At 32.8% G+C, this 122,376-nt stretch overlaps 50 protein-coding genes across 50 annotated transcripts in view; 21 read left to right on the top strand and 29 right to left on the bottom strand.

Moving 5' to 3' along the window:
- Window positions 1-8,584: 8,584 nt before the first annotated feature.
- Window positions 8,585-9,160, top strand: EIN_275290 (hypothetical protein; the record flags this gene model as incomplete). Its single annotated transcript, XM_004254665.1, has 1 exon — window positions 8,585-9,160. One exon carries the CDS (start codon window positions 8,585-8,587, stop codon window positions 9,158-9,160), a length of 576 nt encoding a protein of 191 aa, XP_004254713.1.
- A 991-nt stretch (window positions 9,161-10,151) lies between these two features.
- Window positions 10,152-12,722, bottom strand: EIN_275280 (oxysterol binding protein 5, putative; the record flags this gene model as incomplete). Its single annotated transcript, XM_004254664.1, has 2 exons — window positions 10,152-12,532; window positions 12,575-12,722. 2 exons carry the CDS (start codon window positions 12,720-12,722, stop codon window positions 10,152-10,154), a joined length of 2,529 nt encoding a protein of 842 aa, XP_004254712.1.
- Window positions 12,723-13,253: 531 nt separating this feature from the next.
- On the bottom strand, window positions 13,254-13,956 carry EIN_275270 (hypothetical protein; the record flags this gene model as incomplete). The annotated part of the gene is made up of 2 exons (XM_004254663.1): window positions 13,254-13,876; window positions 13,944-13,956. The coding sequence occupies 2 exons, from the start codon at window positions 13,954-13,956 to the stop codon at window positions 13,254-13,256; spliced, it is 636 nt and encodes a 211-aa protein (XP_004254711.1).
- Window positions 13,957-14,587: 631 nt separating this feature from the next.
- EIN_275260 (hypothetical protein) lies at window positions 14,588-15,043 on the top strand (the record flags this gene model as incomplete). The annotated part of the gene is made up of 1 exon (XM_004254662.1): window positions 14,588-15,043. One exon carries the CDS (start codon window positions 14,588-14,590, stop codon window positions 15,041-15,043), a length of 456 nt encoding a protein of 151 aa, XP_004254710.1.
- A 257-nt stretch (window positions 15,044-15,300) lies between these two features.
- Window positions 15,301-16,483, bottom strand: EIN_275250 (bromodomain containing protein, putative; the record flags this gene model as incomplete). The annotated part of the gene is made up of 2 exons (XM_004254661.1): window positions 15,301-16,255; window positions 16,344-16,483. The coding sequence occupies 2 exons, from the start codon at window positions 16,481-16,483 to the stop codon at window positions 15,301-15,303; spliced, it is 1,095 nt and encodes a 364-aa protein (XP_004254709.1).
- A 630-nt stretch (window positions 16,484-17,113) lies between these two features.
- On the bottom strand, window positions 17,114-18,256 carry EIN_275240 (hypothetical protein; the record flags this gene model as incomplete). Its single annotated transcript, XM_004254660.1, has 1 exon — window positions 17,114-18,256. The coding sequence occupies one exon, from the start codon at window positions 18,254-18,256 to the stop codon at window positions 17,114-17,116; it is 1,143 nt and encodes a 380-aa protein (XP_004254708.1).
- Window positions 18,257-18,542: 286 nt separating this feature from the next.
- EIN_275230 (tRNA-specific adenosine deaminase, putative) lies at window positions 18,543-19,783 on the bottom strand (the record flags this gene model as incomplete). The annotated part of the gene is made up of 2 exons (XM_004254659.1): window positions 18,543-18,932; window positions 19,088-19,783. 2 exons carry the CDS (start codon window positions 19,781-19,783, stop codon window positions 18,543-18,545), a joined length of 1,086 nt encoding a protein of 361 aa, XP_004254707.1.
- Window positions 19,784-19,953: 170 nt separating this feature from the next.
- On the bottom strand, window positions 19,954-21,047 carry EIN_275220 (hypothetical protein; the record flags this gene model as incomplete). Its single annotated transcript, XM_004254658.1, has 2 exons — window positions 19,954-21,011; window positions 21,038-21,047. 2 exons carry the CDS (start codon window positions 21,045-21,047, stop codon window positions 19,954-19,956), a joined length of 1,068 nt encoding a protein of 355 aa, XP_004254706.1.
- Window positions 21,048-22,064: 1,017 nt separating this feature from the next.
- EIN_275210 (proline synthetase associated protein, putative) lies at window positions 22,065-22,772 on the bottom strand (the record flags this gene model as incomplete). The annotated part of the gene is made up of 1 exon (XM_004254657.1): window positions 22,065-22,772. One exon carries the CDS (start codon window positions 22,770-22,772, stop codon window positions 22,065-22,067), a length of 708 nt encoding a protein of 235 aa, XP_004254705.1.
- Window positions 22,773-23,325: 553 nt separating this feature from the next.
- On the top strand, window positions 23,326-24,573 carry EIN_275200 (hypothetical protein; the record flags this gene model as incomplete). Its single annotated transcript, XM_004254656.1, has 1 exon — window positions 23,326-24,573. The coding sequence occupies one exon, from the start codon at window positions 23,326-23,328 to the stop codon at window positions 24,571-24,573; it is 1,248 nt and encodes a 415-aa protein (XP_004254704.1).
- Window positions 24,574-24,702: 129 nt separating this feature from the next.
- EIN_275190 (hypothetical protein) lies at window positions 24,703-26,614 on the bottom strand (the record flags this gene model as incomplete). The annotated part of the gene is made up of 3 exons (XM_004254655.1): window positions 24,703-24,849; window positions 24,926-26,250; window positions 26,377-26,614. 3 exons carry the CDS (start codon window positions 26,612-26,614, stop codon window positions 24,703-24,705), a joined length of 1,710 nt encoding a protein of 569 aa, XP_004254703.1.
- A 1,799-nt stretch (window positions 26,615-28,413) lies between these two features.
- EIN_275180 (hypothetical protein) lies at window positions 28,414-28,811 on the top strand (the record flags this gene model as incomplete). Its single annotated transcript, XM_004254654.1, has 2 exons — window positions 28,414-28,687; window positions 28,735-28,811. The coding sequence occupies 2 exons, from the start codon at window positions 28,414-28,416 to the stop codon at window positions 28,809-28,811; spliced, it is 351 nt and encodes a 116-aa protein (XP_004254702.1).
- A 1,742-nt stretch (window positions 28,812-30,553) lies between these two features.
- EIN_275170 (hypothetical protein) lies at window positions 30,554-31,162 on the top strand (the record flags this gene model as incomplete). The annotated part of the gene is made up of 1 exon (XM_004254653.1): window positions 30,554-31,162. The coding sequence occupies one exon, from the start codon at window positions 30,554-30,556 to the stop codon at window positions 31,160-31,162; it is 609 nt and encodes a 202-aa protein (XP_004254701.1).
- Window positions 31,163-32,402: 1,240 nt separating this feature from the next.
- Window positions 32,403-33,260, bottom strand: EIN_275160 (hypothetical protein; the record flags this gene model as incomplete). The annotated part of the gene is made up of 1 exon (XM_004254652.1): window positions 32,403-33,260. One exon carries the CDS (start codon window positions 33,258-33,260, stop codon window positions 32,403-32,405), a length of 858 nt encoding a protein of 285 aa, XP_004254700.1.
- Window positions 33,261-33,540: 280 nt separating this feature from the next.
- EIN_275150 (hypothetical protein) lies at window positions 33,541-34,221 on the bottom strand (the record flags this gene model as incomplete). Its single annotated transcript, XM_004254651.1, has 1 exon — window positions 33,541-34,221. One exon carries the CDS (start codon window positions 34,219-34,221, stop codon window positions 33,541-33,543), a length of 681 nt encoding a protein of 226 aa, XP_004254699.1.
- A 296-nt stretch (window positions 34,222-34,517) lies between these two features.
- Window positions 34,518-36,314, top strand: EIN_275140 (heat shock 70 kDa protein, putative; the record flags this gene model as incomplete). Its single annotated transcript, XM_004254650.1, has 1 exon — window positions 34,518-36,314. The coding sequence occupies one exon, from the start codon at window positions 34,518-34,520 to the stop codon at window positions 36,312-36,314; it is 1,797 nt and encodes a 598-aa protein (XP_004254698.1).
- Window positions 36,315-36,559: 245 nt separating this feature from the next.
- On the bottom strand, window positions 36,560-37,846 carry EIN_275130 (hypothetical protein; the record flags this gene model as incomplete). The annotated part of the gene is made up of 1 exon (XM_004254649.1): window positions 36,560-37,846. The coding sequence occupies one exon, from the start codon at window positions 37,844-37,846 to the stop codon at window positions 36,560-36,562; it is 1,287 nt and encodes a 428-aa protein (XP_004254697.1).
- Window positions 37,847-38,873: 1,027 nt separating this feature from the next.
- EIN_275120 (copine-2, putative) lies at window positions 38,874-39,764 on the top strand (the record flags this gene model as incomplete). Its single annotated transcript, XM_004254648.1, has 2 exons — window positions 38,874-39,554; window positions 39,609-39,764. 2 exons carry the CDS (start codon window positions 38,874-38,876, stop codon window positions 39,762-39,764), a joined length of 837 nt encoding a protein of 278 aa, XP_004254696.1.
- A 381-nt stretch (window positions 39,765-40,145) lies between these two features.
- Window positions 40,146-41,816, top strand: EIN_275110 (hypothetical protein; the record flags this gene model as incomplete). The annotated part of the gene is made up of 2 exons (XM_004254647.1): window positions 40,146-40,375; window positions 40,487-41,816. The coding sequence occupies 2 exons, from the start codon at window positions 40,146-40,148 to the stop codon at window positions 41,814-41,816; spliced, it is 1,560 nt and encodes a 519-aa protein (XP_004254695.1).
- An 825-nt stretch (window positions 41,817-42,641) lies between these two features.
- Window positions 42,642-43,007, top strand: EIN_275100 (60S ribosomal protein L23A, putative; the record flags this gene model as incomplete). The annotated part of the gene is made up of 1 exon (XM_004254646.1): window positions 42,642-43,007. The coding sequence occupies one exon, from the start codon at window positions 42,642-42,644 to the stop codon at window positions 43,005-43,007; it is 366 nt and encodes a 121-aa protein (XP_004254694.1).
- A 487-nt stretch (window positions 43,008-43,494) lies between these two features.
- On the bottom strand, window positions 43,495-45,173 carry EIN_275090 (hypothetical protein; the record flags this gene model as incomplete). The annotated part of the gene is made up of 3 exons (XM_004254645.1): window positions 43,495-44,033; window positions 44,152-44,952; window positions 45,008-45,173. The coding sequence occupies 3 exons, from the start codon at window positions 45,171-45,173 to the stop codon at window positions 43,495-43,497; spliced, it is 1,506 nt and encodes a 501-aa protein (XP_004254693.1).
- Window positions 45,174-45,604: 431 nt separating this feature from the next.
- EIN_275080 (phospholipid-transporting ATPase, putative) lies at window positions 45,605-50,198 on the bottom strand (the record flags this gene model as incomplete). The annotated part of the gene is made up of 7 exons (XM_004254644.1): window positions 45,605-46,921; window positions 46,989-47,036; window positions 47,112-47,744; window positions 48,525-48,642; window positions 48,812-49,716; window positions 49,857-50,128; window positions 50,168-50,198. The coding sequence occupies 7 exons, from the start codon at window positions 50,196-50,198 to the stop codon at window positions 45,605-45,607; spliced, it is 3,324 nt and encodes a 1,107-aa protein (XP_004254692.1).
- A 1,188-nt stretch (window positions 50,199-51,386) lies between these two features.
- EIN_275070 (hypothetical protein) lies at window positions 51,387-51,940 on the top strand (the record flags this gene model as incomplete). Its single annotated transcript, XM_004254643.1, has 2 exons — window positions 51,387-51,461; window positions 51,626-51,940. 2 exons carry the CDS (start codon window positions 51,387-51,389, stop codon window positions 51,938-51,940), a joined length of 390 nt encoding a protein of 129 aa, XP_004254691.1.
- Window positions 51,941-52,416: 476 nt separating this feature from the next.
- Window positions 52,417-53,046, bottom strand: EIN_275060 (hypothetical protein; the record flags this gene model as incomplete). The annotated part of the gene is made up of 1 exon (XM_004254642.1): window positions 52,417-53,046. The coding sequence occupies one exon, from the start codon at window positions 53,044-53,046 to the stop codon at window positions 52,417-52,419; it is 630 nt and encodes a 209-aa protein (XP_004254690.1).
- A 316-nt stretch (window positions 53,047-53,362) lies between these two features.
- EIN_275050 (hypothetical protein) lies at window positions 53,363-54,778 on the top strand (the record flags this gene model as incomplete). The annotated part of the gene is made up of 1 exon (XM_004254641.1): window positions 53,363-54,778. The coding sequence occupies one exon, from the start codon at window positions 53,363-53,365 to the stop codon at window positions 54,776-54,778; it is 1,416 nt and encodes a 471-aa protein (XP_004254689.1).
- Window positions 54,779-55,097: 319 nt separating this feature from the next.
- EIN_275040 (hypothetical protein) lies at window positions 55,098-57,268 on the bottom strand (the record flags this gene model as incomplete). The annotated part of the gene is made up of 2 exons (XM_004254640.1): window positions 55,098-55,361; window positions 55,529-57,268. The coding sequence occupies 2 exons, from the start codon at window positions 57,266-57,268 to the stop codon at window positions 55,098-55,100; spliced, it is 2,004 nt and encodes a 667-aa protein (XP_004254688.1).
- Window positions 57,269-59,567: 2,299 nt separating this feature from the next.
- Window positions 59,568-61,515, bottom strand: EIN_275030 (hypothetical protein; the record flags this gene model as incomplete). Its single annotated transcript, XM_004254639.1, has 4 exons — window positions 59,568-59,787; window positions 59,834-60,242; window positions 60,396-60,598; window positions 60,680-61,515. 4 exons carry the CDS (start codon window positions 61,513-61,515, stop codon window positions 59,568-59,570), a joined length of 1,668 nt encoding a protein of 555 aa, XP_004254687.1.
- Window positions 61,516-62,149: 634 nt separating this feature from the next.
- On the bottom strand, window positions 62,150-62,648 carry EIN_275020 (hypothetical protein; the record flags this gene model as incomplete). Its single annotated transcript, XM_004254638.1, has 2 exons — window positions 62,150-62,350; window positions 62,469-62,648. 2 exons carry the CDS (start codon window positions 62,646-62,648, stop codon window positions 62,150-62,152), a joined length of 381 nt encoding a protein of 126 aa, XP_004254686.1.
- A 1,506-nt stretch (window positions 62,649-64,154) lies between these two features.
- On the top strand, window positions 64,155-64,616 carry EIN_275010 (hypothetical protein; the record flags this gene model as incomplete). Its single annotated transcript, XM_004254637.1, has 1 exon — window positions 64,155-64,616. One exon carries the CDS (start codon window positions 64,155-64,157, stop codon window positions 64,614-64,616), a length of 462 nt encoding a protein of 153 aa, XP_004254685.1.
- Window positions 64,617-64,746: 130 nt separating this feature from the next.
- Window positions 64,747-65,908, bottom strand: EIN_275000 (ethanolamine kinase, putative; the record flags this gene model as incomplete). Its single annotated transcript, XM_004254636.1, has 2 exons — window positions 64,747-64,947; window positions 64,991-65,908. The coding sequence occupies 2 exons, from the start codon at window positions 65,906-65,908 to the stop codon at window positions 64,747-64,749; spliced, it is 1,119 nt and encodes a 372-aa protein (XP_004254684.1).
- A 1,663-nt stretch (window positions 65,909-67,571) lies between these two features.
- On the top strand, window positions 67,572-68,333 carry EIN_274990 (hypothetical protein; the record flags this gene model as incomplete). The annotated part of the gene is made up of 1 exon (XM_004254635.1): window positions 67,572-68,333. The coding sequence occupies one exon, from the start codon at window positions 67,572-67,574 to the stop codon at window positions 68,331-68,333; it is 762 nt and encodes a 253-aa protein (XP_004254683.1).
- Window positions 68,334-68,488: 155 nt separating this feature from the next.
- Window positions 68,489-69,337, top strand: EIN_274980 (calcium-dependent protein kinase, putative; the record flags this gene model as incomplete). The annotated part of the gene is made up of 1 exon (XM_004254634.1): window positions 68,489-69,337. The coding sequence occupies one exon, from the start codon at window positions 68,489-68,491 to the stop codon at window positions 69,335-69,337; it is 849 nt and encodes a 282-aa protein (XP_004254682.1).
- A 120-nt stretch (window positions 69,338-69,457) lies between these two features.
- EIN_274970 (hypothetical protein) lies at window positions 69,458-70,216 on the bottom strand (the record flags this gene model as incomplete). The annotated part of the gene is made up of 2 exons (XM_004254633.1): window positions 69,458-69,817; window positions 69,965-70,216. 2 exons carry the CDS (start codon window positions 70,214-70,216, stop codon window positions 69,458-69,460), a joined length of 612 nt encoding a protein of 203 aa, XP_004254681.1.
- Window positions 70,217-70,860: 644 nt separating this feature from the next.
- On the top strand, window positions 70,861-72,375 carry EIN_274960 (thioredoxin domain containing protein, putative; the record flags this gene model as incomplete). The annotated part of the gene is made up of 1 exon (XM_004254632.1): window positions 70,861-72,375. One exon carries the CDS (start codon window positions 70,861-70,863, stop codon window positions 72,373-72,375), a length of 1,515 nt encoding a protein of 504 aa, XP_004254680.1.
- A 104-nt stretch (window positions 72,376-72,479) lies between these two features.
- EIN_274950 (hypothetical protein) lies at window positions 72,480-73,097 on the bottom strand (the record flags this gene model as incomplete). Its single annotated transcript, XM_004254631.1, has 1 exon — window positions 72,480-73,097. The coding sequence occupies one exon, from the start codon at window positions 73,095-73,097 to the stop codon at window positions 72,480-72,482; it is 618 nt and encodes a 205-aa protein (XP_004254679.1).
- Window positions 73,098-77,943: 4,846 nt separating this feature from the next.
- EIN_274940 (sodium/hydrogen exchanger, putative) lies at window positions 77,944-79,697 on the top strand (the record flags this gene model as incomplete). The annotated part of the gene is made up of 2 exons (XM_004254630.1): window positions 77,944-79,410; window positions 79,530-79,697. 2 exons carry the CDS (start codon window positions 77,944-77,946, stop codon window positions 79,695-79,697), a joined length of 1,635 nt encoding a protein of 544 aa, XP_004254678.1.
- A 272-nt stretch (window positions 79,698-79,969) lies between these two features.
- On the top strand, window positions 79,970-81,514 carry EIN_274930 (hypothetical protein; the record flags this gene model as incomplete). The annotated part of the gene is made up of 1 exon (XM_004254629.1): window positions 79,970-81,514. One exon carries the CDS (start codon window positions 79,970-79,972, stop codon window positions 81,512-81,514), a length of 1,545 nt encoding a protein of 514 aa, XP_004254677.1.
- Window positions 81,515-81,562: 48 nt separating this feature from the next.
- Window positions 81,563-83,950, bottom strand: EIN_274920 (hypothetical protein; the record flags this gene model as incomplete). The annotated part of the gene is made up of 1 exon (XM_004254628.1): window positions 81,563-83,950. The coding sequence occupies one exon, from the start codon at window positions 83,948-83,950 to the stop codon at window positions 81,563-81,565; it is 2,388 nt and encodes a 795-aa protein (XP_004254676.1).
- Window positions 83,951-84,104: 154 nt separating this feature from the next.
- EIN_274910 (hypothetical protein) lies at window positions 84,105-84,872 on the bottom strand (the record flags this gene model as incomplete). Its single annotated transcript, XM_004254627.1, has 2 exons — window positions 84,105-84,733; window positions 84,779-84,872. 2 exons carry the CDS (start codon window positions 84,870-84,872, stop codon window positions 84,105-84,107), a joined length of 723 nt encoding a protein of 240 aa, XP_004254675.1.
- A 522-nt stretch (window positions 84,873-85,394) lies between these two features.
- EIN_274900 (coiled-coil domain containing protein, putative) lies at window positions 85,395-86,099 on the bottom strand (the record flags this gene model as incomplete). The annotated part of the gene is made up of 2 exons (XM_004254626.1): window positions 85,395-85,520; window positions 85,614-86,099. The coding sequence occupies 2 exons, from the start codon at window positions 86,097-86,099 to the stop codon at window positions 85,395-85,397; spliced, it is 612 nt and encodes a 203-aa protein (XP_004254674.1).
- A 1,817-nt stretch (window positions 86,100-87,916) lies between these two features.
- EIN_274890 (hypothetical protein) lies at window positions 87,917-88,537 on the top strand (the record flags this gene model as incomplete). The annotated part of the gene is made up of 1 exon (XM_004254625.1): window positions 87,917-88,537. The coding sequence occupies one exon, from the start codon at window positions 87,917-87,919 to the stop codon at window positions 88,535-88,537; it is 621 nt and encodes a 206-aa protein (XP_004254673.1).
- A 128-nt stretch (window positions 88,538-88,665) lies between these two features.
- Window positions 88,666-89,661, bottom strand: EIN_274880 (Floral homeotic protein APETALA, putative; the record flags this gene model as incomplete). The annotated part of the gene is made up of 2 exons (XM_004254624.1): window positions 88,666-89,223; window positions 89,410-89,661. 2 exons carry the CDS (start codon window positions 89,659-89,661, stop codon window positions 88,666-88,668), a joined length of 810 nt encoding a protein of 269 aa, XP_004254672.1.
- A 983-nt stretch (window positions 89,662-90,644) lies between these two features.
- Window positions 90,645-92,930, top strand: EIN_274870 (hypothetical protein; the record flags this gene model as incomplete). Its single annotated transcript, XM_004254623.1, has 1 exon — window positions 90,645-92,930. The coding sequence occupies one exon, from the start codon at window positions 90,645-90,647 to the stop codon at window positions 92,928-92,930; it is 2,286 nt and encodes a 761-aa protein (XP_004254671.1).
- Window positions 92,931-93,632: 702 nt separating this feature from the next.
- EIN_274860 (hypothetical protein) lies at window positions 93,633-100,426 on the top strand (the record flags this gene model as incomplete). The annotated part of the gene is made up of 3 exons (XM_004254622.1): window positions 93,633-93,800; window positions 93,838-94,059; window positions 94,139-100,426. The coding sequence occupies 3 exons, from the start codon at window positions 93,633-93,635 to the stop codon at window positions 100,424-100,426; spliced, it is 6,678 nt and encodes a 2,225-aa protein (XP_004254670.1).
- Window positions 100,427-102,186: 1,760 nt separating this feature from the next.
- EIN_274850 (protein serine/threonine kinase, putative) lies at window positions 102,187-105,951 on the bottom strand (the record flags this gene model as incomplete). Its single annotated transcript, XM_004254621.1, has 1 exon — window positions 102,187-105,951. One exon carries the CDS (start codon window positions 105,949-105,951, stop codon window positions 102,187-102,189), a length of 3,765 nt encoding a protein of 1,254 aa, XP_004254669.1.
- Window positions 105,952-111,464: 5,513 nt separating this feature from the next.
- EIN_274840 (hypothetical protein) lies at window positions 111,465-112,502 on the bottom strand (the record flags this gene model as incomplete). Its single annotated transcript, XM_004254620.1, has 1 exon — window positions 111,465-112,502. The coding sequence occupies one exon, from the start codon at window positions 112,500-112,502 to the stop codon at window positions 111,465-111,467; it is 1,038 nt and encodes a 345-aa protein (XP_004254668.1).
- A 422-nt stretch (window positions 112,503-112,924) lies between these two features.
- On the top strand, window positions 112,925-114,445 carry EIN_274830 (ATP-dependent RNA helicase dbp2, putative; the record flags this gene model as incomplete). The annotated part of the gene is made up of 1 exon (XM_004254619.1): window positions 112,925-114,445. One exon carries the CDS (start codon window positions 112,925-112,927, stop codon window positions 114,443-114,445), a length of 1,521 nt encoding a protein of 506 aa, XP_004254667.1.
- Window positions 114,446-114,550: 105 nt separating this feature from the next.
- EIN_274820 (hypothetical protein) lies at window positions 114,551-115,939 on the bottom strand (the record flags this gene model as incomplete). Its single annotated transcript, XM_004254618.1, has 1 exon — window positions 114,551-115,939. One exon carries the CDS (start codon window positions 115,937-115,939, stop codon window positions 114,551-114,553), a length of 1,389 nt encoding a protein of 462 aa, XP_004254666.1.
- A 364-nt stretch (window positions 115,940-116,303) lies between these two features.
- Window positions 116,304-119,129, bottom strand: EIN_274810 (hypothetical protein; the record flags this gene model as incomplete). Its single annotated transcript, XM_004254617.1, has 1 exon — window positions 116,304-119,129. One exon carries the CDS (start codon window positions 119,127-119,129, stop codon window positions 116,304-116,306), a length of 2,826 nt encoding a protein of 941 aa, XP_004254665.1.
- Window positions 119,130-119,591: 462 nt separating this feature from the next.
- Window positions 119,592-122,376, bottom strand: part of EIN_274800 (hypothetical protein) — a gene marked incomplete at both ends in the record, with an annotated part of 2,838 nt that continues 53 nt past the window's right edge. Inside the window, 2 exons of the mRNA XM_004254616.1 lie at window positions 119,592-119,915; window positions 120,012-122,376. The exon at window positions 120,012-122,376 is cut by the window's right edge and continues 53 nt beyond it. Of these exons, the coding sequence (XP_004254664.1) occupies window positions 119,592-119,915; window positions 120,012-122,376 (2,689 nt within the window). The remainder of the gene's footprint in view (window positions 119,916-120,011) is intronic.

Raw genomic sequence — 122,376 nt, 5'->3', positions numbered from 1 at the left:
ATTTTGTAGAACAAAATTGTCGTTTTTCATTTTAACAGCCTCGAATAACAAAAAAAATTAACCCAAAATGTTTTAAAACCCTTAATAACATTATTTTTTGACCAATAACAATTCGCAGTAATATTTCACGCCGCAGTGATTTTTCACTGTACTCTATGTGTAATTTTATTACTAAATGGTAGTAAAGCGGGTTTTCCCGCTGTGCAGAAAAACGATAAAAAAGACTGGGAGGATACTGTGGACGATTTGAAAGTGTGGCAATCAATTTTGGATGGTGAATAAATTCAAGTTTATTGTGTTTTTGTATGTTATTCAGTACATTTGGTTAAAAAATATTTGTATGCCGAGAAAAAACACACTATTTTTTCACAATTTAAAAAGGCAATATTTGGTTATTGGATAAGTTTGCATCATAAAACAATAAGAATTTGGTTACGAAAAAGACAAAAAAAGATCTAAAGCGGTTTTTCGCCACCGTATTATTTTATATTTTAAAAATCGGCAAAATGCCAAAAAACGTTATTTTTCTATACAATAAAACAAGTTAATGGTAGTGAAGCGGGTTTTCCCGCCAGCCAAAATGCTTGCCCAAAAGTGCATTTCAATAAAAAAAATGTTGAAAACATCATGGAGACAATGACTGTTATCAGCCCAATACGTTATTAAGAAGACATGGTGCCAAAGTGAAAGTTGATGTGTTGTTTATCTTAAAGGGGTTCTAATACCTTTATCTAGTAATTATAAAAAATGATTAACTACAACTTTCTTACTATTCGATGGACTATATTGTTCATTTTATTACAGTAAATATATGTAATATTTTGGGATTTAAGCACATACTTTTATAAAGATAAACAAAATAACTATAAACATTAATATTTTTATTATTTTATACTATAATTTGTTTTGAAGAATTGATTCGAATGGTGGGTCTGAAAAGTAATGAAACCCATTTAACACTTGTATAGTTCAAAAGAGACACACAACAACAACCACGGCTTCGATACTTCGTGTCAAATGAATCAATTCATGATCATTCTATGGGTGTTGTGCAATTTAAGTTGACAATAAGAAAAATATAAGTCATCGTTTTTAACTATTTTATAATAGTAAATAAACTATTTTTAACCAGTTTTTCAAAAATACGATTTTAGTTACATAAATGGTTAAATTATAATTAATTAATAGTTTTTAAATATAATAATTTATAAATCTAAATTTATTTATCGCAACATCAATTATTTAAATTGATTAAAAATAATATTAACAAACAACAAATTTATTAATTAATAACAAAGTTATTTTTCATTTGATAATATACAAGTAAATTATAAAAACAATTCTTTAACTTTACTAACAATAAAAATTAAAAAAGTCTTTTATCGCAACAAAACAAAGTAACTATAAAATTTTTAGATTAAAAAAACACTTGTTAAATTTCGAAATAAAAATAATAATTAATCTATAAAATTTAACAATAATATAAAAAACAATATCAATAGCCTATTTAATAAACTCTTTTATAAACCTTTTTAAACAATGTCCCAACCTTCTTCCAAGCCCCCTCAATTAAAAGAATATAAAAAAGGTTCCAAAAAACACGAAAGTTTGAAAATGATTGGTCAGAAAATTCCTGTTAGTCAAAGGGCTGAACAATACCCAATTAATTGCCCTATTATTTTCAAAGCTTTCCAAGACCTTGAGATAAAAATAAAAAAGAATCTTTTCCCACTTTTAGAGAGCAAGTGCGGTTTTCATTAAACGATCTTTCTAATGTGCCAATTAATGAGTTTAAAGGAACTAAAAAAATCAATTAAAGTAGCATCTGAGTATTTTTTCGGGACTTTTAAGGAATCGGGTGTAAATTCACAAATTCAAAAAATACGAAAAGAAGACAAAAATGGAAAAAATTCGGAAAAGGGAAGAAAACGACTTCTTTCAGACGAAGAAGTTCTAAAAATAGCAGAAGAAATGAAGGAAACCAAAAAGCAAAACCAGAAGAAATTGGACTTTTCATGTTTGAAAATTTCGGCAAAACAATGGGAACAATGCAATTAAATAAAGTCCTTAAATTAATCCCAGGAATTGAAACAAAAAAGCCCAAGTTATGGAAACAAAACGAGCAGAGGTATCACAAACTGCCATCCTGCAGTATTACTCAGAATTAAAAAGAAAATTGGATGGATGCAGATTTGAGCTTGTTTTTAACTTAGATGAAGTTGGATTCGATGAATAAGTTGATTCAAGAACCCGAGTTGTCTACGTGTCAGTCGAATCAGGAGAACAAGTTTTTAACGAAGTCGACAGAGATGGTTCTAAAACGAGTCTTTTGTGTTGTGGTTGTCTAAATGGGACAAAAATGACACCCCTTGTTGTTACCAAAAGACTCACCATCGAAGACAAGCTAATTGTGGAACTCAAGACTTGTGCTATTATTAGATACCAAAAATCAGGTGTTCTAAATACACAATTATACACAATGTGGCTCAAACAAGTATTTTTCCCGAATATTAAGGAAAAAAGAAACCGAATGGGTGTGAGAGTTGATACGAAGGCGTATCTAATTATTGACGGCTTTTCGGGCCATTTCAGTGATGAAATTGAAGCATTATTTCGGGAAAAATGTGTTGAAATTATAAAGGAAGTCCCCCACAGTTCCCATTTATGTCAGCCTATGGATCTGGGAATTTTCGGGAAACAAAAAACTTTCCTTGCGGACCAAAACAATTTGATGTTACACAAAATTTCATTAAGTGAAAAAGAAAATGAAAGTGTGACGAAACGGTCCAAAGAAACGGGAAAATTCTCAAAATGAACTCACTCGATTCAAAAATGCGTTAAAAATTTGCAAAGCTCTCAGAGGAAGACAAAATTAGGCAGCTTGTTTACTCATGGGAAGTAGTGTCTGATGGCGACACGATGACCAGCGCCTTCAAACAGGCTGGTATAATTTACGTGGTTCAACACCCATCAAAAGAAGAGTTGGAAAACATGAGATGTGTCAACCCCAACTTCAACACTGTAGACCTTCTTAAAGGTGTTGCAAAAGTTGACATGTCTTATGCCAGAGAGGGTTGCTCTTTTCTTGGTAAGGATCAAAAAAGAAAAGAACCCCAGACTGTTAGAGTCTCCATTGAGAATTTTACTGATAGAGAGCACATGCTCGGTGTTGAAAAACTTATGAAAATCAAAAAGGATGAAAAGAACAAAATTTCAAATGAAAAGAAACCTCGAAAAGAAAAATAATAACTTGGTTTTATTTTTTTTTAATTAAATTTTCTATTTTTTATTAACTCGTTTTATCGCAATAAAAATCTGTAAAATATAAATTTTTAAAGTTCTAATAATCAAAAAATGGAGAATGGTATAAAAGAGAACTTTTAAAGTGTAAATAACAAATTATAACGTTTACTGCGAAGTTAAACAGTTTTTGTTTGTTTATTAGACAGCAACACAATGAAAAAAAAATAAAAAAGTGAATAATACTAAAGTGACGACAAGGAAAAAGCAGACATTCACCCTTGTTTTATTTATTGATTAAAATTATCATACTTAATGTTTATTTCTTTGTTTGAAAACAAATGTATATTTGGTTAAATGTCTTTATTATGTTTGTAGTATTCCGTTTAATTACAAATAAATTCTGTAATAACTCAACTATTAACCGTAATATAAATAGACTTTAACTGCCTTCTTCTAAACAATTCGAAAAAATGCTCAGGCAAAATGAAAATGATGTTTTTTTTCTTTTTGTTTAAATAAAAAAATAAAATAAAATAACATTTAGAAAACATTTTACCATTATTCACCAAAAAATATCAAAAGCAGTTTTTTTCCACCCCTTTATTTCCCATAGTTTTAAAATATTTAAAACTTTTTTGCATTATTTCTCTATAATATACACTCAAAATGAATAAGATATAAATAAGTTTACATTTTTGGAAATTTTTTGTACTTGAAGGGTTGGTGGGGAATTTGAACGATAATTTGATTTTTATGTTTTTCTTTTTGGTGTTTTTTGTTTTATTTTTGTTATTTGAACAAATATACATTTTTTAAGAATAAAGCCTGACACTTTATCCTATTAATAAAAAAGTGAGCAAATTACATTTATTTTTTTATATCAGTAATTAATTAGGAGATATATGAGCCAAAAGTGTTGATCTTTGGGTTTGTTTGTAGACATACTTAAAATAACTTGACCAAAAATTAAAATAGAACGAATCTAGGCAAAGGAAAAACCCATTTTTTTGTTGGGCTTCAATAGAATATCGTTTGACAAAAAGTGTTTTTTGAAGTTGAATTAAATTGAAATCAATGGAAGTTCAACTAAATGGAATAAACAATCTTTGTTTTATTTATTTTTTTATTTGTTGTTATCATTTTTACTATTATTATTTTACATCTCCGAGATTAGTGCTTCGCAGTTATTTAACTGATTTTTAACTGATTTATTTTCCTGAAAAAAGACGTAATTATTATTGAAAATAAAATGAAAAGGGTTTTATCAAATTACTTTTTTCTTTTTATATAAGACAACAATCAAAAAATAAATGGGAACGGTATAAGATAGATTTACCAAAATCGCACCTTTGAAACTAATTACATCAACATTGTCTATTATATGATAAACTGAAAACGTGTATACAACAATATTAAAAATGAAAGAACTAAAAATTTTGAACCAATAAGTGGTTAAGCAAAAAATAATAAATTAAAAAACAAAAATGTATAAATTAAAAAAATGGAATATATTTTTTTTGTATAAAGCACATCTTTAAATTGTTCAGATCAACAATTTAAAACATGATACTATAATATCTCATTATCATCTTTACATGTTTTAATATATTACATTAACAATTCTAAAATAAAAGTTAAGCATAGCATGATACAAAAACAAATAAATCGAATACAAATGATTCTTTGAGCAACTTAACTATTTAATGTGTTGACACATAATTAAAATTATTTTTAACATTTTAATATTAAATAATTATTATTTAATCATTTAAAAAGTTGCATCATGGTGTTGAGTTGTATATGAGTTAGTGTAACTTGTAACACATACAAAAACAAAAAAAACACAAAATATAAACACAATGTCAAAACACTTACAATTATCTTTTCCTCTGAGTTTTACTACAATTCCTAAACTTTGTTCAAACAAAGGAAAGCCTCCTGATATTAATACAATTGTTTACAATGACGAGACAGAAATAACAACAACTAGTAATTCATTTGTCAATCATTCACCAAAAAATACTATAAACACTTTTCCGATACATTGTGTTAAACAAAAACAACCAAATACAATAGCAACAAAAAATTCACATAAAAACAAACAATCACATCGTTAATAACTCATGAAAATTTAATACAAAAAGATGTGTTATGGCCAACGAGTCCAGAACCCAAAAAGAAATTAACAAAAAAATATTCAAAAAAGTTGAAGATCATTTAAATGTGGATGATAAAAAGAACTTATAATAGTAAAACCCCCAAAACGTAAAAATCCTTATACAAGTGTTGATGACTCAATGAAACTGAAACTTCCACCAACAAGAGAACATTTTGTTATTGCTGAAGATGTCTGGAAAAGATGTTCGATCTGGGTGGTTGACAAAAATACAAACTCTCTTTGTGGTGTTTTACCAAAAGGAAAGGACGGGAAAAACCCAAGTTCGTTGTGTTATCTGACAAATATTATCTTTTGGTGTGTGATTAACGTGGCCAATATTATTCATTTGACATGACAAGTGAAAGTGTCAGAGATATGAAAAAACATATAACTATACACGATGATCAATTGAAAATGAAAAATCCAACAAATGAATCGACAAAAAAGTAAGTGATCTTAATATAAAAATTGGATGTTATATAGTGTCATCTGAACTTAGTTTTGAACACGTTGAAAGTCGGGACTTTGTCGACTTCGTTCACAGTATAGGTCCCGATTTAAACATCACTCATTCGGATGTTATTTTAAAGATTGTTGTACCAAAAATGTTTAGAGCGGCCAAAACATAATTACACCAACTTGTATCACCTTTGGTTTATTTTTGTTGCACAGCTGATGGTCATTGGTATTATTTGTTATTTATTGTTTTTGCATTTATATTTTTTTTCTTCCAAAATATGCATTTTTGGTCAAACTTTGTTTTTAACAAAATAAAAAAATTCAAAGTTTTTGGGTTTTTTCTTTATTTTTCAAACTTGATTTTGTTTTTCAATTTATTATTTTGTTTTTTAATAATTTTGTTTGAATAATTAAATCCCAAAAGTGGAGATTAAACTATTAATAAATACTATATTCTTAAATGTAATTTTTTCAGTTTGAAAAATAATAGAAAAAACTTCAGTTCACGAACTGCGAAGCACTATCCGAGATAACTTAAGATATTTATATTTATACTGTTTTTTGTATTATAAATAATTTTAAAATGTAATTTTAATTTTTATTATCATTTGTTCATTTAATGTTTCAACTCATTACTTTGTACAATTTACAAAGGCACAATTTTTGATTTAATTAATGAATGTGAAAATAACAATGAAATAAAGTTAATCAAAGATAAAAAAAATTGCAATATTTTAGAGAAATCGTTAATGCAATTAGTAATAGAATTTATCCAAAAGCAAAAACAATCAAACAATTTTTGAAAAGATTAAACAGTGAAAGCTTATTTCATTTAAATAAAAATACCAAAGAAAACTAAACTTCTTCTGTGTTTGAATCTACTCAACATATTATTGAAACACTACAGATAGAAAACCAAAGTAAAATGTTTTAAAAACGAAGTATTTCAAATTTGCTTCTTATGATGTTGTTCCAATTGTTCATTTTTTTGTGGTGCACTTCATTACAAAGATGGACAGTGTAAAAATGGAACGTTTCTTTGTTGTTGTGATTATGGAAAAATAAGACTTCCACAATAAGAAGAACCTCTAATATAAATAAAAGAATTGATGGATATTGATAATACTTATAATAAATGTTTCAAAACAAATATTAGATGTTTAATAGTAGAATATCTTTTGGTTCATTTGGAGAAAATGTTCAAAATATGTGTGGACTTTCTGGTTTTATAATTCAATGTCATACTTATGATGCAATCTCAGTCGTTGAACCAGAAAAAGGCAAAAACCCAAGTTTTGCACAATTATATTTTATTGATTCAGATTGGCTAATAAAGAACGAATTAAACGATGTTATAACGGAAAAGATTGTTTGAAAATATTGGAAAAACTTGATTTGATGATTTGAGATGTTAATTCTCATGCTAAGTCATTTTAATGATGAAAGAAGTTATTAATTTAAATAAAGATGTCGAACACATTTCACTGCAATTTTATAGAAATACCGAAAGAGATAATAAGCGTTTTAATTTACCAACATCAAACAAAATTGCTGCAGTTTTTGTAAATCCCGAACACACTGGAGAAGTTCCATACGAACGTGATATAATAGTTGGAAGAAAAATAACAAAAACACAAAAGAATCCTCTTCAAAATATACCAATTCGCAGTCATACCCTGGATCCTTTGTGTTATACTTTGTTGTTTCCATATGGAACTCGAGGGTGGAATATTGATATACAAATATGTCTACAAGGGAAACGATTGTGCTTCATTAAAAGTCTCAAAAAATGGTGCAATTGAATTCTTATGACGAAATTGAAAATTATATAGACATGAGATATGTTGGTTCCTCTGAGGCTGCCTGGAAATTTTGACATTATGCACAAAAATTCTCATGTTGTTTATAAACTACCTGTCCATTGCAAAGATGAAGAAAGTATTATCTTTCAAGAAGACGAAATTATCGATTTGACAAAGAAAATTATTACTAATTTGGAAGCATGGTTTATATTGAACCTTTCAGACATATTTGCTCAAACTCTTTTGTATACCGAAATACCATTTTTTATACATGGAAATTATGTAAATGGATTAAAAAACGAAAAATAACGAAAAATTAATAATTCGTATGTACACAGTTTGTCATAAAAACTTGGAAACATTTTATGTTCTTCGTTTTTTTGCAACACATCAGATGAGTGAAAATTTTTGAAGAATTAAGATCAGTTTATGTAGTATATACAATTCGTGTTTGCAAAACAAACTTTAACGCCTGTAAGATTCTTGGATTGATTGATAGTGATGATGAATGGGGAAAGTGTATTGAAGAGGCAATTAGTGTAACAATGCCACAACAACTTCGTGAATTCCTTGCTTTTTATAACCACAAAGAATTTAACTATCTATTTAAAAACATCATGAAAATCCTACAAACAGGAATTTGTTTTCGATTTCACTAATATTGGTAAAAGTCTTGAATAAGCAGAATATCTTGGTCTCTGTCATTTAAAACGTTTGTTAAAAGAGCAGTCCTATGATATCAAAAATACTGTTTCGATATACAAGAAGATGTGTTGATTGAGCCAGAAAGTGAAATGAATTATTTACCGTTTTTGCAAATTGAAAGTAACCTTCAAAAAGGGATTAATGAACTCAATTTAGAACAACGGATTGTTTTTGACTCAATAATAACATCCACTAAGAAATATCAATCAACACAAAAATGTTTTTTATTGATGGACCTGGTGGTTCTGGTAAAACACATCTCTACAACGTACTGATAGATACTCTCGAATCCGAAGGTTATGTTGTCTTGTCATTTGCTCCAACAGGAATTGCTGCTGCATATCTGAAGAAAGGAAAAACATTTCACTCGGGTTTTAAACTACCTTTTCATATTTATGAAGACTCAGAAAATCTTATTGCGCCAGCTTCTGATGAAGCTTTATTTCTAAAAGTGACAGATGTTATTTTAATTGAAGAAATATCAATGGTACACAAAGAAATATTGAGATGTATTGATACATTGATGAGACAAATTCCCTTTGTTGCATACCCAGATCGAAACTTTTCGCGATTTCTATTTGGTGGAAGAATTGTGGTTGTGGGTGGGGATTTCAGACAAATACTTCCTGTTATTCCAAATGGTACTAAAACTGAAGTTATCCACAATTATGTGAAAAATATTTTTCTTTGGAAATTGTTCGAAGTGCATCACCTTTCAACAAACATGAGAAGTAGAGGATATAATACTTTTAATAAATGGCTTCTTGATAATGGAAATAAAACAACAGGATAAAAAATTATAGGAACTTTAAGTTCGAAAATTGTTGATATTCCAGACAATTTAATATGTTATGATGTTGTAGAGTCGTTTTTTAAATTTGGATAATAATGAAATGTGTTCTCGAGCGATTTTGGTTGGAAAAAAATGAAGATCCAGTTGTACTAAATGAACGTATTATAACCAAAATACAAGGTGAGCCCAAAATATTTGGAAGTATTGATTAAGTTGACCAAGAAGAATTGGATGAAATACAAAATACTCCTACAGAATTTTTAAACGGTTTTAATTTTCCTGGGATGCCTCCTCATATTTTAAAATAAAAAAAGGAGTTCTTGTAATGTTGTTAAGAAACTTAAATTTAAGTTGTAGTCTTTGTAATGGAACCCGTTTAAGAATTGTCAATTTTGGGAATAACTTTATTCAGGTCAATTTACTAAAAGAATCTAAACGTATTTATACCATCCCCAAATGGATACAAGCGTTAATGATGTGAAACATTGTTATATAAAATTTCATCGAAAACAATTTCCTGTCATACTGGCTTTTGCAATAACTATTAACAAATCACAAGGCCAAAGTTCGACGGTGTTTGTATTGATCTTAGTTACCATGTGTTTTCTCATAGACAACTTTACGTTGCTTTATCACGTTGTAAAAATCCAGAAAATTTGAAAGTGGTGTTACATAAAATGAATTTTTTAAAATCGAAAATTGATACTAATGAAACCTTAAATATTGTTTATGAACGAATATTAAATTAAATGTTTTAATATTAGATTATGTTAATATATTTTAATATTTTAATTATATATATTAAATACTACTCTTAAATATAAATAATATATAATAATTTATAATATCAAGTATCCCGTCACACTGTGACGAGTATATTCTAGTTTAATAATAATAATTATTTGGGGTTATTAAACTTTAATAACCCCAAAATTTATGTTATTTTATGTGTTAAAAAATTGTGTGTAAATTCAAAAGTAAATAAAACTCATTATCTAATGAATAGAATGACCAAGAGGACAAGGATAATAACGTTCAAAATGATAACTGTAGACTCTCTTTTAGAGATTTTATCAATCCCTTGTTTGTTTTTGTCTCCCTGTGTATTAATAATGTTCTGAAGATGTTTTTCTGCTTGTTTGACGTTTATTTCCACAATTTTCTCAACATCCTCAACACTCACATTTCGGACAATCACTGAAGTTTTCTCTTCTTTTTCCTTTGTCAACAACTGTTCTCCTAAAACAAGAGTAGAACATTCTGTTTTTTCCTCATTTGTTATTTGTGAAACGCATTGGGAAGTTGTATTCTCACTGGTGATTACTTCATTTGGTTTCTCTGTTTCTACTTTAAGTACATTCTGTTGCATCAGATCCTCTTTAGTAAGCGTTTTGATGTGGTAGTCCTTCTCGTAGTCGCAGACCTCCAGTTCGCTGTTGAACTGCTTGTTGTTGAAGTCGACGTACTTCCACCCGAGTGTGTCATCTGCCACAAAGTACTTAGTCTCATAAGGAGTCCCATTAGTCTCATTGACGCGGACACGTTCTCGTTGTTCCTCTTCAAGAATGCATTTCTCGTCAGTCGCGACTTTTTGGTCGCCTTTGTAAATTGCTTCTGTCACTTTCTCCCACAACTTGTCACTTTCGAACGCGCCTTGAGTCTTCTTATCTACAGTAAACCGCTCAGCACCCTTCTCCATCTTCAACTTGTTGATGTCGAGAAGACTCTTCTTGACTTTGTCACTTCCAGTGTAAAACAGCTCTTTGTAATAATTTCCTGACACAGTGTACACCTCTTTCCCTTCATGTGTAATCTTCCCCGTCACGGTCTGATACTTGTCCCACGAAAATGTTCCCCTCGTGTTGAATGTAATTTCAGCGGAGTACCCACTTTCCTTACAATTGAAAGTGCTCTTTCCAGCTATTTCCATCAACATTGGACCAACAAAGAATCCTGAGGCAAGTGCTTCTGGGAATGTCATAGTGTAATGTTCATTCCACTTCAACAAGTAAATGTCGATACCCCCACCAAGTATAATCCCAGCTGAGAGTCCACGAAAGACAGTTGAGAATTTGATGTAACCATTTCCCATCCACCCCTGTGCTCTATTTGAAGCGTAGAAAGCGGATATTGGTGGGTGGTGGGAGACTTGTTCACCAATAAGATATGAATGTGTCCCATCAGGATGTTTCCACATAGTTCTAAAAGTCTCGCCAAGAACGGGATTGTATGGCTTCTTGATTCCCGTCGGCATCAAATAAAATCCACTCAACAACCAACTCACTAGAAGAAGCATTCGCCTTGACGCATCGGGTTCTGAGGAGATCTTTTCAAACATCTGAATGTGTGAGAAGTAATCCGTGGTCTTCACAAGAAACGACCGTGGCTCCAGAATGTGCGACGGGAAGGAGATTCGACTGAGATCCATCCCTGGACGGACTTGTTTAAGTAAATCCCAAATGATCGATTTGCCTTCTTCTGTCGCATCAAAGAACGCTTTTAAGTCGTTTTCTGCATGAACGTAATGAGACGAACTTTCTAATTTTTCAATAACATTTTCTGTAGATTCTTTGGAATTAGAAATTGTTTCAGTAGTAATTTTCTCATTTTGTTCCTTTTCTTCTTTTTCAACTTCTTGAGGTGTTTGAGGAAGTACTTCTTCTTTGTTTTCTGGACTTTTTAATTCGCTTTTTGGTGGCGTGTTGACTTCGACTTTTTCTTCAGGCTTTTTAGTGATTGGAGTTTTTTGTAAAGGCAAGAGGTCCAACACATTTGGTACTTCACTGTTTCGGCTGTTTTGTAATTTCACGTCGAATGATTCCGATCTTGTTATTTGTTCCAATCCTCCAAATTGTGAAGGCAAGACACTTTCACTTTGATCAACTGAAGTTGAGTTTCTTGATTGTCTTGACTTCACTTGAATATCATCTTGTGACTTACTAAACAAATTACTTTGATCAGATAAAGTGTTGTTAACTATGTTCTTTGGAGGGAGCGTGGGTGGCACTTTTGGGGTTGGATTACCATCTTCTCCATTTCCAAATTTGGTAGTTGACAACGAGAAAGCTGACTGGACCTGGTCAAACCAATCTTTACCTTTATTCATGTTTTCGATTCTGAATAGGATTTCCCTCTCACTGTGCCTTGACAGTGCTTCTCCAAAAAATCCATACTTAAGGCACATCACCTTTTTAACTGCTTCAATTTTAAAACACACTCCCGGCATTTTTGATTGTCGGGGTGACATCACTGCATTGCAGATGTTAATAATAGCATAGTACTCTTTATGTCTGAATTTTTCTTCATTTTCAAAAATCAGAATATAAGGCGCACATAAAACTACATAGTACTCATACCACTGTTTAATAATTTCTATATGTTATACTTATGTTGATTTGTTATAATAAAACAAACCAGTTCGAATTAATACCAATCCAGACATCGAAGACCTATTCACCAGATCATCATGAACAGTATTAAGCTGCGTTGCTGGGAGTTTTCTCCGGACAGTATAATCCAAGTCTAAAAACGTAAAATATGGGTATTGGAACTGAATACTCATTCAAATTAAAAAGTTCTTTTCATAATTTTTGTACATATTGAGTGATTCCAAAAAACCCCGAAATTGCCCAGAAATCACTATACTGTTTGAAAAAAAACAAATAAAACATCGAATTGTTGGATGATTTGATCAAAATTGTTTAGTGTTGTTCATAACTATATTTTATAGTTGATTTTACTATATTGGTATAAATTATAATTAATGGAATTTAATTTTTATGTTCCATCTTTGTAAAATTCTTTTTATAATTGTCATTCTTTCGAATTAAATTATATATTATATTTATCTAGTTTGTTTTAACTTATTTTATAATACACAGATTAAAATTTGAAATCAATCAAAATAGATTGTAGTCAATACAAAAAATTCGAAAGTTATTTTATAGTATATAAAACTATTAATTATTAATAAAATAACCATTTTTTAAAAACTACAAATTATAATATATTGAATTATAAAATATAGTTAAAGTATTGAAGTCCTATCAAAGAATCACCCAACACACCAACTTAACTGTTAATTCAAAAACAATTACGAACGAAGCGATGAGTCATTTGTATCTCCCATTTCTTCAGGACTCTCTAGAGAACTTTCACTATCGAACTTTTCTAATTTGACATGTGAAGACTTTGGAGCGACTTGACTTTGTGGCACGTCGAGTAATGGACTTTTTGTGAGAACTCCCAAGTCGCGTGGATTTCTAGGTGACGGGGTCTCAATTGCTTGTCCGAGTATTCTTGGGGATGTTGGTCCACCGAACGACGATAATGAGAGTGTTGGTGTTGCGTTAATAACACTGAGTTGTTTTTTAATGATTTCGTCGACTTGATTTCCTTCTCCTTTTTTTGTGCTTTCATTTTTAAATTCGGGTAACACCATTTTACTCACAGAAAGTGGTTGTGCTTTAACGTGACAAACTTTAATAGGTGGACGTGCCAATTTTTCCAAATCTGGGGTTGTGATTTTGGGAGGTTCTTCTTTTCGTTCCGGCAAAATTTCGACTTTTTCTGGTTGTGGCGTTGGTTTTGGTAAGATCGTTTCGATTTTTAAATCAGAAGCAGTTCTCTCACATTCTTTATTCTTTTTTTCAAAAGTGAAAAGTGGAGGCGTTGGAGGTCTTGTTAAGTGTTTCGTTTTTGTTTTGTACAAATATGCTGGACATCAACGGATGTTTATTTAAATGTGACAGTATGATTAGTTATATCTTTATTAATAACAAACGATTCCATACCATTTTAGTTTGTGCGGTTTTTCGGTGCGGAACGTGAAGACATTTTGCCATTATAATCACAGCAATAATTGGAAATATTATCACAAAAAAAAAGGAGACAACTATATCTGAAATGTACTCAGACTTCATAAAACACTTTTGGTTTTTTAAATTAATAAATTTTGTTTTTACTTTTTTTTATTCAAAAAAAAATATTTATATAATAAAACTATAATATAATTATAATAATTAATAATTCGTAATAAATTATTAAATAATTAAGTATTAACAATAAAACTATTGATAATAATTAAATTGAAGTTTAAAAACAATTCTCAGTAATAAATGTATTTTTATATTTTAAATAATTATAGTAAAATAAACAATAATTATAGTATTTCAATCTTGTGTATTTTTAGTTCTAATTTTGTAAACAATAACAAAAAACAATCATAGCAAAAAAACGGCTAATAAACCATCAATTTAATATAACTAAATTATTGTTATAAGTTATTATTATAAAAAGCCATATCATAATCCACGTTTTAACAATTAATGGATTGAACGATATAAATAACAGAAAAACCAAAATAAATTTTTTATTTTGAACCCATAAATTCAAACATCCAAAAAATGGAAAAAATAATAAAGGCCAATGTTATCCTCTCAACTCCTCATTTTACTCATTATTTCTCAAATCGCCCTTTGTGACTCCGTTCCATTTATTTCATGTTGTAATGACTCTAAAGTCAAAGTTTTGAAAATCGAAGGTACTCCATGGCCACCAGTGAGTGGCGTTGACCTAACTCTCAGCATCGAGGCGGAAGTTCTTGAAGATTTGAAATCCCTATATTTGAACGCAACAGCTTCGCAACGGTTGTCGAGGAAATTTTGGATACCAATCAATTCGGTTGTAAGAGACATATGCCGATCATCGCCAATCCTTTGCCCCATCAAACAGAAGAAAACAATCAAAATCAAAGAAACTTATGAAATCCCTCCTTCCACTCCAATTAACTCGGAGTGGAAATTAAAAATGTCATTCACAGCTGTGGACGGTGGAGATGAAATTGGGTGTATTCTACTGGATTCTACTGTTATCAGGATGTAATTCTTGAGACTTACAAACACCTCCTTGATTTGTTTCTTGTTTTCAAAAGATTTTTTAACGTGTCGTTGATTTTAAACCTAAAAATAACAAACATTGTTTAATAATTTATATTATTATTATATTAGACATTATTAACTAAAATGGTTCTTTGCTTTTCTATTTAATAAAAACTTATTTTAAAATTAAAATTAATTAAATATCAATAACAAAAACTCAGAAATAAAAGTTTAATTAATAAGTTCGTTTAGAAAAATACATCATTTGGTCTTTGACATTCGTATCAAGTTTGCCTCTTCAGAATCAATCGAATCAGAAGACGATAACTCGTTTTCGCTTTCAGAGTCCGAGTCATGTTTCTTGCCTGCTTTGGGTTGCACCTTTTTCTGTTCGGTCTGGGGTTGGAGTTTTTCTAGCCTCTCAGAGGCTTGCTGCTTTCTCTCCTCCATTGTCATCTTTGTGTTCTGTTCTTTTCTACCCTTACCCTTCATAATTCTCTGTAATTCTCTTTGTTGTGTGGTGGAGAGGTTGTTCAACTTTATTGAGACTTTGCTCTTTCCTGTTTTCGCCAAGTCAAGAACCGCTAATACTTCGTCCAACTTTTCTTTATCTTTGCTGATGTGTTGAAGGTCTTCGGCCAACTTTTTCTTTTCCTCGAACGTAAGTGGTTTATCGGGGTTTATCTTCTTACTTCTTGATTTATTCCTTGATGTTCCTGTGCTCTCCTTGGCAATGCTTCTGGCTTGTTCGTGTGGGGTTTCAACCATTTTCTTCTCAACCACCACTTTTTTGTCATCGAAAGCCAGTTTCCAGAAACCATCAAACATTTTGTCCAACTTAACAGCCCACTTATAGACGTCGCTATCCGGGTGGTTGAATACCTTTGCGTTGTTGAAAGTCAGTTTGACATCTTTGTAAAATTCCTCTTTGGTCAGGTACTTCTTATCGCTCAAATTCTTTTTGATCGTCCCAAGATCCATTGGTGATTTAATGACACTGAAATATGTGGGTATTTGAAGAGCGTCTGGATCAACTGGGACATTGAAAGCGATTCCCTCTGGCTGAGTCATCAACTTTCTGTTGATCTCTCGAAGTTTTCTTACTTCGGGGAGGCTCATCTCGGCGACACTCTCTGTGTCGGAAGATTGCATGTTTGCCGCCTTTTCGATCAAACTTTCTCCCTTTTTTTCACTCTCTTCTTTGGTATCTTTCCGCCTAAGTTGTTAGTTTCTCATTTTGAGATCATGAGGACGGAACGAGATAACGTTTGAGACAACAAAATCATAAAAATCAAATAACAAACTCAACGCGCTTTTTCTTCAACTTCTCGTCGTCCGCTTTGATACGTTTCAAACAAACAACGTCATCATCCTCCCATTCTATAGAATTATCCTCGCGGAGGATGACGTTTTCTTTATCAATATTTACATAATTATCGCTCATGTGGTGCTCTGGTGCTGTTTTTCATGAATGATAATGTAGTATTTATATAGCCCTTGTCCAACCCTCTCTTTTTGCCTTTTATTTTATTTATCTCTTTTAATTCCCAAACTTTCAGGAAATTATGGTGTTTGACTTATTTCAAAACTATTTTATTTAGTTTATTTTTGGTGGTGTTTTTTTGTTTGATACAAAATCTCATTTTCGAGTTCACTTTATTATAAGATCATTTTATTAGTTAACACTAACTTCTTTGCTATTAAAATAATTTATTCCGTTTTTCTCATTTTGAATAACATTTTCAAATATTATTATTTTTTTAATAATTATTTCGGTTATTTGATTATAGTATAGTTAATCTTATTATTTATTAATTTTTTTTTGTTTTGAATAACTTAGAAATATATACTTTATTTTAATATATTATTAATTTAAAAATAATCGTTTTATTTATAAATTAAATTAATTATAAATTTATTGTTTTTATTTGGTCTTTTAATTATATAAATAGTATTTGTTTATATTAGTATAATAAAAAGAGTATAACAAAGGAATAGAATGTAAAGTAAATTGATACAAAATGTTGCAATGATAAAAACTATTAATATTCCATTTTTGATAGTTAAACTTCCCTTATTTTTTGATTGATTTTTGTTTTTCTTTTTTTTTGCTTTTAGTCTTTTCTTCCTTTTGTTTGATTGGTCCGATTTGTGATACAAATTCGAAGTTATTAGAGTGGTGTAACCAGTCATTTGATTCTTTCATTAACCAAACTCTTGATTTAATCACAGAGTTAATTGTGAGAACCCATTTTGCTATAGTTTTTTTAGAATTAATCATCACTTGAATTGGCATCAAACCAGGATATCCGAAAATCAACACGTGTTTTGATCCATGACAACTTAATTTATCATTAAAAACTATTTCCCCTTCTAATTGATATCTTACTTGTTTCCCGAGTTTATTGGACTTTTGGATGGAATACCAAATTATTCGATCATTAAATAAATGCCCTTCACATTTCTTTTTATTATACGTCATAATCTCCCCTCCAATATAAAATCTCCGTGGGACCAACAAAGTGAAATAGTCCAGTCGATCCGCCACTGTCATCAGTTCTGCTCTCATTTCTGAGATTTTATTGACGTGAGTGATATATCTTGCGAATTCGTGATTAGTCTTGACGAGAATTTCCTTCTCAAGTTTCTCACTTTCAATCTTCTCGTCAAAAGTTTTGAGTAATGATTGGATGAACATGGGATATCTAAAAAGTCTTTGCATTGGTTCTATAATTAAATCATCAAAAGTAGTTCCATTTTGATTCGCGTCCAAAACGGAAAGCATTCGTTTATAAATCAAATTCTTTTTCAATTCGTTTAACACATTTTTAGTAACTTTATAGTTAATCGCGTATTCTCCAAAAGAAAAGATGAGAGTTGTGATGGTGTCAAATAACTTTGAAGCTTTTGAATCTATTTTAAAACTATCCACAAATTTCTCTCCAATCTCGACAATAGCTCGACTCGATTTAATACACCCGTCAAGTGGTAAAAACAATAAGAAGATTTTAAATACAAAATCTACTATTTTGATTTGTGTGATAGGGGTCTGGTACTTATTTTTCATTATTTCCATTTTCATGAGTAACGACTTTTCAGTGCTCACCAATTCTTCTATTATTTTGTATTGCTCATGGACCGAACTGTATAAACTCCTCACCAAGAACCTCCGTACGTTCGCTTGAAGTACAACCACTCGCCGCTCTTCCATTGACATTTCCTGTTCATTCCATTCTACAAACCTCCTTGAAATAACTCCATTTGTCGGTATTGATTTACTATATCATTTAACTATTATACTATTCATTTTAATTTGATATTCTATTTTTATTATTATAAAACGAAAAACAAGATACTATTCATAAGTTATGATTCATAAGACGTTCGTTAATATTTTTATTATTTGCCATACTAATGCTTATACAACATATATAAATACCTGGCTTAAAATAATTTCGATGGAACTATATTTATAGAATTTGTTTTACGAATAAAATCAGACATTACACCTTCACTGTCCACCCCCCATCAACACTCTCTTTGAACAATTTCTTCTCCAACTCATACTGTTCATCTTTACTAGTTTCATTACAGCCAAATGTCTCGTCGAATTTCTCCTTCATTAGTAAAGGACTTAGACGACTCATCTGTTTTTTGTTCACATTTTTGCCGGCTCCAAATTTGACTCCACGCGCAGAAACTGTAACTTCCTCCCCAAGGCTTTGAAGATAACAATAATTAATCGACGTCCCGGCTGGAGAGAGGCTTTTTTTCTCCTTTTTGACAATGTTGGACCTCATCACCTCAAACACAAAACTTGGGGGAAGAACACTCATATTTTTTTCTAAAAAAATTGCGTTCATTTTTATCGACCGTTCATTGATTCCTCTTGCCTTTTTATTAATTTTGCATTTAAACCATTAAACTTTTAAAGTATCAAAAACAACTATTTTAAAACTATAATAGGATCTACCAAATTATAGTTAATTTATAATTTGAAAAATATATAATATAGTTAATTAAATGTATGATTAGTTAAGAAACAAACGAGTGACTCAATGTTAAGAGGTCCTTCGACCAGGATTATGTCTGGTCGTATCTTGGTGTAATATTTGGAAAGTATAGACCCTTGGAGACCTATCAAATTCCATTTTAGTATCTTGTCACTGCACGACATGCTGAGTGACTTCTCTCCTCGGCCAGGTTTGATTCTTGTTTTACCAAGAGAAGAATTGATGTCGTCCTCTTCCCACAATGAGACCGTCCTTTTTATATCGCCATCCACAAGACGTTTCGCTCCCGTCTCAATCTCGGACTTGTCATTTATTTCAAGATCTTTTGAGATGCAACAATCGCCACAAGGAACTTCTGTTATGTACATGATTATTTTGTACGTCGATTTAATCCGAAATTTACCAGTTTTTTGGTCTTTTTCGAAGTACTTTGAATTTTTGTTTTTGTAATCTTCGGATAAAAAAAGTTGAAAGATTCGTTTTGTAATGATTTCGGCGTGGCTGTCGTTGACGGCAGTTTGGCTGTGATGCGAAAAAGAAAGGCATTTATTGCCTGTCCCAAGGCATATAAAATCTACTTCTTGTAATTTTGGATTTACTATAAAAAAACTAGACAAGATACTCCACTCATTTTCTTGTTCTTTTCCTTTTGCTGGGAGTTTCTTATATTCCTCTCTGAGTTTTTCGACCAGTTTTAATATCGTTCCATCAAGCCAATCTGGTCTCTCCATCGATAGTTTTCATTTTGAGTTTTAAATTTCGTTGATTCATTAAAAAATATTAAAAAAACCATAATTTAAATTATTATTAAAGTATATAATTAAATTAATCAAAAACAAACGATTCCAATGAGAAACAAGACAAATAGTAAAATGAACTACAAATTATAATTAGACAAGAATCACATCATATCATTCAGAACGTCGTCCCATATAGAGAGTGATGTGAAAAGAATAAACAGAACGGTAGTGACCAACGATAGAAAGTTACATGTCTTTGAGAGGACCAAACACTTTCCTTGATTTTTCTCGTCGGAACCGAGTTTTTGCGACTTTAAATTGTCTTTGAGTAGTAAGTTTTCTTCGCCGACTCGCCGTTTTGGGACTTTTTTCAAGAGATTGAGTTTTTTGTTTTTTTTTGGATCCTTTAAAGGTTTTTGCGAAAGTTGTGGAGGGCTCACATTTGAATTTTTTTGGATTTCGACTTTTTCGGGTTGCAGCAGTTGTGGGGACGTCGAATTGATTTCTTCGTCTTTTTTCTGATTTTCGAAAATCACGAAATCTGTTGACGTTTCGATGTGATGAGTTTTGATATCGTCGTTTTCGTCTGGAAAATTTGAGACGCAAAATGTTTCGTCACTTTTTTTCATGTCTTTTGTCGTTGCATTTGTTTCTCCAATTATATCAAGTGATTTCATTTCGTTTTGGAAAGATGAAGTGAGACCTTCAAACGTTTCAGATTTTTCATTTTTGTTATTCGATTTGTTATTGACTTCTTCCAATTTTTCAATTTTTTCGTTTTTTTGTGATTTTTTTGCTTCGAGCTTGATAGTCGAACATTTCTCGTCTTCTTTTTTTTTCTTTTCATTTTTTTGCGTTTCCCGTTTTGAGCGCTTTCGTTGTGTATCTTTCTTTTTGATGCGTTTTTTAATTTTCTCTATTTTGTCAATTTCATCAGGAGTTTCACATTTTTTAAGTTCTTTAATTTCTTCGTTAGAATTTGACGAGTCGTCATCTTCTAAACTTCTATTAGTTTTATTATACAAATTTTGAACGTCTTGTTTGGGAGATGAAATAAAGTTGATTTGATCGTCACATTTATCATCTGATGGTAATGAAAACGTGGTGATGTGATTTTGGGTGGACTTAATTTTCAATTCTGGGAGACGCACAGGTTTGACAAACTCCTTATCGGCACGGTGTTGCAAACTAAACATACGTCGTGCTCCAAACTTGAGTTCTTTTTCGTAGTCTTTTGTACCAAACTATTAAACATTAGTTTTTTATTAATCACTTAACCCTCTTCTTTGTTTTGCCTTTTTCGTCTTTTTTATTTCTTTCCCAAAAGTGTTTTTTTCATTATTTAGTTTAATTATTATAATAAAATATAGTAAATGTTATTCTGTATTGTTAAAACAAATACAATATAATTAATTAAAATTATTATTAAATATTGTTAATTGTAATTAGAATAAATTATTAACTTTAAATATAGTTATTTCCAAAAAATTGAAATTAACATAATTATTTTTTAATTGGAATAATTTTAAAAATGTTTTTCCTTCATTTGAACTTGTATTATAGGTATAGTATATATTATTAAACAAAATAATACATATTCTTATTAACTCAAAAAGATTAAAAAACTAATAAAATTAGCAATGTCAATCGATACGAAACCAAGTGAAGGTGTTAATAACCCAACTATGATATTAGAGGACAACAGTCCTGAAAACAAAGAAGAAAAAACAAAAGAAGTGTTTGTCGATGATGGGACTGATTTGCGGACTACAGGCCAACACAGACTTTCTGGAACGAACCTTGTTCTTTCCAACCTTGAGCGAAAAGCAAAGTGTATAAAAATCGTAGTTTTTTCAATCGGCGTTGCAATAACTCTTGCGATTATTATTGCTATTGTTGTTATTGTCTCTGTTTTTGCACGCGACGACAATTAATTCTTCTGTAAGCAACTCTACTTCTGTGTTGTCATTCCATCCTTCTTTTCATTTTCTCAATCTATGATTATTATCTCTAATTTATTTTACTATTATTTTAAATTGTTTAAAACGATTACCTTGTATTCTTATTTTAATACAAGACATTATATTTTAATTCAATAAGTTAAAACCAATAAAGACATTTTCTACATTTATAATAATTTTAAATATACTAAATAACTTCAAAAATTATAGAAAAAAATTATAGTTAGATATTACTATTATAAAACAATGATTATATAATAATTAATTTATATTAAATTAACTATAAATATTATTTCTCCAAGAAACTAGAATTAAACCACGTTTTTATTATAATTTCTAGGACCGAAGAGAGCTGAACCGACTCTGACATATGTTGCGCCCAGTTGAGCCGCGAGCATATAGTCTGCGGACATTCCCATACTGACCTCGACCTTTTCGAGTTTCAATTTTTCCTTGATTTGAGCGGCCAAGTTCTTCATAGTGTTAAAATTTGTTTTAGCCTCTCCGACCATTCCTATAGTCATAATTCCTTTCACGCGAAGGTTTGTGAGTTTCGTAGCTTCTTCATAGACCGTCAAAGCGTCTTTCACGTCGACGCCACCCTTCTGTTCTTCCCCGGAGCTGTTCACTTGAATGAAGACGTCGATGGTCTTCTCTGCCTTTTTAAGTTCTTTGTCGAGCTTCTGAGCGATTTCTAATGAGTGTACTGTTTCGATGCAGACTAAGTTTGGCGTTGAGACCAACAGATGAACTTTATTTGACTGAAGACGACCAATGAAGTGCCAGTGAATGTCCGGATATTCATGTTGAAGGGATGTTGCCTTCTCGTGAAGCTCTTGAATGTAATTCTCACCAAACAAGAGGTGGTGATGTGTTTTGAATAACTCAATGACATCTTCTTTTGGTTTGGTTTTACTCACAGCTATAAGAGTTGCTGGAGAAGAATGAATATCGGCAGCTACACTGTCTAATGTTTTTAATATTTCGTCATACTTGTCGGTGATTGGGGTCGATGTCATCAAATTGTGATTTTGTGGATCAAAACATTTTGAGTTGAAAAAAAATGTTAAAAAATGTTTTGTTTCCATCAAATAACAAAAAAATCACAAAATGAAAAGTATAGGATGTATAATAATTTAATTATAGTAATAGTTTAAGATTATTTTCATTTCTCATATTTCGAGATTTTATTGGTGTGATTGGAAAAATTTTTTACTATAATTTAATAGATTTATTAATAATAGATATATCAATAATATTAGATTGTTTATTGAAATTATTTATTTAACTTTTAATAACTAATTATAAACCAATAGAATTATAAAAATAGGACATAAGGGATTTTTTTTACCAATTCGACATTCCCAAAATTTTAGCATATAAAAGTTTATTATACAATAATAGTTATTATTAGAATAATAAAATACAAAAATAGAACCCCAAATGTCTAGATCGTAAATCTATTCTTAATTATTAACTAATAATAATAAAACTATAATTTAAATTATCAACACTTGGAAGGACTTTTTGGAACTTATTAGATTTCAAACTTAAAAGAGCAGTAATTGCAAGATGAAAGAGTATTATGAGACATTTGGTGTGATGCTTCTCACTCTTACGCTTTCTTTTATATTTAAGTTATGGTTTTTCCGTGATAACGTCCGTATTCATAGTGGCTTAATCATGAAAGTGTTATTTAATTTGTCATTGCCTTGTATCATATTTAGAAATTTATATAACATGAATGGCTTAGATTTAGAAAGTCTCTATTTAGTAGTTGGCGGTTTTATATATCAATTTAGTATTGGTGGACTTGCTTGTCTAGTTTTTTTATTTATAAAGAACCCCGACCATCGCAAATTAGCTATTTTTAATTCATTAGCACTCAACACCGCGCTTTTCATATTTCCAGTGTTAAAGTCCGTAGCTCCCACAGATGGGATATCCAAATGTATTTTATTTTGTTTTTCAAATGATTTGTGTTGTTATTTAGTAATACGCCCTTTATATGCTTGGCTTGGTTTAACACAGTCCACGCGAGAAAAAGGTGAAATATCAATAGAAATGGAAACAATCAGTACTTCCCACTCCCAGACGATACCACACGACTCCCATCCAAGTAAAGAATCTCCTCAAAAAGAAAACAAAGACAAAGACACAACTAAATTACTTAACACATCAAAAGACGAAGAAGAAGAAGATCACAAAACAATTCATATCAATGAACCAGGAAATGTTATTAATGATGATTCAACTCAAATTGATTTAGGAAATGCCACTTTGGTTCAACAAAAGAAGACAAGTTTGAAGGATATTATAATTAAGAAGTTAACTAATAAAAATACTATTCAAATAGCAAAAGGAACTTTAATGGCCGTAATCACTTCTATACCAATTTACGCAACATTCTCCGGCTATTTCTTCGCTCTCACTCAATTCCGTTTACCTCACGTGTTACTCACGTTCATCGACACTTGCGCCAATGCAAACTCTTTGCTCGCCTATGCAATTTTAGGCAGTTTCTTCGAGTGGAAGATTCCCAAGAAGTATCTCTTAACATGTTTCTCTGTTGTGCTCTATCGGATGCTCTTTGGTCTTGCCTTCGGCTTGATCGTCTACTTCGGCTTTCAAAAATGGATCGGTCCTGTCGCTCGTTTTGTGATGTTAATATCTCCGTTGACTCCAGCTCCTTTGATTGACTCAATTTATACTATTGAGTACAAAGTAACACCCCAAGAGATACCAATTATGATTAATAACTTAACTATAGTATGTAGTTACATTGGTATACTTATACTAATCCCAATAATTAATCCATGATGTTATTTATTTACTAGTCATTTATTATTAAATATCTATATTCGTTAGTACCGGGTATATAACTATATAAAGTAATTAATTAATTAATTGGCGCTATTGTATAGTAAAAGTGGGATCTTCTAGGGTGACTTAATTTGCTCTCCCACCAAACGGACCGTCAAACTGTGGCGTGACAAACTTCTTTGTTGATTCTCTGATCCCTTTGAATTTGCTTTTGTGCTTTGAAACTTTGTAATATGACTCCGGTTCCCATTTAAGACAGTAATAAGAGAATCCCTATTTGTTATATATTATTATATATTATTATATATTATTATATTATAAATGGAACTATATTAATAGTAAAACAAACATAAGACTCGAAAGTGTCATGACCAAACTCTGAAGCAAGATATTCAATAGTGTCATATGGCTGGAAATAATATCCACAGTGCTCTGAATTGGTTACATTGGTATCCATCTCAAACAATTGAGTCACAAAGTCCCACGACGTTAATAGTGTTCGAGTTTCTTGTATTGTTGTATTAATCTTCCCGTTCTCCCATTTCGCTAAATATAATAAAAACCCGTCACCCATTGCCAAGGTTTTGGGTATAGCTCTTTTAAAGGTCACATTATACCATTGTGCCGAAAGTGCATATCGCGTTTTGGGATCGTTCGTTCCACACTCCTCAAATCCCAAATTTTTGGCTTCATCACGGCTAATTCCTTCTTTACATTTCAATATAGTTGCTCCATAGAAAATTTTACTATTCCCGATTTTTCGTAATTTCCCGTTCGAACAATTCATAAAACTACGCCCTTCTTTGATACAATTAACATCTAAAGGATACCATCGACTTGGATGAATGCTCAATGGACAGATTGTATCTTCGTTAAGAAGAGAATGGTTTTGAAGGTAAAACCCGAGAGTATGGCCCTTTGTGCCGTAACTATTCTTCAGAATCAAACCTCCCTTTGTCCACCGTTTCACTCGCTTCTCAATCACATTTTTAATAGTTGCAGTATTGTTATTTTTACTATTATTTTGTGGAGGATGAGATGAGTTGTGATTGACATCAATCTTGGCCCAATCACATTGGAATATCGGGTCATTTAAGTGCAGATTTCGTTCAACTGGAAATTCATCGTTCCAGCCCACAACAAGCATGGAGTGTCCGCCACGTCGTACACTTCCCTCGGAAATGTCGATAAGGCCGTCGTTGTGATACATTGATGATGATACCTTTGTGCAACACCCACCGGCACATGGCGTTAAACATTTTTGACATTCCGTTGTGTTGATTTGAGGATTGAAAGAATTACACGGGAGAAGAATTGTGTTGAAAAGTGTGTTGAGGCCATACGTCATCGGAGACAATGTTTTTAACATTATGTTCTTAACATCATTGACAGAATATACTGTTACTATGTCCTTGATAGAAAATGATAATGGATTCCGCTTGACGTGTTCTTCAAGTGTTTGTTTGTCGGACGGAGTACAAAGGCTCTCGTTTACGCCGGAAAAGTGTTCGTATGGACAGATTGTTTCGGGGAGAATAAACCCATTCGTTACGTTGCGCAAATAAAAGAACGAGTCCGGAGTAAAATTGTTCGTCGAGTTTTCAAGCATCCCGCCATATCGACAAAGTGGAATATCTCGATGTTTTGAACAGTAAGTGACAAGTAATGACATATCTGAATTGTTATTACTACTAATATCATTTTAATATTAAAACATTACTTTATTAATTACTGATAACACTATTCCTAATAATTGTTAGGATAGTCTTATTACTCTACATTTAATGTACTAAAACAAACAAGCTTGTTCGGAAAACTGAACAACTTCATCGGGATCTAGAAGACCGTTTCGAATCCCATTTGCACGATAGTCACTTTCAACAAAACCAATTACAGCATGCGCCCAACAAGTTCCACGTGCAAATTGATTTTTGACAGGTGTGAGTGACTCGATTGGAACACTCCATTGTTTGGGGAGTGGAGAGGGACGAACGCTCACAACCTTCACGCTCAGGATGTTTGTCCGAAATCCTAACATACACAACGAGCAAACAACAACCGAAAAAATCAAAAATTGAAATGCCCACAAAATTATCCAAAGTGTCCATGTGTTTTCTGTTGTTTCTTCCTTGGGCATTTGTGATAGTATGTTTTGGAGTTTTTCAAGTTCACAAATTCTTTACATAAATTTGGTGATTTTTTGGAATTGTTCTGTCAACTTTTTCATTTTTTTGCAGTCAAAATGATGAACTGTTAATTTGAATATTGATTCAAACGTAATATTGAATATTCACAAATTGTCCCAAACAAATAGAAAGTTTAATACTATTATTACATTAAATTGCTCTATGGGTGTTTTTTCTATTTTTATAGATATTAAACTTCTTTTAGTATTACTATACAACTATTAAGAATAATTGTTTAATTATTAAAAAACCATTTCATTTTTTGTGAAGAAAAATGATTGTTTAAATATACCGTCGTATGGTGACGGGTGGTTTGGGTAATGTTGTGGAAATTAGAACTCGATAAAATCTCAAAATTTGGGTTTTAAGTGCATTCGATAGTGACCCCTTTTAAGCAGACAAATTTTTCCGCTTGTTTGCTGTTACTGTGTTTGCATTTCCACGACGTCTTGTGAATTGTGTTCAATTTATACTGTGACATTTTTGTTCATTCAAACATGAATAGTAAAATTAATAATTTCAATTTATTATATTTTTTTCTTTTTAAATAACACGAAATACAACAACAAAATGTTTTTGAAACAAGATGAACCCTAAAAAAACGTAATGACTCAAAATTGAAGAATGGTTTAATACTCCAGTACTTTTTTTGTGAACTTCGGGCGGATTGCACAACTCAAAAATACACGAAGAAAAAGACAAGCCTCAAGTATTTTCAGAATGAACTGCTTTGAATTGAGTGCAAAAAACGGGGAAATTTGTCGCACACTAAGAAAAAGATTCCTGACGTCAAAAGATGACAAATAAAAAGAACTGAGGAACTCAAAAAAAGTAGAAGAAGGACACTATGGAAGGTTTCATTTTGTCCGAGCGCCCGAAGTGTCAAGCGACACTATCAGCTGATCATTTTTTATCCGAAAGCTCCACGATCGATGAGCGGAGGCTAAGTGACAGTTCCGAGTCGGAGTCGGTTGTGGAGTCTGAAAACATGAGTGAACACAAATACAGTGCTCTCACACCACAAAATCTGAGCTTTTACAAAAATTATTATTGGTTCGAGAAAGTGATGCGTATCGACGAGTGGATCAATTCAAAGCCAAACGCCGTTTACCCACACCCATCTACCTATTTCTAACTTTTGCGCGGCTAGAGAAAGATGAAGAAAAATAACACCCCCCTCTATTGACTTGTTCTCGTTCCTTTTTATTATTCGACTCTTCTGTTTTTCTTGGGTTTCTTTTGTATTTTTAGTTATAATTTTTTTACTAGAAAATTTATTATTTATGATATTATCATTGTGCGACAGGTTCACTTTTTTTTGTACTATTTAAATATAGTAATTATATAATAAAAAACTGGTATATTGTTAATGTTACATAATAAAAATTAAAGAAATAATACTGTTTTTAAAAAGAACAGAACTAAATGTCATAATTAGTAATACCAAAAATAATTATAAATAAATTATTAAGGAAACTACTTTTATTATTCTAATTAATCAATCACAAGAAGTAATGATAGTGAACCTTCTGATAGTATTTTTAACTATAAAAAACTACTTAATAAAATACAAAGTATAGTAAAAGTATTATTAAAATTAGTACAAAAAAACAGACGAGGACGATGAAATGGTAAAAACTAATAAATAAAAATGGTAGATTTCTTAGAGGGGGAACACTGTTGGTGTCTTTTCAAAACCCCTGCAGGTGAACTTCCGTGGCCGTCTATAGTGAAACGGATTGTCGACCAACGCACAGTGATTCTTGAAATACTCGGAACAAACAAACATCTCAAAGTCAAGACGGATTGGGTTCAACACGGGTATAAAATGTCGACCCGGTCCGTCATGTCGATTGGCTCGAAATACACATTGGACAGCGAAAAGTTTGGTGCGTTGTATGATGGTGTTCAACAGTTTTTAAAAGGTTTGTGTCTTGCGTTGTGTTTGAAGAATGAAATGAATAACATATAGAAGAGAAATTCACGGACACACCACTGACGCCCGAGTTAGAAGATTTTTGGATCCAACAAACTCTTTCTATGATTTGATTATTGCAGTGTTTTTTGATTTATGGGTGTGTTCTGTTTTTTGTTTATAAGAAAATAAAAGTGTTTATTGAGTTGGTGTTATTAAGAACTTCATTGAATTGTTTTCTTTGATAAAACAATAATTAAATATTAATAATAATAACTTCCGTGGTATTATTTATTTAATAATATTCAAATGGTTTAAATACTGGTATGAATTATTTGAAAATATTATAATTAAAATTATATAGTTTTTAAAAATAAAAAAAGTGATTAGGTCGAAAAGCCATTAATTAAATTAAAAAAAAAATAAATTCTCTTTTGAAGTTATTTATAGTTTACACAATGGTTTGTGTTATATTTTAAACAAACATATTAGAATGTTATGATACAAAATTAATAATTTCATTTTTTTAATAAGAGAATTATTATTTATAGAATTCCAAATTATTATTTTTAATAGGTGTAAAATATCAATGTTTCAATATTTATATAATTATAATAAATAACACAAAAACAAATTAAATCTATTTTTAATAAAATAACACCTTTACTTTTAGTTATTGAAATAACAATATTATAAAAATTTAAATAGATATAAAGTGCTATTTTTATAATAATTTTATTCCATTCAACATTTACAAAACATTCAAAAAACATTCTTGTTTGTATTTTTATTAATAACAATAAATCATTGACAATAGAATTGATTAACAAATTTACTATAATTTTGTATTATTAAGGTTAAAAAGAAAAGTTTATTATTATTCCAAATAATAAAAACTATAATATTTATATAATATTTTTATTTTAGTAATGTTATAATAGAACAAATAAATATATAAATAGATAACAAGAAACAATACTATTATTATATCAAATAATAATTAAAATAATCAATTGTATAATGGTGTAAAAATTCAATTAATTAAACAGTTTTATCAAGAAACCATTTTCTTTGTGTTTGGATACTTTAATATTACACAATCTATATTTTAATAATGTTATATTCCAACCCTTTCAAGCAAGCATTTTGACAGGTTAGTGTTTACTTATTTACAATCTGCGTTGTCATTTCGTTTTTTTGAACTGAAAACAAAGACACTAATAAATTAACTAGTAATAAAACCATCATTATAATATAAACAATGTTGTTGGCAAAAAGAAGGGACTATGACCACTTGTCATTTTTGGGAGACCAATTTCCCGAATAACAGCCATTTTTTTCTGCATTATAACCCAAAACAACGGTACAACAGAAAGTCTACAATTTGCGTTATACAAAACAAGGAGACAAATATAACAATTACCAATTTCCCTATAACATTCTCTGGTTTGTTTTTGTATTACATTTTACCCGAAAAAAAGGAGCCATTTCTTGGAATACGAGCGATTCAATGAAAACCCGATTTAGTGTGATGTTATAACCCAAGATACAACTAACCCAAACGCGTAAAACTACCAAAAACCTATGTCTAATTCCAATAATAAAAAAAACACGCACCAAAAAACCAATTGTGAATTTTTGGTCTTGTACTATATTTTATAGTTTTAATAGTATAATATACTAATACAATAAAATGCGAGCCAATATTTTCTTACAAGAAAGAAGCTGAGTTTGCCGCCACGTGGGCCAAATGACACAAGTTGAATGTTTTTAAAAAGTTTTGTCGCCGAAATAGGAAAGGTTGTGAATCACAAGGAGAAAAAGAAGAAAGTCGAATCTCTCGAAATCAAGTCAAAAATGTTGAACAAATGTACACATGAGGAGATTAAAAGGGAGGAGTTTAACTGAAAAACAAAGAGAAATGTGGGTGAAGCAAAAGGATGTCAACGCGTTCAAAGAGTTACGAGACAGTCAAGCGATCCAGCAAGGCGTCTTAATAGGCGTTTTGAATCAATTTTATGACGTTGTTATCAAAGTGCCGAAAAAGAAGTCGAAAGTGTCTTTGACGTTCTTAACGGTCTCGTCCGTCAAAGATGACCTTCGGGAGATTTCTATTGAAGAGAAAGTCGAGCGGTCGGTCGAGGAAATGAAACAAACAGATATTAATAGTGGAGTGAGCACTAAAACGGCTTTAAGACGACAAGAGGTGAATCGAATCTCTGAACAACTCGACTCGTTAATCCAATTGTGCGAGGAGAACGGAATTAAAATCTCTAAAGCAAATATTCAAACCAAAAATTCTAAGGACAAAATTGTGTCCGTGACCGTCGACGATATTGTGTTGGACGCAAATTATATCAAGAACTGCGGAAGAGTCATTAACGAATTAATCACTCGAGAAAGGCTCGACGAGAAAAAGGGGAAGTTCATAGTGATCAAAAAACACGACTTGGAAATCATGGCAAAACTGCTTGTTGTTGACTGACTTGTGTTTTGGCATCAAATGCGTTGTTGTTCACTTTTGGTCATTTTTAAATAGTTGATACATTAAGTCCAATTTAAGTTCACTTTTTCCATCATTTCATATGAAAATAGTCAATTTGGTCATTTTGTATTAAAAATGCGGATTGTTTGGATGTTATAACAATAATACCCTTTTTCTTCTTTATTTACAAAAGTGTGGCTTTCTATTTAATCCTTTTTTATTTGATTTGTTCCTTTTTTAGCTATTTCAGCAAAAACTTCAACTTATCTTCAATATTATTTCAGTCTTTCGTTTTTGTTTATTTGTTTATTTGTTATATTATTATTTTATTATTATTTTATACTTTGTTTTGTCTTTTTGAAAAAAACACTCAAATTCTTATTTGTTCTAAAATTATAGTTGTTCTCTACAAAATTAATATTTAATTTCTATTTTTAGTTTATAAAAGTAGTTAGATTTACTGGATAATTTATTAATTATGTTATAATAATGTTATTCAATTAGTTCGTTTACTTGTCATAACATAAACAAAAGTTGAAACTTATGTTTCAAAACAAGTCAAATACAAAACCACAAATAACAAGTTGTGGTAAAAAATGTGAATTTTTTTTGAAATATAAATAACTTTTTAATTGTTTTATAAATCTATAATTATTTTCATTGTTTTATTATAAAATGATAATTATTGTTGTTTGTACTTCTCAATAAATTTTAACAAAATCATTATTATATAACAACAAATAGAATTTATTATTTATTTTTTAGTTAAACTATTGAATAAAAACTTAAGTTTTATAAAAAAATTCCATTTTAAAAAAAATGCAGTTGTTTTTTTCTATAAAAAATAATCCCGTTTTTTTATATTTTTGAAAACAAGAACAAATAGTAATGTAGAGTGTTTTTAAAAACATTTTAATTTTTTTTTCAACTTGTGTAACTATAAAAAAATAACAATAATTCAATCCTTTTTTTATATTTATTTAAAACATTTCATATAAAGTGTTGTTTTTAAAAATAACTAAAAAATTTTATTTCTTTAAAAGATATATAACATTGTATTGTTAAAATATAATAAACTATTGTTATTCTAAAATATATTAATCTAATAATTAACTAAATATTTTATAAGATTTTTATAATACTTTGATAGCTATTAATTATTAATTTATTTAATATCAATTATATGATATATTCAAAATTAGTTAATTAATAATCAAATACTCAAATGAAAAAATAACAATTACTTACAATATCCACATAAGAAACTAAGGACCCACTGAATTTCGTTTTGTGATAAAGGACACTCTTTATCATAAACAGCGCTTGTTTTTGCGAAAAGTGATATGGCGCTGAGTAGTTGTGTTGACATGACAAAGCCATCTTTACCCTCGAACATGTCCTCGTATTTCCGTATCATTTCCCAGACAAACTGCAATGCGACAAATTGCTTCTGTTTGTCGTTTGATTCCGTCAATATGTGTATAATGCAACCAACCATCTTTCTCACGTTATCCTCTGTTATTCCATCAAAGTCGCTTTCTCTTTCAATTCCCATCATCACTTCCTCCAACCTCTTTACGTCACCGTTAGCTCTTTCGATCATAAGATTAATTCGGGATCGATTTCTATTAGCTTTGATTTGAGTCTCGTCTTCTCCCCTTTGAGTTCCGATGTTTTTAAAAATCGTTTGTTTGAGTGTAGCAAGTGTCTTAGACGGAGTGCTCGGCTCAATTGGAGTTTTGACTTTTTGCACAAAACTTGTGCTTTTGAAATCAAACACATTTTTTGGTGTGTTAGAAAGAGTATTGTTTGTATTTGTCTTGAGTGTTAAACTGTGTTTGAAGAGGTTTGTTGGCTTGTCTTGTGGCTGAGACATATTTTTCTGTGATTTCTCTTTTAGTTCTTTGATTGTCTTATACATCTCATCGAGTCTTTCGATGAGACACTTCAAGTTTACTGCATGTTGTTGGTTCCACCTCACGGACTCCTCTTGCATCTCATAAATTTTAGAATTCTGCATTTTGACAACCTCCAAAAGTTCGACCAACTCTCGTGGTACGTCATTTAAGTATTGATTTTGCCTTTCCTCCCTCTCCATGTTTTTTTGACAACTTCAGTTCTCTCTTTCCAACAATCAGAATCTCTCATTTTCGTGATTCTTTTTTATCACTTTGCTTGTGTTTATTGTGTTTTTGTTTTTAAAAATATCTTATTCAAATAGAATTAAAGTATTATAACAGAATAATAAATATATTATTATTAAAAAATAATAATTAAAACCTAAATATTAATAAGAATTTATTTTTTATTCAAATATGAAATATTGTTATGTTCAGCATATAGTACATTTAACTAAAATATATATAAAATATAGTAAATCAAATCATTATATCTTCATCACACTGTCGGTAACAATCGACAATAGTTGAAATAATGAGATTGTATTTTTCAAGCCTCTTGTCATCTTTGTCGAAGATTGCCTGCTTAGCCCTGCAAAAGTATTTCAAGATTGAGTTGAGAGAAGATGAGATTGTGGAATCGAGAGGTTCTTGAGCAATGAGCAAAAAGCGGTAAATCCATTCACAGTAGTTGTCAGAGTACATCACCAGTGCCCGACACTTCTCGACGCAAAACTTGATTAACTCAATGATTTGAATATGTTGGAACCCCAACAAAAAATTGACATCAACGGGCTCTTCTGTGAGGTTTTTGAATTTGTTGTACGACGGAAACTCGGACTTCTGCACCACCTCTGATTTCTTTTTGAATAGTTCATCCTTTTCAACTCTAAACTGCTCGACGTGGTGGAGTCGGAACTCCGGAGATATTTTGAACTCATCCCCGCAGTATGGGATTCTCATTTTAAAGTCGGTTTCCATGAAGTCAAAAGTATTTCCATGGGGTTGCAACAAAGTGTTGTTTTTATCACTCTCTGATCGATACTTTTCATTTTGTTTGAAGTACAAATAGATGTCATGGTACTCACTATTTGGGTCCTCGCTGTTTGGAGGAAGGGGAAGGGCGGGTTTACACTCAATTTCGTCGTCTTCAACTTCCATCAATTTTTTTCTTTTTCAGTTTATTATAAAAACCAATGATATAGTATTATATTATAAAAATATAGTTTATCTTCATTTTAAAAAAAAAAGATGAACAATAATTAAATTATAATATTATTTAATTAATAATTCAATTGTATTATTAATAGTAAAATAATTATAATTATAAAATGACATATACAAAAAATGCACCAATTTGTAATGCAACATTTCCACAAATTTGATCTTTTTTCAAAAAGAAAAATATTGTTCAATTTAATAGTTAAAAGCTAACTATAAAAACCATACTTTAGAGAATGTTATCACATCACCCCGAATTCCACACCACCATCGGAATCGACTTGGGGACGACGAACAGTTGTATGTCATATCCAACATCCACTACTCCACAAATCATCGAGAATTCAGAAGGCAGTCGAACGACCCCATCGATCGTCTCGTACACTCCAAAAGGGATTTTAGTTGGGGAAGCTGCGCGTCGCCGTCAGTCGTTTTATCCCAAAGAGACGATAACGCATGCGAAGCGATTGATAGGCATTAAATATGACCAAGTGACTCCTTTTATGCGGCAAGGGTATACAATAATTAAAGGGCCCAATAACGATGCATGGGTTGAGGTGAATGGGGTGAAGTATTCTCCATCCCAAATCTCAGCGGAGGTCCTGAAAAAGATGAAGAAAGACGCTGAGAAGAAATTGTGTCAACCGGTCGACTCCGCTGTTATCACATGTCCCGCATACTTCAACGACGCCCAACGACAAGCGACAAAAGACGCTGGCCGGATAGCTGGGTTAAATGTCAAGAGAATTATTAACGAGCCCACAGCGGCAGCTTTAGCGTATGGGATCGATGCTACCAAAGCGAATGAAGGTAGAACGGTAGCTGTTTTTGACTTAGGCGGAGGGACTTTTGACGTTTCGATCTTAGAAATCCGGAAAGGAGTGTTTCAAGTGAAAAGTACAAATGGGGACACAGCACTTGGAGGCGCTGATTTTGATGGAGTTATTGCATCTTTGATATCAAACGAGTTTTATAAAGTTAATAAAGAGAAGATCTTAACTCAACGAGGGAGAGTCAGAGTGCGAGAAGAGGCTGAACGAGTGAAGTGTGAGTTGTCGAGTAGTTTAGAGAGTAGTATAGTCCTTCCTTATTTAGAGAAAGGGAAGAGTCTTGAAATGACTTTAACACGAAAGAGTGTTGAAGAGAAGTGTCACGACCTAACGCGACGCCTGAAACGGCCGTGTGAACAAGCTATTAAAGATAGTCGGCTGACGAAACAGCAAATCAATGATATAGTCTTAGTAGGTGGGATGACACGTATGCCATTGATACAACAAACCGTCTTTGAGATCTTTGGGAAATATGGGAATGGCAAAGTCAATGCCGATGAGGCTGTTGCGATAGGAGCTGGAATGCAAGCGGGAGTACTTGAAGGGAAGAAGAGAGATATAGTCTTAGTAGACGTCACTCCTTTGACGTTGGGGATTGAAACGATGGGGGGAGTAATGACGCCATTGATAGAGAGAAACACGACTATCCCAACTAGGGTTTCAAGAGAGTTCACCACTACTAACGATTTCCAAAGAGAAGTCGACGTCAAAATTTATCAAGGAGAAAGAAAACTAGCGAAGAATAATAAGAAACTGGGCGAAATGAAATTGGTTGGAATACCCCCGGCTAAACGAGGAGTTGCGAAGATAGAAGTGACCTTTGATATTAACGCGGATGGCATTGTGAAAGTCTCGGCAAAGGATCTTGGGACCGGGAAAGAGTCCGGCATTCAAATCAAAAGTGACGGGGGACTGAGTGAAGAGGAAATCGCCAAAATTATTAAAGAAGGAAATCTCCATAAAGAAGAGGACGAGAAAGTCGAACAACTCTTAACTCTTAAAAATAAAGTGAAAGGTGAAGTGGAGGCAGCTCAAGAAATCATCTCAAATTTGAGAAAGAAGAATATCCCTTTTATCACATTAAGTAAGGCTATCACTAAAATCAATGGGGAAGTGACTGGAAACAACATCGAGAGTATCAAAAAGGCGGAAGACCAGTTGATTGAAGAAATGTCGAAAAGTAGTGAAAAACTATATAAATGAATTTATCATTGCTAAACTATTTGAGTGCGTCTGTCTTAGGTTTTGATTTATATAATATATTAATCATATTATATTATTTTCAATTAATATAATATATAATATAATATATTAATATTATAATATTAATATATATTGATATTGATATTATATTAATACTATACTATACTATTTTATTAATATAATATAGTATAATATTAATATATTAAAAAATATAGTATTTTAAACTAAATACAAACATATAATATTTAACATCTATCGAATCCACAATTGTAATGTAAGTAGACTTGAACGCCTGAAGGATACACACCAAAACAATATTCAGGCAACACTTCCGAAAATTCTAAAGCTTCGATTTTAGTAGAGTTTGATTGGAAAGGTTGGTGAAGAATGAGTTCTTCTTTTGTCATGGACTTATTAATCAAAGAAGTGTCTGGTTGATTGATGAGTATTTTCATTCCAGTGAGTTCTTCTCTGAGGATTATAAAAGTGAAGTACACTTTTGTGAGTAAATTGAGGTTCTTAATGCATCCGATTTTACTTGATAAATCATTAAATTCGAAATGCATTAAAACGTCTTCGATCTTCTTTTGTTTGACAGCGGGGTGTCCGGTGACTTCGAAAAGTAATTCTTCTGAATGGACGGGATCACTGCTGACCTCCTTTTTATAAGTCAGTAGTTCGCCGATATAATACAACGAGAGTTTTTCATATAAAGAAGGGAATGAAGATGGTTGAAAATCGACAACATAACCGAAGTCACACCCTCCGACTTGAGAGAACTTTGCCCAGGCGCCCACCTTTCCTGTTGAACTTAATTTATCGAAGATGGATAAGTCATTACTAGTCCCTCCTAACGTGTCGAAATAATAAAGTAAAGGGGAATGCATCACTTCGGAAGGTCCAGAACACAAGAACTCCACAACTTGAGCGGAGCTATTCACTCGTAAATAGTAATTAACTAAACTCCCTGGTTGTAAGGCATTAAGTGTTGGTATCGCTTTCATAAAAGAGTGAAATTGGGGAGTCTCTGTCCACGATAAAGTCCTTGAAATCTCCGTCGTGTTGATTCTCCCATTGAAAGACTGTTGAGCCATTCGCTCGGCGTTAACATTATTTAAAGTATCGTTGGAAGTGTTGAGTTGAATGTTATATGTTGAAACTAATTGATTCTTCGGCGAATTTGGTATGTCTTCAGATGCATCAAATTCGGGGACTTTCGATGTGAAGTGATAGAAAAGCGTTTTTAAGTCGTCGAGAGTTTCAACTTCAAAGAAGATCAATTTGCCATTGGATAAGGTGACTTTGATTACTAAAGATCGTCCATTAGTGTGTTCTATCGAGAATGAACCTTTCTGAATGTTGTAACTTTGTGAGGATGGCGATGTCGGAGTGTCAAAAAAGTATAAAGTCGTGTCTTTGTATACCATATACAATTTCTTCCAATAGAAAAAGGAACTTTTCTTTTTAACATAACATTCGTAGGTCGTTGGATGTAACTCGTCTAATGTTACATTCGTTTTGCTTGAAATCATTACAGAGTTTCAATCGTTATTTTTTTTATTAATAACGAGAAACTATATTTATGGTTTTTTGATATTTTATTAAAATTGAAACCTATAATAAACTATTTATTAAAATTTTTTGGTTATTGGTATTATAATAGAACAATAGTTTATTATAATATTTTTCTTGTAATCATATATTATGGTTTATTCTTATTCATTTATTAAAATAAAAGTTAGAAATGAAGATTTTTTTAATGAAAAGCAGAATTATTTTTTATTTAATTAATGGTTTCATTTTACTAGTTATTAATCAGTTATTGATAATACTTATTTAATAATAATTGAATTATAATACATATTCATATAATTATATATTACTTTATTAATATAATTTATAATAAATTTATAATTCTTTCAAAAAATAAATTAAAACAATTTAAAAGAGAAAATGTTTTATATAACATAAACGAATGAGGTACTTTTGACATGTAAAGAAGATATTGATTTGTCATTTTTTTTCATAAATTTTCCTGGTTTGTTAATTAATAAAGACATATCATAAGTTATAAAACAATTTCAAAGAATGACCAAAAGATAATCAACAATCAAATAATACAAAAAATGGCATTTACTACTTTTCTATACCCACTCCATTGTATCTTATATCTATCCTTTTGATTTATTAATTATATAATAACATTATTAATAAAAATGCTGAGATAAATTCTAATAAAGGCAAAAGAGCCCACTGTTTTGTCTCTCTTTCAATCAAAAAAATAAATAAAGACAAAAATGCCGACTTATTCAATTTTTACTAAACAAATACTTCTAATAAATTTATACAATTAATACAATACTAATATTTAAATAGAACAATATGTATTGGTGTTAAAATAGTCATTTTTTCATTATCAGACAACACGTCATCATACAATCTCAATTCCTCTCAACAAACATCAATCTCTCAAATCCCGATATCTCTCATTTAAAGCGACTCAGATTGAATCCAAAATTCGAATTTAAGAGAGCAACTGATCTGGTAATAACAAAAGACATGGGGAGCTCATCAAGTGCACCACCAAAGAAAACACAAGCACAAGCGCAAGCAAACACGTCCGTCAAAACTGCAAACACTAAAAAGATGATTCCGGATAATTACCAAACAATGGAAGAGCTTCAACAAGGCCTGCGTGACGCCGGCCTTGAATCTTCGAATTTAGTCTTGGGAATTGATTACACTAAAAGCAACACATGGACTGGTACACATTCTTTTGGTGGTCAATGTCTTCACGCGATCAATCCAGCAGTGAACAATTATAATCCATACCAAAAGGTTATCAGCATTATTGGGAGAACACTCGAACCATTTGATGACGACCATTTAATACCAGTGTATGGCTTCGGTGACATTTCCACAACAAACAAATCGGTTTTTTCGTTCATGGCAAACGACGCACCGTGTAATGGGTTTGGCCATGTCTTGCAGAGATACAACGAAATAACACCGGCAGTACAGATGAGTGGTCCGACGAACTTTGCACCACTGATATACAAAACGATTGATATTGTAAAGAGAACACAAGCGTATCACATCCTTGTTATTATCGCAGATGGACAAGTCGATAACGAAAAGGCGACAAAAACGGCAATTGAGGAAGCTTCGAAGTATCCCATTTCAATCATCTGTGTTGGTGTTGGAGATGGTCCGTTTGACAAAATGGAGACGTTTGATGATGTTTGTTCTTATTAATATTATATTTACAAATTGTGTTCGAAAGATGACTGATAGGACATCGGAAACAGCAAATTTGACAATTTCAACTTTGTCAATTTCAACACGGTAATTGGGCCGCGTGTCGAGAACCCCGAGATCACATTCTCTGTTGCCGCGTTACAGGAAGTCCCCATTCAATACATGTGTTGCAAGAATTTGGGGTATTTCTAATTTGATTTTCTTTGTTTGTTATCGTTCAAGGTTATATCAAAATCTGGTTAGCATTTTCACGAGTAATTGTCAAGTATCTTTTTAAGAAGTTCATTTGTATGAAAAAGGTATTATTAGAGTTTCTTGCATCTCATCCATTAAATTATACACTAAATGAGTAAGATGTGCGACATCATATTTACCATCAAAAAAGTGACCAATTACATTTGAAAATTAATAACAAAACAATTCCCACTCGAAGATGAAAAGTGAAGGTATAAAGACCCGAAAAAGGGAATGAATAGACACTAAAAACAACACCAGATGAAGTCGAAGAGTCACAAGAACTTTTCATTGGAATTTTTCTTGACTCAAATGGAACTTTTTGAATTGAAAAATCATATGACACAACCAATCGAGATATTCCAAAAAAGTGTTTTTCACTTTGATGAGATAGTTAAGAAGATAGAAAGTGTAGTAGACACAACTAAACTGTATGGCGACTATTTCTCTCAACGGGGTAATTTGGAAATGGACTACTGTAGAAAAATGATAGGACTAACTGACGCGCTTAATGCACGTTCGACATTAGGTTTGCTTAAACAAACACATCCAAAGGACAATGTTTTACAGTTTGTTTAATATTATATTATAATTAATAATATAATATATATTATATTATTAGTATTAAATTATATTTATAATTATTAATAGTATTTAAATTATTAAAAAATAACTATTAGAACATTCAAAACCTTTTGGGAGGACTTTGATGGGAAGACGATAGAATTATATAATGCGCGAGGGAAGACGGGACGACAGTTTTGCGAGAGTGTATCTGTAGCGTTGTTACAACTGAGTAAAGAAGTAGATGCGCAGAAGAAACAGATATATACGGAGACGATGCGAAAGGTGAAAATATATGAAGACCTCACGACGTTTGCGACGCGGAGTGAGGCGTATTACTTGACACAACTTCGTGATACGAAAGCGATGTGTATACAAATTAACACGAATAAAGACACGAAAATGGTATCGAGATATCAGAAGGTCTTAACTTCATACAATCAGAGTGAAAAGGAGTACCAAAATGCGTTAACGAAAGTGAACACGTGTTATGACATGTTGTATGAGAAAGAGATGGTCACCTCCATTAAACAGTGTTATGAACTGCTGCAATATCACTTCTTAAATTTCAATAAAATCATCGAAAGTGTTACAAAGCAATTTGCAGAGACGAAGAACTCGGAGAATTTGTTTTTCACGCAGTTCTGCGAGAGTTTGAAGAACACGTCGGACGAGAAGGAAAACGCCGAAATTAACGAGTTCTTTCAATCACTGGAAACCGGCGAAAAGAGCGGCAATGGAAGTAATAAACTCCCAACGAAAATGATATCAAAGGTTGAGGAATTGCCGGTACTGAATGTTGAAGTATCGACACAAAAGGAAAAGAACAGTTGGGGGTTCTCGACAATAGCGTCGGGGTTTGCGTCGATCACATCTTCATTGAATTCAGTGGTGGAAAATAATTTGACAACTACGACATCGGCGTGGACAAACCCGACGGCTTCTGCGTCTTTCTTTTCATTTGGAAATAAGAAGAAAGGAGGTGTGTCAAATAACGAAGAGAAGAAAAGCACTGAAAAGAGCGAAGAAGTGATTGGCGAGTGTCATACGGATACTCATGAGGATAAAGAAATTGATGAGAAAGTCATCGAACAAGTCGTCGTGCCGGAAAAAATCGAAGTCATCAAGGAACACCCAATCGAAGAGAAAAAGCTGAAAGTAGAAAAAGAAGTCGTTGCGACAATGGAAAATACAAAGATGCCAAGTCAAGTCGAACAAACAGATACAAATGTCGAGGTACAACAACAACAATGTGTCACATCAGAACAACTCGTATCAGGTGATACTGAAGTGAATGCCAATGTAACTCTGGAAAATAACACTCAATCGAAAAAAGAAGAAAAAGAAGAGGAAAATTTGGTTGTGATACCAGCTAAAGATATAGATATAGATGAAGAGGAGGAGGACGACGATGATATAGATGGGTTGACAGATACTTTTATTTGAAGTTTACTATTTGGTTGTATTTATATTAAAAATTAACTAATAGATAAAACTATATTAATTATAGTATTAACTTATTATTAATTTGTTTTTTTTAGTACTTAACAATAAGAATAAATATTTTGAAAAAAAAATTATATAAATATAAATAAAATACTAACAATTTTACTAGTTGCTAATAACATTTTATATACAAAAATTTAATTTAAGTTATAATAAATGGTGTAGAGTCATTTGCTAAACGTTGTCTGGTCTGAAACGTTGTCTGCCGATTTTTAGACCATTATAAATGGAATATTTCGGGAATTTTTTGGAAAACCCCCAAAATCATTGTTTCAATATTTTTCCCAGTTTTTTTTCATTTTTACCTAATTCCCGTTTTTTTAAAACAAAAATCAATTATTTTTTGTCAAAAAGACAACGTTTGGGGAACAGACAACGTTTATCGACTGACTCTATAGTAAATTTATTTAATAATAAAAAATTTAAATAATAATTGGAAGATTGAAACAAATATAATTTGTATAATTATAAAACTATTATATTATTAATAATTTAATACTAATTAAATATTAATAAAATAGTTATAAATCTATTAATAAGCATATTTAACAAAAAAGTACACTTATTTCTAAGTAGTTATACACAATAGATAAACAAATAATAACAAATAGTTTAATAAAAATAGGTTACCACTTAGTTAATAAAAAACAAAAAAAAAATTCACAGAACAAGACAAATTCTAAAGAATAATAAAAAACGAACTAGAGTGTATTAAATAAGAAAACCCTGGTTATGAAAAAGAACTTGAAAGGTTACTGGTGAGTGATGGCAGGGAAGAAGGTGACAACTACACATTTCAGATGCGCTCCAACCAAGAAGCAACCAAAGAGCCCAAAGTATGCTCGCTGCATTAAGTCCAACAGAATCAAATTGGACGAGTTTGCCGTCATTAAATTCCCATTGAGCACCGAAACTGCTCTTAAAATGATCGAGGACCACAACACCATTGTCTTCTTGTGTGACCAAAGAGCAAACAAGGCAACCATTAAGAGAGCTGTCGAGAAGAGATATCAAACTAAAGTCGTTAAGATCAACACTCTCGTTAGACTCGATGGTCTTAAAAAGGCGTTCGTGAGATTGGCACCAAATGTTGAGGCTATGGAGGTTGCTACTAAAATCGGACTCTTCTAAAACAAGTCTTTTTTATTTCTCTTCAACTCGACTTAATTGGGTTGAGTTTTTTTTGTATTATTTTTTTTGGTTTTTAACTAGTGTGAAATGGTTTGGCTGTATTATTAATGTACATTATTTTTACTAATAATTTTAAGATTTGTTGTGTCACAAATGTATTAGTTTTTTTATTATATTGTTTTTTATTATATTTGTAATAATTTTTTTGTCTCCTTCAAATTAAAGTTCAAATGTCAATTGTAATTCTTTTAATTTAATTTTTATTAAATAACTATAAATACTAATTTGAAGTATAAATTAAAATATATAAGAAGGAATAATAATTTTAATAAAAAACTTTTTTATTACAATTATAAAAAATAAAAAAACTCAAATATTCAAATCAATACTATAGTTTACCATTAAAACAATTAATAAGATTACATACCTTAAACTATACATAAATAGTAAAAAAACTAAACAAATAGTAAATTAACACTAATACAGTTCACTTCATCGAAAGTCGAGCGTCAATTCTTGCCGATCTTCTATACCCCGAATTCTGTAATCTTCCCGGATTCTTTTCCATCAAAGAGGAGAGAGTTGGGGAATTCATTGACGAGAAGCTGAGCGATAAACTTGCTTCTTCCAGTTTTTCGGACAACTCGATCTGTTCTGGGTTTTGTAAGAAAACGCTCTTCTTTCTCTCGGTGAAGCACTTTTTTGCTGAAGGGAATATCGCGAAGTTGTTTTTAATAATGAAGGCCAACATGCGATTTGACATCAAGTTGAAATCTAAAACGTTGCGAACATCACTTGTTTCTTCGTTGAAAAAGAGGGCGGGCGCAACACACGTTGCGACGTTGTCGGCAGTCATTTTGGATTTTTCGGTTCGACTCAGTTTTTCAAGGAAGGTCGTCACGTACTTCAGACACGTATAATTCTCTTCAGAAAGTGCACCTTTCAAATCTTTGTGCATCGCCTCAATTATCTCCTTCGTTTTGCTCTTCTCATCTGTTTCTGAACTTTGAGAAGAAACAATTTTCGCTCATTGTTAATTACTATTAAATATAAGTTGTTTTACTATTGGATGATGGTAATTCATATGAGTGATGCGAGAAGATTGAAAAAATGGAAAGAAACAACAGAAGAGGAGAAAACAAACCATCCCATTTCTTAAAGAGAGGAAGAGCTGACTTGGGAACAAGCCCGCCGGGAATCTCTTTTAAAAACGACTTCACAACATTGGCAACAAGGTGCGGGTCTTCGTTGGAGTAACTTGTTGCTAAAAATTTGAGCTTCAAGAAGTTGATTTGGTCGGGTGTTGAACTCACCCTGAAAAGTCCTTCCTTTTCAAGGCCATTTGCATACAAGTACTTCAACGCCTTTTCAAGGCCTATGGGGATTTGGCCCGGAAGTCGCCTTTCGTCGTCCAACAGTTTTTTCAAAGGAATCCCAAAACAATTTCGGTACGAGGAAGAATCATTCTTCACATTCTCCTCAAACGCCTTCTGAAAGGCGATTTGTTGCGACTTTGCGAAGTTCACTTTCTCTGTCATTTTGTCAAGATCAGACAACCCTGTACGGAACGATTGAAAACACGTGTACATTGAAAAAAATTGGGAAAGTCCATCAATCTCAAATTTGTCAATCGCTATTTGCGTGTTGGCAACACTCTGAGACAACTTTGGGTTGATAGACGACGAAACTACCTTGATCGAGTCGAGTTTGTTTCCTGTTGTCGCAACAGCGAGCTCCTCGTCAAGGAAACTGCGCAACGGCTCGACTATACAATTGTCCAAATCAATTTGGAGTTGGTCCATCAAATGAAGAAAAGTTAATACAACTTCACCAACTTCTGATAGCGCAACACACACCCTTTGGATATTGCCCACATCGCTTTTACTGAATTTGTCAGTAAAGGCTTTATAAGACTCAGCAACACTAATTCCGGTGTGTGCAGAAACTGGTTGTTATTGTCTTATCTTACCAACAATCATTTTAAGATTGGAGAAACAAACCTGCAATGGACTGAACCCACTTTTTTGTTTTCTTCAGCAAATCTTTCTCTGCCGACTTTATATCCTCGACAATTTGCTGGTTCTTTTTAGCGTTGTTCAGGAAGGTCTCCTGAGCGAGCTTTGACTGTGGTGAATGGCGCATCTGTGAGATTTCTGATCCATCCATAAAACAAATTTCATTTTTATCTTCTTTACCATTTCGGGCGGTTTGGGAAATTGAATCGAAAACAAAAAAGCTTGTTTTTTGTTGTCTTCATTCTACTTAATTTTTAATAAAATTTACCATAATTTATACATTTCTGTTTTAATACTTTTGTAACTAAGCTTACTATTCAAACCAACTCTTCTAGTTTATTTAATTATAATAGTACTAGTTGGGTTTAGTTATTGGCAATAGCATTGGTGTGTAATTATGAATGAAAAATCAATAGTTTAGTAATTTATAATAAATAAAACATCTTCCCCAACCAAACAAACGGCTTTAACTTCAAATGGATAAAAAATTGAACTGGGTTTGATTTTTGTTATTTTATTGCATTTAACTTTCATCGAAGAAAAGCTTTGAATTGACCAAACCAAAACAATTTATACATTCGATCAGTTTGTGTGTTCTTCGCCGTCTGTTTTCAATTCCGCCTTCATTTCGATTTCATGAGTTTCGTGAAGATCCTTTGCTTTACAGAACTGCGAGAAATACTTTTTAGCTTCGATACTCCCTTCTTGATACACTGGTCTTACCACGCCATACTCGGGAAGCCCTTCTTTGTTGATGACTTCTTGAACTATTTGATACGCTTTCGGTGCCATCAGTCTATTACACGTATTTCGAATCAACAGCGGCGCTATAGCAACCAACACAAACACTACAACGAACAAATATGTGTTTGGTTGTTCGAGTAATAGAGCCAACGAGTGTGATGACAGTCCAGCCTTCGACATTTTCTTCACAAAAGATACCATCACTATCGACACAATACTTAACACAAAACTGAGAACAAATCCAACGGCTAAATAGAAACTCCATCTCTTCACACTCAATCCCATCGTTACTAATATACACAGAACACCACTCAACGTGACTAATGTCGACAAGCACCCCATCCCATTCACTCTCCCACTCCATTCAAACACATCGGAGTTGATAATCACATATCCCATCACAAAGAGAACAACTGACTGATAAAGCCCATAGACTAACCAAAAGACATACGCAGATATCCCTTTGAAGGTATTCGACTCCTCAATGATCTCTTTGTGCGTCTCTGGGTAATCCCGCGCGCCAAAAAACGGGATGTCGACTTCAAACGCACCAATGAAAACAGGAGGCATCGATGTCATCACCATGTTGAACAGCGTGATGATCATATCTTCATACAAACTGGTACATGAGAACTTCGACATGATCCCAAACCAAAATTGGATCATTATAAACGTCACATTCTTGTAAAACGACAACTTCACTATTAACGAATTCCGTCGTAACGCTTGTCGGCCATGGTAATAAATTAACTTCTCTAAATGGCGGAACTTACGAACAGCATAATCAGAACTTTGCGCAGCTTGCGTCCCTTCTTTACCAAATATCCCAATCCCAACATTACTCTCTTTGATCAATGATATGTCATTACCTCCATCCCCTATCCCTAAACATACTTTATCCGTCTTCTTTTTAACAGTCTTCATTATCTCCCCTTTCACTTGCGGCGTCACTCGACAACATACTACACTCACACTGTTGATCAACTTCAACCAAAACTTCTCATTCTCTTTCAACTTGTTGTACACCCCAAAGTCAAACACTACGGAATATCTCTTCACCCATTCATCCTCTACCATCTTCTCACAATTATCACTATCAAAGCGATACACCTCTTCATCTAAAAACAGTCCACATGTCTTTGCTATGTTCATCGCCTTTCTGTCAATATTATTAATTCTATTCTATTTAATAATAGTATATTTAATAGTATGAATAATTAACTATTATTGTATACATAACGTTTACTAAAAAGTAACAAACAGTTTCCACCTTGCAGTCAGTACCATTCATATTTACTATATTATATAATATTAATATTAATATATCTAATATTCAACAACAAACCTTATCCCCAGTAATCATCCATATTTTTATTCCACCTCTTCTTAACGACTGAATAGTCTCAGGCACACCATCTTGAAGTCGATCTTCAATTCCACAGACCCCAAGGAACCTCAAACTTTTTTCAATTTCAGAGACAACGGCGTCGACCTTTGTTTCTCTGTTTTCTATTAAACTACTCGCATTGTTGTACTTCTCCATGAACGTCTTATATTCTTCCTCTCCAATGATTCGACAAGCCAACACCAAAGTTCTCAACCCTTCACATGCGAACAGATTAACAGTTTCTTGAATCCTTTGAGGCTCTTCTGTGTCACACATTAAAGGAATCATCGTTAAATCGGCTCCTTTACTATATAAAGCTATTCTCCCATCCCACAGTCGAACCAAAACACTCATTCGTTTCCTTTCACTCGTGAATGGCATTATAACTTGAATGTCGACCTCCCGTTCTTCTCCTCCAACCATCAAAGTGATTCTCTTCTGCGTTCTTTTCGTGAAGATGTACCCATTTTGCGACGCTTCTTCGCATAGCGCGACTTCATCCGGAGACCCCGATTGAAAGCTCAGTTTGACTCCTTGGAAGTTAGGGACAGCTTCATGGCAGATCGCCATGCACTTCAGAAATTCGTCCATCTTTTCACGGGTCGTCATCATCCCTTTTCGTCGCATGCCGTCGGTGTCCGGAAGGCCTGGCGTGACATTTATGGAGTGTGGCCGTAACACCTTTTTATTTAAAACAGTCGATTCGTCCGTATTCTTTAAGTCGTCGTTCGCGTGATGTGGAAGTTCGGGGGACTTCGTTGTCAGACCAATATCAAAGTCATCGAAACTTTCACTCGGCGATTTCATGGAGGTGTCCGTATACCCTTCGACACTTTGCGGGTCCTTCGAAAGTTGCGATTTGATGGTAATCACTATTTTCTTCGAACGCGTCGCGGAGTCAACGAGGTTTGTTCGTGATTTCGAAAATGTCGTGTCGACTTTTTGATCGACAATCTCAATTTCTGAGTCCTTCAATTTCGATCGCGCATTCGACGTCATTTTTATCGGAATCGAAAACGTTCGGGTTCGGTCATTCGTTTTGTTCGCGACAATCTCGTCCACATGAATCTCTTTTTCACAATCTTCGACTTTTTCAATTTTCTCACTATTTTTCGAGATTGTCGTCTTTTCGTTTTTCTCAACTTTTGTAAAATAGGTCGATGACGGGTGGTGAGGCGTCTCGTCTTTCGCGCTTTCCGCCATTCTCTTCAATTTCGATTGTCTGTCTTTCTCGTCTTTTTTCGAACAGTTCACAAAGTTCAAAGACTGCGACAGACTCGCAACAGACTTTTTAATATTCGACAAAGCCTTCGATTCGGGGATTGAAAGCCCTAAAAATTTACTTCCGGTGAGTGAACTGAATATTCCAACATTCGTTTTGTTTTTAGTTAATGACGGATCGTTCATATATTGTACAATACACCCATCTCCTTCTTCTTGTAAACAAAATCCATCAATCGAGCATTTTCGAAACTTCATCTCATTTTCTCTAAAAAGTCAATCACAATATTCAAAATCTTACAGAAAACACCTTTCACATTATAAACACTTTATCTAAGATATATTTCTCTTGATCCAATAAGAAAAAAAGTACTATTAGAATAGTATATGATATTATATTATTATAATAAGAAGTAGAATTTAATGTACCAACAAACGTAAGTGTTCCCGTCTTATCAGAAAGAATATACTCGACCAATCCTAACTCATCATTAAGTGTCCCAGTCCATGGCATACATCCCCGTGTCTCATTTTTACCGACGGGGTTGAGGACATTAATTTGTAAGTCGGCATCAAACACCATAAAGAGCATTTGGAAGGTCTTTGAGAATTCAAGAGAGACTAAACAAGACACAGGAACTAAGAAGGAGAACATATTAAGAAACCCAAAAGCCCTTAAAAAGGCGGAGAGATAAATGTTATTGATCTTTGGAATATACCACATCTTCCCCTCCGTCTGTGAATAGTGTTGTGCAAAGTAACACAACGTCGACGCGATAATCACGACAAAATCAAACACTAGAGCGACCGCTACAAACCTGTTGAAGGCCTCGTTAGTCCGCGCAAACTTGATTCGTGGCTGGAGGGAATTGCGGGAAAGTTTAGTGTCAGTCCCACAGTATACAACAAGCATCAGCATCTCTTCCGTGTTTCGTAAGACACATCCGCTTGGGATAAAATTCTTCTCTGAAGTGCTATACTTTGACTCTCCAATATTAAAAGTGCCAATAAAATGATCGAAGAGGGGATCTGGGGGTATTGTGTCAAATGAATCGCCGACAAAGGTACAGATCTCCTCCTCCGTCTTCTCCATACAAAACGACGGGACAAGGCGTTGCTTTAAATTGCTCTCCCCGTCTAATTCTGCTGTTTCGATATAGACGACTCCGTCGTCGTTTGTAGTAGCTAAAGGCACTCCATCTGTTGGTACTCGAGCGTTAGATCTGAGTATTAAAATATCACCGGCGTAGATGTCTTTAGATTTGACCATAGCATGTTCGTTAGGACCAACTAATTTAGTGTACAAACATGAATTTAATTTGGAGTCTGCATGGTACTTTCTCTTTATTGTTAATTGTTGTTAATAATAATAATAATAATAATACAGAAATGACCAATTATTGTATTAAATAGAAGAAATAGAGAAAAGGTAGTCCACTCAAACACTTTAAAAAAGACTGCAATTGAATTGTGAAAACAAACGATTTCGTCGAAGAGTTCTCTGATGCAAGAAAAGGTCAACATAATACAAATGGGAACTATCGAAGCTACAGGACTCCCAGCATTCAATTGTGGAATACACGCTAAAATCGCTACGATGAGGAAAAACATGTTTATGAAGTATTTGAATTGATTGAAGAGAAATACAAAAACAAAACTCCACCACTTATACTTTGTCGTCTTAATAACGTTAGACGGAAAGTGCTGTGTTTTGTTCCGTTGTTTGTCAAAGAAATATATAGTGGGATACCCTTCTTGTGAGTAAAACACTGCAATAAAGAGAAATAACTAACTTTCTTCTTTGGCTTGTTTACGAAAGAACATCCACCTTTGATAATTAAGTTACACTCTTTGTTCCTTTATTACTTCTATCTTCAACTGTTTTTATATAAAATAACCTAAAGAATGGTTTTTATTGTTTCACCACTTTCGTATTCTTGCCGACTACTTATATCGTGTTTGATAGTAGGGAAAATGACATTTCGAAAAAGATTTTTTATTATTAATAATAGTTTGGAATGTTAGATATATGGTACATGAAGAGGAATACACATAAAAAGAAATTGTCAAATGGCATAATAAATACAAAGACGGCAAAGGAAAATAAAAGACGGTGAATTTCTCATCCTCAAAATTTTGATTTCATTTCGAATTATTTTTCATTCAAAACAAATTGGCTCATAATTTTTGATTTGCTTTAGAAAGACTTTTATAATAATGAATGGTTTCAATTATTATTAAGTTAACTAGAATTGTAAGTCATATTCAAACTATTGTTGCTATTAAAAAATAGTCTTAACTTTTCTTGAATGGACGATGTGTAAAAAAATATTATTTTTTTTGTTTCGATAATTTATTAAAAAAACAGATGTTAAAATAGCTACCAATCGGGTTAAATAACAAAATATTGAAATAATGGTTAAAACAAATTATTTTTTTATAACTATGGTTAAATTTTTTATAAAATTTTAATTTCTGTCACACAAACAAAAAACAGCCTTATTATTTTTTTTTTAATAAAAAGTACAATATAATAACATTGTATTTATTTAAAATTAATTCTTATCATATTATTATAATTATATTAGTCTTATTATAGTTGTTTAAATAACACTAAAATTAATTAAAATAAGCCATTTAAAAATACTATTTTAAATAATTATATTATAATAAAAATAACAATATTTTATTGTTACTACAATTATTTGAATTACAATAACATAAAAAATAAAACAATAATTACAATGAATGGAAAAAATGTGTACAAAAATTTTTGGAAAGATAAATCTTAAAAATACTTTGATGTTTTTGATTTTTTATTTTTTTGTTTTTTTAAAAAAAGTAAAAAAAAAATAGTACAAAACATACTATCAATAATCTATTGTTGTTAATACTTCCAATCCCGAAAATTAGTACAAATAGAATGTTAAATTTATACAAACCAACCACATACAGAAAATTCAGTTCGAGAAGAAAAAGGAGGAAATCTTATAATTTCCAATTGCCTGAATTATGGACGGAAGCGCTGAAACCCCAACAACAACATCATCAAAGACCACTTCAATTGGTCTTCCCGTCATCGTTGAGGTTTGTTTTTTAGTCCTGCCGTCGAGTAACATGACAAGACACATATTTTTCTTTCGAGTAGTGTTATTAGTTAATAGAATTAACTTTTAACCAAATAGTTAATTCAATAATTATAGTTAATTTAACTATAAATTATAGTAAGAGATGAGCAATCTGACGTCTAGTCTTTATTGTCGTCCCTTTGTTTAGTGAGTTCCCTTTACATCTACTTCTTCGAACAAGCTAATGTGTACTGCCGTGCCGTTGCCCTTCAAAACATTATGCTTTTCTACCTATTCTTTGCGCTTTTTGTCTTCATATTGACATCCATTCTAGCGTTTGGGATGGTATGGGAGTATATCATGTTTGTCTACGTTGGTATTGCTTTGATCGCGAAAGTCGTTCAGATGGTCATAGCCGCCTTATTTTCGAAATCCGAGCGATTCATAGGTATCCCTCCAATTTCGACTTTCATCTTGAACAAGGCATCTGCTTTATAATTTACTTACGATGTTCTTCTTTCTTATATTTCTTTCATCTGAATTAAACATTGAACTAGACTTAACTTGATTATTATAATATATTATTATATAATAGTAAATATGTAACTATAATATTAATAATTAATATATTAATATATTATACTATTTAGTATTAAAACGTCACTTGTCCATTTCTCGTTTGACTGCGTTCCTTATAAAAGGAATACCCTAAATAAGACATGTATATCACTATTAATATTACTACCCAACACCCAAGAACACTTTGCGCAATTACTTCTTTATCACTAGAACTCACCATCTAAGTTCTGAGTTGTCTTAACTACAATAAATAGTATTATTTACTATAATATCAATAGTAGTTATACTATTGATATTATTACAAATATATATACTATTAGTAACCTATAAATTTGTTATATGTACGATGTAAGCTATTAGTATTAATAGATTATAGTAAACACCACTCAATTCATTTATCGTCTACTTCGATCACGATTGCTTCTTGAAGACCGCCCTGGTGGAGATCTCGAACGTCGTCTTCTGTCTCGTGAATGATCGCGATCTCTGTCGCGACGAGATCGGTCGCGGTCTCGTTCCCTTGAACGCGACCGTCTTGAACTTCTATCTCTGTCTCTGTCGCGATCTCTTTCTCTTGAACGGGAATGTCTTGTAGTTCTTTCTCTGTTTCTTGAGTCTTTACGATCGTCTCGACGATCCTTTTCTTTCTCTATTTTAGTGTAGTCCCTCTCTGCCCTTTCAGGTTCAATTTCTTTGAACTCGACTTGTGCCTTTGCGAGGGGTTGTTGTTTCGAAATGTCCAACACAGAGATTTCCTTTTCTGTTGTTTTGTTCGTGTGAAGTTCGTTGAGTCTTTTGGCATAAGCGGTCCACGTTTGTTCATCAAAGCCGTAATTGAAGTAATCCGCCATGTTTGCTCCTTTCTTGTTCCACGGACACATCTCCGATGGAAGCGAACTAAATGGTTTCTTTCCGGTAAACACGTCCCAATACTCGTCAAAGTTCTTCTCTCCAAAGTATTGCGAGAAGTTGAACATCATAATTTGGTAGAAATTGTTTTCATTTTGTTCGGGTGATAAAGCCATCTAATATATGGTTTTAAAGTTATCTTTTTTACTAAAATAATCTTTTGTTTTTATATGGTATTTTTTATTATATCTTATTAACATTTGTCTCAACTATTTATTTATAGTTCTTTGCTATATGTATTCTAATACAACAATAACTCAAAAATGCATATGGAGAAGACCGGCTTGGGTGGGAACTGTTCAAGACAAATGTTATAGTTAATAGTAAAAATGCTATAACAATAGAACATTGATTTTTTCCGTGTTTTATTTCCTTACCGATTTCTTTTCCTTCCTTTTGAGCAAGACACTCTGCAACTTAAAATGTCACAAAATGAACACTGTGAATACACTGAAACTAGCGGAACTTGAGAAAACTGTTGATGCTCACAGTCATAGTATTGCGATTCTTCATGAGATGCTCTCTGTTATGACGAGTAAACTTGATGAGATCAACGAAGACACCGCATCTTACTATGAAATATCTCGTGGAAACAAATTACTGTTATTTGACCTTAAAGAAGTGTACGATTGCGCACATGGGATCAAAGGGATTACTACATCTTTGGAAGAGGTCAAGACTCGTGTCGACGACTACAGTTGGTATCTTAAAAACAAAATTAAAGAACACACCCAAAGTCCTCTAGTTGTCCAAAAGACTCAACAAATCTTAAAAGATGAAGTCCATGTGATGGGAACGGAAGTCTCTACTCTGAAAGACGACTTGAAAGCGTTGAATGACGTGGTACGTGGGAAGTCCCTTGAAGATATCAAACCGTCGAATCCAAGCCCAAGAGTGGCGGAAACTCTTCATCACCTTTCACTGGAAACGAAAGAGAAAAACAGCAAATCTGGTTCTCCCCCACCAAAAGACACGACAGGAGGTAAAAGTCCACGAAATTTCTTTGGAAAATTAAAGAAACAAATTGGCGGCACATCGAAGGAAGAACCGCCACCAAGTACCGACACAAACAAAACGCCACGAGAACTTGCTAAAGAGAAGAAGGAAAAGTTGAAGAAGGAGAAAGAAGAGAAGGCCAACCAGAAGAAGGAGGAGAAGGCGAAGAAGATAAGCGACGCGAAGGAAAAGCGCCAAAATAAAGAGAAGAAGGACCGACCGAAGAGTGACGTCCTTCAACAAGCGGAAATCCAAAAGGAATTAACTGTGAAGGAAAAGAGCTCTCCAAAAGAACCAGCAAAAACCGCTCCAGGGAGTAAGAGAGAGTCACTCAATAAAGAAGAACAACATGTGGAAGACTCAAACACTACACAAAGTGTGAAAGAAAGTAAAAATGTGACTCGACCGCAAAGTGTCACTATAGACGTGTCGCTGGTGAAAGTTAAAGTCGAACCTTTTGAGAAAACAAATGCAGAAAAGTTCTTTGAAATGGGAGAAGACCACCGAGTCGCTGTGTATATGCCCAACTTTGAAAGCAAGGAACAACAAAAATTTTTCGAATGGATGAAATACGCTTTTCATGCCACAAACTTTTTTGAATTGTATCTTGAATGTCGACCACAAAACGTCTTTATTGTCTGCAAAACTATTGAAGAAGGAATTGATGTAGAAGAACAAGTCTACAAGATGTTCCCAGATACAACGTGTTACATTGCACAATATGGCAAGCCTTGTGATCCAGAAGCAGATATTATATACACTGTCGACAACGATGGTAAATTTGTGAATGAAATTGATAACTACCAACTCGTTAACAGTTTTTTGAACCATCAGCGTCAATATTGTCAATAAGTGTGTTGGTTAATTTGTTGTTGTGAAACACGACATCGAGTAAATATAAAGAACTTGAATTAAATAAATTTTATAATGGTAACTACATTACAAAATATCTCTATTGTAAGAAGCATTTGTGGTCTAAGGGCAGAATTCCACCCTTCCAAGGTGGAGATCCGGGTTCGAGTCCCGGCAAATGCACTTTTTATTTTTTAATTTTTTTTATTTCTATTTATAACAATTAATAACATTTATATTAATATAATATAGAAAAAGTCTAAGAGTAGTTATTTTTATAGCACTTATATTGGAGAGGAACGAAATATTGGAGAAACAATTACCAATTATTGTAGGAGAAGAGTGGGATCAACTTTTGGTATTGAAGAACACTTAATATGTATACACCACCATGTTCATATACATCAGGCATTGAACTTAACACGGGTTCACCAGAAACACCATCAATTGCTTCTCCAGCTGGAATGAAGTCTGGTCCCGAGTGGTCAATCATCCACTGAATTCTATATGGAGCCAAATATGCATGTTTGTCCTTTTCATCGTAGATCATTTCAGCCCAGGTCATGAACATTGTTGTGACTCCCTATTTGTGAATGAAATGAGAAACAATTGACTTATGTTTCAAATAAAGTCTATTTTTATATCAAATAGATTTTTTTAATAAATGAACTATATTATTTGTATGTTCTATTTTTAGTGTAGAATCTTTTTGAAAGATTATTTACTCATTATAAGATAAGATATACAAACCCATGGTGGACAAGCTTCTCCAACCTCTTTGCTACTCCATCTACTCCTATAAAAGAAGGTATCATAACTGTACCTGGCCATGCCATATGTCAGTTTAGTCAATTGTTTTCTTATTTGTTCAAAATGTTTCAATACTTTCTCATCGTCTTTTACAATGCCAGAAAAGACCATAGTTGCTGTTGAAGAATCTAATATAACTTTCTGCTTTTTGGAGTCTTGCCATATGGCTTCAACGAAGTATCCTTTTTCTTCATTCCAAAATAGTTTTTCAAAAGAAGTTGCAAGCTTCTCTGCTCTTTGAATGAGTTCATTCTCCTTCTTTATATTATTATACACGACCTTCTCTAATTTACTTAATGCTAATAACCCGTGATGCGCCTGGATTTGTGTGAAGGCCCAGAAACATTTTGGTGTGTCGAGTCCCGTCCAGGAGTCACTGCTTTCTTCCCAGTTTGAGTAGTCAGCTTTGACCAAATTCTTCCATTCGGAGTATAACAAGAATTTCTCTATTTTTTGAATTCGACGTTTAGTCTCAGTTTTCATAAAAAAGTCGACATCTTTTGTTATGGTGTAATAATAATACAATGCATAGGCCACTACACCCATCCCATCATTTTGTGGTTCTGGCATCGAAGCACGGCCGCCAGTAAACCAATCATAACATGAATGGAAATATTCATCGTCGTTGAGTGTTGCTGTCATCATGAATTCTAAGTACTTTTTGGCGCCTTCTGTTTCACCCAAAGCCATTAAGATCATTGCTTCAAATGTGCCGTCTCTCGTCCACATCTTCCATCCATATCCCGGGTGGAAACTTGCAAGTAAAGTCCCCAAAGTTGGGTTCTGTGAATATAAAGAAGTGAAGACACTGGAATACCACATCTTTTCTTCTTTCAGAGTGTTGAATGCTGGAAGTTTGTATTTTCTAAACTTCTCATCAATGTATTTTGTGAATGTGCTTTCGCAGTCTTCAATTGTTGTATTGTAAAACGATTGGAGGTCTTTTGCGGCGTTGATGTTTAATGTCACCGATCGGAAAATTGTGAAAGATGCATTTGTACCTTTTTCTATGAGCATCTTTTTATTTAACCCAATCTGTGCATTATTGCCAAGATAAGACGTTTCTTTAAGATCCTCCGAATTGATGAATCTTGAAAGAGGGGTGTTGCTTTCACTGGAGCCAATATCAGCATAATCAGCCTTTTCCAGCATACCTGTTATAACTACATAATCGGAGTACTGTACTATACCACCTGCATAAATCTCTGTGCTTTGAATAGAGACGGGGTAGTCAGTGTATTGAAAGTATTCAACAGTGATATCTTCAGGGGATGTATTTTCAATAATTACATTCTCAAGTAATGTGTCTTGTTCAGCTTCAAAAAAATACTTTTTAGTTATTTTAAGAGGAAGTTCTGTGTTATTGTAAGCAGTGATAATATGGGAGTAGTACCCCGGATAGTCGATACTGTTTTTACCAGAAAATAAGTTAGATTCTGTGTACGGCACTGTGTTAATTTTAAGAACAAAAGAGTCTTTGTTTATCAAATTGGTGTTCCAGTTTTGAGAATGTCTGAATTGACTGAGTCCAGGTGGTATTGTAGGTGGGTCTACAGCAGTCATATAAGTGTTAGTCCACCCCATCATCATGCTACGATAATTAGTCATGACATAAGACGGGTTTTGACGAATGGCACAAGCTTCAAGAAGTAAGAAGAGAGTATAGTATATATACAACATTCTTCTATCTTTATAACAAGAGTTCGTTTATATATACAATACAGTATAGTTTGTTTATAATATCGTATTTAGTTCGAAAAGTTATTAATTTTTGAAGTAGAAAAGTATTGGTATTGTATTGTAATTAATATAATTTAGTGTTATAAATAGTAAGTAACAAAAAATTGAAGTTGTAACATTTTTATAAATTTGCATAGCAGTTCCTATATATGTCGCTAATCTTTTTGAAAACAAATGTAAAATTAATAATATTTTTAATTAAAAAATAATTATATAAATATGTGGGAATTTTTTGGTTTATTTTTCTTTTCGACGTTTTTACCAGAATAGTTGAATTGCATTCAAAAAAATAATTGTTATTTAAATTAATTTAAATAGTATTCAAATTTTAAAAAAATGTCATTTAATGAATTATTGTGCGAAATAGACTTAATAGTACCAAAATACCCCATATGATATGAAAATTCCACTTTTCTTTCATTGTTTATAATTTCATCTATGTTGTCATTTATCAAGTTACACTCTTTGAAATAAGCTTAATTTAAAAATTGAAGTTGAAAATCAATTATAACACTGTCAATATTTATTCAACACCATAAAGTGTTATGTTTTAAATAAATTACTTTATGAAAAATAATAAAAGAAAATCAACTGTTATTTAATGAAAATGTTTATATGTATTTGACAATTTCAATGATTTTTTTTCAATGGTTATATTTAAATTTAACTACTGTTATATGATAAACAATTAACACCATATTAACATTTGAAAGGATTGGAATTGTATTTGGTTGAATATATTCGCTGTTCTTTGGTGCTCCAAACAATAAATAACCAAATTTATAATACAAATATTAAGTTTATCAGTAAACTTTTTTATTGAAACAATTACAATTTTATATTTTTACAAACAGATACTACATATTAAATAGTTATTCAAATTTTAATGTGTTTTAATTGAAACATTGTCTTGGTTAAATTAACTTTTTTGTATTCATATAGTTGCTATAACTTGAATACACACCAAGTATGTAATATTATTGAAATACAATTTATTTTAATTTTATGTTGTTGAAGAAAAAAACTTAAAAATGTATTTATTAACTATTGTGTGATTTATCTTTTCTAATAATCAATTTGAAATGAATATATATAATTCAGGGTCTTAATACCATATATATGACAATAATTGCTTTAAGGTTCTTGTATTTAATATCAATAAAACTATAATGATACAACAAAAAAATTATTAATAATTCTTATTAAGAAATGCAATCCGATTGACTTGTTGTGTCAACCAAAAAATTGATATGATTAATATAAATGTTATTTTAAAAATAAACGTTTCTGTCATTTGTCTTTTAATTTCTATTGGTTGTGATATCTTTGTTGTGTGAAACGATAACACCGCTATCCTCTATTAATTAAAACGAAAATAAAGAGTTACTTTATAATGGGCGAAAATTTTTAGTTTTTTTATAAAGAAAATTTGTTTTTAATACAAACAAATTTGAAACATACTTTTTAGATGCCTCGACTTTTTCAAGGGTATGCAAAGAGTACCTTTTTTTAGTTTAAATTTTAACTTGAGTAAAAAAGTCATAACAGTTATAGAAAAATAAATTCAATAGATATAATACGGTATAAGAAAAGATAAAAACCTTTTTTACTTATGAAATAGATAGGACGAAAGTCATTTACTTTTTGACACTTCCAAATTGTGCCATATCCAGTGCTTTTTTCCTATCTTCCATAGACCTCAGAAAGCGTTCTTTTCTCAAGTCTCTTGTTGGGTTTTGTTGTTTTCTTGTTATCAAAACGAAAGGTTGTCCGACCTTTTTCGGCTTAGTTACGTCAGCTGCCAAATTTTCTTTGTTTCTGATCGACTCCAAAACAAAATTTCTTTTTATGATTTTTTGGATTGGCTCTTCTTTGATCACAATAGGCTTACTTTGTGTTCCATCCTTATTATTCATCTTTTGATTATCCCAATTAAGTTAGTTTTTAAAGTTTAGCTTTTAGTAAATTATTGTTTTCTATTCTTTTCATACCTTTCAAATATAACATTATTTACAAAGAATATCATATTTGATCACTTGAAGTTATTCTGTTCAACTAAATAAGACTAATCAAGCCTATAGAAGTATTTGGATTGTATCAAGTTCGTTCACATGTAGTATTTAGTATCAATTCGAATGCATGACAGAGACTCTGCTCTAATAACAAATTCTATTCATATAACAAAATTAAACTATTAATTAAGTTATTTCAACAGACTCCATAGAAACATGAAAAACAATCAATTTTCCAAAGCAAGTGTGATCTCATCCTTCTCCTTGACAGAATGCATGAAAATTAGGTTTGGGAACACATCACTTCCAGAGACTTGCCACTCATTATACATATCAGTGAAATAGCCATATATCCTTCCACACGACTCATAGTATGGTCGCTGTTTTCGACTTAATTTCTCGACCTTTGTTTTTTCAAATTTGCGCCTGACTTTCTTGTTGATGTTCCTATCAGTTATTTTCTCTCCTCCTATTCGAACAAAGTATAACAAACAAATCAAGTTGCGCCGGTGTAATATTCTCAAATGGTTCTTGTAAGTCATACAACTTCTTTTCTACGTCTTCCAATACTCCACTCTCAATGTTCTTCACTTTCGCAATTGTCCCTTTGAACAGAAGAAGTTGAACAAAGAGGGAGATCACATTCTCCTCCCAAAAATATGCTAACACAAAAAACTTCTTGTCGAGCAAGTACTCGATAAAGAATGTATGTCGCACCTTTCCACTAAACAAGTCTGCGTATGAGTATAACACTGTCAGTATACGCTGAAGTGTCACAACATTTTCGCTCTCGATGATCGTGTCTATAAATTTACATAACAACTCAACGTCAAAGTCTTTCTTCAATAACAAGACCTTTGTCCGTAGTTTAGAAAAGTAGAATTCAAGGTCTGCTATAGTTGCTATCGGTCATTCTTTACTTCACAGACTAAGTAATGTTATTAAAATGTTATTAAAATGTTATTAAAATGTTATTAAAATGTTATTAAAATGTTATTAATTTTGTTATTAATTTTGTTTTAATTATTAGAAAATAAACATTTGAAGTAACAAACACAAGACAGCACCTTCATCGTACATATTTGTTCGTGATAACTCAGTCTCCATATAGAAATTGATCATTTTTGGATGGACAGAAGATACTAATATCCCATCGAGAGCGTGAACATAGTCATCTGCAATATTCAAATCTTTGTACTCCCTTGTGTACATCTCGAGTAATACATCAAACCCATGGAAGATGGTCCATTGAATGACTCTATGTTTTAATATGCACGATTTTAAACAATTCTATTTAATTCCATATAATTCTATTGAAGACTTTGTCAATGAAACAAACTTGTTGATTGTCTGCTTCTCAAGATACACAACGATTTCATGGAAAATCATCACAAACAACGACTTCTCGTTGTTAAGGACTTTGATATTGACATCGAGCTCTGCTTTCTTCAATTTACTATCGAAGTCGTCCCACATCATTAAAGACGGAAAGTGTTTTGAAAGTGCCTTCTTCATAGTCCACGTTGATTTGTATTGTATGTGCGTTTCGAAATCGAGGAGTAAGCATTCTCTGAATATGGGTACTCGAAAGTACCCAAGTCCTATTATTTTAACAGCAAATGGAATTAATTCCTCCGTCACGGTCATGACGGGAACTGTTTTAGTTCTTTTAAATTTCGAAAAGAGTGATTTTTTCTTTGGAGCGGATAACACCGGTCTTGCCGTTTCAAAGGAACAAGTCCTCTCGTCAAATTCCGCATGAAGTTTCCCAGCTGTTCCTCGAATGGAAGCGGATGGAAGATCAATTTTGAGAGAAAACGTCGAGATCGCAGATATGACTAATTCAAGCGTTTTGATGAGTTTTGTTCTGTAAGTTAGGTACAACGAATTTTCTAATGAAAGAGCTGAAATGTACTTTGGATGGGAAACTATGAGATAAAAAAAGTTCAGAAAATTGATGTCTGTTTCGATGGTGGGAAATATGAGAAGACATGAATCCCATAATTCATTGAGTGACGTCACCTTAGGTGGCGTTTGTTGGAGCAACAGAGACAACTTTTGGACAGACGTGGCAAGATTGTATTTCAGCGAAAAACGACGGGTTGTGTTTTGGCCAGCAAACGCATGAAGTTTAGCAGATTCTTTCGTTAAGGCCTGTTCATCACTTTTACTCATTCTGATTTTACTGTTGGGTTTAAACTCAAAAATCGACCCAAAAAATACCTCAGTTTGTTCATTCGTTTTTAACTATTTATTATAATTATTTATACTAACACTTATGATAAAAATGAAGAGTCATTAAGATTGTTAATAACTAGTCATTCTGGAAATTTTCGGGTAACAAACCCACAATTTGTATAATTACAAGTTATAATTATAATATTAAAAATATATTATACAAAAAGAAAGAGGAAACGTGGGTTATAAAGACGACAAATGCCTGCTTCTCTTCTTAAAAGAATAAAAAAGACTTCATTTCGGCTATTCATTGGCAAACAATCAAAAGAAAAACGTATAACCCCATCTAAAAAATAGAAAAATCCGAGATGAGTCATCCTGCAAAAAGGTGAATTAATCGTACAAAAACCGAAAAAGCTTACTTTAGTTTGTCCTCGTTATGACAATAAGAAATCTCATTTCTCATTGTTTATTTGTATTATTACAATAATACAGTTTATTATAGTTTATAGTTCAATATTTTTATGAGAAAATATGTATTTATTAGAACATGAACAAAAACACTATTTAAGTTCATATAACAAATAGTATAGAAATAGTACACAAACCATAAAATTATAATAAAAAACAATCAATTTTTAGAGTTGATAACAGCGGACTGAATAGTCTCGTCTACGGCATATAAGTGGTTCAAACAGCTTTCGCTCTCCCCAACAACTTCTTTCAGCTTCTGGTCAACAGCTTTGTTTCTGACCTCAAGCTCTTGGATTTTTTGGTTGACTTCGGGCGTGTTGTCTTCAAGTGGAGGAAGTTGGTCGATAAGGACGTCTAACTTCTTATTAGTTTGAATTTACTATACCCTGGTATAGCTTGTTTTTATTATAAATTATAGTATTTATATGGGTTTATTATGTAATTTATATTATAGTTAAATTATAATAATAACAAACATTCTTAACAACGGCTACTATGTTTTTGGCGTGACGTTGATAATCCTCATCTTTTAGCTGTTGTAACTGTTGATCGTTTGCTAAATAATTTCCAAGCTCCGCAAGTGGGGCTATCATCGCGTCGTTTAGATAGTCGATATTGGCAAATATCTGGTCAATGATGTCAACTTGGCGGCTCATTTTTTGAAATCTATATTACTAGTTTCTTTTATTATTTTTTATAGTTTTTCTTTTTGTTACCACTTTTTTTCTCATTTAATTGTTAACTTAATTATTAATAAATATATTATTTATATTTAATACTTTTTCATAATTATCTTTTTTTTTATTTATAGTTTACCATCAATCCGTTTTTCTGCTAATTTAATATATTATAAAATATACTAATATTATTGTGTAAGAATTATAATAGTATAATTCTTGTAAAAAAAATTAAAAGTATAGTTTATCAAAAGAAAAAGATTATTTTTTGAGAAAAAAAGCAGAATGGCTTTGCTTGGTTTGGAGAGTCAAGAAAACCTGCAAATTCTCAACACCTTGATCACCCAATTTTACGGAACGAGTGATGACAACATCAGAAGAAATGCTGATACACAGCTTACACAATACATGAAATCACAAAATGCAGCAAAATTGTTGCAGCACGTAATCGCATCAAACAACCAACAACTTGTTTTTTACGCGGTGCTTTGTTTTTTTACATACGTCAAGCTGAATCAAAGTGCTCTGTCTTTCGACGACGCAAAAGGCCTGTTTACCCATTTAACATTCTTATACAACAAATACGCCAAACAAATGCTCAATCCTTCCCTTTCAAAGTTTGTCGTTCTACCACATGATAATATGTTATATTTATTTATTAAAACTAACTATAAATTCCAAGGTTCAGTTTGAAACCATTGTTATTAATAAACAACTATATTAACTATCACTTTAGAACAATATAATACAAACAATAGTTTCTTTAATATTAACAAATTTACTATACTAATTATAATAAATATATTATATATCATTAGTAATTTAACCAAACTATATTTAAATAGTAATGTATTAGGTTGCAACAAACTATTGGTTTAACTTCCTCTCTTTTGGTACTCAAATCCGAAACCACTCCGCTGGAAGTCCTCAACTGTTTTACTTCAATCGACGACCAAACGTCTATTCTCCATTTTATCTTTGACACAATCGACATCTTGCCATATGACTCATCAGCCCTTCTTCAAAAGCGAATGTATTCCTTTCAAAACCAATTGATACCTTTACTCCTTCAAACCAACAACTTAAAAGTGACGTTGCTATTATCTGATATCGTAGGGCATTCGACAACGTTCGACAAAAAGTACTTGATACCATTTTTAAATCTAGTGCTCTCTGCAATCTCACATAACACATCTGTTGAAGAAGCGATGGACTTATACTCCGCAGTTTTTATACGAAGTTTGTTTAATGTTTTTATTTCATTTAGAATTTAAAACCATTATTATTAATAAACTATTATCAATTATTATTAATTATTATTATTAATTATTATTAATTATTATTAATAAACTATTATCAGTAATTATTACTTAATAGTAAAATGAATTAGATTCAAAAAAAAAGAGAAATTCAGTGTTAGTGCCTGAAGTCGTCGAAGAACCTTTAAAACAACTAACACTTTCTATTTTATCGCAAATAGTTACCATGAACACATCATCATCATTGGAAGTCTTGGTAACATTTGCCATTTCATTTTACGATACACCACACCTCCAACAAGTGATGCCAATACTTTTAACGTATTGTCGAGAGTCGTTAGAATATTCTTCTGATGTCATGTGCTTCTTTGAAGAGATGTTTACACTCTTTGAAGAGACTCCAACACTTCAAGCCCTCATGCAGTCATTCTCGGCTGAATACTTGAAGATACTAATTGTCGAGTGTTGTGTCTCTGATGCTGACGACGAAGTTGTCGCGACGCGTTCTAAGTTGCGTTCCGGTCTTTGTTCTGTCAAGGAAATGTGCAACGATTATTTCAATATACTCACCACCGCTTTGTTACAATACAAAGACAACCCACGTGTTATAGAAAGCGTCTGCTTCTTATGGGAAGCAGTCGATACACTCCCTTCTCAACTCTCGCACATCTCCATCCATCGGCCTTGATACATTTCTTCTGTGTTTTATTCTTTAATACTCTCATAATATAATAATCTATTATTTATTAGAACAACAGTTGTATTATAATAAAACTATATTCTTTCTATTTCAAACTAATAATAAAAAGGATACAGAATTAGCCCATCAGATTCTTCTTGACCACAAAGTATCTATTAAACCGTTCATACGCGTAGACGGTGTAGTCGAAGTCGATAGAAGACAGAGCGGCTTGTATGAGTGACCAAGTCCCCCAATAGAAGTGTGAAGCCAATTCAAACCATTTGACGTCTTCAAGTATCTTTTCTATCTCACCTATTAATTCTTCGGCAGGTTTTTTCTAATAATTAGTAACTTGTTGTGCCTTTTAAAGTGTAACAAACGTAATAAGCCGAGAGGTACATTGATATGAATCTCCTCTGAGTTTCTTGATTAGGGTAACTGTCCCAGTTGCACTCGAATCCGCACCATTCGCAAAAGTGATTTGCCAAATCGAAAGCTCTGTAGTTGTAACTGCTATACTCAAAGTCGATCAAAGAAACGCCGTCAGTACTTTTAATGAAGTTCTTCAATAACAAGTCGTTGTGGCACAAGACGACGTCGCTCTTGTCCTTCAACTTGTTTTCCAAAAAGACCAACTCGTCCTTTAACACGTTAATGGGATATGGCGTTTTCTTCTGGTCGACGTATTCGAGTGGGACGTTTGCAAGCCACTTTCTGAGTGTGACGAAGAGTAAAGGTGCCTTAACGAGTGGTGGGGTGATCTTGTGATGTCGAGCAATAGCGACTGCCGTGTCTTTAAAAGTCTTCAAATCGATTAAGTCGCCTAAGCAAAGTGTTCTCCCGGGGATGTATGAGTACACTACACCATTCAAAAACGTCCCATATAACGTAACAGTACTGCAAGCCTCGGTGACCAACAGTTCTTGTTTTCGATCAATGACGTACTCAGTATACGACCCGTACGTTCTTACATTGACAGAGAAGTTCGTGGTGGTGTCGGTGATGCACACCAACTTATTAGTAATCCCTTCTGTGAAGTGTCGGAAAGAGAACTTGTCTGGTTGTGTGTCTTTGAAGTTAGGGACTAACTTCTTGACAACGTATATGATCGACTTGGTAAAGTTGGAGTTATTCATTGTATCAATAGCAACAAAGAGTGATGGGAGTTTCGTGATTGAGTCTGGGGCGGGAGAGCGGAGGGAATTGGATAGGTAGTTATTGTAGGAAATCAAATGCGGGTAATGCGCTATTGCTTTAATATTGCGCTCTTCGCTTGGGATTAAGTCATCGTATGACATTGTGGTGTCCATTTGTCTCTTTTTTAAGTTGTGGACTGTTTAAGTTGGTTCTTTTTCCCTGTTCTGACAGATTCAATCACATCAATCAACATTCATGAACGGTTCTGTGTTGTCAAAAAAAAAAGTATCAAATTATAAGTAAATATCTAAAATTTTACCATTAATATTTAATTATTATAATTATTGTTTTGTTAAGTTGCTGTTTAAAAAGTATTGGTATTATCCAAGTGAGAAAAATGCCAGTGACGATTGTTGATAGAATAAATTAAGTGTTCAGAATATAAAAATGCAAAGATAAAATATTATTATTCAATATTAATAAATAAACTATATAAAATAGTTAAATATTCCATCAAATTAATAATTGTGAATTTTTTGACAACTTTTTTCGTTGTATTGTGGATTATTATCGTGATATGATTAATAATGATTGATCAAATTATTAAAATATAATAAAAGTGTCAAAGAAAATTAAAAATGCCTTAATATTTATAAAGTTATTTTGCATGCCTTTTGGCATTTCTTATATTTTCATTTTGAATATATTAGTTCAAAATATTATAAAATCATTTAAATATGTTTTTTAATATTATACTATATTTATTAACATTTTTTTATAAAATTATAATTGTGTAATTATTTTACATTAAAATAAAAACTTAAACTAACAAATATATTATTATAACCATTATTTTATAAAAATTAGTAATTCTCTTTAATTTTTTTTTAATTAAAATAATAAAAATATTTTTTCTAATTTTAAACAATTAAAAAATAATTTTTTGATTTTTAAAAATCACAATAACATTTTAAATAGAATAAATGTTATAAATATCGTTTTTTTTTCATATTTTTTATTAAAAACTTTAGTAATAATTTATTAGTATTTTGATAATGAATAATAGTAATGATTTTTAAGACTTTTCCAGAATGAGTTCAATATATTATTTAGTTCATAAACCTCAACATTTCATAGATATTTTGCCGTTTTTTGACATTAATAATCCACAGATCGTAACCACTTTTTACCACAAATACTTTTTTCTCACCTCAACACGAGAAATAATTATAATTAATAAAATGGTTTTTATATGATAGATTTATTAATTTTTTTTACCAAAATTAAACAAAAATAAATGAGTTATTTAACTTATTTTTCCAAGAAATTGTTTTGATATTTCAGGTTATTTTCAACAAAAAAACATAACAAAAATCAAAAAATAGTTTTTTTATATTTACAACTTTATACACAGCACTTTTTGCTATTCATTACCAATGTTATCTTTTTATTTTGTGATTGTGTTTTTATAATATTATTTGTTTTGTTATTTTAAATTGTTACACGTATTATCCAAAGGTCAAAAATCGCCGAATTCTTTTTTCCAAATTAACTCAATCCTCAAAAATCTCTGTTTCTCAATAATTTATTTTCAATTTTTGTTTATTAAAAACAAATTTATTCTTTTTCTTGAAATTACTATATTTTATAGTTATATATCCAGTAAATAAACCAGAATAAAATACAAAACAATAAAAATGATACAATTCTGAATTTTGAAGTCACTGATTCAAGAAAAACAGATAGAAAGTGAACAAAAATACACCTTGGCCTCATTATTTCCTCTCAATAAAAACGAATTGTGAAGTTCAACTTACAAATTCAATGAAGTGTTTGAACGGCATAATCTGTCACAAAAGTGATTCCCTTTTTTATGAAGAGCAGAACATCTCCTGTTCTTCCGTCACAATAAATATGCCGTACGCTCGTCAATGCCACACGTCTCCACATCAATTACTTATCGAAGTGAATACAGAGCAAATGTGTGACTCACAAATCGATGTGTTACTTGACATTATTGCTCAATATAAAGAATTAACTTCCTTTCCTTATGTCAGTCCAGTCGTTCACTTCCAAGAGACTTCTTACCCACAACGACTTTATATTTTAACTCCACAACCCTTTAACACTTCAATCCAAAATTATTTCGAAGAGAACAACGTCACTCCTTTCGAGCGCAATTCCTTTCTCTCCTCTTTGCTCGAAATCGCCTCTAAACTTCATAAAGACAAATTCGAGGACAATATATCCGTCGCACCTACTAACTTCTCAATCGCTCTCTTCGAACAACAGAACTCCCCTTTCCCACAACTCGCTCTCACTCCTCTCTCTTTCATTCTAAAGATGTTGTCAAAGCCGTCAAAGTCTAATTCCCCACAAAACACTTTTAATATGAAAAACACGTCGAACTCAACAAATACTGAAACAACTTGTGAACCAAAGAGTGCAAAGGCTTTTTCAAGAGAATTGAACACAATCATCGACCTTTTTGTCGACGAGAAGACCCCCAATTTCCCTTCTTTAGTTTGTTTATTATTCTTTATTCTATTGTACTCTTATAATAATTACTATCATACTCTAGAATAATATAGTATGATTTGATCTCCATTGAAATATACTTCATATGATACACATTCTATAATTAATTATACATATCAACAATACGGAATTGAGCAGTAACAGTGTAGAGGAGAAAATCAATAGACAGTGTGCTGAGGCTTCTCTCGAACTTTGTGAACGCGATGGACACGTGGCAAAAGCGAGTTGAAGTGAAAGAAGTGAATATGGACGATTACTATATCATCAATGAAATTGGGAAAGGGAAGTATGGGACGGTGTACCAAGCCCTAGAAAAGACCAGTGGGAAGATAATAGTGATTAAGAAGTCGTTTGGTGACAAGTGTGACAACTTGAAGAAAGAGGAAAAGATCATGGGGATGTGTCATCATCCGAACATATTGAAGTGCTATGGTTTTGGAAGTATCAAAAGCACATTAAACAGTGAGGAAGGGTGTTGTTTGTGTGTCGAGTATTGTCCGTTAGGTGATTTAACGAAGTACGTCGAGAAGCGGCAATTCAAGAATTATACGTTGAGTCCCTTTGAGGTCAAAGAAACGTTTGGACAGATTTTTGCGAGTTGCTCTTATCTTCGGAAGACGTTTGGGATCATCCACCGAGACATCAAACCCGAGAACTTTTTAGTATTTGAGGAGTGTCCCATGAAGATTAAGATGTGTGACTTTGGCTTTGCGACAAAGACTCTGAAGAAGATGGTGCATGGAGTGGGGTCACCTTTATATGCTGCTCCTGAGATAGTGAAGGGAATGGAATACACCGAGAAGTGTGACTTATACTCTCTAGGGTTAGTTCTCTATTTTTTAATGACAGGGAAGTACCCCTTTAATGTGAACAATTTGAATGAACTGAAAGAACGATTTGAAGGGGAAGAAGATATTGTGTTTGAGAGGAAAGAAGATGGATTAGACGACGCGAAAGACTTTGTAAGGAATAGTGTTGTCTTTGACGAGATGAAACGAATGGGATGGGACGAGGCGGAGAACCATCGGTTGCTTGTGGAAACGACGAAGTGATTTGTAATAATAGATTTGTAGTTTTCTTGTTAATACGACTAGTTACTCCATGGTATTAGTAAAATATAATATATGAAACTAATACGATCGAATGATAATAATAACTCAGAAAGGGAGTGTTTAGTTATGTCTTTTGTATGTCACAATGAGTCGAACGACCCCAGAAGAGTTGACTTGGGTGTATGAATATGTGAAACCAAGTGAAGTCATCACAGCGTTGAAATCGGAGATCAAGCCATTGTTACCTGGATAGATCACTTTTGTGGCTATAATTGCTTCGCCGTGTGGAGACAGTAATCTGTTGATTGCATGCGCTAACTTTGTGTGGTTCTCCGGGTTGTATGTGACATCAGCACCGATCACAAAGTCATAGTCGGAGGTTGGAAGTAAGTCCCAGTCGCCGGTGTAAAACTTGGTAGTTTCAAGGGAAAGCCCATTTGCTTGGAAATTGAGCTTAGTGAGGTCGATGACTTCCTTATTCTTGCGATTAGAAACTATAAAATTATAAATATATTAATTATAATTTATACTACAATCAGTTGTCTGAATTTGAGAAAATTCAGACAATAAACAATGTACGAATTTTGGAAAATGAAGATAAAGTAGGGTTTTGAAGAATACACAAACGTAGTCGGAAACATCAACTGTCGCACCATTGAGTTTGAGTAAAATGGAAGGGAGAGCCTGACCACACCCCAACTCCATCACCCGCTTGTTTGAAAATTTTGGGAGGGTTGTAGCAATGTGATTGTATAAATCATCACCACCTTCCCAAATCTGAAACCCACCTTCATAAACTCCAGCTTGAATCGTCTGAACAACTGACTGTTTGATCTTTTTCACTTGAGGCGGATTGGATGGGTATAACTCAGTATCCATATGGTTTGTTATTTATAGTTTATTTATAGATCAATTTACTATATTAATATTTTAATTGTATCTCATCTAATTGTAATCAACTTTTAATTTAGTGTCATTCAAAAATACTAAACATAAGAAGTGGAGTTTATTGTATATCGTAAAATAACGAACACATCACAAGTATACGAGTTTTGAGTTAAAAAATAAAGATCGATTAAAACCATGATTAAATGATAATAAAAACTATAAATTAAAATTATAAAAAATAAAAAAAGAAAACAAAAAATTACCAAACTCAAAAAAAAATAAAAATAAAAATCAACAAAAAAAGAAACTTGAAAAGAGTTCTTAAAATTCATAATATTACAAATGAAAATTTTAACACTTATCGCCTCGCTGATTGTGATTGTAATGAGTGTAGAACCGTGCAAAGTTTGTTTTTATTATTTGTTTTTTCTTTTTGTATTGAGTTCGTTTCAGCCAAAAATTAATTAAAATAAAAATACAAAATGAGATTTGACAAGTCACGTTGAATTCAAACAAACAAAGGTTGTAAATACAAACGATTGAACTTGATTTTTTGAGATTATGTGGTGTGGAACGAAGTGTATATATTTGGATAAAAAATGACACAATAGGATTGCGAACCGCGGTGTGATTACATGCATTGCTACGGGAAACAGTGTAAATGTCGAATGGTCCATTTGGAGCACTTGTTATCATCAATAGAAAAGAAGATGAAACGGTTAGAGGATATCGAGAGAGTGTTGCGGAAGGAAGTCGAAAGTGACATGAAAGATTTTTCGATACTTGTTGGCATCAGAGATAGAAAGTTGTTGTTGTGCAAGATTAGAACTGTAAGAAAGAATTTAAGAAAAATCTCCCTCCTCAAGGTCAGGTTAATCGCTCAAATGAGAAGAGGACTTGATATGGTTTCTTATGAAAACCAACAAAGACTTATAACATGTTTGTCACTGGAACACCGAGTTGTAATTAGACTTCGAAAGGTTGAAATAAAGGAAGAGTCAACATTTGTCCAATCAAGTGTACCATCAGAAGTCCCTTCGGAATCCAAATCGAAGAGTGAGGTCGTTAAAAACGAATCATCAGAAGTGGTGAAGAAAGAAAGCTCCTCTGTTGTTAATAAAGTGTCGTCGAATCCTCCACATGTTAGTAGTGATGTGCCAAATCCACCAAAACAAGAATCATCAACTATTCAAATACAAAGTTCAAGTAATCCACCAAAGCACCAATCTTCAAGTGTGCCAAGTCACTCATCGAATATTCCAAATCAGTCCTCTGGTGTACCAACACATTCATCCAGTATACCAAATCACTCGTCTAGTATTCCAAATCATTCTTCGAGTGTTCCTAACCATTCGTCTGATGTACCAAAACATGAGTCTTCTAATATTCCCAACCAATCATCTGGTATTCCGAGTCACTCGTCGAGTATTCCAAATCAATCATCTGGTGTGCCAAGTCATTCTTCAAATATTCCCAACCATTCATCAAGCATACCTAACCAATCCTCTGGTGTACCAACACATTCATCCAGTATTCCAAATCAATCATCTGGTGTTCCAAGTCATTCATCAAATATACCAAATCAGTCTTCGGATATTCCAACACATTCATCAAGCATACCAAACCACTCATCCAGTGTTCCCAACCATTCGTCTTCGGGTGTTCCAAATCAGTCCTCTGGTGTACCAAACAATTCGGAGCAACCACCAAAAGATTCGGAAATTCCACCACCTGGAGACAATTCAGAACAACCACCAAAAGACTCGTCTTCAACAACCCCACCATTCTCAGAAGTACCAAATAGCTCAGAACCCCCACACAAACACGATTCATTCAACCCACCAAAAATTGATTCAGAAATCCCGCCACCACCTTATTCCGACAATCCACCACATAAGGAAGAAGAGTTCTCGGAGCCACCAAAAGAGAAGTGCGAGAAGAAGAAGGATATCTTTAAGGAGGAGAAAGAGAAGTGTGACAAACCGAAGCGCGACATCTTTGTGAAGTATCATACTAAATGTGGCAAAAAGAGAGATGAGTTTGGTAAGATCACAAAAAGTGAGAAGTGTGAACGACAACACGAAGTGAAAATAGGCCGTATTACTGAAAAGTGTGACAAAGTGAAGTCTAAGTTTGATAAATTCAAGTGATCGATACTATTTATATTTTCTTCATCACCATATTGTTTTAAGTAGTAAAAAAGATAGAACCAGAATGATAAAAAGTAATGAAATGATGCGAAGAAATACAGCGACTAAAGTGTGAGCATGTCAGTGTGGCTCTTCCAGATGAGACCAAGGCAGATAAAAATCATTCCGAAGACCGTCACCAATTTGGCAATGTCAGTGAAACGACTACTACAAGGCTCTTGTCGTGTGTAATGTTTTTTCTTTTTGATCACGTGAGTGCGCTTGTCATCGATCTTTTTTGTTCGTTTAGTCTTCTTGTCTTTGGTGTCGTGTTTCTTGGTTAAATCGCATTTGATCTCATTTTCGAGCTCTTCGAGACTGTTCGAGTCGTTTGGTGCATATGGCTGGACGAAGGACGACTCCGTTGTTTTAGACTTTTCGTCTGAGATTTTTGAAGGTGTGTCTTTGGGGGTTTTCAGGTCCAGCAAAGTCGAAGTGATGATACTCTTGACGATGTCACAGGTGTTTTCAAACTCGACGAAATCACAAGGAGTCTCGACGATATCTGCTGAGGAGTCTTCGAATGTGTTGTCGTCGGACAGAATGACTGGATTTGATGGTTTCATGTTGACCTTTGGAATCAAGAGAGGAGTGAATAACGGGACTGTGAGTGGTGTTTGAGACACAGTTTTCAAGTAAAAGGAACGCTGATAATAAGAAGGTAAAGATTGGAGAACAGACATTGGTGTGTTATTTTGATAGTAGTATTATAAGTTTGTATCGCATTTTCTTTTTGGGGTGTTTTTTTTGGTGTTATTTGATTGTCTTTGAGAATGAAGGCAATTTCATTGATTATATACCATTGCCTTGATTTTTAAATGATTTTGCGAACATTTAATAGAAATATGCCGATAATAAGGTGATGAATTTTTATGTTTAACATGACTTCACAACTGTAAATCCTCTCAAAAGTGCGTATAATTCTTCTTGCAATCCAAGAAATCCGTTTTTATATTAATTTTACAGGTAAAATAGTGTGCTATAAATAACTTTATATTAGTTGTATAATTATGCAAATTTGGGAAGGTTTATTACCTATAAAAATCAACATGTCTTTTTACATATTTCAGGATTTTTATTTTGAAATTATTCAGGGTTTTATTAACCACCTTAACTAATATTTTTTAATTAATATGCCATATTTTATAATTTGACTTAAGTTATTATTAACATCGAATTTGAAAATGCCTCAACAAAGGTGAAAAGTGGATTTGATTTTTCTTCTTGACTTTAGACATATGAACCAATAATATAATTGATTTTATTATAAATATTAGTTTAATCATTAACAAAAAAATTCTTTGTTTATTTAAAAATTGAGACCTTTTTGCTTGACTTTGCGGGTTTTGGCTCGATAGTTGTTGACTTGAAAATAAACGAAAATAAAATTTAAATCATACATATTCTTAAAATATATCACGACATAAATAAAAATGTAATTTATTAGATAATTATATTTATTTATTATAAAATAAGTTAATTGTATTTTATCTTGAATACCACAAATATAAATATTTTAGTAAGATACTTGTTTTTATTATGTTATTTTTTATCATTATTAAAACAATAAATATACTATAATATTAAACAACTTTTTAGGGCTTCAGTATATTAGTTTCAATAATATTATATTAATTATAAATGTAATCAAACGAAGGTTTAATTTGAAATAACAAAATAACTGTAAATTATTTATAGAAAAAACGAATTTAAATTTATTTTTTCTCCAAAAATAATTTAAATTAAAAATAAACAATATATTAAAAAAAAATAATTATTTTATTAATATAATATATTATAATTAACTAACAATTTATAATAATTTAAGAGTAGTTTGATTTTTAAATGTTTTAATAAAGAAATCTATTATTTATAAGTAAACCATAACTTCTTTAAGTTATTTATAATATAGTTATATATATAGTTCAATTACATCTGACAGTTATAATTAAGAGTGTTAACGTGATAGACCACTTTTATGTGGATGGCTTTGAAAATCTTACACATTTATGTTGTAATTTCCATTAAATTTGGCTAAGAGTTTACAAAAAAATGGGTTTTTTGGACCGAATTCATAAAAAAGCGATTTTTTTGAAAGTAAAAACAGAAAAAACAAATTTTATTTTTAGTCAAAGTCATCTTTTACTTTTACCATTTAAACGAATTTGCCGCAAAAAAAAACAATTTTTGTTAAAATAAAAATAACACTAAAGTTTTTTATTAATTAACTTTAGTTTATTTAACTAATTGTATAAATTATATTTAATCAATAAAATTATTGAAATTGAATAATATATAAAATAACATATAATTTGTCATAAAAAACTATGGCATAGTTTACTGTGGATAGGCTAAAAAGGTGTGGATGGTAAATATAGATAGACAATCTTTATTATTACATGTGTTCAAAATAAGTAACATGACTTGTATTTTTTGATGGTTTTTGTTGGTATTTGTCGTATGTTTCTATTCTAATTAACTAGTATTGTTATGATTTTTTAATAACATAAATAATAACTTATGGTTACAATGTGGTAATTTGCCATTTAACTTTTTAAGGTTTTTATAGTAAAAATTAGATTTTATTTAACTATGTTAATAGAATTTGTTTTGTGATTATTCTGTCATTTTTATGTTCATTAATAATGTACTATTGTTATATAATTTATTGTTATTAATTAATAGTTTAGACATAAAACCTTTGTCTTTAACATTTTCAACAAAACCAGAATTAATTTAGGATGTAAAACCCTTTTTTATACGTATAATTTGCGCAAACTAAAAGAACTTTATTTAACAAATTTCAATTCCCAAATATTATTATTAAAATAATAAACTAATGAAGTGTTTATATAAATTACAATACTATTAGTAAAAAGTGATAATTAATGCATTTTTGAGCCACAATTAACAATTAAATAATATAATTGTTAATTGATATTAAAATTAAATATTTTTTAATGCAAAAAACGGGAATTTTCCCAAATTATAATCACATAAATCACTTTTGAAATGTTTTTTCAATTAAAAAAACGAAAAAAATAGCGTTACATGTATCAAATAAACGGGATAATACGAGTGACTTTCGTTAGTAATTTTATTTGTTCATTTTGATCTATTTTTATTTTACCACTCCAAAAAAGGCTGAGAATAGCGTTTTTTCTTACTATGAAATTATTGCAAATATTGGAAATACTCCTTATGGGGGTATTCATGTTTGTATATCATTTTTGTCCCATAAATGATTATAAATAACAATTATTAATTTTAAAAATCATAACATATGGTTTAAAACGAATATTTGGGTTTTTTCGACAAAAAAATAAGAGGCTATCCACACAAAATATTCCAATCCACAGGGATTCACAATTTCGTGTGGATACGCCCTATCACGTTAACACTCTTTAATAAGTATTTAATAGGTTTATTATTTTATTAAAAAAGGTTTATTATTTGAAAAAAATATGTAAATTATGATTAAAGTAAATAGGAAATAAAGTAAACATTTGGTCTTGTTCCAAATGTTTACTTAATATCGAAAAATGTCAACAGTCATTTCAATTCAGTAGACACCGAGTAAGACGGAGCATTGAAAAGAAGGCTTATAAAGACAATATCTAACAGTAAGTTTGTGCCACTTTGACGCGGATTCCCCTTTACTTACCTTTCGTAAGCTGGGTGGAAATGCATCCGTGTTCACACAGTATGAATAAGTAAATGGGTGACATGGGACGCACAAACAGTGGCTGAGAGGTGTTTCAAAAAACAATCGCTGCAAACACGTTATTTTGGTTAGAATGCAAAAAAAGCAGATTCTATTTTTTTGAATTATATAGTATATTTTAATAGTTTAATAATTATAAATTAGTTATAAATTACAAAAAACTTCTCTAATATTATAAATATACAGTATAATCCGGGTTTAATTCACTTAAAATATTTTGGAACTATCGGGTTTAATTCCACTTTTTTCAAGAAAATTTTTTTAAATGATTTTTAAATCAAAAATAATTGATGGAATTAACTTTCGGTAGTTTCATAGTTATAATTATTTAATAAATATTTGATTCAATCAAAAACAAATGATGATGGTAAAGGCTTTTTCATCGTCTCTAAAAATAAAGTTTTTTTAACTATTTAATATAATATTTTAATTAAAATTATAGTAAATGGGAGCTTGGGATAATAATTGGTCTGGTTCCCGAATTAAAAATGTGTCGATAATTCACCTCGAAACAGTGGAAACCGAGTGAGACGATAATCAAAAAGAAGGCACAGGCGGTCTGTTTGTGCACCCGTTTCACACACTTTCAATGTTATTCTTGCGCAGATCCCAAGGAACGCCCCGTTTGAAAAGGGAACCACATCAGCGTCCAAACAGTACGGAGGAGGAAAGTGGTGACATGGGGACGCACAAACAGTGACTTAAAGATGGACTTCCTTCAAAAAACACTCGCGGCAAATACTTTGTTAAGGTGATAATGAAACAAGTCTGTTTAAATAAATAAAAACGAATAAAACTCGAGTTTGTTATATTCGTTTTTAGTTATTCATTATTTTATAATAAGTAATTTATAATGTAATAGTACCGAAAAATAGTTCAAGAAACAAAAATAATGCATTTTTATTCAAAAACAAATATTCTGATTAATTTAGGTAAAAACCCAATTATTTTACATAAATTTGAACAAAAACAAGACTATGGTAATAAAACTCAAAAGTGTCGTTTTTATTATTTTTTCTTACTTCGGGTTTAATTATTTTTGAATGAATTAAACCCGATTATTTAATTAAACCCGGACTGGAATTAAACACGGATTATACTGTATTTAGTTTTTTTATTAAATAAAAAACTATTAAATTTTAATAGACTTATAGTAAAAATATAGATTTAATCAAAAAAATTTAGATTTATTAATTGAAATAGCTTCATTTCATTGGATTCTGTAATATAGTTAAACAATTTAAAATAATTTGTCCTTATTTTATAGTAAAATGATTAATAATAATAACAAAATAGAAATTATAAATTTGCTAGTTAAAAAACAAAATGTTTTCATCACATTTATTATTATTTCATATTTTATATTCCCAAAAATAATTTTTTGTTAAACAAAAGCTTTATGTAAACTATTAATTCCAGTAAAAATTATTATAAAAACTGATTAAATGAATTATTTGTCTAACCATGAATATATCCAAAATAATAGTTTTAAGTATTATACATAAATAATAATGTATTAATTAATAAATAATACAAGTTTTGAATATTGTAATAATTACCATTTTTCAGACAATTAGAACAGAAAAAAACAAAAGAAAAGTCGGTTCTAAACGTTAAAATTTTTAATCAAATAATAGTAAAGAAAAGTCTTAACAAGGTGGAAAGCCACAAAAATCCCAATATATCTGCCATTTCACTATTTACAAAAACCACTGAATTTTTGGCGTATTTGACACACCCAAAAACACAAATTAATTATTTACTGATTGAGAAAAGACCGAAAAGAACTGTAAAAAGCACACAAAATGTCGACCATATCCAGTGTGAGTGAAGAGACGGACACGGAGACATTTGAAGTTGCTGCTCTTCTAGTGTGTTCGATCTTTTTGTTTACACTTCTTACAATGATCTTTGTTCGAATAGTTCCATTTTTGCACATCTTTTCTGAATCGATTGTGTCACTTTTTATTGGGATCTTAGTTGGTTTAGTACTTTTAGGTCTTCACTACGGTGGAGTTGAGTACATATTAGACTCCGATAATTTTGCCAGTATTTTCCAGACCCTTCTTCTTCCACTTATTATCTTTAATGCAGGGTTTACGATGAAAAAGCGGAACTTTTTCAAGAACATCGTTCCTATATTGTCATTTGCAGTTGGTGGGTGTGTCTTGTCGTCGTTATTGATAGGCTTTGGGATATACGCGTATACCTTTATAGATGTGGATTATATCAGAGTGACTAATATGAATATGTCACAAAGTCTTCAATTTGGGACTTTATTAGGGGCGACGGATCCAGTAGCTACATTAGCTTTGTTTCTTGAATTAAATGTAGATCCTTTATTGTACTCATTAGTATTTGGAGAGAGTGTTTTGAATGATGCGGTGTCTATAGTTTTGTTTCATACATTAGACTCTTCATTGGACCAATTCACTTTTGTCGACTTTTTAATCATCATAGGAGAATTTCTATTGAATGTCGTGGGGTCCCTTGCTATAGGACTTTTTGTTTCATACTTCTCTGCATTCATCTTTAACAAAGTGAAGAGTATGCACATCTCTGGAACATTCAATTTATTAATGATTTTATGTGTGGCGTTTATTGGGTATTTCGTGTCGAATTTACTTGGAGTGTCAGGCATTTTGACAATATTTGTGTCGGGAGCTATTATGTCACATCACCACTGGTATTCAATTCCAGAAGACCAAAGACCAGTCCTCTATACATCAGTCGGCACGTTGGCGTTTGTGTCAGACACTTTGACTTTCATCTCCGTCGGAGTCACGTTGTTCAACCCACACAATTTGAAAGGAGAATACTGGAATCCACTCTTCATGCCTTACGTCTTGTTTTTGTGCTTCTTCTCAAGAGCTTTAAACGTCTTCCCCATTTCTTTCCTCATGAATTTCAGAAAGAAAGCGGCTAAAATCACTTGGAGACATCAACTGATGTTGTGGTATGCCGGATTAAGAGGGGCAATTGCTATCATTTTGGCTTTACAAATGGGAAACCCCCTTATCGTAAATACTACTTATATGATCGTCTTGTTCACTAATGTGGTGATCGGGATGACTACACCTTTCTTGTTAAAATTAATGAAAATTAAAATGGGCGGTGCTGAGCCACTTAATGTCAGAAACATCACAGCAACAGAGAGTCTTGAACTGGAAGAATCTGCTCCTGGAAAGAAAAAAGCTTTTAGAAAAATGTTTGTAATGTTCGACGAATTAGTCCTTAAAAAATATTTCGGCGGTCAACCACGAAACGAAAAAGTTTGTTCTTTCTATTTCTTTGATATAATAATATTATTATTATTATATTATTATTTTTATAATAATAATAATTGTTATCTATTATAGTAATCTAATTATAATATATATTAATAATATAGGATCTTGTCAAAATCGACCCAGCTCTTGGTAGCTCAAACGAACTCGAGACTGATAGAGAAAAAGTCGACAGAAAGTTTAGAGAAAACCAAAACGTAAAAGAAACTGTTGATAATATCCCAGAAATTAGAGAAACCGTCCCTCTCATCCCAGAAGAAGAAAAAAAATAAACTACTTTATGAATTTTTTTTATTAGTAAATCAATCAGATGCAAACTATATTTCATATTATATTGGGTTTTATTAATTTATTATTAAAAACCATTTAAAAATTATAATTGTATTATTTTATTAATATGGAAAATAATACAAATAAATTATTATAAATTCAAAAATGGTTTAATTAATTATAATAAAAAATAGTACTTATATTTTTTTCCAATAAAAAGATAAAAAAATGTGAAACCCCAAATGTAACCCTAACAGAACTGATATGTTTAATAATGAGATTGGCCGATCATCAAATACGAAGTATTTTAAGTTATACATTAGACTTAAAGACATTTTCCCGAATGATAGTTTTGTCGAAAAGGGTATCTCGTTTGATCGTTGAGATGAGGACAAATCCACCATTTCAACTGGAACCGAAAACACAAAAAAATTTTGAAAAAATCATCTCATCAATTTTTCGGATTTTTCCAAAGATAGAAATTTTAAATGTCACTTCAGATTTTTTGCCGTTTGACTTCTCTCATTTTGAGATTGCGTCAATCAACGCGGTGCCAATGAGCGACATTTTCCCGAAAAATATTCCACACGATAAAATTGTCACATTTTTTGGAACTGTTTCACTTTTTCTCGAAAAGATTTCACTTTTCACAAAACTTGAAAATATCTATTTAGTCAATCCCGAAGAGAACCCGGCGAGTGAAATGATCTCCAAATTGGAAAACATAGAATTTCCGCGCACCGTTAAATTTGTTGAGTTTTGTTTAGAAGAGGAGGACAAAACTAAAATATTTTTCAACGCAAAAATCTTAGAGAAATTGAAGCAATCTGGTGCTCACATAGTTGTCAATCACCCTGAGATTACCGACGTGTCAAAAGAGATTCGTGAAATGATTGGTGTGCAATATACACATCTTTACGCCGCAAATTTCTATTTTGGGAAGTTTGATACTCAAATCATAGTCTTAACATCCCACTTTAATAACTTTTTTGAAGATTCCAAAGCTAAAACATTTGATTTCAAAGCTTTTATGGAATTATATCTTCCATACTCGTACACAGGAAGCCAAACTGAATTTATTAAAGAAATGACAAGTCTGAGTAAAATCAATTTTGATACAGCGAAAATTCCTTTGACCATCCCACACAGTGCAACTAAATTAGTGTTAGACTTTCCGACAAAAGACATTCGATTTGATGGCAGAGAAACTCTTAGAGCACTCCAAAAACTGCGCATACGGGACTTCCCGAAAAGGGTAGAATTTCCTTCTTGTTTGAAAGAATTAGTCATTGAGGACTTAAGTCGGAAGCCTCCAGAGTTGATGACTTTGGAGTTGGAGACCCTCAAGATATTTAAATGGAAGAACTTCCCACAGATCTCGCGGAAGATCAAAAACGTCGTAATTAAACGGTCGTTACCGTGTGGGCTGAGTCTTCCGTCATGTTTAGAGGTGTTAAAAGTAGCTCAGTGTAATGAAATCATAGAATCAAGACGGTTGAAAGAGTTATTTATAGCAGAAGGAAATTGTTTGAATGCGTCATTTGTTCCGACTACATTAGAAGTGTTGAGTGTTTCTTCTATTAAAGAAATTGACATCGTCAAATTGAAAAATCTGCGCGAGGTCGACTTACAAATCTGTGTGAACAAAGACGAGCCGTTTGACTGTGGGAAATTGAAGATCCCAAAGAGCGTCAAAAAGATGAAAATCACGATGGAACTTGCGGAAGAAGATTGTGAGACGGAAAGCGTTGTCGACCAGTTGAAAATGTACTTTAGATGGGTGGATGATCTCAATGTAGTCGATTCATTCTTGTTGTAATGTGAATGCATTTGTATAGTATTTTATGTTCTATTCAATTCTATAGAATCAATCAATTTCAAAGGGAGAGTCTTGATTGCCTTGACCACTTTTAATGTTGTTATTGTCAGGAATAGACTCTTGGGCATTGTTTTCTATGACAATTGGACTATTTTGGAAGAGTAAAGCATTTGTACCTAATGTGCTATTATTTGGTCTTGTATTTTGAGGGAAGAGAACTGCTCTATTGTCTTCATTCGCCATTTCATTGTTGTCTTCTTCAACAATAAAATCACTGTATGGATCGCGATCCATTAATGCTCTTCGTCTTGTGATGCGCTCCATTTGGTCGTGTTCTTGATCAGACGTCGAGTCATCATATCCAACATCTTCGAAGCGAAATGAGAAAATTGCAAACCCATTACCAAAGTTATATACCCCTTCCAAGTTCGGGGTGGTGTACTTTGAATATAATCCTTTGGTATTCACTCGACATAATCGCATCTTTTCCTTTGTAAATCGAAAACTCTCCTTTCCAATGTAACACTCCACGTTATCCATATGTTCAAAATACTTTTCCCCAGCGACTCCCAACTCAAGAGTATACTCTAACACTAATACTTGAATGGTCGTCGGCAGTTTCATATCACCAATGTCACTGAAACACATTTCGAGACGTTTTAATGATGTCAAATTGGCAATGGAAACACTCTTTAACTTGCGTTCGTTGATATGGAGTTCAATTAATGTGGATGGAAGATTTTGATACACCGCCGCGCAGTTACTCATCTTCAACATTTTTAAGTTGTTACACCGAGCAAAAAACTTGACAAAGTCGACTTTTGATGTATTTTCCCCATAGATTTTCAAACTTTCAACATTCGGACAAACATCCGGCCGCTTTCCTAAAATGTCCAAATATTTCAAAGACGTTGGAAATACAATGTTTTCACTGGTTCTAATATCCAAATTGGCACTCACTAAGTTACTTGGTAACTGAAGGGGTTTATTAATACAAGCAATAATCGTGAGCGCAGTCAACGAGTTTAACTCTCCCAATTTGGGCAAATCACTGTATACTCCCACCAACGCAAATCGTTTCAATGTTTTTGGGAGATCGTAGTCGTCACTGTAGATCTCCATTTTCAATTCCTCAATCTCTAAATCTTCAAAATTTCGGATATAAATTGCATTACTCTCGCCCAACACAAGCGTCTTCAAACTCTTTGGCAACGTCTTTGGAAAGACATTGGTTCCAGTGATCTCGAGTTTCGTCAAATGACACTTCTCAAAATTCGACACACAGACTGAACTTGGGATATGCAAGTCTTCAATTAAAGTCGGAAGGTTAAATCGCAACACGTCCTTCGTAGTTGTCAGTTCTAAGTGTTTCAATATTGCCGCATTCGAAAAGTCAAATTGTGACTTTTTACACCGGTACAATGGGTCTATCGTCACGTCAAAAGGAAGATACTTGTCCACAAAGGTCTGAAACAACTTGCTCTCGAGATCAGTCGGACTGACTCGGACTCCCTTCAATTGTATGACGCAGTTCTCGGTTTCCATAGACTCAAAGTTCAGTTCGCGCACAGACACGTTCAATCGTGCGACAAACTTTTTGCATTCCTCTCGCAATTTGTTGAACTCGACCATTTGGTTTAACGTGACAATGACCCGCGTCTTGTCAAAATTGATGTCCTCCAAATTCAGTTTCAAATTCTCAAAACTTGTGTCAGTTTTCCGTTCAAATAAGATCTGGTCAAAGCAGTCGGCGTCCTTTGATACAAAATGCGCCAATTTGAGAATTTTCAATGTGTTGAAAATCCCATATCTCATATCTATCGGGATGTTCCTCAAATGCTGCAAATTTGTGAACAATTCCAACTGAAACAATTCAGGTTTGCAATTCAAAAAATCAAGGGCAACTATTTTGGTTGCGTTTTTGTTTAATGTACAATATGTCGAGCAGTCCATATAATCATACTTAATAGAAGATACAGCCTGCGGAAGAACTTCAATTCGATCATACTTCGTCATAAGAGACTCAGCCTCGTTAATTTGAGAAGATTTGATTTTGAATGTTTGGATGTTTGGAAGGAGAAAAGTCTCATAAAACAAGTCCACAATTTCCGTGGTATGGTCTATCATTATTATAGGCGTGTTTTCGTTTTGATATTCTGGCTCAGGTTGTGGGAAAAGTGGGTTGATGTGAACCATCAGAAGAGTATCAAAGCACTTCTTGTTCACAAACCCAAAGTGAAGAAGGTCCTTCCAATGGCCGAGGTATGGAATAACACAAGCCAAATAGTACTTCTCAATGTTTACGTTTACCAACCCAAGAGTTACTCTTTTTTGTGGTTCTGAGTATTGGTCGAGGTTAATGTTCCACTCCGCAGGTTCGAGTTTTTTCTTTTTTAAAATCATTTCAATTGCTTTTGTTAGTTTATTTTTTAACATCATTTTTTGTTCATTTTTTTCTGCTTTGAGTCAATTATAGTTAAATATATTATTATTATTATTATTATTATTATGTTTAGTTACAAATATTTTTTAATGTTTATATTTGAAATAATTAACAAAACAGTTTGAAGATAAAGTATGAACAAAAAGATTAAAAAGTTGTCGCCTTAAAGGCTAACAAGAAAGGTCTTCCGAAGTTGATACCATTCTTCGGGCAAAACTGGATAAAGCCAGGCCTTCCTGTTTGTGGGGAGAAGCTGTGCTTCGCGATTTTCTTGTGATAAAACTCTCCTTGTTTGATTTCGATCGAGACGACTGCGCGCGAACGCACGTCGTTTGTTGTCCCAACAAAAACTGCGATATCGTCGCGGTTGCTTTCGTTCAGCCCATCGGGGAATATCAGGAGCTCCCATGGGTTATTCTCGTTAAACCATTTTACAATAAACGGTTTTTCGAATATCTCTTCTGTGGACTGGTCTTCGGGGTATACCGTCGTCCACTTATCGCTTACGCTCTCCGGAAGTGTCTCGAGATTGTTGTTGTGTTTTTTCATGTGTTTGATGTACTCGTTGAAGCTAATAATTTCAGAACATCCAGAAACCGGGCACCTGAATTTTTGTTCCATCAAAATGTTGTACAGCGCTCTGCTGTGTTTCTTCACTGTTTGGAAATCAGTGAAATCACCTCTGCAATATGGGCACACACATTTGTGTTGGAATTCCCACCACACAAAGATACACTTCTCACAAAAGATTTTTCCGCATTGTGAGTGTTCAATGGCTATTTGTCAGTTTTCCACCACACTCTGGAGGTACAAAAACAAACCATGTGAGGGGTGTGGTACACTCATACATATTGGGCACTCATAGTCTTGTGACACTTTCTGTACTAATAGATTTTCGTCGATAGGGTCTGTCATTTGATATCGTAAGACGCAAATCCCATGTTTTATTTTCCCTTTTCAATCCTTTCGTTCCATCTTTTACAATCTTTTTTTTGATTATACTTTTTGTTTTATATTTTTTGATTTATTTTATTAAATGTCTAATTAATCAAATAATATTAATTACTTTTTATTAAAAAAGTTAAACAAAAAAAGTTAAAGTTTTTTGTATTTGTCATTATTTTGTTTTTATTTTTCTTGTTTTTTCATGTAAATCAACAATAGAAAAATTTAACTTTTTAAAATTACATTATACACAATAATAGTTGCAATCAATTAAATTCATATTATCAATTGCTTTGTATACAAAACAATTCTTATAATTCTTTATTACACAACATAATAACAATTGTCAGATTGTAACTTTTCTTGTAATTGTAATTGATGAAAAAGAACAAACTCAACACAAATTTGAAATGTTTTATTTTATACCTTTTTCAATGTTTTTTCAAAAAAATTGACAAATTATAAGAAAAACATACCCAACAAAAAGGTCAATCACATAAAGTCGTCCTCGTCTTCAACTTGATCATTTGAGGTCATGTTCTCGTTAACCATGACATCTGAATATGACAAAAGTCGTTGTTCTTCTTTAGACCTTCTTGTGTCTTCAATTTCCTTTTTCTTCTATTTATTAATACATATGACTAGATGTATAATAATATTAGTATTATTTATATAAATATTATTATTAATATAATATACAACCAAACAAACCTTTTCTTCATATTCCTTCGCTCTTTTCCTTTTAAGTTCGGCCTGATAATCCGTCCAATCCTTTTTATGCTCTTCCAGTGTTTTTTCCTTCTTTGTTTTTTCAATTCGGTTGACAACAACATTTTCCTTTGTTATCTTTTTATACTTCCTGAGCTTCTCATTGAAGAACCCAACCTGTCCAACGTCCATCCCATTTGTCTTTTTTAAGTTAGACGCGGGGGTGTATACTATCACAACGTCGTGTAATTTGCAGCCTTTAATCGATCGAGATTTGACTAACTGGCAACAGTCTTCAAGAGTGTCTTCGGGTATTGTGTCTAATGTGTCCTTGTCTTTGAGCCTCAAATAGACGTGGGCAGATGACTCAGAGTCAACATGAAACCAGATGTCTTGTGGAAGTGCACATTTGATCAATTCCTCATTCTCGTATTTATCGATTCCAACATAGACTATATAGTCTCCTCGGATTTCGTATGTGAAAACCATATAAAGTGCGTTTTTGAGTTCTCTGGGGTATTTGTTAATTAAATATCATTGAATATATTATTATTTTAATTAGAAGAATATAATTATGTAATAGTTGTTTTAACTAAATAAATGATGTTAAACTATAGTTTTAGATGTAATAAATATTATTATAATTTATTATATAAATGAGTTGGTTATTTGAATCATAATTCATTAATATACTTATTATTATTTTTATTTGTATTATTGTTCAAAAAGACGGGAAACTATTTGAACACTTTAAAACTTGAAATCTTTTGTTCAAAAAAGCAAACACCATTTTCTGGTTAATCATTCCTTTTAGTTAAACAAAATCTTGGTTTAAATAATAATACACATGCGAACATCTCAAAAAAATTACTTAAATATTTGGGTTTAATAATTAAACTCAAGACCATGAAATAATGGGGGTTATAACGCCCTATAAGTACAAAAGATAATGATTAAATAATCATAATTAATAGTAAACAAGACAAAAAGTAAAAAATCTCAAAATACTAAAAAGCTACAATTGCAAGATAAAAGGCACTTTTTATAAATTGGTAATACTATGTAAATTTGTTTATTTTATTAGTTAAATAATTAGTAGATTTCTTCTATTTTGGTACTCTTTGGCAAATTTTAGCAGGCGAAGTTAAATATCAACTCAAATAAAAAATGAAACGAAAAAATTCCAAAAAACATAACATGAAATGAAAAAAAATCGACTAATTCAATCGCGTTTAACCATTCTATTTTAATATAGTATTTTTTTGAATATCATGTAATATCTATCTACTTTATTTCTTTGTGTATTACACAAAAACGGAAAATGACTTTGATTACTAAGATTAAGAATGGGAAGTTGATTAATTATTATCAGAATAAATGCTTTTATTTTAATAAAAGAATTATGTAAAATATCAGGAAAACCAATGGGGCATCCAAATTTACACTTTTTACTATATGAGAAAAAAAAATACCAATGACTGTTTTATATTTATTGGCTTAATTTATTGTACATTATCGGGAAATGAGTCGTATTAGTAAAAAACTTTTGTTTTTAAAAATGTTTTGATGAGCGCAAAATGGTATTATATTACGTTAGAAACGCCTAAAACGACAGGATTGTTCGATTTATTTAAGGAAAAATGTTTCTGAACATTCGAAAATAATCGATAATTATTTGAACAAATCATTTCATATCATTTCCCGTGTTTTATCAATAAACCACTGCGTTGTACTGTTCTTCCCATTTTTTTATTTTGCTTTTTTAATTGAATTTTTTCATTGGTGAGAACAAAATAAAAAACCGCGAACTCCGCTCACAATTTAAAAAAAACTGAGTGCCTTTTTAGAGTCTTATGTTTTCAGTTCCAATCGAACTGCAAATAATAGGGTTGAAAAAACAGCAGCCCAAAAATGGTTCCATTTGACCAGAAAAGACTCTATCCACTTCGACTCTTTGATAAATTCACCATAGCATATCATTTATAAATAATTAGTCAACACGTCACTGTTCTTGCAGAAAAAACATATATTCAAAAAAGTAATCAATAATGGAACATAAATAAATGGAGAGAATACCAAAGAAGGCATGGCATGACTTGCCGAATAGCATCAAAAGAAGCAACAAAATATTGATAAAACAGGAAGGAAGAAAAACGTCAAAAAAATATTGAAAAACACAAAGAAAAATACAATGAAAGGGGGGTGCAAGTGGGCAGCTGGTAGAAACAGGAGGAGTGAACAGGGTTTTTGAGTGTCTTTTACTCGTACAACCTATAAAAAGGGGCAACTCCATTTTATTAAATGAGATGTCTGGCCTGACTCTGGGCAACACAATACACTTCAGTAGTGAAGTACACAAGTCTGCTACTGTCGACGACGAAATCCCTCGTTTTAAAGTCCGCCAGATTAATGCAATGAATTATCAAGCTGACCTTCAAGCGATATATATAGCACTTCTCGCACGTCATTGTACAATAACCATAGGTCGTCCACATCGCCTTTCTCACCTCACAAAGCAATTCATTAAAATCAAAAAAATCGTGTTTAGCAATTTGGACTCAATCGACGTCCTTCAATTCATTCAAACGCGTTCAAACGAACAAGCACAACATGAGTACAAAACTGGTAACACTACACAGAAGACTGCAAAGAGAAGAATACAGCCGACAAAGCGACGGGAGGAGATGAGGTTCTTACAAGACATTTTGTTCGAGTTCGGCTATTACGTCGAAATCTCTTCGGAGACAATAGACGGCTATGAAGGCTCCGTCTCACTTTACTCAAAAAAAGGTTCAATCACAACAAACTCAATAAGACTCTTAGGCGACGAACTTAACAAGAAACTCTCCTCCATCCTCGAAGCTCAACCCAATGCTTTATTAAATAGCTCTTCTTTCAAAGAAACCTCTTTGGACTCTTTTTTGTAATTAACTCTTATTTACTTTTCTTTACTATAATTTTTACTATTTTTAATTAAAAACAAGAAATGGGGGTCAAACTATAAAGAAACCATTAATTTACCATTCTAAAACTCAAGCAAGACTGCCCAATAAAATCAGTCTTCTGGTCTTCCTCGTTTTTCCTCCTTAATTGGGGGCATTTGTTGCCTATCTTCTCTTTGATCCTTTCTATCTTTATCTCTGTCGTACGACTTATCGAAGTCGGAGTATCTTGGATACCCAGGGTCGCCTTGGTACTGTTGACGATATTGCGTTTGTGGTGGGTAGTCTTGGTCGAAAGGTCTTTGATAAGTGTTTTGTTGTGGGTTCTGTCCAAAGCCTTGTCTTTCTTGTCTCATGTCCAAATTTTGGCGTTGCATAGAACTTCTCTGTTCCAATTGATTTCTGACATCTAAGTAAGCATGTGGAGGTGCACTTGGGTATTCAGGAGGCGCTCTCTCCATCTTCTGCCTTGGAGGTTGTGGAGGAAGAGGTGCACTGACGGGTTGGAAACTCGACGGTTGTGATGGGAAGAGTGGAGTCGGTAATGCGGTTGGTGCCTTCGGGGCAGTCAAAGGCTTTTCTTTCAGTGGTGCCGGCGCTTCATCATCGTCGTCGTCAGTTTCTTCATCGCCAGTCTTTGCATTCTTACGTCTGCGACTGAACCTTGGGTACTATTAGTTATTACACTTTTTTAATATATTTTTATTAACAACTTTCAGAAACGATTTGTTGAGTACTTATATTTTTAAATAATAATATATTATAATAAATAGTAAAATAAAGAAGGATCAGTTCCAATCGAACCAATTGATTCAAAATGTGACCAAATCCCATTCCAAAGTAATTGAAAAACAAACGTCTTGATTTGTAAGAGGAGTTTGTGTTGGTGTGAACTCTGTGAATCTCAAAAGAGTCTTTTCGATATCTCCGGATGAGTAGACGAATATTTTGTTATTAGTGGAATTGAAACAAATGAGTGCTATTTCACAATCACATAAGATCGAAAGTTCCATGGCCTTTTTAATCAGCCCATTCTTGCGTTTGGTGAATGTAGCTTGCCTGTTACGGTCGTTTGCTATGCGTTCTATTACGATTTTATTTCGCCCCATTCGACTGAACTAAAATTAGTCTTTTAAGATCTAATTTTACCCTTTTCTATTTGTTATTGTAAATTAAAAAAGTTACTATTATTTTACTAATGTGTGATATAACGCACATTATGACGTGATTTGATTGGGCATTTCCTTAGACCCTATTTTCAGTTGAAAAACCAAAATTTTGTCTTTTTGGAAAACGTCTGTTTGTGTGTTTGTTTAATATAGTTAATATATTATTATTTTTATTATATCAGCATTTTTTTAGAATGGGAAAAGTGTAAATAAAGAGCATTTTCTGTGATTGGAGTTGTTTATTTATGGGTTCATTTTGGGATTATTCCCGAATTACGTGTGATAATTCATTTAAAATAAATAGATTGTGATTTTCCCGAAAGATTTGGGTGAAATGTGATAAACACAAATAACAAACCATTATTATTCTATTTTTGATATTAGTGTATATAATTAGAAACTGAAACTAAACTCTTTTTTTATCAACAATTTTAGGCGATAAAAAAAATTAGTACTTTTATTGTTAATTTACTAATAATTTTTAAATAATTTATATTACTATAAGATCTTGAAATCTTTATTATAATTTTTGTTTATTTTTGCTATTTTTTATTTATTTTTCAAAATTTCAATGTAATTAAGCTATTTTTATCCATTTCAAACACTTTTTTATAACCATTAAAATTACTATTATAAATTAATATTATTTAATGAGTAGTAAATTATTAAATATAATAATATAAAACTATATTTTATTTTTTCAATTGAATAGATAATTAATTATTTAGATTTATTTAATAGAACCATCAAATATAGTTAATTATGATATCACATTCTTATATTTTATATAAAAAAAAAGACAAAATCATTTTTTTATACAAAAAAAAAATTTTAATGTCTAAAACATTTTTTGATTAACACAAAAATGAAAATGTTATTTAATCACGCAATAAAATGTGGAACTTTAAATTAACAAAGAGTGAATGAGTACCTTGAAAGACTCTAAAGAAGAGAAAGAAGAGAAGAAGGAAACCTTTTTCAAGTACTTTTCCCGACAAGTACCTGAAAAGGAGCCTCCCAGTTTATACTTTCAAAAAATCAAACAAATTGAAGAGACCAAATTAACTGTGTCCAATTTCAACGACTTATGTACGACTGGGGTATCAGAATCAATTTCTGATTTATTAGAAATATTATGTGAAGACTCTTTTTCAGTCAGACAGTCACATCTGATCTTTCTTTCCGTTTCCCACAAAGTCGAAACGTTTTCGTTATTTTTAGACAGTCGGTCAGACCTTCTTGATATCTACAAAACAGTTCAATACCAAACTAAATTGGTTCCTCGTGTATTTCTCATGTCAATGGTTGGTTCCAAAATTGTGCAAACGAATCAAGAGTACTCCGATTTGGTTCTCAAAGACATTTTGAATTTCTCACTCGCCATTTTCTCGCCTCTCAAAGCTTTGTTAATGAGACTCTTCATCTCAAAAACTGTTTCTTCAATCATTACAGACAATATGTATTACACATTTTTCAAAACAAACGTAGTCGAAGCCACGCGCGCAGTGTTACGATATACGTGTTCCAGTTCTTCAAGTCAGAGTGAAAAGGAGTGGATCGAGGAAGCAGTATATCCTCTTAAAGAACTCTATTCGCTCTTTTTCAAATCTGGTGTCGCTTCTAATGATCAACTCACCATCGAAATGATTCCACTTCTCTTGAGTGAAGTGTTTGAGACCAACCATGACGTCTCGAAGCCACTTGTTTTAACAACCATCTTAGAGTCTATTTCCCCCGCACTTGTCTTATCGACTCTTCCCAATTTCATCACAACGCTTCGGAACATAAACAGAGAGTCTGTCTTTACCATTCTTGGAAATTTGATAAAAACAGTGGGAAGAGAATCGATCACGCCAAAGGACTTTTCGTTGTTGTACAACTTGATTGAGGAGATGCGCGACGTCATCGAACAGTCGAACTTATTTTCGCTGTTGCAAGTGTTGTACCAAGCTACTAAGACAAGTAGTGACTGGCAAACTCTCTCAAGTTTGGTGTTCAAATTGGCCGAACCAATTCCAACGCCTTTAAAGGGGTCTTCCGCAAACAATTTGTGGAACATGTTAAGTCAGCCGATTGAGTCCAATATGCTGAAGACTTATATCTCCGACAAAAACTTCCGAACGGTCGTCAAGAAGATGAGTGGCGATAGGATGGTATCAGTCGCGAAGAAGATCTTAGACAATTACGTGGGGCAATTCACTATCGACAGTCAAGAGGAGGCAACCAACTTGTTAGATGTGTGTTCGTCGATACTCACAAGTTCATGTAAAGACCTTGAAAAGTTGATGAAGGTGCTTCATATTGTGAACAAACAAAATGGGGATTTACAGTTGTTTGAGATTTTGAGTTTGAACGCGCGTGTTGTGGAAAGTGTTGCGATGGAAAGAGAAAAAATGAGTGAAAAAGTCAACATGAAAGATTGCGACGATGCAGAAAGAGAGAAAATTAAAGCGATGGAAAAAGGGAACGACGAAAAGTTGTCAACTTGTCTCCCACCCATCATTTTTGCCCTCCTCCACACGGGACAAAATTTCCCAAAGCTGAGGGAAAAGTGCGCGGAAGAAATTACTAAGAACGTCGCACTCCTCGGAGAAATCGACAAAGTGCGCACCGTCAAAATTGGGTCACAAATCACTGTTGAATTTTCAAAGTGGCGGAATGAACACTTCAGTCAGAAGTACTTTGAAATGGTTGAACGGTTGTGGAATGTTTATAATGGCATAGCAGAGTCTGGGGAGCAAGAAATCGCTTTATTGGAATTGTTAGGCGCGATGAGTGCAATTGAAAGCGGGAACAAAGAAGCCATCCAATTTCGAGTGAAAGTTGAAAAGGAGTCGTCTGTGTTACTGAAAACAACAAAGCGGTGTGAGATGTGTTGTAAATGTGCGGCGCTTTCTGGGTGTTTGTCGAGTATTCGAGATGACCAACACGTGGAGGAATTACTTCGCAAAGTGGCTATGATGGGAAGTAATGTAATTGTAGTGGAAGAAAATGCGAAGCTGTTTGTGCTCATTTTGAATTACTTTGTGATTCACTTCACAACAAATAAAATGCTTACGGGAGAGACTATTAGCAAAATTATTGAGTTGATTAAAGGGGTGTTGGGGAGAGTACATGATGGACACACATTGCAATTCTTCGATAACACCATAAAAGAAATTAAAGAAAGAAAAGTGTTTGATGAGAGATATTCTACGATCGTGTGTTGATTTAACTAGCTGTGTTGGGTGTTACAAGTTATATTAGTTCTTAGTCTTTTATTTGTAAATTGGAATTAATAAATGAAGTCATAAAATACTTGATGACATAAAAATATAACTCTACTTGTATAATTAGAAATATTTCAATTCAAGTCAAATAACTTTATTATACTATTCAAATAGAATTTGTCTGATTTATTAATAAATAGAAGACTGTTAAAAGTTTTGTAAAATTGAAAAATTGAATTCCAGTGATTAACAATTACAAATATAAAACTATGTTATATTATATACCACAAATTATTAAAAAATATTAAAATGTTATAGTTTAGTATCTACTATTTCTATAATTATCAATCCCGATCTTTTTATATCATCAGTTACAATATATTATTAGCACAAAAAAACATAGTGTTTTTTTAATAGTATTTTTAACTAAAGCATTAGCTTTTGTTTTTTCGTAAATTTGAAAGACCAATAAAATACGTTTAAACATTTAACACCGAACCCCCTTTTTTCTTTTTAAAAAAAAGTAATTCTCATCGAAATCTGAAAGAATTGCTGTGTACCATTCATATTAATGAAATACCAAATGTTCTTTCTTTTTATGTAAAATGGTGGTGCAAATAGAGAAAACGTGACGCAATCACCAAAAATGCCGAATATGACAAACCAATAAAAAAACTATCTGTGTTAACTGAAAAGTCTCAAATGAAGAGGAAGGACCAGATTATCCTCGACGACATCTTTGAAAAAACGGACTTCTCACAACCCCAACACCGGAAAAGCCCAAAACTTGTTGTTCAACAATACCCAACGGCAACTAAAAAGCAGTTGAAGGATATGGAAAAGGATCGACTTCTCAACATTTCATTCGACGTTTGTTCCACGGAAATTTACTTTCTCTGATGTGTAGGAGTTTGACGCTGACCAACTTGAACAATTGGATATCTTCCAATTGCGTTTTCTATTAGAATCGGGAGCTTTCCCAATGAGTTCGAATCAGAAGTTGTACATCAAAGAACACAATTTACGACAAATGTTGGGGTCGATGTTTCTGGAGAACTCATCCCACATCAACAGAAAGGAGTTCCCCAAATTTTGTAACTTCTTCTGTCAGAAGAGAGACGAAGTTACCGTTTGTTATCCTTTTATTATTATTGTATTATAATTTAACTAATACATTTTAATTAATTTATTTTAATACTAATCAACAGTGGGAAACAGTCTCTGTTATTAATTTATTCAGTGACCAAGACGAAAGATTAAATGACCGACGAATTAAACCATATCAAAACGAACCGGTTCAACGATTTGATGTGGTCCACAAACAACGACTCACGCGAGAAAATATAACAACGGGAGCTACACTGGACGACTATCACCACCTCATTTTAAATCAGTTTTTCCAACGAACGTCGACACTCCAATGGGACAGGCCAATACAATTTATTTCCAACGAAGACAAACAACGAGTGAACGAAGTGTTGGTCGAGCCCGGGAAGTTCAATCGGAGAGAGGAGACAAACACCCTTTTCGGGTCGTTTTGGGGAGGGTTAAACGTGTTTGATATATACAAACCTGGTGTTAGTGAAGAGATGAAAAATGCGCAAAACGTCTTTGTAATACAGTTGAGCGAAATTGTATGGTGTTTTGGTCCACTTGATGGACTTGTTGTTTCATTCTTCTTCTATGACTCAAAGAAGAACGAACGAGTTACAAGTAGTTACTTTGAAATTATGCAACAAACTGATATGTCAGTGATGTCGAAACTGGGGAGTACGTTTGCGGTGTCACTTGACCAGAAACAAGTTGAAAATGCGGGGTTGTGGGGTGTCATACAAATCTATAAGATGTTTGATGGTGATCAGAGTTTGGACGGGTACATAGAAAATGGTGAGAGTAAGATGTGTGTCAAAATGATAGATAAACAGAGAAGCGCGAGTTCCAAACAACGGAGTAAGAACGAATTTTTTGTCCAATATTTAGGCACTGGTGTTGTTGACTTAAAAAGTGATTTACTGGAGAATCGAAAAAGTTACTACAACATGAAAGTGTATTCCTGTGATGAGAACGACTTGTCCCAATATTATAAAAATGTTGAAAACGGGAAGAGTAAAATACTAAGTGCGTCGTGGGGGTTTAAAATAGAGAAATTGGACCACTTCACTGCTGCCAATTTGATCATCACACAAGACGGTGTCATTCAAAATGTTGAGGCGCAGCCAGCTGAAGCAAATGAAAAGGAGAATGAAGAGATTCCGATGTTATACAACATAGTCAGACTCAAATCGAGTTCGCAAATATACACGGATTTCTATAACACCCTTTTCATATTCCCAACAGAGATTGTGGTTCCAAAGGAGAAGAAGAAGAATTGTGGGTATTGTATTACATGTCAACTTCGGTCGGACGATATCATCAAATTGACACAACCAATTTTGTGCTTTTACTCAACGAGTAATATGAGCAACTTGTTGTTGGATAAAATCAAAACGTCTGTGACAACGGGAAAGCAAAATATCTTCACCGACGAAATTCGAATGAAACTGCCATTTCCTTTGACGGTCAAACATCACTTGTTGTTTACAGTCAGTTTGGTGTGTTCCGACGACTTCTCCGAAAAGGTCATCTTTTACGCAACACTTCCGTTATTTAGAAATTCAATGATCGTGTCGTCGATGACGTACTCTCTTCCACTGATCCGAGGAGAACCAACTGACGGGTATTTAAACCAAATTTCTATGGATGGGATGAAGTGTTCGTTGAACCTTAAAATTGACGTGCAGTCGACGATCTACCCCCGCGAGAAAAACGTGTTTAAATTACTGAATGGACAATTGGCTGGTATGGAAGGAGCACTCGCGTCAATTCAAGTCCAAGAGGCAATTCATTTTCTTCCCTCCATTGTTGAATTTTTCATTATGAAGGCAAAGGAGAATTCACTGGAGATTTCGTACCTCTTTGACATCTTTGCCAAAATCGCGAATTTGAATAAAGACCCAACAAAGCGGTCGAAGTTCCTCACAGACTTTGTTGTGAATTACTCCATTGAAGATGACAAAGCGGACGTTATTGTCACCGAACTGATATACCAATTCTTTGTGAGAATATCGGACTCCTTTGGCAATTTAGAAAACGTTCTGAAACACTCGTGGGTACTTCTTAATATCTTGCTGAAAGCAATGATTGTCATGATTCACAATAAAAAGGAGATCGAAAGTAAATTGGCGACCGCACTGATTCTTGGGTGTCGGAAGTATTCACAAAATCTGCGGTACATGATAATCAACAGGGGAAGTCGTGGGGTGCTGGAGGGTAATTACAATTTCGGAGAGTTTGTCGAACGACTGTATTCCCTCATCGACAAAGCTACACTAACAAGCATTGTAATCAAACACATGACAATTCTTAGTTCATCCCTTTCGACAGACGAAGTCAACAAATTGGACAAGAAGAGCGACGCTTTTCATATGCTTGGGTTGTGTCGCATTCAGTTTATTGGCGTGCTTGGATTTTCGCCAAATTTCATTCTGTTCAACAACCCAAAGCAATTGCAGTTAAACTCCATTGAAATGATGGGAGACTACTTTGCAGAGAACCACCTGGTCTCAACATATTTTGTTCGTGATTTGCTGAACATCACTTTGCGCGAAAACATTGTTGGTAAAATCGGGATGTATACTTTAGTGTTGTTATTAGTCCATTTTAATTACGACAGTCGCTTCCAAGAAATGAATCAACAGAGTGAGGTGTCGTCGATATTCTTCGAAGTGTTGATATACCTTCTCGATGAGTTTGAGAAGGTCAAAGACTTTCACTACAACCCGTTTAGTATTCAAGACGAAGAAATTGAAGATATCAAATTGATGTATCTTGCCATGTTCTACATTCTCAAACATCTGTCCTATGACATATTTAAGTCGTGGTTTGAAAAGGAAATTCCAACGCGAATGGAAGTGTTTCTGATCCACATTCGTCGTGCTCTGATGCTCTTTTCACATTACCCGTTCTTACCAAAAGACCCAATTGTAGAAATCCAAATACTAATAGCTACATTAAGAGAGAGTGTCGAATCATCTGTCTCCCCTTCAAACCATATGATGAGAAACACCATTGCAATCGATTTTAAAACAAAACCAAGTCGTGGCTCGGCTCGACTGACAACTCGGATGGCAGGACAAGACTTTTTGCTCTCTTCTGAGTTTGGCCAAGACATCACCAAAGCCGATATAATTCCGTCGCAATCGCTGAAACCCGAGAAGAGTGAAAAAGAGTTGGAGGAGAAATTGAAACAACGCAAAAAGGGACAACGCATTGAAGTTCGAAATGTTGTTCGTGAGATGAGTTACATAGCCATGGACTGCGCTGAAGCTCTTTTTGAACGATTTGAAAATGGCATTGATGGTGGACAGTCTCTTGAGAGACTGGAGGAAATTGTTTCAAGCACTTTGTTTTCCGTCGACGAGAGTGAAGAATATTTAATGAAACTTAACGAATTCATCCGGACACTAATTCTTCGCCACCGACATTTTTTATTTGAAGGCAATTCACAGTTTGGTGGGATTCTTCTTAAAAACCTGCTAAAGAACGTCAACTCCACACAAGAAAATTTGAAGCGCAATTCAGTCGACTTGGTATACACGATGCTGAAGAACAACTTCATCTTCTCGCAGAACATTGAGTGTTGTATGTCCGATGCCGCCGTTTCCCTCTCCGAGTTGAATTACAACGACATCGACGAATTCCGGAAAATGATTCGATCATTGCCAGTCCAAGCTCAAAAGGACTTTGACGACTCTTATGAGTTGATTGCGCAACTTCGGAAAAGGTATTGGGAAGAAGGTCAGAAGAATGTCAGTTCGTTGGTGTCTCTCCAAAAGATCAATTACGTTGTTGAAATCGGGGACTTGGATGTCTTTGTAGTATTCATGGACTCTGTGATGGAAGTGTACATGGACGTTATACGGATCGTCCAGAACTTGGACACAAACGAAGTCTTTGGAGAATACATCGACGTCAAAAGCGCCCTTCTTGGAGAGTTAAAAACTGCGATGCTCTTTTCAGAAGACGACGTCGAAGCACTTAAGTCGATCAAAAAGAACGTGGGAAAAGGATTTGAGCAAATTCAACTGAAAATTGAGTCTGGCATTGACAAATACTGTCAGTTCAATAAAATCTATTTCGAAGAAAGTCGGAAACTCGAGAATGACAAAGTGAAAGACGAGAAGAGGAAAGAGGCTGTGTTGGAGATGGACCATTTCTTCGACATAATCCTTTCAAAAATAGGGAAGGTTTTATTGGACGGGAAAGTCACCGAATTTTTGAATGAAATTAAGACTTTCAGCGAGCGGTGGGAAGACGCGATTTTTGAAAGTGAAGAACTTCAAAAAGTCACAAAGATGATATTAGAAAAGACAGAATCGATACTTGCAGATTACAATTGCAAGGTCACCCAAATTGATACCGCATTTTATGAACAAAAGAAGACCGACTTTTCACGAGACGAGTCAATCATAGACGAAAAAACAAAGAGTAAAGTGAAGTACATTCAAACGCAATACGAAACATCAATGCAAGAAATTTCTGAGACGAACAGAGAAGAGTATTTAGAAAACGTGTTGCACAGCATTACGGGGTTAACTGAAAATTTCTTGGACCTTGAAATGTCAATTGAGAAGAACAGAAGCGATCGTTGCGAGGTTGAAGAGCGGTTCTGTAACTTCCATGAGTATCAGGCAGTCATTGCTGTTGGTATACAAATATGTGAATTTTATAAAACAGTCAAAGAACAATACAACGCGAAGAAAGAGGAGAAAAGGAAGAAAGAAGAATGCCTGTCGGAGGAAATACACTTTATGATCGAAGTGATGAAGTCGTACATTTGGACTTCTATTGGTTCTAACATTCTCCAAGTACATATGAGAGAATGTGGAAGTTATTTGAAAGCAGTTTCAGCAGCAGCGTTTCTTGTATTACAACGTGAAAGTGAGGTGCAAAATGGTATTCTTGAATCGGAAAAATCTTACACAAAAATGGTCTCCGTGAGAGGGGAAAGTTCTCTCAAGTGTACTCTTGAGAAAAGTTCAGTGTTTAGCCAAGTCCAGAAATTTTCCGAGGTGAACAAGAAGAACCAAAAACTGTTTGCGGAGTTGGCGGAATGTTCCAAACAGATCAGCGCAGCTGTTCTTAAGGAAGAGCAACAAGAAGCTATTCGGAAGGAGTATGCAGTTACTTTACAGTATTTGTTTACTGCTACGGAAACCTTTATTACACACCCACAAACTATTAATCAAGCTGTCTTTAAAGACGTTCAAATCCTTTCGCAACGAATTGGGCAATTCGAGAATTCGGACGACAAATTTGGTAAATTAAATAGATATGTCGACTATAAGATATGCAAAGACCCGTATCAAACGAGAGTGAACAAAATCATGGACTCGTACTCCGACAATATGCTTGGAACGAACACAAAAAATGTGAAGAAAACTGCAACAATAAAGAAGAAGAATAGACACAACTCAAACAGTTTCAAACCGAATATCCCCGTTTTGAAGGGAAACAAATTTTTTGGAGCGGATTTGGAGTTCAACAGAGACTCGTTCATAGACGTTTCGAAGAGTCAGCAAATGAAGTTTGTCGGTGATTTGAAGGAATTTGTGTTGGCGGGAGACACCATTTTACTCAAATTGAACGACATCAAAAATTTGACAAGAGAGAAGTCGACTGAATTACTTATTGAACGGTTCATGACATTTGCGAATGAGTACCAGAACACCGCGAGAGTACACATTGCGTGGGTGAAGAAAATGGTTGATGAGTATTTGAAGGAGAATGTATTGTGTGAAGCTGGTATATGTTGTTTACATATTGCGCTGTATATTGGCCTGTTGTACGATTTCAAATGCGAGAAATTGCTTGAGATGTGCGAGCGACCGAATGTATTGGGGAAGAAGAGTGGCAATGTAAAGGAGAACATGAACATAGTTGTATCAAGGGTGAAGCAAGCGGCGGAGTTGTTTGAGGCGTGCAAGCGGACAAAGATGGCGATAAAGTGTTACTTTGTCTTAGTTGACATTTTTGAGGCAACAAAACAAATCAAAGAGCTTGAGATATGTCATAACAACCTTGCAAATTTGTATCAAACGATTTCGAATGATAACGATGAATTTGTGGACTACTATTATCTTGTTGGGAAGAATCAAAAGTCGTTCGGATTTATCAATAGAAGTGAAAAGAGTCTTGACGACTTCAAAAAGGAGAACATCAATAAAGGGAATCTTGAAGATGTAGTGAGAGTGTTTCCCGAAAAAAGTTACATAAAAGGTGAAGAGAATGGTCGGACGAGGGTATTTTACTTAGAGAAAGGTGGCAAAAGAGAGAAGTTTGTGACTGAGATTGCAATGCCTTCGATGTTATTGAAGCAGAAAGTTGTTGAGTGTTCCATTGAAGATATCAAAGAAAGCACACAAGAAAGTAAGGTGGAGAGAAGCGATGAAATGTAATTAAATTGAGTTTTTTGTAGTGTTGTCTTGTTATTTATGTTGAAGGAAGTATTGTCTGTATGATAAAGAAAGTCATTTGAAAAACATTAATTGCATAAATATAGATTAGATGCCGTATTAATAGAATAGAGTCTTTAAATTACTTGACACAACACATCAAAAGGGTATTCCTTTCCCACTTATTATCACTGTAAAATGTGTCATAAACGATGAAATTTTTGATGTAATTTTCAGATTCATAAAAACAGAGGCATTTGATACAACAACTCTCAAACTTATTTCTGGGCTTTCCATAGCAACATAACATCGGACAGAATGCTTTTTGATCAACATAACAGTAATTCAAATATCCAGTTATGTAAAAAATACAACCAGCTGTGATATATGAAGAAAATGCTTTCATATAATTCATTCCGCTTTTAAAATACGCAACATTGTAACAAAGAACTGTACTTGAACATAAAAGTCCAGTTATAATCGGCCACGCGATCATTATATAAATACTAAGAAAACAGTTTGGACTATTTTGTATGAAGTAGTTAGAACCACAAAATGTAGTTTCTCTTTCTGGTCCTTTCATCCTGAAAATGTATTTGAAATAAACGATTATAACGACGCATGATTCACATAAATGATAAATATAGAAAAACACAAACATTGTGATAATGAGGAAAGTTGTTGTTTTGTCATTTATATCATCATTGCCACTAAATTTGGAATATACGGGACATACTAATGAGAACATTGGAACATAGAAGAAAGCAGACTTAATTGCCTCATTTCTCGATAACCTCCACTCACAATTTTCACATTTAAAAAGTTTGAGAATAGTATCAAATTTCACAGAAACACCACAAGTCGCTATTTTGAGCACAAAGAAGGTCAAAAAAGGTATTAAAACAGCTCCCAAAGTGACAACATGAAAATTGAACAACACAAATAGAATATATGAAATAAAAACACAAAACGGAAAGAAATAGTCTGCACTGACAAATGGGAGCTTCATCAAGAGAAAGTTAGAGGCCCAATGGAATGGCAGTGGCATCAAAAGTCCAACAAAGAATCCTTCTTCTTGTAATCCAATCATATAATGGCAAATAGAGAGCCAATATGATCCAACACAAAAATTGAGTATTGTTGGCGCCAAAAAGAAAACAGAGACTTTTGGCGAGAGACAATTGGGGTTGTCGAGTGATATTGGATATAGAATAAAAAACAAAAATAAGAAGAGAAATGGGATGATTTCTGTCAAGTGGTTTGTGTGTAAAAGTGCAAAGAAAAATGTCAACTGACGATACCATAGCACTGAGCTTGCTTTATCCTCGGCAATAATTCTTGCTTTTGTTTTGACGACTTTAACATTTTCTTGTGTTCTTCGAGCATAAAAAGATTGTCGAGTCGAATCAAGTCCATCACTTATTCCCGAATATATTTCATCGTCTGTTGACAATTTAGAATACTCTAAACACGTCTCTGTAACATGTAAAAAAGTTGAAGCGTCACAGTGACAACAAATTTTCTTAATCACAGAGAGAGGCAATTTGTGTTGTGTTTTATTCATAAATTATATATGTTTTTATCCCGTTTTGAATTTAAAAATCCATTTTAATAACAATTAAATGTTTTTATTGTTTAAAATATTTAATTATAAATATTGGTTAAATTTATTATAAATATATAGTACATCAAAATAGGAACATTTTAAAAAAATTTATACGAAACATATAAAACAATGGGAGTTTACGTTATATAAAGATCAATCACAAAATTAAAGTAGACAATTGAGACACAACTTCCATAATATCAAGCCTTAAATTGGAGTCTTGTGCCCAACACAGTTTAATGATTTTGTAAATGCTCTCGGGCATCCCATCAGCTTTATTAAGTCGATTTCCTTTATTCACAAATTCTGCTATTTTCCAAGGGAATTTGAATTCGGTTTTGGGATATGCCTCGCCCCATTTCACACACTCGTATAATGTTATTGCAAACGAAAATATATCTGCTGGTTTCTTGTATTTATCTTGGTGAAGAACCTCCGGCGCCATATATGAAGGTGAACCAATTCCCTTTGTAAATGTCATGTTAGTCATCATCATGTTAATGTTCCGACTTGAGCCAAAATCAGTTAACTTTCCATGTATTGCCACAGTCTCGTCTAATGACACTACAAGAATGTTGTCTGGTTTAATGTCTCTATGTAAAATACCATTTTCATGTAAGTAAAGTATTCCTCTAGCAGCGTCTGTCACCATTTTGATACGCAACTTCATGGGTATTGGTTGTCTGTCCTTGTTTTTTATCAAGTCGTGTAAACTTCCATATTGAGCAAATTCAGTGACCATACATATCTTATTTGGTATAAAAACAGCGCCATAAAAGTGAACAATGTACTGACTTCGAAACTTGTCAAGCATTTCTACTTCTTTTTCAAATTCTTCAATTTCACCATTTTCTTCTTCTTGAGCGCACTGCTTCATCTTTTTAATTGCAACAACATTTCCTCTGAAAGTTCCTTTATACACAATCCCAAAGGAGCCTTCACCAATTTTTGTTTCTTCAACCAATTCATCAAAGTCGAGTTTGGTTGAGATAACAGTCTCTACACACATTCTAAATTCAGAAGTAATCGGTTTGCCTTTTTTCATATCAAGTGTAACCAAATTAATTGAGTCTTCTGTATTTGAAGTACAAAGTGGTCGAATAAATATTTCAAATTCACACGCTTCACCTTTCTTTAATGTAATGATGTTGGGACGACTACGGATTTGATATTTTACACACCCCTCCTTTACGGTGATTTGTACTTTCATTGTCGAGTCTCCTGTATTCCCAAAGCATATCAATTCACGCGTCTCCTCACCAACGGGGATGGCGTCGCTGTCGTCTTTGAAAGTAAGTTTGGATTTGTTTGAAACCAGAGATTCACAAACTTCAAATGGGAATGAAATATTACTTCGATTTATTTTAAATACACAGACATTTTGTTCTTGTTGATTTTGGTGAATTTTTTTGAGCATTTTGTTTGTGAATAAAGCAGTTACAACAATTAGAAGAATCAAAATCATTACAACAAACAGAACAACCAAGAGAAGTACCCACCAAACAATTTTAGTATTACATCCATCACCATTATCGTTTGGAGCCTTCCAAAAAGTACATTTTGTGCATTGAGAATTTAATATAGAAATACAATTCTTAATTTCGGAAATGACAAAACATTTGCTGTTGGACAACACCACCGTCGAATTACAAGAGAGACACTCGAAGGCATTTTCACATGTCAAACACTTATCATCACATCTATAACATTCTTTGTGATACAAGTAATATCCAATCGAACATTGAAGACATCCAGAAACACTCGAAATGTCCGTTTGACAACCTTCGATTAGACTTTTTAATTTGCAGGTGTTCTCAAATGTCATGAAGTGCTCTGAATTGCACAAAACACAACTTCCTTTGGACTGACACGTTTCACATTCATCGTCACATTTGACACAATCAAATTCTTTTCTAAAGTAACCTTCTTTGCATCTGACACATCCTCCATTTGAAGCGTATTGAAGACAAATACCCTCAAGCTTTTCATTGGTGGAACAAGTTCCTTCGGATATAAAAGTACCTTCTGGACAAGTCAAGCAATTATTTGCCTTATTTAAACATGTTTTACATTCATCACTACATTCAGTACATTTTCCTGAATCCCAAAAATACCCATTTTCACATTGTAAACACCCGTTTGACGTTGTGTATTTCATACAATTAACAATGGCGTTATCAACACACTCTCCACCCACCAGAGTTGTTCCTTCTTCACAGTCAATGCAAATTCCTTTGCGAATTGTTTTACATTTATTGGGAAAAGCAACACAAGTTCCATTGTCTGAAAAGACATAACCATCTTCACATTGTTCACACAACATATCTGAACATTTTTTCGAAACACACTCATTTTTGGAATTAAACACAAACCCAATTTTGCATTTACTACATAATTTATTGTTGTCACAAAATTCGCAATTTTCATTTGAAGTTTCACATAAACTGCACATGTTATTTGAAACCATAAAATGTGAATTGTCACACTGTATTAATTGACCATCTTTATAATATTCTGATCCGTTTATCATGTCGCACAATTTACCTTCGTTGTTCAGCACTGAGTTGTAACAGAAATCACATGGACTGTCATCACAAATGCCACAATGATCAGCACAACTTTCACATTTCGCATTTATGAGAGTAAATCCAAATTTACAACGTCTGCATTCGTCACTACTTGAAAACAAACAACTGTCCTCCTTTTGAATGCATTTGTGGTTGTCTTCATCCATTATGTAATTGTCATTGCATGCGATGCAGTCCGTGATCGAAAAACACTTCTTTGAACCTACTGGTTGGGTATGACATGCCTGATTCACGTAATCAGCAAACTCTGTTGCATTACACGTCAATTCCAATGTTCCTTTACATTTTATTTTATTATCCTCAAACATTGTTTCCGAACAGTGGAACTTTCCATCTGAAATTGGGTCTTTTGTGATAACCTTCACTGAATGTAAATGTGTGAAATCAAGTGATACAGAATCGAAATTAAATGTTGTATAAATACCATGGTCTGTAAAATTTATCTTGTTGTTAGTAACCAAAAGTACATAAGGTACGTTTGTGGTAAAATTGAATTGCTTGGTGGATGTAAATTGCTTCATCACAATTGCTTCATTGGTTTCAATATTAGCAGTGACATATGAAAACGATTTTGGAAGCACTTCCACTGTTACAAGTGGTTGTTTAATTGATTTTTTAATACCCATTTCAATCAACACATCTGATGGAGTTGATGCCATATTTCGAGTGAACACAAACTTATTAAAGAAATTGAAAGTGTTAAACCATCCATTCAACGTCTGTTTGGGAAACTCTGTTCCAACTTGGACCGTTTCAATTAAATCAGTGAATGTCATATTAACTTCATGTTCGATGTCTTTGGGGGTGTTCAATGAATTTGAAAATGGAACAAAATAGCAATCAGTTGTTTCGTCATTGTTGCAAGGACAATGTTTGTAATCATAATTATCACCATTTAAATTGTCCTCATAATACCTATTTTTAAACATTTTGCAAACTACTTCATTGTCTTCTTTACCAACAGGACAGTATCTCAACAATTTAGAGTGTGACAACTGAACAATTTGGTTGTTAATTATACCCATATTTATCATATTTGAAGCTATTTTTAAAGCATTATTAAATTTTCCAAACGAAAACAAATCCACACAAAATTCTGGCTCTTTTGTGAATTCAAAATCGACATTTCCTATATCCAAAAAGTCACTTTTGTTTGCTAAAATAAGTGGAAATTTGATATTGGCATTCGTAACATCAAAGACAATTTTTTGTTTGATAGTATCAAATTTGATTCCAGACTCCGATGGTCGCTCAGTCGATCCACCTTTAAAAGATTGCCCAATCAATCGAGAGTCCTTCCCAAATTTAAATGTCACGTTATACACAATTAACATCAATGAGTTGTATATTAAAGTACTGTTTTGAACTAATTCAAATATACAATTGTTCCCATAAATTCCTAGTGCAGATGTAACTATTGATGCATCATTTACAACAACATTTGTTTCGTTTGTATCAAAAACCAAATTTATTGTATTCAATGTTCCTTCATTTTGAAGTATCATTTCTCCTCTACAAATTGATGTTTGAGACACTAGAAGTTGACCTTCAATTGACAAACTATTATAACTATTTAAATATTGTGGTTTTACAATTGCATTTTTTTCAACAATAATTACTGAAGTTTCTTTTGAATCCAAATACAGATCAATGTTTACAGTTCCTTCTTTGATTTTCATAATTGAATAATGGTGAATATATATATTCGAAAAATAAAGTGGTGTTGAACTCGATAACGTAACCGTGGCTGCTTCATATAATCCCAACTCATTCTTCACGCCAATAATTTGTTTGTCTATAACAATGTCATTTCCACCTCCAATTTCAAGACTCCCTATTTCTGAAAAGAGTGTATTTAACTCTTCATAAGATGCTATGTCAAAACTTACATAAAGGTATTTTGCTGCAATTTTTGCTGTATTTGGAAATGTTACAAATTTACCATCAATCCTCGTTTTTAATGTTACGATTTGAACACCGGTATTCTCTTTGAAAATGACTTCGGAAAATGGTGTTTGTTTTATTTCAAGAGGATTTGATGTTGTTGCTCCACTTTGGAATATTGTCTGCGAATAAGCTTCAAGTAAAGTGTATGAAGATCCTTCAAAGGTGATGTTGCCATATAATTCATATGTTCCATAAATATAGGCTCCATATAAGACATTAAAATGAGAATCTTTGATAATCAATGTACTTCCATATTTAACCTCAAATGTATTAGCAGTTGAGTCACAAGTATCAAATGTGACATGTGAATGATCTTCTGTGAAAAACGTACCCAGTTTAAAAAAACAACCAGTAAATTTGACAACGGTTTCGTCTTGAACAAGAAACGTGCTAATAGTGCCATTGATATTAAAGTTTTCAATTGATGCTGTTGATTTGTCAAGAAAATGAGCATAAGACATGACATTTGTTGTGACATTTTTTAACTGTAAATGTGACTCATTGTACATTTGAATATTAAGTGATTTAAATATGAAATTGTTGATAAATAATTGTGATTTGTCGAATGTGCAAAATGATGTGAATGTTTCGTTGTTTTTAACATCGAACTTTGATTCACCATAAAGAAATAATACCTCATTTTTGTTTACCAATGTAAATGGTAATTCATCTGCTGAATAGTCGTATAATAAGACAGTTGATGTGATTATAGTGACGTTACTCATAATTATTGATTTCCTTGTATTGTACATGAAATAGTTTGTATTTATAATCACATTCTTCCCAATTTGAAAGTTGATGAACGGCCTGAGATTGTCCACTTCATATTCTATTTGAATATCAATATCAAAATTACCCGTATGTACAAAGAGTGTTATATTGTTCGAAAATATATGAATTTTTAACTTTGAGTGTGTATTCAACTTTGTAATATTCTGAAACACAACTGTTGAGTTGCCGTTCATATTAAGTTCAAGCAATTCAATAACAGAATTATTTATTGTCAACATTGAATTATTATCCATGTTTAAATACAGATATGTTTGTGAGTTGTTTATTGATAACTGGGAACTGTCTCCCATCACCAACCAGTCATAACAATAAACTTGTGAATCTGAAACCATCATTGATGAGTTGTCGAACAAGGAAAGGCATAAACCATCTTGATTTTTAATCACTGCAGTTGAACGTTCATGAAGAGTTATATCTATATTATTTTTTTGTGTTTCAATGACATATTGATAATCAAGAAAGAAATGTAATTGATTTATTTCCACTTCAAATTGTGGTAAAGTTCCTTCTTTAAGTTCAGGGAAATACCAAACATATGGCAACACAACTGAGTTGGTTCCAATTGTAAAATTGTGATATTCACTTCTCATAACAAAATGATAAACGTTAACAATACAATTGTCACCAATTGTTAATTTGGATTCTTCTGATACAAAGTCCCAATTGAAAGAACGACATTGACTTTTTTCTCTTTTCCTTGAATCTTTTGTAAAATACACAGGTTCACCACCATTTCCACAACTAAAAATTTCAGAATCGTCTGCAATGATAATTTCAGAAGAATCATACCTATTGGTATCAAAGTGATAATTCAAATAGAGTTTCCCAGATATTCTCATCACAGATTTGTCGTGGAAATTGAAGTGATTTATTTCTGGGTCCTGCTCAATATAATCGTTGTTGGCGCCAGTTGGCATATGGGCATTTGTGGTTATGTATGAATTTTTTAATGTAATTTCACTTGTGTTATAAAATGAAGTTTTGTGAAAACCCACTTGAGAATTCTCAACGATTATTCTGGAATTGTCGAACAATTCGTTGTGTAGTTCGATGTCATATCCAACATAAATTTCGGAGTTGTTCAAAATAAAGGTTGCATTGTCTTTTAAAATAAAGTATGACATTTTCACGCGTTCAATAGACCTTTTAATTCCCTCAGTTGGTACATCAATACTCTCAAAAGATATTACGGAGTTACCATGAATTTCAAATCCAACAATAGGGATAACGAAACCATTTTGAAAACCTGATATCTTCTTGTTTATTTCATCTGGAAAGTGCCATACATATACACCAACTATTACTTCTGAAACACTTTTTGCAAAATCTTCACTGCCCCAAAAGTGTATGACTCTTATCTCGTTTTTATTTCCAATTGTAAGATTTCCATCTTCGGTATTCCCCATATTAAAAAGTCCAATTTTTACATTGTCTTCAAGTAACACTTGACTGTTTAAAATATCAAAGGATGTGAATTGAATTGTATCTTTTGTAAAAATAACTTCTCCTCCTTCAATTCTTAAAGTTGTCACATTACATTTATTTATGTTATTTTGTGGATTGAAGTTAGTGGAATTGTAAATAGTCGTTTTTGTATCTTTAACCAAAGTTCTTTCTTTACATTCCCATCTACCTTTCATATCAAATTCACTATCGGTTATATCACAAACGGCTCCATTTAAAAAAACGGAATTTTCTGATATAGTGATGTTTGCATTTGTTATTATAACAGTCGTGTTTGTATTCACTTCTTTGACTGGATCTTCTTCTATGACTCCTTTAATCCCCGACCCTTTTAAAATACATTTTCTATGTCTTAATAAGGAAGTTGGTTCACTGTTTTCTTGGGTAGCCATAAATACTGATGCTATGACCCCTTCATTTAACAGAATTTGTGAATCTTTAAATTCGATGTCTCCATTGAAATAATAATCACCACCCTTTATGTCAAAGAAAGAGCTTGTACCAAACAACGTGTTTCCAATTGTGTATATATGTGACATTTCACCTATTGATATTGTACTATTTTTAATGATAACGTTTCCATTAAAAAGTATGCTAGAATCGGACATTTCCAAAGTTGTGTTTTGAATAATAACATTGGAAAATGCAACCAATGTTGATGACTCAAGAAAAGCTATATTTGTGTCTTTAAATGTCAAATCCTTGTTTACTTGAATTGAACCAAAAGATATTTTGGTTGTTCCATCTTTATTTTTCATGGTATTAAAATTTCGTTTTGATTTATTTGAATTTATCAGTTTCGTTACCTTATTTCGATCTTTATTCAAAAATTGTGTTTCTGAATCTCTTCTGTTATTTTCAAGTAAATCTTCTTCCATTTTCATATCAAATAAATAAAATTCATTGTATTCAGTAAGAATAAGTTTAAAAGACGAAGTAAGAGACAATATATTGCCATTTTGGAACACATTAGAATACAGAGTTAAGCCTACTATTCCTTCAACGTTAACTGTAAGTGGTTTTCCATTCTGGCTTAAACATTCTTGTGTGAGTGTGAAATTTTGGTTGATTAAAATGATAACATCACATGTATGTACTTTTCTGCATGTATTAACAAAGTCTCCCGTACAAAGCTCAGTTTTAGGGTAGCATACACAAACACTTAGACTTTTCATAAATAATAGGAAATAGAACAAAATCATTTCTTGGTGATTGGATTTTTTAAGATTTTTTCATTTTAAAAAGACCGAAAATAATTTCCACAAGTGTAAATAAAAATAGAATAATTGGTATGAAATTTTTATCTTGTTATTTTATATCAGCATTTTCATTTTGTGTGTGTGAAACCCCATTTATTTATTCATTGTAATAACAATTCACTCTTAATAAAATGATTGTTGTATTTTTTGGTCTTGGTTTGATTTATTAACAACAATTAAAAATTAATTATAACAATTGTAATAATTTTATTTGATAAATTGTTTTCTTTAATAGATCTTTTGTGTTTCGTAAAATCTTACATTGTGACTATGGCATTTTTACAATTTTGTTTGGATAATTTACAAACAAAAAGATTTATATTATTATTTTATATAAATTTATTACAATATTTTATATTATTAATTGTTGTTGAAACAAATCATCCAACAATTGGAAAGTTGTTGTAATTATTTTCATTGGTAATAATTTTTATTCTATTAATTTAAATTAATATTTTTATTGTTTTGAGGTTTTCACTTTTAAACCACATCGAACACATTCATTGCAACAGTGTTTAAAACGCATATTGGAAGTGTTGATCAATATGACATATTTTAACTCGGGCTAAATATAATTAATATTACTTTTTTTTCCAACAAGAAATTTATAAATTAAATTGTTTATTTGGGTTACAAAAAAAAATAAAAATAGCAATAATAATATGATATATAATATCACCTTAATAGATTGTATTAATTATTTTCTTAAAATGTATGACATACTGAGTGAAAAGATATTGTCTTTGTTCGTTTTACATTTCTCTTTGTCATCCGAAGATCTTTGATAACACTTCTTTGTAACCATATTTTTATTCATAAAGTATTATTTGTTGCTTTGAGTTTTTTAAAATATAAATATTTTCTTTTTGAAATACAATTGTTAAACTCATTAAAAAAAATATTAATTATGTTAAAACATTCAAATGTTATTTCGTTAATCAATTTTGACTTAAATTATAATTTTAAAACACAAAAGAATAATTGTCTAATACAAGTTGGATAAAAAACGCAATTATCGATTTAACCGCTTCCTTTCGTTCTTATAATTATAATTAATAACATTATAATAAAAGGTATAATACAAATTACCACCTCAGACAGAAAAAGTCTCCACGAGGCATTTTCAGCCTTCATGGTAAACAGTACCATACATTTTATTATATTAATATTATTTGAATCTATAAAATCAGTGGAAGCGGTGTAACACAGTTTTTTTAAACTGAATAATGATAATAATCCAATTGAGCAATTTGCAATACGAAAGCTGTTGCACTTTTTAAAAAAGTTCAATTTAGCGTTATAGATCAAAAAAATAACACAATTTCGTTCAAACAGAATTCTTTATAATTAAATTTAATTAAAATAAAAAATGAAAGAGAATTCACTTATTTTGATTGATGTGTGTAAATAAAAGCAGCTATTATTGTTGCCATAAGAAGCCCAACAAGAGTTCCAGTAATACTTGGTATTTTTACGATCGTGTCCATCACCCCAATCACTCCACCAACCGCCAACCCAACGAGTATTTCCTCGACGTTCTTTGGACACACATTTTTGTTATATAATTTGAACACAGCAACTTCTATTACATATGGCACCAAAAGTACACAAGAAATTGCTAATAAAAGAACGACAGAATTTGAAATTACTGAGCAAAGTGTCATGACAAGAACTGCAACTGCAAATCCAATAACAATTTTCATCATTTCGTTTTTGATCAGTTTTGGCGAGGCGTACCACACCAACACAACTACAAACATAAGGATTGGGTGCCCCAAAGAAATTGGAAAGAGCAATGCAGTCAAAATGAATGCGATAATTTCTTTATACTTAATTAAGCATTGTATCAGCAACACGTGATAAATGAGTGTGTCTTTGTGGTAAATTACTTTGTGGATGTTATTGAGTGTTTCCTTAATTTCCAGGAGGTATGTAATGACCGCCCCGACTCCAAAAAATGATGAAAAGAATCCGACATTTGGCAAAAAATACAACACAAGTGGAATACACAAGAATATATTCAAAACGTTAAATATTCTTTTCGTGCTGAACACTTCCAAAAATTCCTTTGTAAATACTTTGGTGCCTGGGATCTGTTTTTTCTGTTCTGTAATGTAATTTTCAACGAGTTTTGGGTATGTCTTCTCCAAGCAATCTGTCGCAGTCGTTTCTTGCAATGTTTCAAACTCCAAAAGTTGTTCAGAGTCTTGCGTTTTCACGTATTCCTCATAGTTATCTATTAAAGAAAGTTGGACCAAAAAATCGTCTGACATAATCGCACACCTTACTTGTTTAGAAGTCGACGCCATTGATATCAAATCACTTGGCATTAGGTATTGAAATATCTTCGTCTGGATGGTTGTTGGAAGGTCTTGAAATTCCGGCATGATATTTGGTTTGGAGAAATTCCAGTTCACCGTCATATTTTTAAAATATATTATTCATTTCTTAAATGGTTTTTATTATTTAATAATAATATTTTTTACTATAAAATACTATATGGTTTTTAATTGTTTTATTTTGGTTGGTACCATATTTTCGAATTATCAAAGTTATTAAGTTTATTACCAAAATATACAATAAAAACACGTTTAAAATTAACTTGAGTTATATCTAAAAAAATTGAAAATATGTCCATTATACACTCAAAATAATATTAATAATTTATTAATAAAAAACTATAAAATAGAATTTGTTTTTCTATACATTAATTAATTACTAGAGAAACCCGATTTTTTAATACTTTTTTCAGCTAAAACAATAATTAAAAAAAATCATTAATAGTTCAACCCTTTTTATTAATAAAAATATTAAAAAAAATTGAACGAAAAAGTTTCAACAATTCATGGACATACTCAAGGGATTAGGTGGAAAAGGAAAACGTGGTCGCTCGAAGAAAACAGAAAAGAGTGACGTCGACAGAAGTCGTTCAATGAGCGGCAGCGGTGGTGCGCACCCGAACAAACCAATTAATAATTTCCGCCCTGTTGTTCAACGTCGTGACTTTACACCCAAGCAAAAGAGAGTGATACCAGACGTACCTTCTGTGTTAGAACCAAAGTCTTTTGATCTCTCAACCCTCCCTCAATTCACTCAAAACTATACCGAATATTTAGGAAACCCTATTACAGACCAAACACTTATTAACACCTTTTACACGGAAAATAACGTAACAACAAATGTAACACAAAAGTCCCCTGTTGTGCTGAGTATGGACCAAACCAACTTCCCAGAAGAATGCAACCCCCTTCTGGTCGGTGTCAAACAACCCCTCCCTTTACAATCAATCTGTTGGCCACTCCTTCTGAGTGCAAAGAATGTCTTTGCAACTTCTGATATCAACTCGGGAAGGCTTTATTCGTATTTGATCCCGTCGTTACTCATTGCGAAGAAGTGCCATGCTGAAAAGACGGGACCTGGTCCATCTGTTATGATTGTGACACACAGGTATAATATGGTGGATGATATCGCTGCTAAAATCACCGACTTTTGTGCTCAAAACGAGTTGAAGGTTCTGAAGATTACTGGTAAAATAGCGTTTGACGACTCGATTGCAGCCGCACAAGGCGATAGCGACATCTGTGTTTGTACTGTTATTCGTTTACTCGACTTTTTGGGAAGAAAGGTGTTGAGCACCGACAACTGCCGACTCTTGGTCTGCAGTGACTTGGCGGAGTCCATTGAATTGGACAAAGAGTGGGACAAGCGGTTGCCATCGATCTTTGGCCAATTTAGACCGGACACGATATTCTCTCTCTTCTCGTCCACAACTGCACAAAAGTGCGTTGATCTTGTTGGGAAAATCAATCGAGAGTTTGTGACAGTCAAAATTGGAGACCAATTTGGGGAAATCGACTTTACCAAAATCACGATGAGACTTCACTCAGGAATGTCACCACAGGCTAAGGAAAAGCAACTGGTCAAAGTCATTAAAAACAACCTTGGGAAGCGCGGAGTCGTATTTGTGTCGACCGCAGAGGAAGCCGAAAGTGTTTGTGAGAAAATCAATTTTTGTGGGGTTGGTGTTGGGTGCCTCACTGATATAAGGGGCAAAAAGTATGTCCTCGCTTCGATTAATGCGTTTAAGAATCGGAAGTACGAAGTCCTTGTTGTTGCGTATAGTCATGTCAAAAACGCCGATTTGCGGTTGGTCGACTTTGCGGTGTTCTATGAGCTTTCCGCGTCGTTTGAATTCTTCAAACATGCCATTAACAAAATATCGTTGTCATATGGGTGTGTTGTGGATATTGATTTTGGCTTTGAAGACTACGAATTAGGAAAGGAGATGCTGAAGTTCTGTGTAGAAAACAACGTTGAAGGGCAAGCGGAGCTGAAGAAGTTAGTAAAGAAAGTGAAGGACAAGTGATTGGTTTTTGATTCTTGTTGTATAACATAGCCCAACACATCTAGAAGATTGTATTGGATATCTGAAGTAAGAATAAATACTCAATCATAACATAGAAAGAGCTTCTTATAGCTCAACTTCTTGATTTGTTTCTTTAAAAGGTATTTGGCCTTGTTCGGCTTGTACTCCTTCAATAGTTTCTTTTAGTTCAATTCCATTTAAAGTAAATGGCCTTGAATTTTTAACGTTGTCTCTTGTAAGAACAGACCTACAAACCATTTTTCCATGATCGCTTGAAGTTGCTAAACGTTCTTCATTAGTTCTTCTATAAGAACTAGTTTTAAAAGTCTGTCTTTGTTCTTTGATTTCACTCTTTTGAATTCGATCACAAGAAATCCGTGATATTTCGTGAAGTAAAGACTTGACTCGACTTTGTTTGAGTAATTTGTGTTTTTCTTTGGCTTTTTGAAGTCTTTCACTTTCTTGGTCGACTGAAGTTTTCACTTTTTTACTTTCGTCTTTCTTTTGAATCACTTTGTCGACTTTCGTCTTTGCTAGAGGGACTGGATTTTCCATTCCAATGACACTCCCATATAATGAACTCCTTTCATAAAACACTCTTCCGTCGTTTTCAAGGTACGGAAAGTACTTTTTAGTGATTATAACGTCTTCATTAATGTCATCCTCACGGATCAAAACAGTGCTTATAATACGTTTATTGTCAATAATAACACTGAATGAAATGACGTCTGGAAGATGCACCTCCGTGGGTTCTTTTTTAAGTGATTTTTTACTCTTTTGTCCCGCCATTGCCTTAACATTTTCATGTTTTAAAGTCGCTCTCATGTTTTCTTCAAATAAGAGTCTGTTCTCATTAAACAACTCATTTTCAAAGACAATAGAATCAAAATACTCTTTTTTGCTTTTGGGAAACACTGTATGTCGGTTTTGCATTTTGGTTGTGATTGTTTCAAGTAGTCGTTCAAGGTCGCCATATCTCTTCGCTTTGTTATCCTCCTCTTGTTTGTTGATACTCTTCTGAAAGGCAATGAAAGTCTCCACATCGAACTTTAAAAACGCATTAAGAGCACGGCACAGTTGCTCTTGAGTCGAAAATGAAGCAATTTCTTGCACAGCAGAGATGAGTCCTTCAATTACAAATGCCCTATTAACATTTTCCAAATTTAACCAATCATTGCATAAAGTTTCACATATCAAAAGTGTCTTTTGCAACATCGCAAATGTCGGCAAAACCTTTTCTTTAATTGGAGCATAAAACATGTACTTTCCATTGTATGTTAAGTGTGCCTCATACCGAGAAAGTGCATCCAAGGAGTCTTGTGCCATTTTCTTAAGATCTTGAAAATATTTGCTTTTGAAAATGCTCAAAGAGAGTTCTTGGATATTTAAGTCATGTGTTTTACTTCTTTCATCTGTAACAATCATATCAATGACATTCGCAAGTGGTGCAACTTCTCCCAAAACACATTCCAAGATGTTCTTCATTGCAGTCATCTCTTGTGAATTTAATGTTCCTTTCAAACTTTATGAATTCAGTCCGTGGTTTTAACGAATGAATTATGCTTAGCATATAATACTAAGTATATATATCTATATCTGAAAGAAATGTGTATAGTTGATTTTATTAAACATTTTAATATTCAACAAAAAATCATTAGAAAACCTGCTATTGTTTGTGAAATACTTTTTATTTGCTTATAGCAATTATTGAGGTATTCATGACTCATAATTTTTTATATAATTTAATAAAACTAAATTTATAGAATTTGTCTTTTTGAGAAGAATAAACATAAGAGTACAGAAGATAAAGTCATCTATAACATTATAAACATGAAACAAAAATACAAAATTTGTTATTTCACACACCATGGAATTGGCAAAACTTCTTGTGAAACTTTTCGTCGATGTTGTTTGAACAAATGACGTTGTTGGGTTGGTAGTTGATGACATTCATTACAACGTTATACATTATTCTAAGCTTATTAAAATTGAAAAGGTCGCCTTCTTTTGATGCATTATATTCAGAGGCAAATACCAAGTCTCTACTTATAATACCCATAAAGGGGAGAAGAGGGGACTCGTCCACTCCAATTGTGTCTCTCAAGTTTTTGTAGTTGTTATTAAAACTACACAAACTCTCAAAAAAATCGAGTCTATTTTTAAGGTCTAAAGATAGTTTGTTCTTAAATGAGTCCATCTCTTTAATTCTGATGAAAGCGAATACTATTCCACATATGGCGTGATAATTTCTATCATTGAGAAGAAATATGTCTAACATCTTGATTGTGTTTTCAAGGATCAGAAGTTGCTTATCTTTTGGTGCTTCATTAAACATCTGTGAATACATCTGTGAAAGATAATTGAAGCTGTCGATCATATTTTTAATATTCACGGCGCTTTCTTTCAATTCTTTGTCTAAGTAATATAAGAACTCGACTTTGGTAATGCGAAGGAAGAGCTTTCGATAGACATAAGTCATTGTATTTGTCACTTTGGTTGGGTCGAGGAGAAACTCTTCATACCTCAAAATATTCAAATAAGTGATTGGCGGGTATTCTTCATTTTTTGTTTGGAGTTTAGTCTTCTCAAAGATATGATAAACATCATCTTTAACTTTCTGAATGGCAGAGTATGGTTCTTTCATTGTTTTCAGATAATACAACAAACTCTGCTCACCACTTTTAATGTTCAAAAAGTCCAAAGGGTAACATTCCATCCACTCTTTCAAAACGTCCAAAGTCTGCATTTTGGTTTCAAAAGATTCTTTGTTGTTTGATTGAGGTAACAGATATGCTAAAAAGCACTCAGGTGTTGTGAAGAGTCTGAACATCAATAAGAAGATATCTCGAAATTTTGGTTCTCTAAAATTTGGTCGAGTTAATTGAATAACTAAGTCTTCCAATGAAGAGAGTTGAACCAATAGTTCTTGAGTACGTGGGTTGGAATAAACGTATTCAAACGATTTAATGTTCTCCAATTTAAGACTTTCGTTACACCGGAACAATACCTCCTCAAATTTCTCGAAAATAATTTGGGCACAGGCTTTGTTCATATTCTTTAATTGAGTGGAGTTTTTATACATTTTAGATAGAAATTTGAAAGGGACCAATACCATTGAAAGGAGGTCTACATGTTTATTGAATAACAGTGTTGAAACGTCTTCTGAAAGTGTCGCCCCAAAGCTTTCTAATTCATTATATAAAGGACTTTTCATCACTGTTATTATGTTGAACATCTCTGTGTATCTTGGAAATGTGTCTGCAAATGATATTAACTTGGATGACATCTTTTTAAAGAAATAGAAGTAAAACTCTGTATGTTCAAATGGCTGTTTTGAATTGTAATTTCTTAACAACGTTTCATACATTTTAAAAGAAGTCTTATACAATTTTTCAAAGACTTCGAATGTCTCACTTTTAATAACACAAAACCCATTTTTAAAGGGAGGACTTGGTCTTTCTTTCTTCTTTTCTTTCTTGAATAACTTGTTCTTCTTCAGTTCTTTCGTCTCATCATTGTCTAAATTATTTTCATTTACTATTTGAATTAGTTTCACTATATACACTTCTTTCATTACTTGGAGCTGTTCAATATACAGTTCAAATGTTTCAATCATCCCACACATCCAACTCATTTTATTGCTGTTGAAACACACTAAACTTGTCTCACACCCACTCCACTCTTGTTTGGCCATATTGTCAACATATACCCACTCCAATTCTTTCAATAAATACATTTTGTTTGAACTCTCACTAACTAAACTCCCAAGTCCTTCACTAATCCGTGTAATTTTATTGTCACTGTTTATGATTGTACCATCTTCTAATATAACTATTCCAGTTGCTGTGAGTCCAGCAAGATGATCATTGAAACGGACTATATCAACAAATCGTTGGTTGGATTTCCAACACATTTCACTGCCAACGACAATTACTTTTCCATTGTCATTTAAGCATGCAGTATATCCATTACCACATACAACTTTCACGATTGTATGCGTTGATATTTCTTCAATTCGACTTGGCCGATCATTCGGAACAACTCGTTCTGTACCAATTTCGAACTTCAGATTCTTTCCCCATAAATACACATGGCCAAGTGAAGTCAGTGCTGCATAATGATTTTCTGAACAACTAATTTGAACGACCCCCTGAAGATCGTTGACTCTTTTAATCAAGTTGGGATCGCTCAAATTACTCGACGAGTATATTTTACCTTCATTGATGAATATCATCTTCTTGTGGTTTGCTATTATTTGTCTTACAGAACCTGTTACCCCCATCAATACTTTTGGTATCAAAGTTGGGATCTTTTTCTTATAGTCCAACACACCAGTGACATATACTACTTGATCTACTATATAAAAGAAGTTAAGTGGAGTTACTGATATATACGAGGTTTTGTCTGGTATAGTTTTTGGTTGATACAAATGTTTTCCAAATATTTTGATTGTGTGTTTTTGAATCTTTGGTATATTCAATTGCTTTGTTATTTTTTCTGTTTGTTTGTCAGTTTCAGTCTTTTTTAATTCACTATGTTTTTCCTTTACATTTTTTTCTGTTATTTCAAGTGCAGCTTTGTCTATCATTATTTCAGTAGATTCTCTGGATAATGCAGACACGTTTCTTGTCATCATACAATTCACACATTTTGTGTCGGAATGGGGGAAGCCAGTTTTTGTCATCTTCGTTAAGTGATTATTTCGTTATACACATTTAAATCAAAGACATTTCCAAAATTTAATACAACACTTGTTTTGTTTACAATTGTGATACTTTGTTGAATACATAAAGTTAAGCTAAAAGTTACTTTTACAATATCTTATTATTTGATTATAATATTACTTCCACAATACCAAAATACACAAATTACATATTATTTTAAACATTACTATTCATTCAATTGTTTTGGACATAATTGAATATTACAAAAGTAATTGACAAAGACACAACAAAACCACTTCTTTTCTGAAGATAGTAGTGACTGTTTTTAGCACCCAAAAAGTCTTTTAAAAATGCAACATTTTGGTAACAACATCTTTGTGTTTAATTTAAACTTTAAATACAAGTAAAAAGTAGATAAAATACCAAAATAAAAGACTTCAATAAAAAAGACAAGAAATAATCAAATCACACAAAAACACAGATCAAATCCCGTGGATTTTTTTGATCTTTTCAAAAAGTTCTGTTGGTGCATTTTTAGGTACCGAGACCGCTTTGTTTTTGTACGCCTCATATTTCTTAATGAGTTTATAAATAGCTCTCAGCTTATTAAAATTGTATTGTCCTGTTTTGTTGATGACTGAGGCATACATTTCGTTCATGACCAAAAATTCTTTAGTCATGATCCCAGCAAATGGGACAAGTGGGGGTTTTGCCCTTTCCATTTCTTTTCTAAGACCTTGGTAGTTATTTTCGAACGAACATAGTGAATCAAATTTTTCAATAGAAGTTTGTGTGTCCTTTGACAACTAGTTTTGAGTGTCTTTTAATATAATAATAATATAATTGTAATATTTTAATATAATAATATTATTATTAAATTATATTAATACTATAAAACAAACGTTTTTCTTGATATAATCGAAGTCTGGTATCTTATGGAACGCAAAGACAATAGCGCAGAGACCAAAGAAGTTATTAGTGACATAAAACCGTTCTGCGGTCTTCATAATGAAATTGAAAAATGGTGTCTGGAAACTAATAGCGCAGTCGTTGATCATTTTAGAGAGGGTTTCTGACAACCAATTGAAGCACACAGTGATGTGTTTAATATTTGGAGTTTGTCCATTTGAGTTAAAGAATTGGATATATTCTTGTACAGAGATGTTATTAAAAATGCAATGGTGGGTGTAAGTCATCATATCTGCAAATGGCAAATGGTCATTAAACCCGCTGCAGAAGTCCTTTGGCAAGAAATTGAATGTCTCTATTTTCGGTGTTTTGAATTGGATCTCATTCTTCATCCCTCTAGCCATCTCAAGTAACACGATGATCTCCTTTTTAAGGTCTCCATTTGAATCTTTCTTCCCAAGTTCTAAAAATGTGTCCAGTCGTTTATTCGCTTGCTCTAAATTGGAAAACTGGAACGGATCCGTCTCGAGCCAAAGCTTCAAAGTTTCGAGTAAATTGACAATTTCGCTTTTGGAAAGGGTATCGACCTTTGAAGGTATCATTTTGAGTAAAACGTTGTCGGGACTGAAAAAGAGAGAGATGGTATTCACAAAGACTTCTCTGAACTCGGGGTCGAACTTCAAATCGGTTTTGAGTAAGTTGACAAAGTCATCGAGACTGCCAGTACTCATCACCATATGTCCAGTGTCATCCCCAAACCATGAACTCCATGTCACTGGATTCCCAAGACGAATTTCTTCATTCAACCGACTTAGCAAATTCTCAATGAAAATGATGTTCTTGTTATTCCAAATTGTTTCTTCGGAGATGTAATTGAAACTCGATTTCAACGTCTCGAAGGTGGAGAGGAGTTTACTGAGCAACTTGAATGGATTGAACACGACATTCAAAATGTCTGGTCTCTTGTCGAAAATGGTCTTCACAACTTCTTGTGGGATTTTCAGCTCGAAAATTCGGAATGGGTTCTCGTTGACATACCATTGAAGTGCTTGGTCATGGAATTGAGCAAATTCCTTAGCAAGTGGAATATAGAGGGGTACTGTCTCCTCCAAAAATTGATGTAAAATTTGGCCAAACGTGCATTCTTTATTCGGCACTGCATACAGTCGTGATACTTCCGAATTGAGACTTAAGAGTTTTGAAAGAAGAGTTTTGAATACTTTACAAAACCCTTCGATGTATATAGAGAGTCGTGGTTTAGTCTCATCGAACGCTGCTGTTGTCGTCTGTCGTTTCATTCGTTCTGTTTTATCGATTCTTTCCGTGGCACTTCTCTTTAATTTCTCGCTGGGTTCATCCAAGTCGACAACGGGAAATTCATAGAACTTTTGAAACCCTTGAATTTGTCGAATTGCTTTGCGAATCTCCAAAAGCAGAGGAGCAAAACAAAATGAAGATCTGTTCTTCCCTACTATCACAAACCCATCTCCCGCTGATATCTCTCTCCCTTCACACATCCCTAGTGTCACCCAACTATAACAATTCCCATTTGGCCCGATTTTTAAGTAACACAATTTGAAATTCTCATCTTCCCCAACTATCTCTTCATACCCAGAGTATATCCGTAACATCCGTTGGTCTAAAATTAACCCATCGGTGTTCTCTACACAACAATCTTTCATCCGAAGTCCCCATACACGTTTCTTCCCACCAACGTCAATGAACATTTCTTTGTTCACAAATTTAATCTTCGAATCGACACGCCCATCACTGAGGAGAACACACCGCTTCAGGTCATCTAACAAACAAACGCGAACAATTGTGGTGTCATACGCCAACCGTGTTCTCTGGTCGCGGGAGAGTTTGTAACACTCCCCAAATCGATCTAAGATGTAGAGCTCCTTCTCATTCCCAAAGATGTGCTCTGGCGCTACTATCCCATCGACTGTGGAATACGTCCGATTCTTCCCTTTCCCCACTTTCCCTTTGTAGATGAAATAAAACGCGTGAGGCCCCACAGCAACTTCAGTCGAACTTCTGCTCACTGAAGCAGTCTTAGTAGCGGCTGGAGACTCGGCAGATGAAAAGAAAGCCGTTTCATCCGATAAGTAAAAGATACGAGGACCAGCTACAAAGACTCTCCTTACCTTTGGGACATCGACGTAATAAGGACATGTCCCATATAAGACAAAATCAGTGGAAATATCCTTTTCTATATTTGAAGTGAAAGAAGCTAATTGACTGGGCTCTTTGCTGTGGTTTTTGGAGGAACTTCCATCTTGGGATGTGGAGCGCGAACGATCCTCACTAACGTTGTCACTCATTGTATGAGACGCCAAAGACTCTTGTGAAGAGTTT

This window comes from Entamoeba invadens (genome assembly GCF_000330505.1).
Source record: "Entamoeba invadens IP1 unplaced genomic scaffold scaff_1105074725195, whole genome shotgun sequence".
NCBI lineage: Eukaryota > Evosea > Mastigamoebida > Endamoebidae > Entamoeba > Entamoeba invadens.
The sequence above is the reverse complement of the archived record's forward strand: the minus strand, read 5'-3'. Positions and strand labels throughout refer to the sequence as shown.